Source organism: Malus domestica, chromosome 04, assembly GCF_042453785.1.
Source record: "Malus domestica chromosome 04, GDT2T_hap1".
Taxonomy (NCBI): domain Eukaryota; kingdom Viridiplantae; phylum Streptophyta; class Magnoliopsida; order Rosales; family Rosaceae; genus Malus; species Malus domestica.
In genome coordinates, this window is record NC_091664.1 from 19,302,926 (window position 1) to 19,447,104 (window position 144,179).

The 144,179-nt window shown below is 38.0% G+C and overlaps 9 protein-coding genes, 3 long non-coding RNA genes and 2 pseudogenes across 22 annotated transcripts; 2 read left to right on the forward strand and 12 right to left on the reverse strand.

Annotated features, from left to right (window-relative positions):
* Nucleotides 1–8,392: 8,392 nt before the first annotated feature.
* On the reverse strand, nucleotides 8,393–9,337 carry LOC114824381 (uncharacterized). The gene is made up of 2 exons (XR_003772661.2): nucleotides 9,144–9,337; nucleotides 8,393–8,670 (listed from the first exon to the last, which is right to left on the reverse strand). It is a non-coding gene; the product is annotated as an uncharacterized lncRNA (long non-coding RNA).
* Nucleotides 9,338–26,367: 17,030 nt separating this feature from the next.
* On the reverse strand, nucleotides 26,368–28,819 carry LOC108170269 (uncharacterized). The gene is made up of 2 exons (XR_001786635.3): nucleotides 28,465–28,819; nucleotides 26,368–28,181 (listed from the first exon to the last, which is right to left on the reverse strand). It is a non-coding gene; the product is annotated as an uncharacterized lncRNA (long non-coding RNA).
* Nucleotides 28,820–34,572: 5,753 nt separating this feature from the next.
* LOC103427560 (glutathione S-transferase L3-like) lies at nucleotides 34,573–37,152 on the reverse strand (annotated as a pseudogene).
* Nucleotides 37,153–40,656: 3,504 nt separating this feature from the next.
* On the reverse strand, nucleotides 40,657–42,302 carry LOC139195040 (uncharacterized). The gene is made up of 3 exons (XM_070820219.1): nucleotides 42,045–42,302; nucleotides 41,522–41,708; nucleotides 40,657–40,664 (listed from the first exon to the last, which is right to left on the reverse strand). The coding sequence occupies exons 1-3, from the start codon at nucleotides 42,300–42,302 to the stop codon at nucleotides 40,657–40,659; spliced, it is 453 nt and encodes a 150-aa protein (XP_070676320.1).
* Nucleotides 42,303–43,587: 1,285 nt separating this feature from the next.
* On the reverse strand, nucleotides 43,588–45,741 carry LOC139195041 (uncharacterized). The gene is made up of 5 exons (XM_070820220.1): nucleotides 45,426–45,741; nucleotides 44,834–45,329; nucleotides 44,388–44,739; nucleotides 43,918–44,027; nucleotides 43,588–43,789 (listed from the first exon to the last, which is right to left on the reverse strand). Exons 1-5 carry the CDS (start codon nucleotides 45,739–45,741, stop codon nucleotides 43,588–43,590), a joined length of 1,476 nt encoding a protein of 491 aa, XP_070676321.1.
* Nucleotides 45,742–50,799: 5,058 nt separating this feature from the next.
* Nucleotides 50,800–53,388, reverse strand: LOC114824380 (glutathione S-transferase L3-like). The gene is made up of 10 exons (XM_029101135.2): nucleotides 53,152–53,388; nucleotides 52,972–53,040; nucleotides 52,589–52,649; nucleotides 52,242–52,328; nucleotides 52,036–52,134; nucleotides 51,840–51,945; nucleotides 51,683–51,759; nucleotides 51,459–51,566; nucleotides 51,101–51,181; nucleotides 50,800–50,995 (listed from the first exon to the last, which is right to left on the reverse strand). The coding sequence occupies exons 1-10, from the start codon at nucleotides 53,160–53,162 to the stop codon at nucleotides 50,984–50,986; spliced, it is 711 nt and encodes a 236-aa protein (XP_028956968.1). The 5' UTR covers nucleotides 53,163–53,388; the 3' UTR covers nucleotides 50,800–50,983.
* Nucleotides 53,389–63,212: 9,824 nt separating this feature from the next.
* LOC103419316 (thylakoid membrane protein TERC, chloroplastic) lies at nucleotides 63,213–67,583 on the reverse strand. 11 transcript variants are annotated; one of them, XR_011580087.1, is made up of 15 exons: nucleotides 67,284–67,583; nucleotides 67,125–67,193; nucleotides 66,506–66,612; nucleotides 66,335–66,411; nucleotides 66,094–66,181; nucleotides 65,882–65,962; nucleotides 65,731–65,787; nucleotides 65,499–65,580; nucleotides 65,003–65,052; nucleotides 64,745–64,801; nucleotides 64,548–64,622; nucleotides 64,352–64,410; nucleotides 64,090–64,147; nucleotides 63,890–64,010; nucleotides 63,213–63,532 (listed from the first exon to the last, which is right to left on the reverse strand). XR_011580087.1 is itself a non-coding variant. In XM_029101133.2 (15 exons), the coding sequence occupies exons 1-14, from the start codon at nucleotides 67,426–67,428 to the stop codon at nucleotides 63,919–63,921; spliced, it is 1,098 nt and encodes a 365-aa protein (XP_028956966.1). In that variant the 5' UTR covers nucleotides 67,429–67,583; the 3' UTR covers nucleotides 63,213–63,532; nucleotides 63,890–63,918. The 11 variants fall into 11 exon arrangements, 8 of the variants coding, with proteins under 8 accessions (XP_028956966.1, XP_008355652.1, XP_028956965.1 ...); XR_011580086.1 differs by having other exon boundaries at nucleotides 66,485–66,612; XR_526905.4 differs by having other exon boundaries at nucleotides 66,485–66,642.
* Nucleotides 67,584–68,893: 1,310 nt separating this feature from the next.
* On the reverse strand, nucleotides 68,894–71,922 carry LOC139195042 (uncharacterized). Its single transcript, XM_070820221.1, has 6 exons — nucleotides 71,708–71,922; nucleotides 71,438–71,607; nucleotides 71,227–71,318; nucleotides 70,982–71,102; nucleotides 70,175–70,639; nucleotides 68,894–69,381 (listed from the first exon to the last, which is right to left on the reverse strand). Exons 1-6 carry the CDS (start codon nucleotides 71,920–71,922, stop codon nucleotides 68,894–68,896), a joined length of 1,551 nt encoding a protein of 516 aa, XP_070676322.1.
* Nucleotides 71,923–74,615: 2,693 nt separating this feature from the next.
* LOC103433470 (protein MODIFIER OF SNC1 11) lies at nucleotides 74,616–77,624 on the forward strand. Its single transcript, XM_070820222.1, has 6 exons — nucleotides 74,616–74,662; nucleotides 76,462–76,671; nucleotides 77,037–77,117; nucleotides 77,227–77,367; nucleotides 77,473–77,533; nucleotides 77,619–77,624. Exons 1-6 carry the CDS (start codon nucleotides 74,616–74,618, stop codon nucleotides 77,622–77,624), a joined length of 546 nt encoding a protein of 181 aa, XP_070676323.1.
* Nucleotides 77,625–82,402: 4,778 nt separating this feature from the next.
* On the reverse strand, nucleotides 82,403–85,242 carry LOC103433353 (probable protein phosphatase 2C 38). The gene is made up of 4 exons (XM_008371600.4): nucleotides 83,998–85,242; nucleotides 83,474–83,841; nucleotides 83,142–83,378; nucleotides 82,403–82,853 (listed from the first exon to the last, which is right to left on the reverse strand). Exons 1-4 carry the CDS (start codon nucleotides 84,296–84,298, stop codon nucleotides 82,644–82,646), a joined length of 1,116 nt encoding a protein of 371 aa, XP_008369822.2. The 5' UTR covers nucleotides 84,299–85,242; the 3' UTR covers nucleotides 82,403–82,643.
* Nucleotides 85,243–105,399: 20,157 nt separating this feature from the next.
* LOC103433352 (protein gar2-like) lies at nucleotides 105,400–107,158 on the reverse strand. The gene is made up of 3 exons (XM_008371599.4): nucleotides 106,442–107,158; nucleotides 106,238–106,358; nucleotides 105,400–106,073 (listed from the first exon to the last, which is right to left on the reverse strand). The coding sequence occupies exons 1-3, from the start codon at nucleotides 106,477–106,479 to the stop codon at nucleotides 105,609–105,611; spliced, it is 624 nt and encodes a 207-aa protein (XP_008369821.1). The 5' UTR covers nucleotides 106,480–107,158; the 3' UTR covers nucleotides 105,400–105,608.
* A 4,246-nt stretch (nucleotides 107,159–111,404) lies between these two features.
* Nucleotides 111,405–114,826, forward strand: LOC103433351 (uncharacterized). Its single transcript, XR_011580089.1, has 2 exons — nucleotides 111,405–111,562; nucleotides 114,546–114,826. It is a non-coding gene; the product is annotated as an uncharacterized lncRNA (long non-coding RNA).
* A 1,815-nt stretch (nucleotides 114,827–116,641) lies between these two features.
* Nucleotides 116,642–119,008, reverse strand: LOC103433350 (E3 ubiquitin-protein ligase SGR9, amyloplastic-like). The gene has a single exon (XM_008371598.4). The coding sequence runs from the start codon at nucleotides 117,988–117,990 to the stop codon at nucleotides 116,986–116,988; it is 1,005 nt and encodes a 334-aa protein (XP_008369820.3). The 5' UTR covers nucleotides 117,991–119,008; the 3' UTR covers nucleotides 116,642–116,985.
* Nucleotides 119,009–119,145: 137 nt separating this feature from the next.
* Nucleotides 119,146–121,436, reverse strand: LOC103433349 (pentatricopeptide repeat-containing protein At2g37310-like; annotated as a pseudogene).
* Nucleotides 121,437–144,179: the final 22,743 nt, after the last annotated feature.

Here is a 144,179-nt window from a genome sequence, read left to right on the forward strand (position 1 = left end):
ATTCCTCATTGCAAGTATTTACTTTATGTCGACATGCACTCATTATGAGTTGATTCTCGACATGATTTGGGTCCGCTTGTTGGGTTTGCATATTGGGTTCTTTTAATCAGCAACAATGTTGATTAGTGGATTTAGTTGCTCAATAATTCCTGACAATAAATGACAGTATAAGTATGACCATATAATGAATAAATCAAATTGACAAAGTTTGTCAAGGCAAAATATTGTACTATGTGCCTTTTATAAATAAATAATTTATTTAGTCCTGTGGTAAATCACATGTTGTATAAGTGACATAGTTTAATAGCAGTCACAATATTCTAGGCCATGAATAAATATTGCACATGTACTTGGGTTAAATATATGTCACTAGGTGATGAATAATATATATATATATATATATATATATATATATATTATATTTTCCTTCGTGAGGCTATTTTGGGATAGTGGGCATGTGACTAATAATAATAATGTCAGATTAGTTAAACAAGTTATTATGTATAATGCGCATATCATGATCAGGAATGATTACAGATAAACAATAAATTACCACAGAATGCATGTGATGGTCAGAATATCGAATATAAATAATAAATTATCAAATAAACAAATGATAAGTTGGAGAAAAGGGAATCCTTATCTTCTCCGATTGGGTTTTTATTTTTTTTCAGACAAAGGGATAGTGGGTAAACATTATACCCTGTACCCTTTTTCTTTCTGCCACGAATGATTATAGATACAACACTAAAATATTAAAAACATGAATGCATGTGATGATCAGAAATAATTAAAGGTACCAACATACATCATTCTTTCGTTCCATAAAATGAACAATACAATTTTTTTTTTTTCCAGCAACACCCTATAATGTATTCAGATTGGTCATCAACATAGAAATCAAATATTTTGAAACGAACTTGACTCTGTTTATACTTTTATATATTATTCCAGTTTCTTAATTTTTTAAATATTGCTTCAAATAACTTAACTATTTTCGTTCATTCTATCTCTTCATGTTATTGCATCTCTCCATGTTAACAATTTAATGTATCCATATCAATAGATAATATTTATTTCAATTTGTGTATTAATCTCCTTTTTAACTTTGTTCCTTTTTCTTTTTTTACCGTTCTCTTTATTTACATAACCAACTATAAAAAAGCATGTAGTTGAGGGTTTCACATCAGACATTGACTAAGAGACTATAGCGTCAAAAATTGAACCCGGTGGTTGCTATGAAATCACAAATTTTAGGACTACTAGTATAAGAGGCCAATACAATGTAGTACCACATGATGCTTAACTTTTATTTAGTGGTAAAACAGTCTTCAAAAAGCTGTCAAATGTGTTTCCACCCATTCCTCGACACCAGTTCTTTCTACAAGATTACAACACGCTTTATCCCTACTTGAACAAAGTTGACATTCTTACAGGTGATATTATTATACATGGTGTGTGTGTATATATATATATATATTTTAGTGTGACATAGATATATAAATATTTTTCACAACGTCCTTATATTTACCTTTTCAAATGCAAGATGTCATTGGTAATCTCACTGCATTGCCACGTTTGGAACAAAAACAAATTAATCAAAGGTTAGCATAAAAGTGTGACATACTGTTTGGGCCCAAAATAACAGTTTGGCCGAGTGTAGGGTCATTCTCGGCCCGGAAGGCCTTGCGACAAGAATACCATGGATCGTTCAGTACGTGGGCCTCCAAACCTAGGGCGGCTAGGTCATAACGCAAGAGGTCGAATCCTAGTGCAATAAGGAGTCTCGGCAGGACCCGGAAGCGAATCCGGCTCAGGTAAAGGACTAGGTTCACAGTCCTAGTGAAGGTAGGACTGGTCGAGTTGATGCTGATCAGGGGAAGAAAACCTAGTCCGAGTAGGTTTTTAACTCGACCTTGGGGGGAGCCATTGCTATAAATAGAAGAGGTTGCACATCATTCAAGGCCCCTGCAAATCAATACAAAATTGCCCTGCGCAAACTCTCACAACTTGTGATTTTTCTTTTTCCTTTTTCGCTGACACATCTTCCGTTGGCATCAACAGCACTGTGGAAGCAACCGGTGATATCTTAAGTCGGCATAGATAGCTCTGTCACCGTAGAATCGATCGGTCTTGCAGTATCTTCCGTTGGCATCAACAGCACTGCGGCGAGAACGGTTGATTACCTATCCAAGTCTCGGTCGAGAAGGGTTTCTGAACCCTTATTGGTCGAGGTCATCTCATCAGCCTTCTCGGCAAAGTGAGGTGTTACAGTTATTACATTCGGCACATTGAAAGCCGAATTTGATATTGAACTTCGTAAGAATAGTAACCTTGTCTTCAGGTTCGAGAGCCCAAGAGGCCGAGACGTGTTCCTTTCTCGGCCGCAATCGCAAGACGCAGAAGTCAGCCGCGCACCCAACGCAACATCAACAAATTTACTCCTCGGCCGAGCTCGGCCGACGAGTTGGCACGCCCCGCATTCACCGAAGGACGTAGTTAGCTTATTAATTACTCGGCCTACGCGCCACGTAGGCTTTGTAGTTTCTAGGGTCAACACATACATATTCAAAATGTCAGGTTATTCCTTTTTTCTTATCACTCTCATTATAAATTGTTTTCAAAATTTGTCTTATGTTAAAAAACATGTATGTATTTGTTTTCTCTGCAGAATGGAACAGCTCACTGTTACACTATGGGCAGATATTGCAGAGGATTTTTGTTCTTCATCTGTGGAAACATTACCTCTTTCAATTATTGTCATTTTCACAAGGTTAAGAGTCAAGCTTTATGACACACCTCGACCGAGATCGAGTCATGCTGGCCGTCACGTGAGGGTGACGTATCCATGTGCACAGTGCCGAAGCAATTAAGATAAGAAATATACGAGTAAATAAAAACCGAAGTTACTAATGTGCACTAATAAACAGGAAGTGCTAAGAGTGAGATACAAGAGTAAATACTCCTAATCAGAGCATAGAAAGTCTAGGTGCAGTCCAGTAGGACAAGTACTAATTATACAGTACCAGAAGATGTCCTACTAAATATAAAATTTGTCAGAACAGCCGAACAAATGTTTTTCAAAACCATTTCATCATTAAAATGCTCTAACCCCTCGCCGTAAAACATGTATAATTTTCCCAGAAATAGAATATAAACATATGCATAAATGTATATATAAATATCTCAATTCAAATCATGCTTCACATCACCATATTCATAAGTATGCCATGCCAAAACATAAAATAGAATAAGTAACTCAGGTGAGAATAAATTCATGGAAAATAACATATTAGCCGGAACCCTTGCATAAGTCTGTACGGCTGAATTCATAGATCATTATTCAATCTAGCCGGAGTCACTATAATGAACTATACGACACTACACTGCACATAAGTCGGAACCACTAAAAGGGTCTGTACGACAAGACTAGGTGTAATATAATTATGCTCAATACTACGCTCTCATGATAGCTGGGCGATAAATCGCTAGTCACTTACGAGTCGGAACCACCTATGATGGTCTGTACGACAAGACTGTGCACCTAAATTGGATCCAATGTGAGCATATGGTGCAGGAGGTGACATTATAATAACAGGCCTATGCTATATCTCTGACTAAATCACAATTACCCTAGGTGCAGGTTTGTGAGCTCAACGTTTCTCAATCACAGCTTTAATCACATTTACAATTCATAACTCACCTCGGCAATTACGTGAGCATCCACAGCACCACAATTATATATTATGCATCATATACTATTTCATAAACAAAATATAACTTTATATGCATGGCATTCAAGGCATACTTTCATTCAAACACATTTTCTGGGAAAATATCAAGTATATAAGTATATACTGAAAACCAAAAGCCCACTCACTGGTATGTTGAAGGGTCGTAGCCCCCGAGTCACCCTTGACTACGCTCGTCCTCGGGCTAAGTCTCACCTATATGTGAATTAACTGAATAAACGTTAATTTAAAGCACATAAACAAAACTAACTAATAACTTCTTATACATTGCTCAAATGGGGTGTTTGAATATACCAACGTGATCTACATAGCCTCACGAATATCCCCATATTTTTAGAAAAATTTTCCGACCACTCACGCTCCGCAACACGCTGACCAAGGCACGGCAACACGCGCGGCCACGCGCAGGGAACCCTAACGGAAACCTTAACTGCCGTTAGGAATATTTCATTAAATAGTAATAGAATCCATTAAACTAACCAACACTGTTAGGAATATTCCATCATCCCCTATCTTAGAACTCCGGCGACCGTCGTCAGCACCGGAAAACTGGGAATTTTTCAAACTTCCATTTCTCGTCCATTTCTCAGTCAAATTTCATGAAACTTAAACCAATTTGAAGCTTGACACGAATAGAACACAACCATACATTTTAAAAGCCCTAAAACCCATGGGATTTGTCGGAAAACTCCTCAACACTTCGGTCAAACCTGCAACTCGTCGAATCTCACTATTCCAACGTCCAAAATCTTCCAACGAACCACTCCTAGCTTCGTGAGGACCTCCTTAAGCTACCTATAAGCTTGAAATCCCCAAAACACATGAGATTTTACGTTTGCATGAATAGTACCTAAATTGGAGTTCGAGAGAAACTAGGGTTTTCGAAGGAGTTCTTACATAAAAATCGTACCATTCAACTCGTATGAACCTCAGGAACATGATGGTGTCCTTTAAACCCTTGATCTGCCAACTTTCTTCTAGATTTGTTGTTCGTCCGTACGGGAGAAAGGAGAGAGAGTGAGTCCGAGGGAGAAAGAGCACGAGAGAGAAGAGAAAGGAAAGGTTTGTGTGTGTGTGAGTGGTCCACGTGGTCACCAACCAAAACCACAAAACCAATTTCCAATTTTGTTCCAAAAATTAAGGAAAATGCAAGTTTAGACCACCGTTTACATGCATAACACACCACAACACTCACATCCAAGGGTAAAATAGTCAACTCACGCCATCGATAATTTATTTCGGGACGGGCTGTGACACTTTATCTAGGTACTTGACTTAATTAAAACCAAACTTTTGTATCTTTATTTTCTTCTTTTTTTTATATAGCTTTATCTAAATTGTTTAAATCTTTTCTCCTCACATGATTTTATTATATTTACTTCCTGCAATTATCATATCTCTTTGTTCTATAGCTAATTAATTAATTTTCAAATACCTGAATAAATTAGTTGTCAATCACTATTATTAATTATTTTCCTGTTTTATTTTCAGCTTTTTAAAACTTTGTGCCCTCCAATTACAATCGTAGTGCCACAACTAATTGTTCCATGCCATTCCGAAACTTGACTTATGTGAGTAAAAGTATTTACTGGTGTTTTCTTTACACTTTCTTATTTTCTTTTTTTTCAATGCACATATAAAATTGTGATGAACAATACTGGCTGCTCACTCTTCTTTGTTGATTCGGATATTCCAGAAGTAAATGCATACAAATCAGTGTAAGTATTCATATAAGTTTACAAACAAAATTATATTGTGTTTGCTGTTATAAGAGCAAAACAAATACTAATTTTATCAAGTTATTCAAATATTATTGCATTTTCAATTCTCTAGGTTTACAAATTGTAAAGAGCCTATAAAAATATTGGCACCCTCCTCAAGACAAGTGAATGAGGTTGAAGTATTACGCACAGCAAAGAAATTAACAATTGAAGAGCTGACTTTTCTAGATCCTGATTTGTACAAGGTATAAAATCTAATTCATCTTTTTAGCTTTTCTTATAAATACACAACTGCATTTTTACATTTTCAATAAACATTGTATACATGATTACTATTGCATGCACAAAGCTGTTACAAACTGTTTTACAGAATGATACATTTCTATGTAAGGCATTTGTCAAGCGTTTTGACACACGTTATGAATGGTGATATGGTGCATGCCCCAACTGTGTAAAACAAATGCACAAGGACTTGACAACTGGAGATCTCATTTGTCAAAAGCATCCAAACCAAACTCCAATTCCTTGGTAATATTTAACATACATTGGTACAAGTTCGTAATAAATCAGTCAAAATATTTCTTACCTTTATTTTTTTTTCATTGCATATATAATCTAATTATTTTTTTTCACATTTTCACATCTTTTCTCATATTTGCCTAAATGTGGTTTCAATATATATTGTCTTGATGAATTCAAAACTGCATATCACTCTTACTCATCATTTTGTTTCAATGTTTTCTACATCTGCCATCCAAAATTTTCTTACGGATGACATTTTGCTTAATTTTGTGATCTTAAAAAGAAATTTGGGACCTTTCTCGATTTCAAATTATTTAAACAGTTTTTAAATACCCTGTGTTATACAGTTAAATCTTCATCCATATTGTAGTCATTGCTATACAGGTTTACCCATTTCTACAAAATTGGTACAACTTTTGGACTTTCCACGATGTTATTTTGATTATTTGTCAACTACAATCTGGTTCTTTTGATTTGCGTTTCGTAAAATTGTTCCAATGGTGGTTATGATTGGTATTCACAGATATTCTGCTTTTTTCATATTTTCATATATTTGCATAAATATATATTTAGTGGCTCTGTTTAGCAGGTTCATAATATATCATGTGTTTATCTTTTCTCAGAAGACCACCCTTAATATATTTTTTTCAAGAGCTCTATTCACTTTTCTTGATTGAGATCAAATGTATATTTCTACCTACGCAAGTACAAGATTTTTTTCTTGATCCATATGCTTATGTCCATGCAAATAGAGAGAGGCAACAATTGCTGAGGCTCAAGCATTAGGGGCAGTAGTTCGCTCTCAAGGTCCTTTGTTTGGAGGTGTTCAAAGAAATGTGAAGTCTTCAAAGTGACTGTCCTTGTTTGTTGAAGGTCTTTGGATAGTTTGGTATTTCTTTGTATATCTCATCGTATTTTTGTTAGCTTTAGTTTAGTGTATTACTGTAATGTTTGAATCTATGATTTTTTTATTAATTGTTATATTGTAGTAAATGTGTAATTTGTTTATAAATATTATATAATAACAAGATTTAAAATATCGATATTATCGGCGAAATATCACCGATAATATCATTTTTTTTAGAGAGCGATATTTTCACACTTATTCACTTAATTATCGTAAATATATCGCAATATTATCAATAATATCGCGATATTTAAACAACAAAATATAAAATCGGAAGCCCCCAAATTTATTCATTTCTTAATTGAAATCCAGAAGAAGAAAAAAATGCAAAATTGAAGCAATGCAGGGAAAACCCAGATCCCACCCCAAACAGACGCAAAAATGAGAGAGGAAACCGAAAAAAAGGAATTCAATGAATCCAACATACAGCAATCGGAGCGAGGACGCTTTCCAACGACTATATTCATCGCTGAGGACGCGGTTGCCAGCCGTCAATGTACCTCCAGTACACATTCGGCGTGTTTGAGGCTTGTGACCGTCACTACATGCTTGGTTTGTGGGCTCCACGGCAAGAGACATGGGAAAGCGCCGAGGAGAGGAAGATTATGGTTTCAGTAAAGGAGAGAGGAAGTGAGAGAGAAAGTTGAAGATGCAGTCGATGTAGTCTGAATTCCTTGCACAAAATTAAACGCCCATCCCTCAATCAATGACAACATCCTTCGTTTGAGGAGAAAAAATCAACCCTAAACCCCTTTTTGGTAGCTTCAGTGCCTCACTCCTCTCTCTGCCTTCCCCTACCTGCCATCCCACGCCTATGTCCCTCTCTCTGCAACCCATGCTTTTTTGGCAGCATCACTCCACCTAACCCACCCCAATCCGTCCCCACTCCCCCCTCTCCCCCTCTCTCTCGCTCTGTCTCTCTCTATCTCTCAGATGAGGCATGGCCTCCCATCCCTGAAGCCCTCAATGAATGACAACAAACCTAAACCCACCCCAATCCGTCTCAAACGCACAGGACAAAATTGCCCTTCCAAACCAGCCCCAAATATCAGCCCAAATACCAACCCCATTTGGTAAAAACACTGAACTAAACGACCAAGAGATAATATGTATAAAAATTTAAACTAAATATGTACAAAAAAGTTTTAATTGCAGAAACACAGCGATAAAGACGCCAATACATTAATTGAAAGATGCAGCAAACCAAGCACAGTGGTAGAAGGAGATACATTTCATATGCAGCCGAAGCAGCACTGCAAATTATGACGAATCATGATGATGGTATATGGGCAGGCATGTGTGATGCGAACCTTGATTATCCAACTGGATGCATCTTTCATCCACCATCATACAATTAATTAATCAATCAAATTTGCAAATGTGATCCAATTCTACTCCGTCACTCACTGATTAATTATGTGTCTTCCCATTTCCCATATATGATCGATCCCATTCCATCAGTTTTAAAAGGAAAGATTATCCAAATCATCTAAAACAATGAAAACTTCATTTTATATCCATGAACAAAAGCTCCAAACCCTGAAGAACAACACCAATTTTAAGTCGCTTCAGAGCAACCGAATAACACTGAATCCAAACAAAACACCGACGCCACTCAATAAACCCTGCCCAATGAAAAAAACTGATACCTAACAAAGAACCCAACCACTGTAAGTGTAAATTCAAACAACAAATGGAACAACCACAGACAAATGATCTCAAAATAGACGAAAACATTTGGAAGAAAGAGCCAACAGACCAATATTTCCTGCACCGAAAAAGCCAATCAGATTAGCGAACCACACCGAAAACACTAAAAAATTAACCAAACAATGAATGAAAAACGCAAAAACTTCAACTTCACACCGATTAAGCAATCAATGTACAGGAAAACCCAAAACCCGAAAGACCCAAATTTCCCAAAAGGAAAATTGGAATTACATGGAACAACGACGCCAAAATAAGCGGAAAAAAAAAAGAAGAAGAAAACATTCGAAACAAAAAACTTACAGAGCTTAATCACAAATGGTTTGCAAGACTGTTCCTATAAACCCTAAAATTCACACACCAACGTTTGTTGAAACCAAAAAACAAATCGGATTAAACGAACAGGCTAAAAACAAAGAAAAAAAATTAGGAAACAACCAATACAAAACACAAATACTCTAATTTTACAGCGATCAGTCTGCAAATTTTCTTCCCAATCAAAGAAAACACACAAAAAAAAGGGGGAGAAGTTACCTCAAACAGCGGAATGAATGAGAAAAAGAAACTCTTCAGGCGACAAAGGATTGAGGCAGAGAGATAAGCAGAGAAATACGAAAGATCGAGGCAAGCAGAAGAACAAAGAGGAAGAAAAAGGGAGAAGCTACGGAAGAGAACGAGGGATCGCTCGAGCAGCTTCCACACCAAAAAATATCCTAAACCCTAAACCCTGCTGACAAAATTACACTTCTAAGTTCTAATAATGACCCCAGCCCAAATCTCATGGGTTTGTTGTAAATAAAATGAAATCAAGTGGTAAACAATTGACTGTAGCCATGAACAGTCCAATTGCCCACCAACTTCAGAATAGATAATGTTTAGATTTGATATTAGTGATACTTAATATCTTTGTCAACTAGTTGCCATCTCTGAACTCTCTTTCTTTGGAAAATAGATACATACATATATACAATCACATATGTACAAGCTCACAAACATAATTTCACATTAATTTCTCCCCACAGTCACATCATTTATCACATTGTTTATTTGCGCATAGAGGGATTCAAACCCCTCCCTTTGTCAACCATGCACCTGGGCCTTATCCAACTCGTTACAGATGTGTTTGTGATTACATATTCAGCCTGTAATATTTATATGGTAGTTAAGATGTCTGCAAGGCTTGTACTAATTCACTCATGTATCTTAGTATGCAATGTATAAAGTGTAAAATATTATACTAATTCATTATATATAAATGATTATGGTGTGTTTAAACTTCTTTAATTAATTACTACATATTTTCTACACTCACAATGTTTGTCAGCTCGCTATATAATCAACTTAAATCAGTTAAATCCATCATGTAATGCATTTCCTTCCAATTTTTTGTGATAAACTAATAGATAATTGACTAAATAAACATCCTGCAAAGTTTCAATAAAAATTTCCAATTTTTTCTTACAATTTCCGTGGTTTTTATTCAATTTTTATCGATATTGATAATATCCCGATATTTCCATCGAAATTTCCGTGTTTTTGGACTACCGATATTTCCGATATCATCGATATTTTAAACCTTGTATAATACATTTATTGAACAATATTTTAATTTTTTTTTATTTTTGGAAATTTTTTTATAACGAGCATTAGCCGTGACCAATTTGTAATCCACAACGGTTATAGTGCACGTTGTGTTAGATCTACTTCTACAATTGGCACAATCTGTGGTTATATTACAATTGACAATGGGCATAACCCGTGGTAGAATCTGTGACTTTCTATCACATCCAGATTACTAACGGGCACAATGTCCATGGTGGATTACAATCTACCACGAGCATTGACCGTGATAGATGAGCTTTTTTCTACTAGTAACTATTCTTCCTGATTTTTTACAATACTTTCTTCTGTTTTATTTCTATTTATATATGTTCAATTTCAAATTATTTTGCCTCATATAGTTTCATTTTTTAATATAGGTATAAAGTCAATTTGGTTTTTTAGGACGACACCAATGAAATCAATGCTCTGATAATTAGAAAATCTGGCGAAAAGCTTTTTGGTATGCCATGCAAGGACTTGGTATTGAATCAAAGATTGGGCGACAACAAAAAAAAGGGGGAGAAATTACCTCAAACAGCGGAATGAATGAGAAAAAGAAACTCTTCAGGCGACAAAGGATTGACGCAGAGAGATAAGCAGAGAAACACGAAAGATTGAGGCAAGCAGAAGAACAAAGAGGAAGAAAAAGGGAGAAGCTACGGAAGAGAACGAGGGATCGCTCGAGCAGCTTCCACACCAAAAAAAATCCGTCCTAAACCCTGCTGACAAAATTACACTTCTAAGTTCTAATAATGACCCCAGCCCAAATCTCATGGGTTTGTTGTAAATAAAATGAAATCAAGTGTTAAACAATTGACTGTAGCCATGAACAGTTCAATTGCCCACCAACTTCAGAATAGATAATGTTTAGATTTGATATTAGTGATACTTAATATATGTGTCAACTAGTTGCCATTTCTGAACTCTCTTTCTTTGGAAAATAGATACATACATATATACAATCACATATGTACAAGCTCACAAACATAATTGTGAACACGGAAAATTCCTGAAACGAAAGAGACAAGAACAACGACGTGCACAAACAAATATTAATGTGTTTGATAGTTTTGGGTTACAATCTCTCTCAAATTTGATCCTCTGATTCGATCTCCGTAAGGTGTTGATTTGTGGGATATGCGATTGATCCAAGGGCCGTCGAGGCTTGATCCTGGATGAACGAGGATGAACGGATCTTCGAGGGCTTTTGAGCTTGATCTTGAAGAATGGTGATTGACGGATCTTCAAGGGCTTTTGGGCTTGATCTTGAAGAACAGTGATGAACAGATTTCTGAGGGCTTTTGGGCTTGAACTCGAAGAACAGTGACGAACGGATCTTCGAGAGCTTTTGGGCTTGAACGGATCTTCGAGGGCTTTTGGGCTTGATCTCGAAGAACAGTGATGAACGATGAACGCTTTCTTCAAGGGCCGTCGGGGCTTGGGCTTGATGAACAGCGGATGAGCGGATTTGTTGATGTTGTCGATCCAAAGGGGCCGTTGGGGCTTGATCCTTGAGGATGAACAGTTGATGAACGATGAACGCTTTCTTCAAGGGGCCGTTGAGGCTTGGGCTTGAAGGTGGATGATTGTTGATCCAAGGGCCGTCGGGCTTGATCTTGGAAGAACGATGAACGAAGAACGCTTTCTTGATTCTTCAGGAACCTGGATGCTTGAGAGCTTCGGAGTTTCAGAGCTTCAGAGCTTCAAGAATTTTTGCCTAATGATTTTGGTTTTCTTTAAATGAATGAAATGGGCTTGTATTTATAGAAATTTCCAATGCCTAATTTTGAATATAATATTCCAGATGAAATAAGTTGTTTCTGCCAGGTGTTGACACGTGTCTTATTTGATGACTTTTCCAACTCATTTCAATTTTCGTTGAGTCACACGCTACGTGTAAAATTTATGTAATACATGAGCGTTGAAACTTTGATTTATCGGTCAACATTTATTTACCGAAATTTCGATGTCTACAAATGCCCCCACTTCAAGTCGCGTCGTGTACATGTGCTTGTCGGGTGTAGGAGATGCGTTTTGAAGTCCCTTACTGTAGACGTCGATCCAAGGGCCGTCGAGGCTTGATCTTGAATTGGGCTGGAGATTTCTTCAAGGGCCGTTGAGGCTTGATCTTGAATTGGGCTTCAGATTTCTTGAAGGGCCGTTGAGGCTTGATCTTGAAGGTTGAAATTGGACCACAAGGAGCTTCATGTGGTAGATGATCTTTGGCTTTGGTAGTGGGTGAATCGGCACGTATTTTGTTGCGCTTGTTGACTTTCCACAGCTTTGATCTTGAACTGGGTTGGAGGATTTTCTGGATTCCTCCAATTGTTGATTTTCCACAGCTTATTCTTGAACTAGGTTTTGATTCAAGGGTGGTAGACACTTAATCTTGAATCGGACTTGTGATTTCTTCCAGAGCCGTCGAGGCTTGATTTTGAATTTGGCTGGAAGCTTCTTCAAGGGCCGTTGAGGCTTAATTCTTGAAGGCTGACTCGAACACATGGCAAGCAGGCACGAGGTGAAGGTGACGACTTGTTGCTTTGTTCAATCTTTCTAGTTCACACCTGAGCAGTTTGGTCAACGGTATGATCTTCAAGATTGATGGGCTCTTCTTCCAGTTGGTGACTCGATCTTTAAGGATTTGATTCAAGGGTGGTGAAACGACACATGCAGCCCACAACGCCTAGTAAGTCGACCCAAGAATTTGAGGGTCAAAATGAGTTCACCATCCTCAGGCAGATGCGGCATCTTCTCGAGTTCTTCATCCCAGACTCTTTCTACTGAGTTGACTGTGCATGCTGCATTCTTCTCTGCTTGTTTCTTCAGGCAGATGTGGCAGCTTCTCGAGTTCCTCAGTTTGGACTCCTTCTACTGAGTTGACCGTGCAGACCAACATTCTTCTCTGCTTGTTCCTTCTGCACCTTGTCTCCACATGCTGCAAGGTATCATTTTCACTTGCCTTATCTGTCCTCCAGGCAGATGTGGTAGCTTCTTTGAAAGTACAGCAGCAGTGGAAGGCGAGTACTCAAGAGCGGTGCTAGGTAGGCAATCAGGGAAGGGTTCCAAGCAGTCGGTTCCTTACCCGAGTTTGAGTGGAAGTTCCGGCATATTGTTTTCTTTATCCTTGTCTTTGTAGGTAGGAACAAGGACAAAGGAAAAGACAGGGAGAACGCATGATATGAGATACTCTTGCTTTCTACCCTGGTGATATGAGATACTTTTGCTTTGGAGTCATTGGCTTGCAAAGGTGCCCCAAGGAATAAAGAACATTGAATGACTTGAGAGGCATCGTTGGGAAAGCATTTTTTGAGATGAAGAAAGGCTCTGTATGTCTGCCTTGCTATGGAAGGCGAAGGTAGACAATTATAGGAAGTTCTTTGATACCTGTAGAGGTACTATTCTTTCACTCGTGTCGGCAACCCATGCGTGATTGACCTATATGGCTTCACGTGCTTTCTTCTTTATCAGAAATCTTCGACAAATTGTCCATAATTTCCGCCAAGCTGAGTGTGCATGTGACAGGTGTTGACGCGGCCGAAAAAGACTGGCGCCTCTTCGATAACTGGGATCGGCGCTTCGACAAATTACCCGTGATTTCCGCAAAGCTGAGTTTGCGTGTAATGGATGCTGATGTGGCTGAAAAAGACTGGCGCCTCTTCGATAACTGGGATCGGCGCTTCGACAAATTGCCCGTGATTTTCGCAAAGCTGAGTTTGCGTGTGATGGGTGCTGACGTGTCTGGAAAGGAAGATCGCCCGTGGTTTCCGAGCAAGCCCAGCTTTTGAGAAAGCTAGCACCTCTTCAATTTTTGAATTGGCCTCTTCGAATTCTGAGCTCGGCGCTTCGACAAATTGCCCGTGATTTCCGCAAAGCTGAGTTTGCGTGTGACGGGTGCCGACGCGTCTGGAAAAGCAAGATGCTTCTCCGATTTCTGAGCTTGCCTCTTCGATTTTTGAATGGTCTCTTCGAATTCTGAGCTCGCCTCTTCTATCTCTGAAATCCCGTCGAGTGCTGATTTTTTATAGAGGCACGCAATTCGTTTCAAAGCACACTTGAATTTTTGCTTGTGAAAACTCCCTTCTTGCACTTCTAAGATCTTGATTTGTCCGATCTCTTCTTTCTTCAACACTTTGAAAATGTCTGGACCCTCCAACTGTCGTTTTGACTTGAATCTTGGTGAAGAGGCAGTCACGCCTTCTCCAGACAACATATGGCGCCCATCCTTCATATCCCCTACTGGTCCTCTTACCGTTGGGGATTCGGTGGTGAAGAATGATATGACCGCTGCGGTGGTGGCCCGAAACCTTGTCACTCCCAGAGATAACAGACTACTTTCCAAACGGTCTGATGAGTTGGCTGTTAAGGATTCTCTGGCTCTCAGTGTGCAGTGTGCAGGTTCTGTGTCCAACATGGCCCAACGCCTATTCGCTCGAACCCGTCAAGTTGAATCGTTGGCGGCTGAAGTGATGAGTCTCAAACAGGAGGTTAGAGGGCTCAAGCATGAGAATAAGCAGTTGGACAAGCTCGCCCACAACTATGCCACAAACATGAAGAGGAAAATTGACCAGATGCAAGAATCTGATGGTCAGATTTTACTTGATTATCGGAGGTTTGTGGGTTTGTTCCAGCAGCATTTACCTTCGTCTTCTGGGGCTGTACCGACTGCTGAGGCTTCAAACAGCCAACCTCTGGCGCCTTTTCTTCCTGGAGCTCCGCCGAGTTGTGAGGCGGCACCTGATCGTCCTTGAATATCCCTTCTTGTAAATTTGATTTGATTTGATTTGATTTTTTTTTTTTTTTTTTTTGCAAATTTATGTAAAATTCCCCAAAAAAATAAATAAAATGGACCTTCTATTTCTCTCTATGCATTTGTTTTTGTTTTTTTTTTCTTTTTCTTTTGGTGCTGGATGCACCAAGTTCCATCGTTTTTTTTATTAATTTTTTTATTATTTTATTATTTTATTATTTTTTACAATTTTTTTTCTTTCTGCACATGATGCCCATGCACCATCAGAAACTTTTGATCTGCCATGGGGCTGTACCCCATCTTTGATCAACCATTCCTCTTTTTCACGTGGTGCCAGATGCACCACCACCTCTTTTTTTTTTTTTTTTAATTGTATTTCTTTTTGTATAAATTTGGGTGGTGGGTAGAGGAATTTTCAGGGAGCGGACGAAGACGGACGGAGAGTTGGAGTTTGAGGAAGCGCTTCTCGGCCGGCTAGTCGTTTGACAGCGGTCTTTGAAGTTGTTTGGCAGCTGCGAGGCAAGAGATGGAGGAGGCCTTTGGGTGTGTATTGACAAACTTTGTTTTTGTCAATCTCATTCAAAGGCAGCAGCCATGGCGGAAGTGCAGAGGAAGAAGCTCCACCACTACCTTTACTGAGCACAGCCACCGATCGCAACCACCTAGTATAGAGCCACCGTACACTCATTGCACTGTCACTGAGCACCACCACTAACCACAACCACTGTACACCTGTTACACCGCTTGCTGCGGAGGGGAGTGTCGCTCGTTGCATAAAAGCGAGACTGATGGGCAAAAGAGACAAGCCTGCAGGGAAGAAAAATGAGGAGGCCATTGATGGAGTTATGGCGAGATCGAATTTAGACGGAGAGGGAGACTGAGACGGCGAGATCGAAGTCTTGCACGAAGTTCTAAACCCTAACCCATAACATCCTGCAGTAGAAACCAATGTCGAGGAAGCTGAAGAACGACGCCGTTTCTTCGTCACTGAATGTTGAAGACAGCATGGAGCGTGGATTTGGAATGACGTCATCGCGATCTTAGAAAAAGTTTTGGGATCTCCGATCTTTCTCTCCGCGTTCTTCTTCTGTGGTGGTCGTGATGGTACTGCTTGCCGAAGGATCGAGAGAGGACTGTTTGCCGAAGCTGAAACGCAAGTTGTTCCTCTTGGGGTCGAGCGAGGACTGGCGCTGCACTTGCTGCTGAAGCTGGTGGGCAGAGAGGGCGGAAAATCCAAGAGAGGTTCTGTTTTGTGTTCCTTTTCTTCTTTGACAGGTCGTTCTCTGATGGTGAAATCCGCATCATCTTTATAAAGGATGATTGTTGTTTCATTCAGCCTTCCTGGTCAGCTGCTCCTTTGATGTGCTCTCGAAGATCTTGTCGGCATTTCCAACCTCAAATCTATCTCGCCTGTGATGTTCTTTAACCTCGTCAAGGGGCAGATTGCTGTATTGAGGCAGAACCAGGCGTTCAGCAAACTCGATGTAGGAGCAGGGGACTGATTTAGTTACACCATCCGCAATTTGGAAATGGATTGATGGTGCTACTGTTGAATGGTGGTGTGATGGAGGCCAACTCGCTCCGGGTGTGCACACCATGTACAGCAGGCGGGGACGAACTCGAGAATCTGGGATTCAAGGGAGAGGGACTCGGCCTCGGAGAGAATGGAATTCGCTGCTTCGCGGTACTGGGGATTTAAGTGGGCCGTGATTTTGATGATAGCAGCAGCAGCAGCAGAGATGTGCAGAGATGGAGACGAAGCTCCATTTTTTATTTTTTGCTTTTCTGAGAAGTGGAAAATGTGTGGGTTGTGGGATCTGTGAAGGTGACGACAGGTGAGAGCCGCGGAGAGACTGGGCCTGGATTTGTAATTGATGGACAAGGAAAGAAATGGGCCTGGACTTGAACCCGTTTATCTGTGGGCTTATATATATATATATATATATATATATATATATATATATATATTTTTTATCAATCTAGCCCACCATAAGAGATTTGGGCTTGCCGCTTGTTTTTTTTTTTTTTTTTGAAAATACAGAAACATATGTATTCATTTTTTTTTTAAATAAAATGGACTTTCTTTAATAAAACATTTATTTATATTTTGATGTGACTGAACTCAAAGTTGAATGCTCAAGCTGCCTACGTACCCTTCCAAAGAAAGAGATCAAGTCAAAACGTAGTTCGAAATACATTTTTTTTTCTTGGTATTTTCTTTTGGTGCCGTTTGCAGTTTCAACTCATGCAGGCAAGGAGTGTTGGTGTCGTTTGCAGTTTCAACTCGTGCAGACAATGAGCGTTGGTATTGCCTTTTATGCTCGTGCAGACCAGGAGCGTTGTGCCATACAGTTTAGGCTCGTGCAGGCGAGGAGCCTCGTGTCCTACATTTTAGGCTCGTGCGGACAAGGAGCTTTGTGTCTTGCAGTTTAGGCTCTTGCAGACAAGGAGCTTTGTGCCATGCAGTTTAGGCTCATACAGGCCAGGAGCTTTGGTTTGTCAAGCGATCTGAGAGAGTCGTTCCTCGCAATCTTCATAGCAAGGAGCCTTGACTGAGTAGTTGAAGAAGTCTTCAGGCAAGAAATCACGCATCGTGACGGCAACGGACGATCTTTGTGTCGCAATTTTATCATCTTCAACATGTTCATGTTGCTTTGAAGGTTGACAAGAGCTGTTTTGCCCCCTTTTCGATTGGCGGACTTGTGGATGAGACGTATGCTTCTTGTGCAATTTCTTAGGAGTGACTTGAGTCCATCCTTTAACTTCGCTTGACTTGGAGCATGCCCCCAGCGGTTGAGGTGAAAACTTTGTGTCGAAAGAGTCATAAGTGATGGTGGTATAGTTTGACTTCACTACATCGTCAAGGTCTAGCTCGATGATTCCTTTTTGAGCCAGCTTCATGATGAGATCTTTCAGCACGAAGCATTTTTCTGTCGGATGACTGATAAAGCGGTGGAATTTACAGTATCTTGGACTGTCGGTATGATTCATCTCTTCCGGCCGTTTGCACTCAGGCAAACCGATCACCTTCTTTTCCAACAAGTCTTCTAACATGGCAACCACATCAGAGTCGGGGAATGGATAAGTTTTCTCCTCAAGCTCCTTCAAAGTGCGTCTACGCATCTCTTGATCACGAAAGCCTTCGGTTTGAATCGCCTTGCCTCGTGTGGATATTTTGACGGGAGATGTGTTGACCGTCATCGCTTCCTTGGTGGGTTTCCATGCTGCATTTTCCACCTTTGTCCCAAGAACTTTGTCGTTCTTGTAGTCGGCGATCGGTTCTTTCTTCCCATGATGGGCGATGCTCAACTTCATGTCATGGGCGCGAGTGGCCAATTCCTCAAAAGTCCGTGGTTTAATGCCTTGAAGGATGTATTGCAAACCCCATTGCATGCCTTGGATGCACATCTCGATTGAAGAGGTTTCTGAGAGCCTATCTTTACAGTCGAGGCTTAGAGTGCGCCATCTGTTGATGTAGTCAATGACTGGCTCGTCCTTCCACTGTTTTGTGCTCGTTAGCTCTAGCATGCTCACAGTGCGGCGGGTGCTGTAGAAGCGGTTGAGGAATTCCCGCTCCAATTGCTCCCAGCTGTTGATGGACTCAGGCTCTAGGTCCGTGTACCACTCAAAGACATTTCCTTTCAGCGAGGGCACAAACTGCTTGGCGAGGTAGTCTCCTTCCGTCCCTGCGTTATTGCAAGTTTCGACGAAATGTGCAACGTGCTGCTTTGGGTTTCATTTTCCATCAAACTGCATGAACTTTGGTGGTTGATAACCCCTTGGCATCCTTAGGGCATCAATCTTCTTGGAATAGGGCTTCGAGTAGAACAAAGAGGTATGTGAGCTCCCTTCGTACTGTGCCTTGATGGTGTTGGTGATCATCTCCTGCAGCTGCTGGATAGAAAGAGATCCCATAAGTGCCGCTGCTTGGTCTGGCTCCGGCTTCCCATCGATTTTCTTCACCGGGGGTTCTTCGTCTCCGCCAGCTCCTCCCTTTAGTGGATCATCCTCTGGGTCGGGTTTATCACCGTCCTGCGCCTCCAGTCGGTTGACTAGTGCTGCAATTTGCAAGTCTTTTTCTTCCACAGTTCGGGTTAGCCTTGCGATTGCTTCATTCATTTGAGCCAGCTACTCATCGATTGAAGTTGCTCCAATGGTCATGACTTGCATGGCTGAACTGTCGCTTGAATCGGCATCAGATAGCATGGATTCGGAGTATTTCCTTGGGCTTTCCCCCATTGGTACCCTTAGTGAGGCTAAGGTGATCAAAGGCTCGTGCCTTGGGTGTTTTTGTTCCCTTGGCAGAGTTGATGTAGAGGTGAAAGAGGCGGCAGAAGTAGCTCTTGCCATGCTTCGAGTCGTGATGCCCAAAGTGACACCAGTTGCGACGATGACGCTTTTGTTCTTTGCGCCGGTTGCGGGAACAGTTTGAGCCTTCCTTGATGCCATTAATTTTGGAAGTGCGCTTGAATTTCTTGAACGGAGAAAGAGATGAGAGGCAGAGATGATCCCACCGGGCGTGCCAATTTGTGAACACGGAAAATTCCTGAAACGAAAGAGACAAGAACAACGACGTGCATAAACAAATATTAATGTGTTTGATAGTTTTGGGTTACAATCTCTCTCAAATTTGATCCTCTGATTCGATCTCCGTAAGGTGTTGATTTGTGGGATATGCGATTGATCCAAGGGCCGTCGAGGCTTGATCTTGGATGAACGAGGATGAACGGATCTTCGAGGGCTTTTGAGCTTGATCTTGAAGAATGGTGATTGACGGATCTTCAAGGGCTTTTGGGCTTGATCTTGAAGAACAGTGATGAACGGATTTCCGAGGGCTTTTGGGCTTGAACTCGAAGAACAGTGACGAACGGATCTTCGAGAGCTTTTGGGCTTGAACGGATCTTCGAGGGCTTTTGGGCTTGATCTCGAAGAACAGTGATGAACGATGAACGCTTTCTTCAAGGGCCGTCGGGGCTTGGGCTTGATGAACAGCGGATGAGCGGATTTGTTGATGTTGTCGATCCAAATGGGCCGTTGGGGCTTGATCCTTGAGGATGAACAGTTGATGAACGATGAACGCTTTCTTCAAGGGGCCGTTGAGGCTTGGGCTTGAAGGTGGATGATTGTTGATCCAAGGGCCGTCGGGCTTGATCTTGGAAGAACGATGAACGAAGAACGCTTTCTTGATTCTTCGGGAACCTGGATGCTTGAGAGCTTCGGAGTTTCAGAGCTTCAGAGCTTCTAGAGTTTTTGCCTAATGATTTTGGTTTTCTTTAAATGAATGAAATGGGCTTGTATTTATAGAAATTTCCAAGGCCTAATTTTGAATATAATATTCCAGATGAAATAAGTCGTTTCTGCCAGGTGTTGACACGTGTCCTATTTGATGACTTTTCCAACTCATTTCAATTTTCGTTGAGTCACACGCTACGTGTAAAATTTATGTAATACATGAGCGTTGAAACTTTGATTTATCGGTCAACATTTATTTACCGAAATTTCGATGTCTACAATAATTTCACATTAATTTCTCCCCACAGTCACATCATTTATCACATTGTTTATTTGCAGGCGAGTCATCATTTATCACATTGTTTATTTGCGCATAGAGGGATTCGAACCCCTCCCTTTGTCAACCACGCACCTGGGCCTTATCCAACTCGTTACAGATGTGTTTGTGATTACATATTTACCCTGTAATATTTATATGGTAGTTAAGATGTCTGCAAGGCTTGTACTAATTCACTCATGTATCTTACTATGCAATGTATAAAGTGTAAAATATTGTACTAATTCATTATATATAAATGATTATGGTGTGTTTAAACTTCTTTCATTAATTACTACATATTTTCTACACTCACAATGTTTACCAGCTCGCTATATAATCAACTTAAATCAGTTAAATCCATCATGCAATGCATTTCCGTGCAATTTTTTGTGATAAACTAATAGATAATTGACTAAATAAATATTCTGCAAAGTTTCAATAAAAATTTCCAATTTTTTCTTACAATTTCCGTGGTTTTTATTCAATTTTTATCGATATCGATAATATCCCGATATTTCCATCGAAATTTCCGTGTTTTTGGACTACCGATATTTCCGATATCATCGATATTTTAAACCTTGTATAATACATTTATTGAACAATATTTTAATTTTTTTTTATTTTTGGAAATTTTTTTATAACGAGCATTAGCCGTGACCAATTTGTAATCCACAACGGTTATAGTGCACGTGGTGTTAGATCTACTTCTACAATTGGCATAATATGTGGTTATATTACAATTGACAACGGGCATAACCCGTGGTAGAATCTGTGACTTTCTATCACATCCAGATTACTAACGAGCATAATGTCCGTGGTGGATTACAATCTACCACGAGCATCGACCGTGATAGATGAGCTTTTTTCTACTAGTGACTACTCTTCCTGATTTTTGACAATACTTTCTTCTGTTTTATTTCTATCTATATATGTTCAATTTCAAGTTATTTTGCCTCATATAGTTTCATTTTTTAATATAGGTATAAAGTCAATTTGATTTTTTAGGACGACACCAATGAAATCAATGCTCTGATAATTGGAAAATCTGGCGAAAAGCTTTTTGGTATGCCATGCAAGGACTTGGTATTGAATCAAAGATTGGGCGACAACAACTATTGCCAAACGAGTTTCTAAGGTTGATTGGGCAGAAAAAAAAAATCACTTTCGATTTAGGAACGGAAGAAACATTTTTAATTCAAGTGATGTCCTCATTTATGTGTTTGAGGATACAGTCATGGAACCAGTGACTCCGTAACTGTTGCCCCAAGAAATTACAGTGTCTTCCACCACCTTGTCATCCTCCACTTTAACGGAAGAAACAAGTGGACCATTATATAAACGAAAATGAGAATCCATCAGGAAAGCTCTTTTTACCAATGGTGAACACAGGTTTGTTTTATGTTCCTTTTTATAATTGCCAATTTTAAATCATCATGTACCCATATATTCTAACACTAAGTTCCCATTTAAAATAGTGAGTTGGAAAAAAAAATCGTCTCCAACTGATGCAAAACGAGACACCACTCCTAAAAAAAAAAGACTAGGTAAATATACTTCAGCTTTATCATTTCTTCCATTGTAAACACATTCAAAAACAAACTTTAACTAAATATATTTTGTTTTCTTTTCTGTGATTAGGTTGTTTTGTTAATGATCAGAATATTAAACCAAAACTGCAGCTGCTCCACTCATAATAAGCATATAATATCGTCTGTTAATATATGTCAATACTATTCCAAGTGTTTTATGACATGTAAATATCTCTCTTTCCTCAAAACTTGACAATATTTTTTGCATGTCCGTGCACTAGCATCTGTCAGCTTTTTGTATTCGATTCCTGGTTCTAGTTGAAAGGCAGATACAACTACCAAACTATTTTGGATGACTAATAGTTTTTGCATGTACATAGACCAGGATTTGTATAACTATTTTTACATTATTCGTAAACTATATAATATAAATTTTAAACCCACGGCGAGTACTCCTTTCTAGTTCATTACTAATTACTACTTAAGTCTACAATTTTGATTAATGCTAGATATACCAAAATTTTAGATCAAATTTAGAAGCTAAATGATGTGTCACCTATAGAAAATAAGCATGTTAATCAACCTTTAAGTAATAATCCAATCATCAACAACCATGTCATATGGTTTACAAAATTTGGTTTTCCTAACATTACCCTTGGTTTTTTTTTTTTGGTGGTACACATGGGCAAGGATAAAAAAAAGTTGGTTGTTTTAAGGTTTTTGGGGCCAACACGTTGTTGTTATTGGTCTTGTGTTTGTTGCCTATTGTTGCCACTACAATAATCGCTCGAATGCTTAGACTAGTGACTATTTGATTACTCGCCCGATTGCTAGGATTGTTTGTTCACTTGGATTATTCATTTGCTCGCTTGCTTGTTCACTTGCTGAAAAACAAAACAAAAAACAAAAAACAAAAAAGGAAAAAGAAAAGAAGAATTGTTCACTCGCTTGATTGCTTGATGTCTTGTTGTGTCCTCCTAACATAGCCCGTCTTGTCGTATCTGTCTAACAGAATTTGTCTTGTTGTGTACACTTAATGGAAATTGTCTTGTCGTGTCCACCTAATGAAGCTTGCATCCGCACCTGCTTAATGGCAACCTCATGTATACCTCCACGACTTTGACATGGGGTGCTGGAAAATTATTATTTACTTTATTGTTTGGGTTGGGGCCTAGCCCATGTGGATTAAGATTTCTTAGGTTTTCTTCTCTATAAATACAGCTTGTAATTTAATGTGAGAATTAGGTTTGTCATAATATAATCGTAACGGTTATATAGCCGTCTCGACGAATTTGAAGTGTTATCTTTCGTTTTAATTAATAAAGTTTTATTCATAATTTTATATTTGGTTGGTTCGTCGCGTCGCATACATTGATGTTCAACAACTTAATGATATTTTATTCACTTATGAATAAGCGATCTTAAATTTGAATATTGTAAATGACAAGTATTAAGAGTTATCCATATCATAAAACGAGGCAACAACAACAATTAGAAGAAAACACAAGGAATCAGAACAGTAAAGTCAAGGTTTTTTTAATTTAAATATTTTTTTTGAATCAAAACTAAATTCATGCAATCACCCATCAAAGTTTAAAAAGGCATAGTCAAAAAAATTGGATAGATGTGAGTGGTTTGAAGAATATAATTCAGCTCATAGTATTATTTACCAAGAGTTATCCATATTATAAAGGAAGTTTTAATGAAAAGCCCGTGGTACTATTCACTTTAACGAAAAACCATATTTTTACACTAAAAAGTCAATTCTGTTACTGTCACAGCCCGTCCCAGAATTACTAAATACCGAGGACGTGAAATTACAATAACGCCCTTAAACGGGATTAAGGTGCGTAATTTTGGTGTTTGTTTTACTTTAAGATCCTAAACTAGGGTTAGATTTATATTTGTATGTGTTAAATTATATTTGGACTTAGGTAGGACCTCCTACCCTCAAAACACTCCCTAAAACCCGTAACCTTTCTTCTCTCTTCTTCTTTCATTTCAGACTCTCTCTCACTCTCTCTCTTACTCTCGAACTCACGGCAAACACCAAGAACAACCACAATTCTACACGAACGTCCAATCTAAGATCACCATCGTGATCTTGGGAACTTCACGAGCACGGGGGTACAAGTTTCAGGTGAGTTCTATTTCAAAAACCCTAGTTTCAAAACACCCCGTGGATTTGCACTGTTCACAAACTTTAATATGGCCGTGTTTTAGGTTAAACAAAGCTCACAGTGAGCTTAAGGAGGTCACGAGGAGGCTCGGAGTGCCTCGTTTGAACAAAATGGACGTCGGGATCACTGGTTTCGAGGTTGGCCGAGTTTTGTGAAATTTGGAAAGGTATGATCTTGTTGTTTTTGGACCTTAAAAACCTTCCAACGTGATAGTAGGTGTTAAATGCTTCATTTTGGTATAAAATGCGAAGAAATTGGACGAAAAACGAGTGAGATTAGTTGAATTGAAATTTTTCCCAGTTTCCGGCGCCGGCGACGGTCGCCGGAGCTGAAGGTTGAAGGTGACGGAATATTCCGTCAAGTTTGACGGAATATTCTGACGCCGTTAGTCAGTTTTAACGGAAACCGTTAGTTTTTAACGGAATATACTAGGATTTGACGGAATATTCCCTAACGCCGTTCACTGTAGCCGTCAGTGTGCATGTCACGTGGCCGCGCATGGGGGGCGCGTAGGTCCGTGCCACGTCAGGCGCGTGGGGGCGCGTGAGACCTCCAAAAATTATTTTAAAAATATGGGGATGATCCTGAGGTTGTGTAGGTCACTGTGGTATATTCATATACCCAATTTGAGCATCGTATGAAGAATTAATTACCTAGTTTGGTTTAGGTGCGTTAATTGTGCGTTAAATGACGTTTTTAGTTATTTCACTTCTAGGTGGGACTTATAACGAGGACGAGCACATCCAGGGGCGTCAAGGGGGTTACGACCCGGCGACATACCAGTGAGTGGGCATTTGTTTTTATATATATACCTATATACTCGATTTCCCCAGAAATCAAATTTAAATGAGAAGTATATTGAAATGAAATGAAATATGATTTGATTGCCATGCATAGAATGTTATGAATATTATGAACTGTCGTATGATGCATATATGTAAGGTGGTGCTGTGAACGCACAGGTAAGTATTTAATTAGTGTTATCATGTTGATGATATATATTGAGCTCAAATCCTGCACCATGGTTTAGTGCTTATAGTATTCACCGCATCGCACGCTCGCCTTGGATCCAAGTAGATGCTGGTCGCACAGTCCACGCGGAGTGGGTGCGACAGGCCAGTCGTAGAGTGTTAGTGAGATTTCGACTGGTGGGTGACCCTAGATTATGTGTACAGATGATTGATGAGAGAAGCACTAGAGCGTAATATTAACCATTAAGTCGTACAGACTACATTAGGTGGCTTCGACTTATGTGCAGAAGGCCGGACAGGTCACAGAGGTGACTTCGGCAGAGTGATAGTGATAGATTTTGAGCTCTAGGTTCAATCGTTCAGGGCCATTAGAGGGCCTCCGATTGATTACTTTCTTTTACCTGATTTATATTATGTCAATGCATTCATACTAAACTGTCGAAATTGGCATGGTACATTCTTTATTGAATCTGTTATAAAATTGATGATCAAAATGGTTGAGATATATATATGCTATATATTATTTTCTGGGAAAGTATACAGGTTTTCCAAAAAGGGGTTATAAATGTGGATTTATGAAATGATTTGGAAAAACTTTATTTTCGCCCACTCACGTTTTCTGTTTTTCGCCCCTCCAGGTTCTAATTGATAAGTTGAGGCGTTGGTGGCCTACGAGGACTGCTTCGGCGTTCTGACAGACTAAATAAATGTAGGATTTCACCCGAGGGTGTTGTAAATTAGTTATGATCCTACTTGACTACACCTAGACGCTTATGCTCTGTTTATGTGTGTTTAGTACACTCTTATGCACATAGAATGCTAGGTTGTAAATAACTGCAATTAGTGGTTTTCGTTGACTCGTATTTTATTTAATCGTTTCCGCTTGCGTTTATGGTTACGTCACGCTCACGTGACGGCCAACACGTCCTAGTCTTCGGGTTAGGGTGTGTCAGTTACTATTCACTTTACCCTTTATTTTGTCCTTATCGTTAAAATTCAAAGTTTTCAAACCATTTTCATTAGTTTTCCTTATTATAAAATGGGGCAACAACAACAATTAGAATAAAACACATTGAATCAGAACTGGAAACCCAAGGTTTTTTTCATTATTATTTTTTTGAATCAAAGCAAAATTCATGCAGTCGAGAGAAAGTGAGATTCATTCAACAAAAAAGTCATCAAAGCATATAATAATTGAATGGTTAATTATCATTAAACATGTTTTCATTTGTCTTTGTATGTTGTTCCTATTTACATCAAACATTGATACAACAATGAAAAATTATAATTTGAGCCCATTGTGAGAACACAACTTTAACAAAACAATATTACACCAAAAGACACTATTGGTTAACAAAGGTTAAATGACTGATGAAAGTTTAAAAACATGCGGTTAGAATATCATAAAACAAAACAACAACAACAATTAGAACAAAACACATTGAATGAGAACATAAAACCCAAGTTTTTTTTCATTTAAAATTTACTTTGACTCAAAACAGAATTTATCTACCAGAGTTAGCGAGATCCATTTAGCAAGAAACTCGTCAAAGAATGTAATAATTAAATGGTTAATTGTTATTAAACATGTTTCCATTTCTGTTCGTAATGTCTTGTCATTATTTATATCCAATATTGATAAAAGATTGAGAGATCATACTTTGAGTCCATTTCGAGAACATAACTTTCACAGAACAACACAACACCGAAACACAATATGGATTAACAAAGATTAAATCACCAATAAAAGTTTAAAAAGACACAGTTAGAAAAATTGGATAGGTGCTAGTACTTGGAAAAATATAACTAAAGTTATACCAATAACCAGCTAAAGTTATTGATATCATAAAATGGGATAACAACAATGATTAGAAGAAAACACGCTAAATCAAAACAGAAAACCCAAGGTTTCTTCATTTTAAATTTTTTCTAGATCAAAACACAATTCATCACTTAGAAGCAAAGCAAGATTCATTTAGCTAGAAACTGATCAAAGTATGTAATAATTAAATGACTAATTGTCATCAAACATGCTTTCATTTCGCTTTGAAATGTCTTGTCACTATTTATATCCAACATTGATCCAACACTAAAAAATCATGCTTTCAGTCCGTTGTGAGAATACAACTTTTACAAACAACACAACATGGTCACCATTGTGCAGAAATATCTCTGTTTACCATCTCAAATGGATTCACTACACTATCTGCTCAAGCTATGTTTGAAAAACGATATCTTATCTTGATATCCAATTTGCTGAAAATAAAGAATCATTTATTTCTGCCCTATGAATTGTCCAAATTCAACACAATCCCAAACATTGATCAAAGTTGTAACACACATCATATAAAATGCATTGTAAATTTAAAATATTTAGTTAATCACACCAGAAATAAATAATGATACATTTGAGCGAGAAACAAAATGTATTGAAATTAGAAAAAACATGGAAAGGTTAACAATTATGAAATCAACATCGGACGACTACTTTTTGTTATCATTGTTATAACACGACACATAACCCAATTTTACAGCAAAAACATTGAGCAAGAAACAAAATGTATTGAAATTAAAAAAAACATGCAAAGGTTAACAATTATGAAATCAACATCGGACGACTACTTTTTGTTATCATTGTTATAGCACGACACATAACCCAGTTTTACAGCAAAAACAATGCGAAATGTTTCATATGAGGAGGAAATGCCAAATTCAACAATATCAAGCAAAGATCATATAAATTATCCTTCCCATTTCAAAATAAAATTTAGCTCATAATTTTCGGCGCCTAAAATCCAATCCAAACAGAACATGACAAAATAAACAGATAAAGATGCTCTCAAATTCATTGATTAAAAATTAACTTAAGATCTCATCACAACTTTGCAACTCACTACCTAACCAGCTAAATCTTACCCTCAAGCAGCAAGAAATGATGTAGTAGCCAAGTTGTCCTCACCTTTGTATAACCTCACATTTGTATAAATGAAACCTACAAAACAAACCGTTCACAAAAAAAAAAAAAAAAACCAAATCATAAATCTCAAAAGGCCACGAACAAAATCGTAGAAATAGGGAACAAATTGGTATAAAAGACACTCTTTGTTACCAAAATTAACCAAGACTCTTCAATTTTAAACAGAAAAACAACAAATCAAATTGGTTGCCTCCTGTTGAATGTTTTACCAAATTGTTCAGGTCAATAGTCCATCATCACCAAACCCAAACCAAACCCCAAATCGATTTGAAAAAAAATTTAATACAAAACATCGTACCCGTTTCTATCTTCCATCCTTTCTATGTCGTTTCTCTCTCCCTATAATTTTGGTTTCTACGATATAATCACTCATCAAAAGCCATAACACCATCTGGGTTTAAAAGTTGAGCCAAACAAAGATTTAAATTTTGGAATCTAATGAAATCAAACCCGTAGTTTCGAACAAAAGAAAATTGTAAAGTTGAAGAACATTACACTGATTTGGTGTTCAGTGAGCAAACGAACAGCTGAGAAGGACATAAAGCAAGATTCAAAAGTGAGCCAACAAAAATCGGCAACCAACCGAAGCTGAGATTTGAAAAGGAAAGAAAGAGAGGTCTGAAAGTGATAGAAACGCAGAGAGAAATGGGAAATGGGAGGAAAAACGGAGAAAATTATACATATACACAAGAGATTACGATCACTGACACGTGGGCTGGCTAACATGTCGCGACCCCAATATTCTCTTAATACCCGGATAGGCACGTGCTGGCCGACACCTAAGGGTGACGAAAGTTATTTATTGATTACAAGAGTAATGATTAGGAGGAACATAAGCATGAATTGTCATTAGAATCTAAGAGTAATAAACAAAGTTTAAGGAAATGTCTAGAGTATACAGAACACGATCTAATTCAAGATTGACAAAAGGAAAGATCATTACAGATATCACACAAGTGGGTGATAGATTGCTACTGGTAGGTGAATGCCTCGTACATCGTGTCGTAGTCTTCGTTTCTAAGACCTGAATGGGGGCGCAAAACAAAGGTGAGTGGACCAAGTTCATATGTACAATAATAATAAAACAGTTATTAAGATACTAACTCCCACAGTTTATATAAAGAAAACTACTAGCATAATAAGTGATAGATTTAATGAAAATCCTAGCATGCCAAAAATATCTCAGGAGACATATCGTGAAACACAAAATATCAAACGTCTCATAAATCATCTCGTAGCATAATGTTCTACTAGTAAGATCACTGAATTAAATATATCTCCGGGCCCTATGCCAGCACTGTGGTCTCTGTGCCTGTAGCCAAAGATTACCACCTCCCGGCCTAATGCCTGCTCCGTGTCCCTCAGCCCGTAGCTAGAGATTATTTCTTCCGGCTTATCTGCCAACACCAAATCCTCGCCCCAGGCGGCATAGTGTCCACTAAGCACGCATAAATAGTTACGCCTTTCATAAATAACAACTTTATAGTATAAAGTCATCCATCGTATATACTATAAAGAAGGGTTTCTAAAACATGTTCTAGCATCCTATTGTCATCCATCAGATAGTCTACCAGCTCATGGTTTTTATAGAAAATACAATATATTAAAATATAGCTCAATATAGGCCAACAATTAATTTCTCACAAAAAACGAGACGATAAACAACATATTTCATAAACATGCTTAACATAAAAATCAGTTCATAAACTCGTAAGGCATGCGTTTAATTTATGCATTTGAACTATGAAATTATGCAAATTTTAGAAAGGGTCCACTCACAGATACTCCTTAGCAGTAGAGTTGTGCGGATAAGGATTAAGAATTTCCTTACTAGCAACTTCACCTAAGCACAAAAATGTAATAAATAAATAAAAGGATTTTCTAAAGGATTTGGGCTTGAACTAAATAAAATAAAGGATTTGGGTTGGATGGGTTAGGGTCTAATGGGTTAAAAGGGTTTAGGGTGAAGAATAATGGTTTGGGTTTAAGGCCAAACCCCCACACACACACACCCACACATGTGCACCACACACACTCACACAGACACACACACACACTACACAAACATACACACATGTACAGCATGCATACGCATGCACGGCATGCACACACACACACTCACGCACTGCACAGCCCAAAGGCCTCACACACAAGGCCGGGCCTCAAACCCTCTGTAAATAATAAAGGCCCAAGACTTTGTGGCCTTTAAAACAAATAATAGAAATTAATATTAAGAAATGGGCTGGGTTTTGTCTACGGGCCCAAAGCCCGTGTGTGTCTTAAGCTGCCTGAAGGGCCTCCGTGCTGATCGGAAGAGAAAACCGGAACTGCTACAGCTTCGGCCGTAAGTTTCCTAGCAAACTAGGGTTCAAACTATACACCAAAATGAAGAGGAAAGAGAGTAGAGTATTTCCATACCCTTTCTTCGCCGTGAAACGGTCATGAGTGCTCTGAAAAACCCTTAAAGGTCACGGGTTCGCCGGAAAATATGGGTGAGTTTCCCCCGTGCCATTATCGTCCTCAAAACCTTGGAAGAACAACATAGTTTTCATCACACAACGTCCAGCAACCAAAATGGTAAATTAAAAAGGTAAACAAACTTACCTAGCCGGAAAGAATGGAGGGATCCGTCGGAGGTCCTTTCTCTGAGTTCCTCGACCTCACAGCGACAGAGAGAGAGAGATATGGTGCAACGGAGATGATGATGAAGATGGTCTACACTAGAGTTGCATGCAGATTTCCTGGGTTAGTCACGGTGCAGGGAGAGAAATGGAGAGAAGAGAGATCCCGTGAGAGAGAGAGAGATGTCTGAGAGGGAAGACTCCGGCAGAGGGGAAACAGAAAAGAGTTGAGGACGTGCCATGCGGCAGTTTAGGAGAGATATGGAATCTAGATCAACGGTTAGGATTAAAAGAGAATAAGGGATTAAATGGATAGATTTGAAATGTTCTAGGGGAAATTAGAAATAAAATGGAAATAAGGGGTGGTTGTAACACTGGCCAAAGAACCAACGCAGAACCCAAATGAGGGGCATTACTGACATTTCACTACACAAATGGGGTATCAAAACAGGTAACCAAGCAGAAACCGAGGGCATATTTGCCCTTTCACTGTTAATGAACGGTGCTTAAAAACTGGGTTTTAGTATATGCATAATGTAGGAGTATGTATTATGGAGGTTCCCATGTATCTGTAGACTTAAGTATTAATTAACCAGATATTACAATCTTAATCCTAACTTGATTCTTGAACAACCTTACAACCTTAATTGGAAAAGTTCCTACAAAAACCACACTTATAAAATTCAAATGAAAAACGAACTTTGAACTTACTGTGGTCATCCAAGAGCACTATATTTCGTTGTTAAATTTTGAACTTTGAACTTACCGTGGCAAATACATATGCTTCGTTGTTAAATTTTTCCAAAACTTGAAAGAGAAGGATACATAAAAGCTTTAGGGTAGAAAACATATATGATTAATATATGTGTGTCGGTATGTGTGTGTTTCCACACAAAATAACAATTTTCATGCCCAATTACAAAGATGAAAAACTTGTAAATCAGCACAAATAAATTGTTAGAAGTTTAACATGGGAGAAGGAGGTGTCGAAGCAACGGATCCATCTCAAAATTACATTTGTGGATGATTAATTAATTAGAGGCAATTTGCCTTGCTTTGGAGGAAAGTAAATAAGGAAGGAAAAAGAACTTATAATCTACATATAGAGTGGTTCATTTACAACTGAAGCCAATGTGGTTGGACTAATCTTTTCATTTTAATTAGTCCTCAGGGTTTATGAACATATTTGGAATGTTTTTAAAATAACTAAAAACACTTTTAAAGTGCTTTTGAATTAAAAAGTAAAAATAAAAAGAAAAACACTTGAAATGTTTTTTTAAAGAAGCACGTGCTTTCAAGAAACGCTTTAAGTACTTTCTCAATAAAACTTGCTTTTCTGTTAAAATTTTGATGTAGTTCTAGATAGAAGCATTTTAGTAGAAGTGCTTTTAACTAAAAATGATTTCTAAAGAAGTAACATATTTTGTTAATACGTGTTCTTGAATTTTACAAAAAAATTTGCAAGTCACACCTTGAGAAATATGGATATATATATATTGTAGCACAAAGGGCAACAAACATAATTTTGTGTTATGAATAAAAAGAAATTGTACATGCAGAATAATCTAATGTGATTCATGTTGTCGTCGTCTTCGGCTTCATCTTGGTTGTCGTTGGGGATGATCAGCTTAACGGAAACCTGCTGAGCGGGCAGAAGCACTTTTGGGCAACCAGTCTTGGAGACAAAAAGAGTGAAAACCACCGTGCGCAGTCACAAGGCATCACGGTGACTTTGGCACCTCTAATGAGTCGATCTTATACTATATATTTTGTCATAATCTTAGTTTTGATACTTTGCACTATATTTCCAATATAGGACATTCGACTTCCTCTTGAGCAAAACGTGATCAATCGGACGAATTTTGAAGTGTTTCAAATTGGAGAACGTTAGTGAGTCCCTTGGCTTCTTTGTATCAAAAATTTCAGTTTTTTCTTATTTTTTGGCAATGAAATAAAGAAGTAGCGAGCGATGCAGGAAAGTGACATTTTTGGGTTTAATTGCGATTTTTTAGCCTAAGATGGCCTTTGTTGAGTTTGTGGCCTTCTAAAGAAGTGTTCAAAGTCCCTTAGCTTGGAATATTATGAACAATTCTCCAGAAGGCCACCCAATAGAGGTCATATTGGGATCCAAAAATCGCAATTAAGCCCAAAAACGTCACTTTTCAGCATCACGCACTGCTTCTTTATTTCATCACTAGAAAATAAGAAAAAGCTGACATTTGGACACGAAGAAGCCAAGGGACTCACGAGCGTCCTCTAATTTGAAACACATCAAAATTCGTCTGTTTGATCACGTTTTTCTCCAGATGAAGTCGAATGTCCTATATTAACCTCCAACTCTTCCAAGCATATAGAACACTCTTGGTGATTGTCAGGATTGACAACAACTTTCATCATGGTGTCTACCTCGACCTTGGATGCTGCTAGGAGATCTTCATTGACACTGTCACTAGTCCCCGGATTAGTAGACCCTCGTACGTACTGACGCCGGGGACTCCACCAGACGTCGCCGTACAGATAGCGGATGCCTCTGCCATTTCATTCGCATGATTAAGCCCTACTTCAGAAGAAGACATGGTTTTGCTAGCTTTTGTAGTTTGCTTTTGAGAGACGAAAAGAATATGAAGGGGTTGAGTGGGTATATATGGGAAGGGAGGGAAGGGATTGATTTGTTGTTACTTGGAGAGCAAGTCACATATGTGTTAAACCTATTTCAATTAGGAAAACCAATTTAGGGTTCGTTTGGCAAGTCCTTTTATATGACTGAAAGCGCTTTTAGAGAAAATGTTTTTGGTTTTAAAGCACTTGAAGTGCTTCATGCTAATAGCACATGTTACATGCTTCTTGTTGGAAGCACTTTAAGTGCTTTTCCATAATTAACTTGCATTTTTACTAAGGTTTGGTTCCAAAAATATTTTATCTAAAAGTGTTTTCAGTCGTTTAAAAGCACTTGCCTAATGAACTCTCAGTAATTTCCATAAAAAAATAAGGAGTTAGTTTGACCAAACAATAAGGAAAACCATTTAACCCGCACTAGTAAGTTCCGGTTTAGTAATTTCCATAAAGGATAAGGAGTTAGATTCCCTAAGGAAAGCCATTTAGTCCATACTAGTAAATTACTTGGACAAATTTTTGTGTATTGGGAACACTTGCACATGTTGTATTATTTCACGTGTTAGTATAGTGAGCGTCAAGTTTTTCAACTTTGTTAGTACATTAATAAAATAAACAAATAAATATACCCATTACAATTTGTGTGAAATAATGACACAGCACAATTAATGTTGTTCTGATTACATAGAAGAAGAAAAATTGCTCAATCACATGGACTAACCTTTGAACTCGGGACCCGTGGCCATTGATTTTTTCTTTTACACAATAAAATAAATAAATATACACTTTATAATCCAACAGTTATCATCTAACAGTCATATATAATTCATGTGAATATATGTATTTCATGCAATTATCGTTTGACAGTTGAGATGATGATTATATTAAACAAATACTTGATATTGTAGCCAAATCCTAATTTTTTTTTGTTGGAACATGTAATTTGTTGATCTCTTCCATCTCAGATTAGTATACGTATTTTTCATTACGATGTGATATGATATTAGAAGCATTTTGCCTTGTTTTATTTGGAGAGTAGTGTAAGAAAAGATAGATAGAACTCCGACTTATAAAATATATATGGAAAAACATTTGGCCAACGTTGTTTGGACTATATTGTTTGGTAATTATCGTTCTTTGCTTTGCAAAGGAACTTCCCTCTTCTGAAGAAATTGTTGATAGATTACGAGAGGCCGGACCCGAACACCGAACAGAATCCGACGACCCGAATTTTATTCATGTAACAAAGACACTATTACATATCCAAATACACACAAGTCCGTATCTATAACAAGACTACATAATGTGCATACATAATTAGGCTGACGAACAATCTGTGCAGGGGCTCAGCCACTTATTTATACGGCGTCCGCAGCAGAATATTTCGCAGGTTTACTGTTGCTCCTGTAACGAAAAGTATTCCGCAGAGGTTATCAAACCAGCATAATGAATATAGAAAGAACGACTGAGCACAAATTTCGTATTTTAGGTCAGCAAAAGAGAATGTACCAGGAATTTCTTCTTGTACGCTGCAGCAATCTCCTTTGGATCAGCTTTGGTTACCTTGTATGCCACAATCTTGTTGATTTCCTGCACAAGGACATATAACAACCATAATAATCACCATCTTTATGAGATATATTACAGAGCAGCACGTCCTCTATCGAATCCGATTTTAAGATAGTGGTTAACGGAGTGCTTTTGCTTAGAGTTCTTGCTCGGAAACCACTTGAACAGCTAGCTTAGTCTCATGAAACGTTTAAGTTTGTTTTTAAACAGATGAGAGACAGTCATCCGTACATGGGATAAAGCTCAGACAATGGAATCCATGACATTCATTATACAATTCTATGACTTGTTAATGTACCTCCAAGAATGCTGCTAGTTTAGGCCTCCCAGCTGTGATGTCATACTTGAACACGTCTGATAAGAAGACTTGGAACTGCTCAACGAACGGGATATAGGCTATGTCCACCTGGATATCACAAATTTGTATCCATTACTTAAGCACTTATGTGTTACTACTAGCTCATTTTATTAGAAATGCGAAAACATTAATTGGCATGTAGATACATTGTACATTCAACTTACCAAACTGAACTGACCCAGAAGATATGGCCCATCGTCAAATTTCTTAAGAGCATTTTCCAAGTAATCAAACTGCTCATCTGATGCAGTTAACCAAATTCGTTCAGCGTAAATTCATGAACAAAAACAGTCACTAACGGGAGAATCTTCCAAGTCTTACCAGCTGCTTTTACCGTGTCTCCTTTCAATGAGCGATACAAGGACCCCACAAAGGTATCAACATAATTTAATAATTCTTGGCCAAACTTTTTTCTCTCAGGGTCGTCCTAAAAACAATTTCGCAGCATCACTCTGGTCAAATTTCTGAGAAGACAAAGTCATGTTACTTGACGCACAATCAAATTCTGGATATCTTACATTGGGGACAAGTGAAGGCCCTTCGAAGTTGCTTTCGAGGTATTTGATCAGATCAAGACTTTCTCCAATGACTTTTCCATTGTGCTCCAGAGATGGCACCTATAAAAATAATCAATCAAGAGATTTATCCAGCTTCACCAAATTTTCCACAGATAATCAATGGCAGCAAAGAAGCAGAGAACACTAATTTTTGCTCAAAATTTTACCTTGTTTCCGGGGTAGACTTTTTCCTTGTACCAAGCAGGGCCTGTTTTCAAGATCTATACCCACTAACTTAATCTTGTCTTGCAAACCCTGCAACTCAAAAAATTTCAACAAAAACAAACAATAAGACATGGATTCTGATTAATTCTCAATTTACCAATTCATGAAATGATTTAAATCAAATAACCACGACATATCCATCAAATATAGTGAAAAATAATCATTTCCGCTATAGGGATTTGTATTTCATCATATTAGCCAATTCCTCAAACAACAAATTGAATGAAATCAGGGCCTTTGCCAGAAGCTCCAAAAAAGAAAAATATGGTGAAAATAGAGAACAGACCTTATAGTTCCTAGTGATCCAAACCCGCTGTGCAAATGGACTTGTGTAATTTACGTACAGCCTTCAAAACACAAAGCAACCAATACACATCAAAACATGGTAATCACTGAACAAAACGAAACTCAGTGAACAAAAACAGCGAGCAAAATGAGATAAATAAAAAACAAGGTGGCCAAAATTGAAATTCGGACGAGACAGAAGGCGAAAACAGCCTCAAAAATGTGTTTTATCTTGGGAAAATTGGCTGAAATGATCACATTACAAATTTCAAATGCTGAAATAATCATTTTTCAGTATATATCGTGAGTATTTGAACGTATAAGTTGAGCAATGGGATTTGTAATCAACCATTTCAGACCAAAAAAGTGGAGGAAAGAGGTAAACCTTGTAGTGCCGTCAAAGAGAGGAGGAGGGGAGGAAGTGGAATCCAACGGTGGAGGAAGTTCCTCATGCCTGCAACACCAAGAAACAAAACAATCTTGGATTAATTTTACAGCAATAAAAAAAATCAGAAATTCAGATGGACCCAGAAAAAAGAAAGACCACGAAAATGAGAAATCGTACTTGTACGCCATTTTTGGTTCTCTGCAGAGATTTTTTTTTTTTTTTTTGGCAATCAGAATTTGGCGCAGAATGTGTCCGTACAAAGTGGGTGGCCGTTTTATAGACGACTGTGAGGTGGCGGTGGAGTCGGCAGCAGTGACGAAATAATATCTACATAATATCTACATATAAAGGATACGATATATGCTGATCATGCGCGACTTTTGGTGGTGCATGATAAGTGTCATGGACTTGATTTCTCAGTTGGATTTTGAGTATCTCGCATGATCTGGGTTTTGGTGTTGGTCGGACGGTTAGAGAGGAGAATTAAGGATGACGACTTTATCAGAATTTTAATATTGTGAACTAATCATTCTGCTGGTCACTAGTGAGTCGGTAATGTATGGCCACTAACAAGTTTGGAAGAGTCTAAAAACTAGGGTGGAGCATAGGACTGTCTAATTACAACACCTCTCACATTAAATAAAAAGAAAAACTAATGAAAAGGGCTTGAAAACTTTGAGTTTTAATGATAAGGACAAAATAAAAGGTAAAGTGAATAGTACCAGGATTGACTTTTTAGTGTAAAAATATGGTTTTTCGTTAAAGTGAATAGTACCAGATGCTTTTCGTTAAAGTTCCCTAAATAAAATGGCATGGAGTCGATTTGTATACAATTAAAATATAATAAAATCTTGTGTTTTTGTGAAGGATGTCCGGTAAAACTACCTAAGTTAGGTAGCTCCTTTTAGAATTTAAATTTAGAACAAAGTGAAGAGAACACTTAAATGTGATCATCCTATCACTACATTTGGTTACTAATCCATATACCTTTCCTTAAATATATATTCAGTTCAGTATTCCAGTTTGTATTTCCTGGCATCCCCCTACAATCTTCTGTCACGTGTCGATCCTGGATGTATGTCGGGATCGGGCGTGACAATCATACTTTGTTCGAGCATTCTGTTATAGTTGAATGCTTGCCATACAAATAAATGGATATTAACTAGGGTACCTCTGAGTTCAGACATTAAGAGTTTATATTTGTACTGTGAGTGGCCGTCATGCTAAAACATGTCGAGTTCCATGTGCAAGGTTTTATGTCTAGTTGTTATAATGGTCATCCGACTATTTAACCGAGCTTGTCATGCGAATCTGGTATGTTATAATGAGAAACTATATTTTGACAATCTGTTCTAATCGTAAATACTTCATTATGTAAAAATAAAGAGAATGCTTCAAGTGAGTTAATTATTTCGAAAATTTCTAAATCTGTTAATGGTAATCTTGGTTGTACATCACTAAATTTTCCTGATGAATATCTACAAACTTGTTCGTTAGACTTTGGTGACTCCTTATTCTTTTTCTGGTATAGTATACATGCTCATCCTAATGATGAAGCATCTGTTTCGACTACTTTAGAACTATCATCTAATGGTAATGTTAATGGCTTAAGTTTAGTAATTTCTTCTTTTATATTTTGAACTAATTTAATATCTTCACTATTAAAATATTTTTGTCCTATTTTGCAAGTTTTACTATGTAATACTCCTATTTTTCTTTCTAAATCAGGGATAAAATTTCTTGCATAATTCAACAATCCTAAAAATGCTTATAACTGTTTTTTGTCTTCTAACTTATCTGGAAATTCTAAGACATTTTTAGCTATATAATCTTGTAATTGTATTGTACCTGATTTGACACACCCCGACCCAGAGGATCAAGGCGTGCTGGTCGTCACGTGAGCGTGACGTAACCAAAAGTGCGACACGGAAGCAAGATATAACAGAATATGAAGGAATTCAAACCAATCTCTAGTAGAACCACCTATTAGAATAAAAGGATGAGTTATAAGGTAAACACATAAATTCAGAGCAAAGGTTTAAGTGCAGTCAAATAGGACCAAAATAAAATACATCACCCGCAGGTGAGTCCTACATGCAGAACGTCTGTCAGAATGCCGAAAAAAGACCTCGAGAGCCACCAACCGCTAACTAGAACCTGGAGGGGCGCAAAACAAAGATGAGTGGGTTAGTAAAATCAAAGATTTTCCAAAACATTTCATTTAAAACATTTCTAACCCCTCACCGTAAAACCTGTATACTTTCCCAGAAAAATAGTATATAAACATATATATACACATATCATCAAAACTCAGCTCATATCCAACAATATAACATCTCAGAAATTATATGCCACGCCATGCCAAATATAATCAGAAATGCACCAATATCAATCAGGTGAAATAATAAATCAACCGGAGACCCTACAATGGTCATGTACGGCTGATTCTAAAGCTCAACATCCTACTCAACCGGAGTCACCACAGTGACCTATACGGCCCTGCCGGAGTCACCAACTGTGACCTGTACGGCACTACACTGCACATCACTCGGAACTACGTATAGTAGTCTGTACGATGAAAGGTGTATAAATACGCTCTAGTGCTTCTCTCATCAATCATCAGCGCGCATAACTAAGGTCACCCACTAGTCGGAATCACATCTAGTGATCTATACGACTAGCATGTCGGAACCCTCACATGGTCTGTACGACATCCACCTACTTGGATCCAAGACGAGCGTGCGGTGTGGTGAATAATAATATAAGCACTAACACCTAGGGTGCAGGTTATGAGCTTTCAATGCAATTCTCATAAAATAACTCATCTGAATAATATAAAAACTCACATGTGCGTCCACCGCGTCAATTAACATATATATGCATCCATTATCAAACTAAATATCTCAACATTTTCATGCATGGCAATTTAAATCATAATTTTCATATAAACGCATTTTCTGGGAAAAATAGTTGTATATAGGTAATACGAAAACAAAACTGCCCACTCACTGATAAGTCGATGGGTCGTAACCCCCATGACGTCCCTGGATGCGCTCGTCCTCGGGATAAGTGTCACCTATATGCGAAACAACTATAAAAACGTTAATTTAAACACATAACCAACAATTCGAAATAACTTTTCATACGATGCTCAATTTGGGTATATGAATATACCACATCGACCTACTCGACGTCACGGACGTCGAGAAATTTTTAAATAAATTTTTGGAGGCCGCATGCGCCCCCACGCGCCAGGACAGGCACTGGGACACGCGCCCCCACGCGCATCATCCCCAACCTTGGTTCGCCGGACTGGTTTTTCCAGCGGCCGGTTTCCGGCCAAACTTTAAACGCCTTGTTCTCCTTCGTTTCTCAACCATTTTCTTCGTATTTTATACCAAAATGAAGCCCCAAACATGTAGAGTCACGATACACTAATTTTAAGCTCCAAAAACAACTAAATCTCACCGGAAAAATCCAAGCAAAACCAGCCAAACTCAACCCTCGTGATCCCGACGTCCAAATCCTTCAAACGAAGCACTCCGAGCTTCCTTGGGACCTCACTAAGCTCATTATAAGCTTATAATTCCTTGAAACACAACATTTCACGTGTGCATGAACAGTGACAAAAAATGGGGGGTTCGGGTTCACGTGAAATCGAAGGTTCCACGTCCTAAAACTAGCACCAATCAACTCAAAACATCACGAGGATGAAGATTCTTACCTTGTTTACTTCGATCCACTGAGTTTTGGGTGTGGCCATACAATATGGGTGTGAGAGAGAGAGTGTCGAGATGGAGGAGAGAGAGAGAGCTACGGGATAGAGAAAGGGTAAGGGTTTAGATGGTCCATTTCAATCCACACCATCCATCATCTAAATCCCTAACCAAAATTAACAAAAACCAAATTTAATAATCCAACTCATCTTATTTATTTTCTTCCAAAACATATCTAAGGTTAAACCAAATAATGTCACACACATACCTTAATACCCGCTAAGGGTAAATCCGTCATTTCATGTCCTTAATAAGAAAATCCCGGGACGAGCTATGACAATCTCCCCTCCTTATAGAATTTCGTCCCCGAAATTCCCATAACCAATTAAACCACTTAATACCCATAGAATAATCTTGGGTACATCTCTCTCATACGATCTTCTGTCTCCCAGGTAGCTTCTTCTACGGAATGGTTCCTCCATAACACCTTTACCAAACTCACCATCTTATTTCTTAAAACCTTATCTTTCCAATCCAAGATTGTGACTGGTTCTTCATCATATGTCAAATCCGGATTAATCTCTAGCGGTTGAGGAGGGATCACATGAGAAGGATCAGAAATATAATGTCGAAGCATAGAGACGTGGAACACATTATGGACCTTAGATAACTCCGGAGGCAACTCCAATCGGTAGGCAACTTCACCAACTCTTTCAGTGATCACATAAGGTCCAATGTATCTCGGACTTAGCTTCCCTCTTTTTCCAAATCGTACCACACCTCTCCAAGGTTACAATTTCAAAAATACCCAATCGCCCACATTATACACTCGATCAGTGGCATGTCGATCTGCTAAACTCTTCTGTCGATCCCAGGCTGCTTTCAGGTTAGACTTAATCACCTGGATATTTTGAGTAGTCTCATCCACAATCTCTGGGCCTTCTAACACTCTTTCACCAACCTCAGACCAACACAATGGCGTACGACACGCCCTACCATAAAGTGCCTCAAATGGTGACATACCAATGCTCGAGTGAAAACTATTATTGTAGGCAAATTCCATCAAGTCCAGCCGATCATGCCAGGAATCACCGAATTGTAATACTGAAGATCTCAACATATCCTCCAACGTCTGAATAGTCCTCTCTGATTGCCCATCAGTTTGAGGATGATAAGCAGTGCTATAAAGCAATTGCGTACCAAGAGCTTCCTGAAAAGCTACCCAAAATTTAGAAGTAAATCTTGGGTCTCGATCAGAAATAATATTCACTGGAACTCCATGATACTTCACAATCTTCGTAATGAACAACTTAGCCAATTTATTCAGAGGATACTTCTCCCTCACTGGAATGAAATGCGCTGACTTGGTAAGTCGATCCACAATCACCCAAATACCATCAAATCCGTTTCATGTACGAGGAAGTTTATACACGAAGTCCATGGTTATATTTTCCCATTTCCACTGGGGAACAGGAAGTGGCTGCATTCGCCCAAAAGGCTTCTTTCTTTCTGCTTTAACTTGCTGGCAAATAATACATCTACTCACATACTCAGCAATTTCCTTTTTCATACCCGGCCAATAATAAAATGGTCGAATGGTATGATATATCTTAGTGCCTCTCGGGTGCATCGCATAAGCTGAACAATGCGATTCATCCAATATTTCCTTCTTTAATTCCTCATTATTCGGAACATACATTCTATTTTCCTGCATAAGCATACCATCTGATTCCCGAATCCTGAGGTCTTTCTTTTTCCCTTCACTTCTTAACTGAACCATTTCTTGAATTTCCTCAACCACCATCTGAGCTTCGAGTATATGATCAACCAAAACTGGCCTGACTTGAAAACTAGCAAGAAAGGCTCCACTTCGATCTTCCAACTCTAACTTTACTCCAGTTGCCCTCAGTTCAGCAAGAAGAGGAACACGGCTAGCTTATAAGGCATTAAGTCTACCTTGAGGTTTCCTACTCAGTGCATCAGCTACCACATTAGCACGACCCGGATGATACTCGATAGTATAGTCATAATCACTTAACAATTCCATCCACCTTCGCTGACGAAGATTAAGATCATGCTGAGTAAACAGATACTGAAGACTCTTGTGATCAGTGAAGATCTTACACTTCTCACCATATAAATAATGCCTCCAAATCTTCAAAGCGAAAACAATGGCTGCCAATTCAAGATCGTGAGTAGGATAATTCCTTTCATGATTTTTCAACTGTCGAGAAGCATAAGCAATTACTCTATTATGCTGCATCAAAACACATCCCAAACCATTCAAGGAAGCATCACTATAAATCTCAAAATTACCACTATTGTGAGGAAGTACCAATACTGGAGCATGAGTGGGGCAATATTTCAATTGCTAGAAGCTCCGCTCACAATTTTCATCCCACTCGAATTTAACATCCTTCCTGGTCAACTTCATTAACGGCAAGGCAATCATAGAAAAATCCTGAACAAACCGTCGATAATAACCTGCTAAACCAAGAAAACTTCGTACCTCAGTGACGGTTCGAGGTTGCTCCCAATTCTCCACCGCTGCTATCTTTTGAGGATCAACTTGGATTCCTTGAGTCGATACAACATGCCCCAAAAATGCCACTTCAGTCAACCAAAACTGACATTTACTGAACTTAGCATACAAACTGATGCTCCCTCAATTTCTTTAATACCAAGTTAAGATGTCGGATATGATCTGCTTTAGAGTTAGAGTATACCAGAATATCATCAATAAAAACAATAACAAATTTATCAAGATATTGCTGGAATACCTCATTCATTAACCTCATGAAAGCTGCAGGTGCATTAGTCAACCCAAATGGCATAACCAGAAATTCATAATGTCCGTAACGGGTTCGGAAAGCTGTCTTAGGTACATCTTCCTCTTTAATCTTCAACTGGTAATAACCGGATCTCAAATCAATCTTAGAAAATACACACGCACCTTTCAGCTGATCAAACAAATCGTCGATGCGAGGCAATGGATAACGGTTTTTAATCGTTACCCGATTCAATTGCCTATAGTCAATGCATAATCTCAGAGTTCCATCTTTCTTCCTCACAAATAATACTGGAGCTCCCTAAGGTGACGAACTAGGTTGAATGAAACCTTTATCAAGTAATTCTTGCAACTGAATTTTCAATTCTCTCAACTCAGCAGGGGCCATTCTATAAAGAGTTAGAGATATAGGGTCAGTACCTGGAAGCAAATCAATAGAGAATTCCACCTCTCTGTCTGGCGGCAGCCCCGACAAATCATCAGGAAATACATCCGGATAATGTCTGACCACACCAACTTCTTATATACTAGGAGAAACAACATCATTTAACACCACATGTGCTAAATATCCCTGACAACCCTTCGATAATAATTTCCTTGCTCTTATGGAAGAAATAACACCATGTCTCACCCCACTTCTTTCGCCCACAAAAGTAACTTCGAGTAGTCCAGGACGATAAAAAGTAACTGATTTACCATAACAATCCATATGGGCACGATTATAATGCAACCAATCAGCCCCTAGAATCACATCAAAATCCACAATATCTAACGGAATAAGATCAGCTGGCATAACTATGCCCTCTACCATCACTGGACACCCAAGATACACACTATCAACATAACATTTATCTCCTATAGGCATGGCAAACTCTAAATCAAATCCTAGAGGTGAAGGGTGAGGTTGAGTCATTTGAGCAAACGTATGAGAAATCACAGAATGCGTAGCACCACAATCAATCAAAACCTTAGAAAAATGACCAAGAACATTTAACGTACCCATGATCAAGTCCGGATGGTTCTGAGCCTCTTGCAGTGAGATGTGATTAACACGCCCCTGAGCTTGCTGTCGTCCACCACGACCTCTATTGCCTTGATTACCTCGCCCATGGGGAGCACGTCCCTGGCCTGACTGACTAGGCTGTCTAGATGATCTGGCACCACCAGTGGCAACTTCCCCCTTACGGGGCTGACCTCCCTAATGCCACTAATATCCACCAGCTGGCATAGATGAATAAGAAGAATAACCCCCAAAGTCCTGAGAATACCCTGCCTGAGGATAAGGCTCCTGGGGATACTGATAAGGTCCGGAAGCATATGGAGCAGCATCCCCCTGGTAGTGGTAGGCACCACCACGACCCGACTGGCCATAACTGCCCGGTCCAAAGCTTTGCTGAATCGGCGCTGGAGGTGGCATAGTGGTCTGCTGCGGTCTGTGCTGACCCTAGGGACACTGAGAAGCCCGATGTCCCATTTGCCCACAAGTAAAACAAGCACCACTACCTCTCCTACACTCACCATGGTGACGAAAATTACAACGGTGGCACCACGGAGCGCCAGAACCACCAACACCACCAGAATCCCTCTGCCTCTGAAATCTAGGCTCACCAGAAAATCTACCACCACCTCTCCTCGGGCCAGTAATACTATATCCACCACTAGAAAAACTCAAACTCGCCCCACTCTTCTTAAAATTCTGCGTCTTGAAAGGTCTCGGAATAGAGATACCCTTACCTTTATCATCCTTCTTCTGACCATCATTCTTGTCCTCGTCATCCTCACTCTCACTGGGAAGATTATCAGAGTCCTCCATCCTAACCAAAATCTCGAAAAACTCATGATAATCGGCACAGGGAAGTGCACTGGCAAAAGTCCGCCACTTTTTCTTAGATCCCAACTTGAAACGTCGAAGCATCTCTCCCTGATTACCAGCTGTATCAGGGTCATAACGACACAAATCAGTAAACTTTCTGTAGTACTCATGAGCTGTCATATTCTTCTGTTTCAATCGAGTAAATTCTTGTTTCTTGCGATCAATATACTCTGAGGGGACAAATCTTTTCTTGAAATTATCTTTAAATACTTCCTAATCAGATGCCATAGCTGGGGACATAAACTGCGTCTGATTCCTCCACCAACCTGCCGGCTCTCGACCCAAAAACCAGGTAGTGGTCTCAACCCATCTATCAGCCGGAAAGTTCCCCTGACTTTGCATCACCTGAAATGTCTTTTCAATATGATCTAGCCATTTCTCTGCCCCCTCGTGACCTTCATTACCCATAAAACGATCCAGTTTCAAATTGTACATGGTCTCCAAGGGTGTCCTCTGAGGTAGGGGAGGAGGACGAATTACATTCTGAAAAGCCTGAGCCATTGCTTCCCCCAACTGAATGATATCAGGGAAATTAGGGTCAGAAGTACGGCGGGACTCCCTACGCTCTCTACGAGGCGGCATAATTCTGACAGAAAACATCAAAAAATCATTAAAGCATTAACAATTATACAAGACTGCAACCTAGGCTCTTATACCAAACTGACACACCCCGACCCAGAGGATCAAGGCGTGCTGGCTGTCACGTGAGCGTGACGTAACCAAAAGTGCGACACGGAAGCAAGATATAACAGAATATGAAGGAATTCAAACCAATCTCTAGTACCTACTAGAATAAAAGGATGAGTTATAAGGTAAACACATAAATTCAGAGCATAGGTCTAAGTGCAGTCAAGTAGGACCAAAATAAAATACATCACCCGCAGGTGAGTCCTACATGCAGAACGTCTATCAAAATGCCGTAAAAAGACCTCGAGAGCCACCAACCGCTAACTAGAACCTGGAGGGGCGCAAAACAAAGATGAGTGGGTCAGTAAAATCAAAGATTTTCCAAAACATTTCATTTAAAACATTTCTAACCCCTCACCGTAAAACCTGTATACTTTCCCAGAAAAATAGTATATACACATATCATCAAAACTCAGCTCATATCCAACAACATAACATCTCAGAAATAATATGCCACGCCATGCCAAATATAATCAGAAATGCACCAATATCAATCAGGTGAAATAATAAATCAACCGGAGACCCTACAATGGTCATGTACGGCTGATTCTAAAGCTCAACATCCCACTCAACCGGAGTCACCATAGTAACCTATACGGCCCTGCCGGAGTCACCAACTGTGATCTGTACGGCACTACACTGCACATCACTCGGAACTACGTATAGTAGTCTGTACGATGAAAGGTGTATAAATACGCTCTAGTGCTTCTCTCATCAATCATCAGCGCGCATAACTAAGGTCACCCACTAGTCGGAATCACATCTAGTGATCTATACGACTAGCATGTCGGAACCCTCACATGGTCTGTACGACATCCACCTACTTGGATCCAAGACGAGCGTGCGGTGTGGTGAATAATAATATAAGCACTAACACCTAGGGTGCAGGTTATGAGCTTTCAATGCAATTCTCATAAAATAACTCATCTGAATAATATAAAAACTCACATGTGCGTCCACCGCGTCAATTAACATATATATGCATCCATTATCAAACTAAATATCTCAACATTTGCATGCATGGCAATTTAAATCATAATTTTCATATAAACGCATTTTCTGGGAAAAACAGTTGTATATAGGTAATACGAAAACAAAACTGCCCACTCATTGATAAGTCGATGGGTCGTAACCCCCGTGACGTCCCTGGATGCGCTCGTCCTCGGGATAAGTGTCACCTATATGCGAAACAACTATAAAAACATTAATTTAAAACATAACCAACAATTCGAAATAACTTCTCATACGATGCTCAATTTGGGTATATGAATATACCACATCGACCTATTCGACGTCACGGACGTCGAGAAATTTTTAAATAAATTTTTGGAGGCCGCATGCGCCCCCACGGGCCAGGACAGGCACGGGGACACGCGCCCCCACACGCATCATCCCCAACCTTGGTTCGCCGGACTGGTTTTTTCCGACGGCCGGTTTCCGGCCAAACTTTAAACGCCTTATTCTCCTTTGTTTCTCAACCATTTTCTTCGTATTTTATACCAAAATGAAGCCCCAAACATGTAGAGTCACGATACACTATTTTTAAGCTCCAAAAACAACTAAATCTCACCGGAAAAATCCAAGCAAAACCGGCCAAACTCAACCCTCGTGATCCCGACGTCCAAATCCTTCAAACGAAGCACTCCGAGTTTCCTTGGGACCTCACTAAGCTCACTATAAGCTTAGAATTCCCTGAAACACAACATTTCACGTGTGCATGAACAGTGACCAAAAATGGGGGGTTCGGGTTCACGTGAAATCGAAGGTTCCACATCCTAAAACTAGCACCAATCAACTCAAACCATCACGAGGATGAAGATTCTTACCTTGTTTACTTCGATCCACTGAGTTTTGGGGGGTTTTGGGTGTGGCCGTACAATATGGGTGTGAGAGAGAGAGTGTCGAGATGGAGGAGAGAGAGAGAGCTACGGGATAGAGAGAGGGTAAGGGTTTAGATGGTCCCTTTCAATCCACACCATCCATCATCTAAATCCCTAACCAAAATTAACAAAAACCAAATTTAATAATCCAACTCATCTTATTTATTTTCTTCCAAAACATATCTAAGGTTAAACCAAATAATGTCACACACATACCTTAATACCCACTAAGGGTAAATCCGTCATTTCACGTCCTTAATAAGAAAATCCCGGGACGGGCTGTGACATGATTGATTTTCTCAAATGCATAATTGCTTCCTTACTAAGTAAATTAAGTATAACTTCTTTATCAATACATCTAACTTCATCTTGACTGATGCTACTTACAATCCTACTTCTGTTTTCAAATAAACCTAATTGGTACAAATTATATTTATTTTTCTGTGTTTTCTCAAATCATCTTCTATTAAATTCTTGTGCTTCTTCTTCATTTGGATAAATTTCTTCAGCTCTAACTACTTCTTTTCTCTCTTAAAGAGTTCCATTTTCTGTTATCAAAATGATTTATCTTAGGTCTTCTAATATGATTATTTGTACTTAAAGTTAAATTTTCTAATTTTTCTAACAAAAATGGTGGAAGTGATGGAGATGTGTTATGTAAAACTTGATTTATTTATGGTATTTGTTCTTCAACTTGATCTAATTTTTTAGCCAAACTTAAAAGTAATTGAATAATTAAATTAGTTTGCCTAATGGGAATATTACTACTAGCTACTTGTGTTGAAAAATCTGTTAAACCTACTGGTTCTTTATCTAGCTTACTAATTTCTTTCAAAGTTTGGATATATTTTCTGCTAGTTCTAGAATCGGTCATTAAACTAATAATTTATCTATTTTATTATGCAACTTATCTACTTGTTCACTCAACTCATTTTGCAATAATTGAATTTTTTTGAACTTCTAATCTTAATTGCTCAACTATTTCTAATGATCTGAGTTCTACTTGCTTAGGCTTACTATCTATGAGGTCAATAAGCTCTTTTATCTAATTTTGCTATTATTTTATTTTTACTCCAATGTAAATGTGGGTCTTCTCCTATGATCCTAGTTTGTTCTGGTAATTGTAATAATTCTTCTAAACTCTTTAATTTATCTAATTGTAATATTTTTATATGGGTTCTTTCTTCTAAAATCGGATATTCATGTTCAAATAATTCTTCATCAAACTCTTCTATGTTATTATGCTCATCATTTTCTTTTGAGTTTTCCAAATAATAACTATCTTGACTACTAAATTCTTCTACACTTATGCTTTTGTATGCTTCTACAGTATTACTTTGATCAGCTATTGTAATACCTCTTTTGAAAAAGGTTATGTTAAGGTTCATAAATAAAAAAAACCTTGCAAGCTTTTCAAGCAATTTAAACCTAAAATGAATGCGTATGATCCTACTGATGAAACAAATGTTAATGGTAAATTAAATTGTTGTTTTTCTACTTTAATAGACTCATTATTAATGCAATCTGTTAAGTAAACCGGTCTCTCATCAAACTATGTTATTCTTATTGGTTTTGCTAATTTTTGTCCATATTTTTCTGGTGCTAATTCTTCTCTTATGACACTCTTTGTATTCTCTGTATCTATCATAGCTGTTGTTTGTATCTTATGTTATTTTGCTAATTCTATTTCACAATTTATGGTAATTAAATAACTATTTTTTGGCCTTTCTATACTATGAACAGTATTTCCTAATATTTCAGTACTTTCTTGTGATTCTACTGAATTAACTTCTAATAACCTATTACTGTAACACTTTTCACATAATATTGAATATGTATTATAGTATTTATTTGCAACTAACTTGCTACACTTATGACATTTTCTGGCCAACCTAAATTAATGTATTTATATTCTTCTTCATGTTGTTCTTCTATGAATGAACATATATACTCTTCTAAATCACCATTTGAACTACTTGAATCTTCAGAATCAAAATCTATCATATTAATACTCTCTATACTATAAATACTCACTCAGAAGTACCCTGATTAATGTCCAGTTATTTGTATGGCAAGCATTCAACTATAACAGAATGCTCGAACAAAGTATGATCGTCGGGTTAACAGGTTAATAATATAATGAAAATAGTGTTTCCCTATTTTGGACTAGAAGTCTAATTGAACAAACACACTAAAGAAAGAAAAGAGAGCTTACTTAAGAATTGAAGATTGCTTGAATTTGTACACTTGAACTTTTATTGATGTATAGAATGTTTACAAAGGATGCTAGGAAGGTTTCGGATGCTTGAGTGTTTGTAGGTTGAAGTATGATGTGAGTATGGTGTTGAGGTATTGAGATGTTGAGGTGTGTTGTGTGTTATTTCGTGTATTCTGCATGGGAGGAAAAACTCCCTTATATACAAAACCTAATTCCTAAACAACAAAATAACTTTTCATCTATTTACAACTTTTTGAATAGTGACAGCACGAAAGTTGTCAGCATTATTTCTGAAAGCTGGCTGACTTGTCTTTGCTTTAATGAAGGTCATGTGAATTCATGTTGTCTTGGCTGTTGCAATGGCCACCTTAACTTTTGCATTCAAATGTTTTCTGAAAGTGTCAATCCTCCTTTTTCTTCTTTGGATGTATTCTTTGGTGAATACCACGTGAACTTTACTGAATACTTGGCCAATTTTGTATAGATATTTGAAGGGTAGCATTGGTATTTTTGAAAACTTTTGTCCTGATGATTAAAAGGAAACTTTTTTTGGGGCTTTTGGTTAGTTTTCCCCCATTTTTTTGTTGAAACATGGAATTTGTTGATCTCTTCTATCTCAGATTAGTATATGTATTTTTCATTACGACGTGGTATGATATTAGAAGCATTTTGCCTTGTTTTATTTGAAGAGTAGTGGAAGAAAAGATAGAGAACTTCGACTTATAAAATATATATAGAAAAACATTTGGCCAATGTGGTTTGGACTATATTGTTTGGTAATTATCGTACTTTGCTTTGCAAAGAAACTTCCCTCTTCTGAAGAAATTGTTGATAGATTACGAGAGGCTGGACCCGAACACCGAACAGAATCCGAGGACCCGAATTTTATTAATGTAACAAAGACAAATATCCAAATACACACAAGTCCGTATCTATAACAAGACTACATAATCTGCATACATAATTAAGCTGACGAACAATCTGTTGATGTGCTCAGCCACTTATTTATACGGCGTCCGCAGCAGAATATTTCACAGGTTTACTGTTGCTCCTGTAACGAAAAGTATTCCGCAGAGGTTATCAAACCAGCATAATGAATATAGAAAGAACGACTGAGCACAAATTTCGAATTGTAGGTCAGCAAAAGAGAATGTACCAGGAATTTCTTCTTGTATTCTGCAACAATCTCCTTTGGATCAGCTTTGGTTACCTTGTATGCCTCAATCTTGTTGATTTCCTGCACAAGGATATATATAACAACCATAATAATCACCATCTTTATGAGATATTACAGAGGAGCACGTCCTCTATCGAATCCGATTTTAAGATAGTGGTTAACGGAGTGCTTTTGCTTAGAATTCTTGCTCGGAAACCACTTGAACAGCTAGCTTAGCCTCATGAAACGTTTAAGTTTGTTTTTAAACAGATGAGAGACAGTCATCCGTACATGGGATAAAGCTCAGACAATGGAATCCATGACATTCATTATACAATTCTATGACTTGTTAATGTACCTCCAAGAATGCTGCTAGTTTAGGCCTCCCAGCTGTGATGTCATACTTGAACACGTCTGATAAGAAGACTTGGAACTTCTCAACGAATGGGATATAGGCTATGTCCACCTGCATATCACAAATTTGTATCCATTACTTAAGCACTTATGTGTTACTACTAGCTCATTTTATTAGAAATACAAAAACATTAATTGGCATGTAGATACATTGTACATTCAACTTACCAAACTGAACTGACCCAGAAGATATGGCCCATCGTCAAATTTCTTAAGAGCATTTTCCAAGTAATCAAACTGCTCATCTGATGCAGTTAATCAAATTCGTTCAGCGTAAATTCATCAACAAAAACAGTCATTAACGGGAGAATCTTCCAAGTCTTACCAGCTGCTTTTACCGTGTCTCCTTTCAATGAGCGATACAAGGACCCCACGAAGGTATCAACATAAGTTAATAATTCTTCGCCAAACTTTTTTCTCTCAGGGTCATCCTAAAAACAATTTCGCAGCATCACTCTGGTCAAATTTCTGAGAGACAAAGTCATGTTACTTGAGGCACAATCAAATTCTAGATATCTTACACTGGGGACAAGTGAAGGCCCCTCAAAGTTGCTTTCGAGGTATTTGATCAGATCAAGACTTTCTCCAATGACTTTTCCATTGTGCTCCAGAGATGGTACCTATAAAAATAATCAATCAAGAGATTTATCCAGCTTCACCACATTTTCCACAGATAATCAATGGCAGCAAAGAAGAAGAGAACACTAATTTTTGCTCAAAATTTTACCTTGTTTCCGGGGTAGACTTTTTCCTTGTACCAAGCAGGCCTGTTTTCAAGATCTATACCCACTAACTTAATCTTGTCTTGCAAACCCTGCAACTCAAAAAATTTCAACAAAAACAAACAATAAGACATGGGTTCTGATTAATTCTCAATTTACCAATTCATGAAATGATTTAAATTAAATAACGACGACGTATCCATCAAATATAGTGAAAAAAATCATTTCCACATTAGGGATTTGTATTTCATCATATTAGCCAATTTCTCAAACAACAAATTGAAGATCTTTATAACAGGGCCTTTGCCAGAAGCTCCAAAAACGGAAAATATGGTGAAAATAGAGAACAGACCTTATAGTTCCTAGTGATCCAAACCCGCTGTACAAATGGACATGTGTAATTTACGTACAGCCTTCAAAACACAAAGCAACCAATACACATCAAAACATGGTAATCACTGAACAAAACGGAGCTTAGTGAACAAAAACAGTGAGCAAAATGAGAAAAATAAAAAACAAGTGGCCAAAATTGAAATTCGGACGAGACAGAAGGCGAAAACAGCCTCAAAAATGTGTTTTATCTTGGGAAAATTGGCTGAAATTATCACATTACAAATTTCAAATGCTGAAATAATCATTTTTCAGTATATATCGTGAGTATTTGAACGTATCAGTTGAGATATGGGATTTGTAATCAACCATTTCAGACCAAAAAAGTGGAGGAAAGAGGTAAACCTTGTAGTGCCGTCAAAGAGAGGAGGAGGGGAGGAAGTGGAATCCAACGGTGGAGGAAGTTCCTCATGCCTGCAACACCAAGAAACAAAACAATCTTGGATTAATTTTACAACAATAAAAAAAATCAGAAATTCAGATGGACCCAGAAAAAAGAAAGACCACGAAAATGAGAAATCGTACTTGTACGCCATTTTTGGTTCTCTGCAGAGATTTTTTGTTTTTTTGTTTTTTTGGCAATCAGAATTTGGCGCAGAATGTGTCTGTGTACAAAGTGGGTGGCCGTTTTATAGAGGACTGTGAGATGGCGGTGGGAGTCGGCAGCAGTGACGAAATGGTTGCGTTTCTTTTTTTGGTCAAGGAAAATGGGAAATCGTACTTGTACACCATTTTTGGCAATTAGAATTTGGCGCAGAATGTGTCTGTGTACAAAGTGGGTGGCCGTTTAATAGGGACTGTGAGGTGGCGGTGGAGTCGCCAGCAGTGACGAAATGCTTTGTGTTTTTTTTTTTTTGGAAAAATTATTGAAAATAGTTTTAAAACTTTAAATCTTAACCAAAAATTAAGTGATAAGTTTATTTAATAGTTAGGACAAAACCTAAAATCAAATCAGCCCAATAAAACTAGCCCAAGAATATAATTTAGAAAGTTGCTAGACCCACCCCGTTGTCTTATTTTCCCACCCACGTTATATTTACACCCACTATAAAAAGTTAAAAAATTAAAATGTTATTTCCCCATCCACTATTATTCCTAAATAACCCTATATATATAATTAGAGATAAATTTCTCTTTTGAAAAGAATATAAACAAATAATATTACTCTTCTAATCATGATTCTCTTTGAACACAGCACACATCATCACCGTCGCAATCAGAAAAACGTATCCTTTGTATTTTAATCATGATTCTCTTTGCACACGGCACACATAATTTCATAGTTTGAATAATTTCATTCTCTATTTCCCTATCACTTTCTTATTTTGTATTGTCATAAACTCATTAAAAAACAAATTTACTGTCGATAGCAGTATGCAACAATTGAAGCTTAATTCGGCTTCAATTCTAACTTAAAGAGAGAGATTCCTTGGTGGGTCATCATCGTCACATTCAACATCTTAATGGACACCAACCTTCGAAGATCCCAGAGGAACCATGTTTGCACGCATATCCAGTTTTTTCAAAAACAACAAAAACAAAAAAATAGGGAGAGATAGGTGGTGCTTGTGGTAAGTACGGGGCTAATGAAAAATCAACCACGCCTCTTGCTATTTAGGTTTTCAATTCTAAATCAACCATGCCTACAGCAGTATGCAACAAATTTACCCTAACCTAATGAACGATGTCGACAGAGCTATGCTTCAATTCCAGAACTTCTCATTAAAAAAACAAATTGCACCCTAATCTAATGCAAATTCAAATAAAAAGTTACAGAGTTATGCTTCAATTGTACGATGTCGACAAATCAAGATGACCCACATAAAATTATCTTTTACCTCTTCGATAGAAACATAATCATCTACTTCTTCCATAGAAACCTCATCTTCTAAGTTCATTCCTTTTGCTTTCTCTGAATGATTTTGTTTTCTCTGAATGAAGGGAGATGGGAAGAATGAGTTAGGGTTTAAGGGAGACAAATTTTCTAAACATATTCTCACGTTCAAACTTTAATTTTTTCTTTTTTATAAAAAAAAAAGTAATGTAAAAGGGGGTAACTAAAGTCCTTATTAGTCATTTTGCAAATGGACAAATTTGTAATTAAAAAATTCATAAAAATGTGGGTGGGAAGATAAGACATTGAGGTGGGAATAACAGCTCTCATAATTTATTGAGCTTCCAATTTTAACCCTTACGTCAAGTCTTGCCATTTATTTGGCCTGTTTTGTTTCTCACCATCATCCGACCTTCTTCTCTGTCATATCAATGGGCTCCCATTTTACTTCGACGGGAGGCACGAAGAGATCCTTGCTCCTCAACGATCTCTTTGTCGAATTGCACGTGACCCGAACAATATGCTTCACGTCCTTCGAGCTGCCAACGAAGTTCCTTGGCAGAAACTGCAGCAGCCGTGAGTACTGGCTCGACGGCCGAGCGATTTTGCCGGAGGTGATTTTGTCGATGAACTCGTAGCTCCTAGAGGTGATTTTGCTAGAGGAGGAGCCGGATCTGATGACAACGACGTTCAAACGCTAACCTGCATCTTCTGAGCAGCGGCACTTGCACACCCAACATTTCTCCTCAAAACCCAGTCTCCCAGCTCCACTCAAGTGTTCCCTAGCTGAAGCAGCAGCAGCAGCTGATAGTTTCCCCTCAAATGATCAGCAACAACTAGAGGTATTACTTCAAATTAAATTCCCTCACTTTCATTGCGTTTTTTTTTTTTTTTTGGCAACTTCTTTTTCTTGGTTTGAGTATTGAATTGGTTTTTTCACATTTTGGGTGGACTCTAGAGCAGTAGGGAGCAAGGGGCTTTTGGAGAAAATGGAAGGGTTTAGTGGCTCTGGAATGTCATACTTGTGTTTGATGGCTCTGGATTTGTTTATATATACCCACAATTTTTTGTTTGAATGTGGCCATTTTTTAGAATTTGAAGCTCAATTTACAAGTTCTCTTAGTTTCCGTTGTTCTATTTCCATACAACTTTAAAAAAATTGTGAATCTAAAAGTTTAATTAACTGTAAGTATGAGAGTTGAATGTGGTAATAGATTGTATGAATGAGTGAATCTAATGATACATGTACTCGTAAAGTGTTTAGAGACGATTTGCGCATAATTCATTTCTCAGCATTTGTGATTTGGGTACAAATCTCTGCAATTGCTAGGGATTTGGTTATTTTTGTTTCCATCACAAGTTTTTTTTGTATGTATTTCGAACACAAGTTTTTTTTACTAGAACTATCACTATTTGTTAAATTGAACACTGACTATTTCTTAAATTGACTATTTACGGGTACTACACTATTTATGAAACTGACATGGGTACTGAACTATTTATTAAACTAATTGACTATTTATGAAACTGACACAAGTATACACTATTTATGAATCTGACTGACTATTTATGAAACTAACACATGTACAACACTATTTATTAAATTGACTGACTATTTATGAAATTGTCACAGGTACTACACTATTTTTTAAACTGACTAACTATTCATGAAACTGACACATGTACTATACACTATTTATTAAACTGACTGACTATTTATGAAACTAACACATGTACTACATTATTTACGAAACTGACACAGGCACTACACTATGTTTATTAAACTAACTGACTATTTATGAAATTGACATGGGTGCTACACTACTTATTAAACTGACTGACTATTTATAAAACTACAACAAAAGAACCCACACTGTATCTGAAGCAGAACCAAAATAACCCATACTATTTCTGAAACTACAGTAAAATAACTCACACTATTTATAGAATTGCAACAAAATAACTCATACTATTTCTGAAACTAAACCAAAATAACACACACTATTTCTGGAAGAAAACAAAATAAACAATATTATGAAAATACAGCAAAATAACCAACACTGTTTCTGAAATTGAACCAAAATAAATCACATTATTTCTGGTACTATCGCAAAACTATTTATGAAACTGAACCAAAATATGTGACAACCCGTTCCTGAAATTTTTGTTTTTATTTATTTTAATTGAGGGAATTGACTGAAATGCCCTAGAGGCAAGGATTTTGACTTTTGTTGACCATCGTCTAGAGGAACGTATGGCTTATTCTTTCAGCGTGTTTGTGTAGTACTCGTTGATACGAACGCATAGCGAAAGCCGCTTGCGAGTCCGAATTATAACGATATAGTTACAGGCGTTTGAAATTTTTTATTTAAAGTTAGTTAAATAATTGGAGCTCCCATTTTGTGGGGAGGAAGCCAATCAGATTTTTAAAGGAGGGTGAGGGGACCAATTAGGAGGAGGAGAAAGGAGGGAAAGGAGAGAGGGGAAAGAAGAGAGGATCGGCCAGATCCTTGACCCGCACCCTTCGACCCGTTTTCACCGTACTTTCTGGTGGTTTTCCACCGGATTTCTCATGAAGTGGACCAAGCCACCACTCCCAATCATCATCTAATCCTTCCTTTTTCCTATTTTCACCCAGATTTGGAAGGAATCTGAGAGTAATTTAAAGGTTTTTCAAGGGGGTGCGCCGGAGGTGGTGTTGCGGCAATCCGCCATTTCTGAAGTAAATCCCATCAACCACCACCACCATTAGACTCCCTAGAACCCTGGAACAAGGCCCAAACATTGGATGAGGCGTCGGAGTTCGTTTTGGTGGCGAATCGACAACTACCCAAATCGAGGGTCTCGTACGGTTCGTGGTGATTTGAGGTTTTTCTCGGCCCAATTGGCGTTAGTAGCAGTATAAATTGATTCCTCATGTTTTGTAGATGAATTTTCACGTTTGGATCGTGTGATTTGGTGGAGAAATGAGAAAGTTATAACAATTTAAAGTTTGCCCAGTTTCCGGCGACCTCCGCCACTTTCGAGTAGTGTTTCGGCCAAATCATGGCGAGATAGCTATCACGTAAGATAGCAATCTCTTCGTCTTGTCGAGAACTATGATTTCCATTTTTGAATCACCTGTTTTTGTTGAATATTGACAAAGTTATGGACATTAAAAGGTTGCCCAGAAATTCCAGCGAGTTACCAGTTTTCCCGCGGACAGCCGTCTTTCACAACATTTTCCAACCACCTCCGGCCATCATTTGGACTCCAAGCTGGTATAATTTTGTTCTACATTTCTCTAGCTTCGATTTGGTATATTATGGGTTGAATTTGGTTGAAAAACAAGTGAGATATGGAGTTCCAAAGATCGCCCAGGAAATCTGCAAAATCTGCAGAATCCGGCAAAGTTCCACTAAGGTCCACCACTTGATTAGGATAGTAATCAACGATCCGACCGTTGGATTGTCACCAAACTTTAGTAAGTTATAGTACGTAATATTTGAGAACAATAGAAACTTACGGATCGGGAATCCGACGTATGGATCTTCTCGAATTGGATTTGTAAATTTATAAAATAAATGTTAACCGCCACTTGGTTTTGGGCAATTGGCAGAGATCCGACCGTTGGATCGTAATGACATTTTAGTATGTTATTATAGAAGCATAATATGGATATTTGAAAGTTGCGGATTGGAAATCTGATATGCGGATCTTCCGGATTGAGTTATACAGGGTTGTGGACCCAACCGTCGATCTTCGATCGACGGTTGACTCTTGGTCAATGGGTCTCAAATTATTCTTGAAGTTCCTTGAGGATATGTTTTATGTAAATTATGTATTCTATTGGTAAGAACTCTATGATGTGATTTGATACTTGGCCACATGCGACGATAGTTCGTGATGTCTCGATATTCGTGCGAGGGAGTCATAGTACATACCTAAGGTGAGTAGGTCTTTTCTTTTCTATAGTGTGTATATATATATAAGATTGACATCTCCTCATACGTTTATAAATTGAATATTTCATATAATTACTGTCAATGTTTTGAAGTACTAATGTGAACTACGAATGACTTGATCTCTGTTTAGGGTACGTAGGCAGTCTAACGAGACGTTAGATGTAGCCACACAATAAGTGAGATTAAATAATCGAGACAAAAGCTTTGTTTGGGAAAATGAGCAATGTGAAGGAATCTGGTGAAAACGTGAGATTTAAGGCCATGTTTTGGGTGAATAAATGTTGGTTATAAATCAATGTACGAGGAAATGAGAAATTGTGGTTTTATGTTTATAAATGCCATGCCATAATTAGTCTACATTTTAGTATGTGATTTAGTACAACCTTGCACAGTGTTGCACACCAATGCGGAGGCTAAGGTAAGTTCAGGTGAGTATATAATGTGGTAGGATTGATGAGATATGTGATGAGATATGAATATGTCATACAGGTCACTAAAGGTGACTCCGACTTATATGCTAGCCATGATTGATGAGATATGTGATGAGATATGAATATGTCGTACATGTCACTAAAGGTGACTCCGACTTATATGCTAGCCATGATATGTCGTACAGGTCACTAAAGGTGACTCTGACTTATATGCTAGCCATGATTGATGAGATATATGATGAGATATGTGATGAAATGCTAGCATAAATGTGATGATATATGATGAGATGCTAGCATATATTTATGATGAGATATGTGATGAAATGCTAGCATATGTTTATGATGAGATATGTGATGAAATGCTAGCATAAATGTGGTGATATATGATGAGATGCTAGCATATATTTATGATGAGATATGTGATGAAATGCTAGCATATGTTTATGATGAGATATGTGATGAAATGCTAGCATAAATGTGGTGATATATGATGAAATGCTAGCATATATTTATGATGAGATGTGTGATGAAATGCTAGCATAAATGTGGTGATATATGATGAGATGCTAGCATATATTTATGATGAGATATGTGATGAAATGCTAGCATATATTTATGATGAGATATGTGATGAAATGCTAGCATAAATGTGGTGATATATGATGAGATGCTAGTATATATTTATGATGAGATATGTGATGAGATGCTAGCATATATGGGATGAAATATTGATTCAACCATACATGATGGGTGGATCCGGCTAATATGCCATTTCCTATTGGTTTATTTCACCTGGGTTACTCATTCCTGTTAAGATATTTGACATAGCATAACCGTAAGACTATCATTTTGGTTATGGTTTTGGTTTATAATCACGCCTGTTATTTTCCGGGAAATTAAACAGGTATTGCGGCGTGGGGCTACTATCTTTGGTAGTTGGAATTGGTTTGAAGAGTTTTGTTTCACTCACTCACATTTTCTGTTTTTGTACCCCCTAGGTTCTAGCAGCAGAGTTCCGTATCGACGAGGATTCGTGGCACTTCCCAGTGTAGGTGGCTTCTTTTGATGGTATAGTCATTATCTTACCTTACTGTACTTTACTTATACTCTGTATCACGCGTGAAATGGGTCCAGACCCGCTCACCACGTACTCGTGTACTTAGAAATTTTTAGATTTTAATTTATTCATATTTTATACATTATCACACTTTATGGCTTCGTCACCTTCCAGGTGTCGACCAGCACAGCTCGATTCGGGGTCCTAGTGGACATTTCGGGTCGGGGTGTGTCAAAATAACTCACACTATTTTTGGAATTACAGCAAAATAACCCATACTTCTAAAACTGAACCAATATAATTCACACTATTTCTGGAACTATAACAAAATTACACACTATTTCTCAAAATTAAACTAAAATAACCCACACTATTTCTGAAACTGAACCAAAATAACTCAAACTATTTATAGAACTACAATAAAATTACACACTATTTTTTAAAACTAAACCAAAATAACCCACACTATTTCTGGAAGAGAACAAAAACCGCTATTTATTCAACACTATTCACTTTACAAACTTTCCTCAAATAAATAGTGAAATACTATGCAAGAATAGTAACCCATCCATTTTTCTTCATATGAATATAATTCATCTTATTTTTCTTTGGATATATAATAACGAATTATTTAAGTGGTTCATCCACATATTATCTATAACAATCATTTTCCAAAATATGGCTAAAATATAAAGATTTGTAACTTAATTGGTTAAAATGTAAAAATGTAGAAGTAAAATTATACGATGTCGGAGAGTGCAATGTGTAGGGTAAGAGTGGGATTCATAGTTTTCATTGAGAATGTTAGTAGTGTTAATGAAACGGACACAATTTTAATATATATATATATATATAAAAGACTTGACGCACGAGACACGTACGTCCATGACAGACACTGTTTATGAAACTAAACTCTATTGATGAAACTGAACACTATTTATGAAACTGAATGGTATTATACTATTTGTTGCTCAAGTTTTATAAATAGTGTCTAGTTCTTGATCCAGTTTCATGTATAATGTCTAGTTCTTGGTCATGTTTCATAAATAGTGCCTAGTTATTGACCTACTTTCATAAATAGTGCCTAGTTTTTGGTCATTTTTCATAAATAGTGTATAGTTCTTGGTCTAGTTTCATAAAGAGTGTATAGTCCAGTTTCATAAGTAGTTTCCACCTGTTGGTTTAGTTTCAGAAATAATGCTTAATTCTTGGTTTCGTTTCATATATAGTATTTACTTATTCGTCCAATTTCATAAACTGTGTCTATTTATTTGCCACATTTTATAAATAGTGTCTAATTCTTGATTCAGTTTCATAAAGTTTGAAACTTAGACCTTGTTTGGTCTTGTAAAAGCACTCATTGACTAACACTATTTCTAAAACTGAAGCAAAATAACTCACACTATTTCTAGAACTAGAGCAAAATAACTAACATTGTTTCTAAAACTGAACCAAAATAACCACACTATCTTTGGAATGGAACAAAATACATATATTTCTAGAAATATAACAAAATAACTCACACTATTTTTTAAATTGAACTAAAATAACACATTATATTTCTAGAACTACTAGAAAATTAGACACTATTTATGAAATAATCGCAAAAAAAATATAATTTGATATAAAATCCCAGCTTAGTCCCTGTATGTCTTTGAATCTTATGAAGCAAGGTCCAAAAGAAACAACAATATGTAATAAATTCAAAATTAACTGTACGAGTACGAGGATGATGCTATAAAGACCGTAACTTTACTTGTAACTTATATATAGATGCCTCCTCAGTTCCCAATTGCAAATTGCGGTGGTCAAAATCATAACTGATATTTTAGGGTCAAAAAAACAAAAATGAGGGGCTAGTTGTAAATAATAAATCACCCATCAGTCGACATGCGTCACGCCATACACGATATGCATAATTTAAGGCTTTTTGCCTTGATACGAATTTCAATTATTTTTTATTATTGATTGTTGAGCTTTATGAATAATTGTCCAATTAATTTTTTTTTTTAAATGAGGGTCTTTTTATTAAATTCGCATAGGACCCCTAAAATGTCAAAGACGACCATGAGCATGGAAGACTGTAATGCCTCTATTAATTTTTCTTATCCCGAAATGTTAGATTGTCGTGACAAAACTACCAACTAATCATTTAATAAATAAATAAATCACTGCCTCTGTTTTTTGGCTTAAACAACTTATGTACAACATGTCTGCACCAGGCAGCCGACAACAGTATTATATATATATATATATATATATATATATTATGTATATACTAAACCAATTTATGGATAGGGAAAGAGTGGGGCAGCAATCATTGATCAAAATTAATTGAAATCCGTATCGTTGATTCACCGCCAAAAGTTATATAATCTCAGTCGATGAGATCGAGCCAACGTGGGGAGTAGGGTTGTAATTATATTGAAGTTTTTAATGGGCTGCATATTTTTTATGTTAGGGGTAATTTTGGAACCTTAGTTTTGAACATTTTGAGTTTTGTAATTCAGCTCGTGTAGAATTTGCAGGCATGTCCTTATGGTTAATTTTGAGGTGTTTTTGGTTAGATAAAACTATAGACTGGTTTTTTTATTAAAATAATCTTAACTCAAGTCCTTTTTATTAAAGTTTTTTTTTTTTGGTCAAGGAAAGTGGTTGCGTGCGCGACTTTGGTGGTGCATGATAAGTGTCGTGGACTTGATTGCTTAGTCGTTGGATTTTGAGTATCTCGCATGATCTGGGTTTTTGTGTTGGTCGGACGGTTAGAGAGGAGAATTAAGGATGACGACTATATCCGAGTTTTAATATTGTGAACTAATCATTCTGTTGGTCACTAGTGAGTCGGCAATGTATGGCCACTAACAAGTTTGGAAGAGTCTAAAGCTAGGGTGAAGCATAGGACTGTCTAATTACAACACCTCTCACATTAAATAAAATTGTATAGAATTAAAATATAATAAAATCTTGTGCTTTTGTGAAGGATGTCCAATAAGACTACTAAGTCAGGCAGCTCCCTTTAGAATTTAAATTTCGAACAAAGTGAAGAGAACACTTAAATGTGACCATCCTATCACTACATTTGGTTACTAATCCATGTATATTATAGTACAAGTGGATGACATATTTATACTTTAAGCTACATTATCAATAGCGAAACACCGTGTTATAAGTTAGGCTATAACACAAAGTGTTTGAAGGTCACGTAGAAATAAAATTGAATCTGTCTAGTTGGTCTATTCCTCAACTAAACAAACATCGTATTGGTCTTGTTTGGCGCCTAAAATTGAATTGGATTGGACAAATGAAACAAGAGTAAACCATTTAGCCAAAATAAAAATAAATAAATGATTTGGCTAAAAAGAATATTAGTAACTTGCTATATGTAAACATTTCACAGATTTTCTATCCATCCATCCATCCATCCATCTGCTTCTTCTTACAACCAAAAGAAAGCTAAGTCTTACATGATTTACCCGTACATCCATCTCATCGTCGATGAAATCGCCTTTGCCGGTCCATCATATTTGGACTAAGAGAAACTTAAATCTTCACATAACTCATGCTCAAACACTCTGCGAGACATGACCACGGCATGAAAGAAACATTTTCTTCTTTCAAATCTTTGCTTTCCTCACTGTTACTGTAACAAAAGTATTCACATGTCATGCATGAGCTCATGAATCACAAGCATTTTCAAACCAAAGAAAAGAAGAAAGGCAAACAATTTTCTTATCCTTATGTATTATCTACCATTTTCTGGTTAGATCCGCTGTTAACTTTCTACTCAAAATTTTCTGATTGTTTATCGGTCCACATTTTGTGCCAAAAGAATTTATCCAAAAAATTTCTTTTCGCTGAATTTTAATGGTTGTCAATGTCATTGCAAAACTTTTAAGAGCAATTGCTACTATTATTCGTGATATGGAAAAGGCAAGATTAAATGCCTAGGGAATAATAAAAACGAAAAACAAAAGCAAAAAAAAATTTAGATTTTCACCTGCCCTGAGCTTGAATGGTTTCTTAAAGCTAGTCTGACTTCTTCATTAGACTTAACAGCACCCCGGCACTAAGACTTGTAGCTACAAAGCCAAGAGACACCTCGGTTGATACGTGAAACCCTGTGGAATTGTTTAGAAAAGGTGAATGCTGGATGGATTGAAGATTTTGTATAACTACAATAGTACTTGAAATACCCACCAAAAAAATCCAGGATCATCTTACACCCGATAAAGCCCAGAACAACAGCAATTGATGGCTGAAAAAAGAACCTTATTGGATTTTAGTTATCAATAGGAAACAAAGAATCAGGATTAAAAGTTTGATCAAGTGAATCCCTCATTTCAAAATACGTGCATATATAGAAACCGGCCCTGTGCTGATGGTTATCTATGGGTAGGTGATCAATAGTTCATTACGCAGAAAGAGCTAGAAATTCAGGTAGAAAATGTCAACTTTGTACCTGCAAATACTCCAAGTCTGACATACCCGCAGAAATGAGTGTGTAAAGCGACCTTAAACCTGAACTCAATGGGAAAAGGTCAATTATCAACTACTGCAGAAATACGCACAGATCCAGAAATAACATTGTAACTGTATAGCAACTTATTCACACAAATATGGTCAATTGAAACCTAAATCTAACAAGAATTACCTACGATGGCAAAAAGATTAGAACTGAAAACTATGAATGGATCCCGAGTAACGCCAAAAACTGCTGGTATAGAGTCGACCTAAAGAAAATGAAGCATCATATCAATATCCATTACAACAATAAGTGGAAAAGCAAAGATATATTTTACATAAATGTATTGTATATATATGTCTGACATTATTAGTAGTTGAGGAAACCTACAGCGAATGCTATGTCACTGAGCTCAATAACTGCTACCGTGAGAAGTAAAGGTGTGGCCTGCCCAAAACGTTTGACACCTGTTAGAGATCAACTAGCCATTAATTTAACAAAAATATTGATTTTCAATTTGGATTCACAAACTGTGGCATCTTGATCCAGAGAAAGTTGTAAATTACATCTGTGCAGTTTAAGACTTTTATACCTCCACAACTGTGCAATAAAATGTTGTAACCTAAGAAGATCCCATCAAAAACTTACCTTCCGGACACCATCTTGAAATGTAAAAAATCGATTGCCATCATAATTAGCTGCAAAAATCCACCAGAAAAAAGGTATGGATTAAGATCATATACCAAAAAGAAGCTAGTACAAAGTGAGTGTTTGCAAGATAGCCGATGATCTACAGGTGGCAATATAATATAAAGGATGAAAATTTGCAGGACGAAGCAATCTATACAATCCATTTTTTTTTTTCTTATTCTGATATAGTGTAAAATTCAAGTAAGCAAAGTCTCCCCAAACTAAAACATTCCGCCCTAAAGGTGGTCTCCTAGGCCTTGCTATATTCAAAGGTCATGCTCAAGTTTATCTAATAAAAGTGAGATAAAAAGATGAGCTAAATAAGACAAGGATCAGATCAGCCCCAATAAATTCAGAATTTCCAGTTTTGGTCCAAGCTTGAATTACCAAGAATCAACAAACAGCACTTCAACCAAAAAGTAAGAAGAAAATAAGTACACAGTAAAAACATTACACGTGACAGGGATAAATCTCTGGCATGTCTTCACAATAAAATTGTTGGATAGATCAGTGTCATCTTCTTCGCTGGAAAATAGCTAGAACAGTAAACAAAAAATTTGAGTCATTTGATGGCAGGAAGTCGATAAGTGCAGAATTAAAAGTTTGTTTGAAGGAGTAATGTCAGTCCACGAAAATGTATAAGAAAAAAGATAGTTATCACAACATTTTTAGAATAGAAGATTCACCTTGAAAGATGAGTAAAGGAGTATTGCGGCCAGGAAAAGATTTACCACCTCAAACCTCTAAAACAACGTATCACAAAAAATTCAAAATGAGAACATAAAGACAAGAACTATAGATTCACAAACGCATATGCACCGAGAACTATAAGCTTACCTGTAGTGTGGCTGTTCCAAGGAGTATTAATGTCAAACGGAAGACCACTGCTCCAGCAATACCATAAGAAAGTACTCGATTCTATAGTTCGGAGAGCAAACTTTTCGTAACCATGAATTACCAGACAGCTTGAATCTTTCAAGAACAATCCTTTACATAAAATTGAGAACCTATCGAGCATAAATTTGAATGCTAAAAGGTTTACAAATTACCTGATACATAATTGGCACTTTGAAGTACTTAAAAACTAGAACAAAGACAAACAGATTGTCTACTGACAAGCTTTGCTCCAGTAAGTACCTGGTACATCTTAACATTCAGAATGCAGCACAAGATATACACATGTTGCCTAGTTTGATTAAGACACCGGAAAATAACTAATGCTTCAAAAGACAAGAAGTTTAACTTCCTATCCACTGTTAGAAAGCTTTCACAGTGCAAATTTCTGCATACCCGGCAAAGAACTCCGATGCCTTGCCAACTCCGTCTTTAAAGCCCACACCAATGCCAAATGCCACCGCAGCACACACCTAAAGAAATTAATAGCTACAGTTATTAGCATTGTTGAAGTAGACAGTTCAAATTAAGCTGAGAGGTGCTCACCCACAAGGCTACAGTTCTTACAGAAGCAGCATAAGCTTCGCGCCCCTTAATTTTATCGGGAGAGTCATTGTGAGAGGTTTCCACATTACTAATGCCATCTCGTGATGCAGAATCACCCCTCTTTTCTACTGGAGATTCAAGTGGAAAGTTCATATAAACTACAGAAAAGTATCAAAATTTGACATAATTTCGCAAAAATCTCAAAATTGTCAGTCCTTTGGATCTAAATTAGTAAAACTCAAGTTACATGAACTTATCAAGGAAACATACAGTTAGTGTTTTAAATTGAGCCCTTAAAAAAGGGCTTTTATTTTCACAAGAATCCTTTGATAACATTACATTTTAGAGAAAAATACTTCGTGTCCAATACTTCGGAATATTACCATCCTGAATTTCAATTGTAGAAGGGTACAAAAAGGTTTTAGCGACTAAAAACCAATTAGAACATTACAGTTTGCCTAGCTGAGGGTGTTTTTTCTCAATTGAACTCTTGGTGTAATTTTATGAAACTTATATAGTTGTGAGGGTGTTTCTTCTAATTTACTAATGTCGAAAATAATATGCATAATTCAAGTGGGCAACTTTCACTTGCTCGTGAATCTCAAATTTACATCCGACAGTGTTAGAAACTGGTAGTCACCTGAAGTGGATAAATCATCATCCTGATCAGTTGCTCTAGAACGTGCAATCGGCGCGGATTGGCCGCGGCCTGCAATCCAAATTCCAACAATACAAATATGTAAATCAGATATGGAAATTGCAGATATAAAATTGAAGCACGGAAGAGTGAGTGAGAGACCTGTACGGATGGGAACGATGTGATGGTGAATGAAGTGAGGCATACTCCAATTTGGGGCTGGTGATGGGAGCGAAACCCTAGGCAGGCGGGAATTGAGCTTCAGATGGATGTGGACGCCGTTATGGATGACGGAAGCCGTGCCCATGGCGGTGATGAGGGAGAGAATTTGGTGCCAAATTCAAATGAGGAAAAAGGGAAGAAGAGAACAAGGAGCTCCGTGTGGTGTGTAGTAATAGCAGTAGTAATGTGTGATGGGTATCTTATCCCTTTTGGATAAATTGGCCACACAGAAAAATTGGAACAATTTAAAAGCATGAGAATAAATACTTTGTTATACATGGTCAAAATGAAGAGAACACTTGCTAGAGATCAAAGTAGAACGAAAACAATATATTACACGGGGGAGACTTTGGATGCTGACACTCCCCGACCTAAATCAGGGCATACTGGCCGTCACGTGGAACTGACGTAACCATGTGCACAGTGCGGAAGCAAAATTGATATAGAGAAATATGAGTAAATAAAAACCAAGCTACTAGCTAAGATAAAGTGCTAATGCGAGATTAAGTGTTAAATACACAATCAGAGCATAAATAGCCTAAGTGCAGTCTGACTGGACAAGTACTAATTGTACAACACCCACAGGTGATCCTACATTTGTGATGTTTGTCAGAACCACCATCGAAATCCCCGTGAGCCACCAAGGCACTTCTACCTAAAACCTGGAGGGGCGCAAAACAAAAAGTGTGAGTGGGCAAAAACAAAGCTTTTGAAAATCATTTCATTTCTCAAAAGTTCTAACCCCTCGACGTAAAACCTGTATAACTTCCCAGAAATATAATATATTTTATATCAGAAAATCATGCTTAGGATGAAAACCCATAGAAATATACCATGCCAAATTATCTAAATGAAATACCATAAGTATTCCAATTAAAATATATCAATGCCAGATATCATATCAGCCGGATCCACCTAACATGACCTGTACGGCTGAGTTTATAGCTCATAATCAATCTCAACCATATTAAATCATGCACACGAGTGGGAACCACCTAAAGTGGTCTGTACGACAAGACTAGATGTAAAATAAATATGCTCTAGTGCTACGATCACGTGAAGACTATGCGAATGATCGCGGGTCACCTACGAGTCGGAACCACCTATAATGGTCTATACAATAAGCCTGTGCACCTAACTTGGATCCAAGGTGAGCCTATGGTGCGGGAGGTGAACATCACGTGAAGGACTGTGCCCTAACTCTGGGCAGGAGCAATAACACTGGGGTGCAGGTTTATGAGCTTTCAATACATCACATCATATCTCGCATAATTAAAGCAATCTCATATCTTTAATTTATTAACTTACCTGGCACTGACATGTGGGTCCGCAGCACCAATTATAAATGTATGCAACTACTAATGCATAAATAAAAGTAGGCAGATACTTTGCATGGCATTCCAAAACGTATAATCATTCAATTTCATTTTTTGGGAAAATCTCAAGTATATAGGTATATACGGAAAACCAAAAGCCCACTCACTAATATGTCGAAGGGTCGTAGCCCCCGAGCCTCGATTGATGGCACTCGTCCTCAGGATAGGTCTCACCTATATGCGAAAATTTACAAGTAAGGCTTCCTCTCGATCTTCCACTCCTAACTTCACTCTAGTGGACCTCAAATTAGCAAGAAGAGGAACTTGGCAAGCATAAATGACATTAAGTTTAATTGGAGTCTTCCTACTAAGTGCATCAGCCACCACATTTGCACGACCAGGGTGATACTTAATCGTGCAATCATAATCACTAATCAACTCAATCCACCTTCGTTGTCGAAAATTAAGATCCATCTGAGTAAAAAGATACTGAAGATTCTTATGATCTGTGAAGATCTTAGATTTCTCACCATAAAGATAATGTCTCCAAATCTTCAAAGCAAAGATAATAGTTGCTAACTCCAGATCATGAGTAAGGTAATTCTTCTCATGAGGCTTCAATTGTCGTGAAGCATAAGCAATCACCCTACCATGTTGCATCAACACACAACCTAGACCATTTAGGGAAGCATCACTATAAACCTCAAAATTACCACTATCATCTGGGAATGCCAAAACAGGTGCATGAGTGAGATAATACTTCAACTGCTGAAAACTTTGCTCACAATTATCATCCCCACTCAAACTTAACTTCTTTTCTAGTTAACCTTGTTAATGGCAAAGCAATGATCGAAAAATCTTTAACATACCGTCTATAATAGCCTGCTAGGCCAAGAAAATTTCGTACCTCAGTGACGGTTCGTGGTTGTTCCCAATTCTCCACCTATGCTACCTTATGAGGATCTACTAGAATACCTTGAGCAGATATAACATGTCCCAAAAATACCACTTGATTCAACCAAAATTGGCACTTGCTAAACTTAGCGTACAATCGATGCTCCCTCAATCTTTTCAACACCAAGGTAAGATGTCGAACATGCTCTGATTTCGACTTAGAGTATACCAGAATGTCATCAATAAAAATAATGACAAACATGTCTATATATGGTTGGAATACTCGATTCATCAAATCCATGAAAGCTGTTGGTGCATTCGTTAATCCGAATGGCATCACAAGAAACTCATAATGACCATAACGAGTCCTAAAAGCAATCTTAGGGACATCCTCACTGCTGATCTTCAACTGGTAATAGCCAAACCTCAAATCAATCTTAGAAAACACACAGACACCTCGAAGCTGATTAAACAAATCATCTATACGCGGCAACGGATAACGGTTTTTAATTGTTACCCGATTTAATTGCCTATAATCAATACATAGCCTCAAAGTACCGTCTTTCTTCCTAACAAACAAAATTGGAGCTCCCCAGGGTGAAGTACTAGGCTAAATAAAACCTTTATCGACTAATTCCTGCAACTGGACTTTCAATTCCCTCAATTCAATAGAAGCCATTCTATATGGAGTCAAAGATACAGGATCCGTACCTGGAAGCAAATCAATAGTGAACTCCACGTCTTGGTCTGGCGGCAATCCAGGTAAATCATCCCGGAATACATCAGGAAAATATTTGACTACTTGAACATCCTCCATACTACTAGAAGCAACATCATTCAGCACTACATGAGCTAAATATCCCAGGCAACCTTTTGATAACAACCTTTTTACTCTTGCAGCAGAAATAACACCATGCCTCACCCTACTACGTTCACCCATAAAAGTAACTTCAGGTAATCCAGGATGATGGAAAGTAACTGTTTTCCCGTAGCAATCTATATGGGAAAGATTATAATGCAACCAATCTGTGCTTAATATCACATCAAAATCAACAATATCTAACAAGATAAGATTAGCTGGCATACCTACATCATCCACCATCACTAGACATCCTAGATATACACAATCAACATAACTTCTCTCCCATCGAGGCATAACAAACTCTAAATCATACCCTATAGGTGTAGGATGAGGTTGCGTCACTTGAGCAAATGTATGAGAAATGCCAGAATGCGTAGCACCACAATTAATTAAAACTCTAGCAAAGTGACCAAGAATGTTTAACGTACTTATGATCAAGTCCAGATGATTCTGAGCATCCTGCTAAGAGATATTGTTAATGCGTCATTGGGCTTGTTGTCGTCCCCTACGACTTCTATTAGTTTGATTACCTCACCCCTGCATACCTTGCCCCTGACTTGGCTAACCATATTGCCTTAAAGATCCTGCACTACTGGAAGCAATCTCTACTTGTTGGGGTTGTCGTCCTTGGTACCATTGAGATCCACTAGCTGGAATGGGAGGATACGGCGTATACCCTCCAGGATACTGAGAATACCCATTCTAGTAATAAGGATCATGCGAATACTGGCACTATCCCGAAGTGTAAAGAGGGGCGTTGCCCTGGTAATGGTAAGCACCACCTCGACCCATCTGACCATAACTACCAGACCTTGGAACTTGCTGGATCGGTGCTGGTGGTGGCATAGAAGGCTGCTGGGGCCTCTGCTGATTCTGGGGACAATTCATAACTATATGTCCCATCTGCCCATAAGTAAAACATCCATTGCCCCACCTACACTCTCCAAAATGCCTATTATTACATCTGCGGCACAAATGAGCACTTCCTCTTCCAGAATCTCCTTGCCTCTAGAATCTAGGACCTCTTGAAAATCTACCACCTTTCCTTTGACCAGTGGCACTAAAACCTCCGCTGGAAGAACTGGAACTAGTTTTGAGTCTTGCAAGGTCCTTGAGAAGACTGACCTTTACCTTTATCATCTCTTCTCTGATTCCCATCCTTTTCTTCCTCCTCACTATCGCTGGGCATATTCTATGAATCTTCAATTCGCAGGAAAACCTCATAAAACTTTTGGTAAGTAGCATAGGAAGTTGTGGTTGCCATAGAACGCCACTTCTTTTTAGTACCCAACCTGAAACGACGAAGCATCTTAACTGGATTAGCATCAACTTCCTGATCATAACGAGACAAGTCAGTGAATCTCCTGTAATACTCATTTGCTGTCATTTTCCCCTGTTTCAATTGAGTAAATTCTTGCTTCTTATGATCAATATACTGCGGAGGAATAAACCTTTTCTTAAACAATTGTTTAAACACTTCCCAGTCAGCTGCTTCCTCTGGTGTCATCAGATAAGCCTCATGTCTCCACCAGGATGCAAGTTCCAAACCCAAAAACTAGGTAGTCGTCTCGACCCACCTATCAGGAGAAAGATTCCCTTGACTTTGCATTACACTGAAAGTTTTCTCAAGATGATTGAGTCATTTCTCTGCTCCTTCATGTTGTTCATTCCCCATAAAATGATTCAGCTTCAAATTATAAACAGTCTCAAGAGGTGTCCTTTGGGGAGGACAAAGCGAAGACTGAATAGCATTAGCAATAGCTTCCCCTAATTGAGCGATATTTGGGAAACTAGGCTCAACAGAATGACGTGGATCTTTACGAGGTGGCATAGTTCTGACAGAAGACACCAAAATAATTAGAAAATTCACAAGATATGCAGGATTGCAAACCTAGGCTCTGATACCAAACTGACACACCCCGACCTAAATCAGGGCGTGCTGGTCATCACGTGGAAGTGACATAACCATGTGCACAGTGTAGAAGCAAAATTGATATAGAGAAATATGAGTAAATAAAAACCAAGCTACTAGCTAAGATAAAGTGCTAATGCGAGATTAAGTGTGAAATACACAATCAGAGCATAAATAGCCTAAGTGCAGTCACTGGACAAGTACTAATTGTACAACACTCACAGTGATCCTACATTTGTGATGTCTGTCAGAACACCGTCCAAATCCCCGTGAGCCACCAAGGCACTTCTACCTAAAACTTGGAGAGGCGCAAAATAGAAAGTGTGAGTGGGCAAAAACAAAGCTTTTCAAAATCATTTCATTTCTCAAATGTTCTAACCCCTTGCCGTAAAACTTGTATAACTTCCCAGATGACACACCCCGACCTGAATCGAGGCATGCTTGCCGTCACGTGAGGGTGACGTAGCCATGTGCACAGTGCGGAAGCAATAAATATCTAAGGAAATGCGAATAAACAAAAACCAAATCAACTAGAGTACTAGATAAGATAAGGTGCAAGTGCGAGATTAAGTGTGAAATACATCATCAGAGCATAAATAGCCTAAGTGCAGTTCGACTGGACAAGTACTAATTATACAACAACCAAAGGTGATCCTACATTAATGATGTTCTGTCAGAACCACCGTCGAAATCCCTGTGAGCCACCAAAGCACTTCTACCTAAAACCTGGAGGGGCGCAAAACAAAAAGTGTGAGTGGGCAAAAACAAAGCTTTTGAAAATCATTTCATTTCTCAAAAGTTCTAACCCCTCGACGTAAAACCTGTATAACTTCCCAGAAATATAATATATTTTATATCAGAAAATCATGCTTAGGATGAAAACCCATAGAAATATACCATGCCAAATTATCTAAATGAAATACCATAAGTATTCCAATTAAAATATATCAATGCCAGATATCATATCAGCCGGATCCACCTAACGTGACCTGTACGGCTGAGTTTATAGCTCATAATCAATCTCAACCATATTAAATCATGCACACGAGTGGGAACCACCTAAAGTGGTCTGTACGACAAGACTAGATGTAAAATAAATATGCTCTAGTGCTACGATCACGTGAAGACTGTGCGAATGATCGCGGGTCACCTACGAGTCGGAACTACCTAAAGTGGTATGTACGACAAGACTATGCATCTAACTTGGATCCAAGGTAAGCATATGGTGCAGGAGGTGAACATCACGTGAAGGTTTGTGCCCCAATCTCTGGGCGAGAGCACTAACACCGGGATGCAAGTTTAAGAGCTCTTAGTACATCACATCATATCTCACATAACTGAAGCAATCTCATATCTTTAATTTATGAACTTACCTGACACTTACCTGTGCATCCACAACACTAATCATAAATATATGCAACTACTAATACATAAATAAAATAGGCAGATACTTTGCATGGCATTTCAAAATGTATAATCATTCGATTTCAATTTCTGGGAAAAATCTCAAGTATATAAGTATATACAGAAAACCAAAAGCCCACTCACTGGTATGTCGAAGGGTCGAAGCCCCCGAGCCTTGATTGATGGCGCTCGTCCTCATGATAGGTCTCACCTATATGCGAAACAATTATATAAACGTTATTTAAAGCACATGCACAAAACTAGGAAATAACTTCTCATACAATGCTTAAATGAGGTGTTTGAATATACCAACGTGATCTACTCAACACCACGAACATCCCCATATTTTTAGAAAAAAAATTTGAGCACTCACGCGCCGGCTAAAGCACGACCAAACACGCAGGCACGTGCCTGGCACAGGGGACGAAATAGTTAACGCCGTTAGGGAATATTTTGTTAAAAACTAGAATATGCCGTTAAGTTTACTTGACGGCATCATAATATTCCGTTAACTTTGACATTATATTCTCCTCCTTCTTCCCTAGATTGCCGAAGCCCGGAACCCGGCACTGGCGCCGCTGCTATCGCTGGAAACTGGAAAATTGTTCAAACCTTCATATCTATTTCATTTCTTAACCAAAACTCATGAAATTTGTCTCAAAATGAAGCTCATGATGCAAGGAACAAAACCTTACCAACTTTGAGCCCCAATAATCACAAAAACTCGTCGGAAAAAGCACGATACTCCGGCCACTTCAGTAACTCCTAGAACCCAAGTCTCCCGACGTCCAAAACACTCCAAAATTACTCCCCGAGCTTCGTGAAGACGTCCTAAAGCTTCCTAGAACCTTAAAACTCCCTAAAAACTTCACGATCACGATCGCATGAACAGTACACCAAATCGGGGTTTCTGGTTCTTGGATTTTCGAAGGTTTCACGTCCAACAAATGGCAAGGACGAGCTCCTGGACTTGCAAAGAACACAAAGACCACTTCCCCAGCTTCGATCCATGACTGGAAGTGAAGGTTTGAAGGTTGTCCGTATGTTTGTATGGAAATGGCATAAAATGTGAGAGAGAGGAAAGAAAGAGAGTCAACGGGTTACTTTGGGTGTGTGTGTGATCCAGTTTTAGGTATCCAATCACAACAAACAAAAAACTCTTTTCTAATTGGGTCCAAACACTTAGGAAAAGTTTAATTGGTCCACAACCAAAACCCAAACCACACATCACCACAAACGTTCAAGGGTAAATTCGTCATTTCACACCATCGATAATAAAATTCGGGACGGGTTGTCACACTAGAAATATAATACATGCTATAACAGAAAATCATGCTTATGATGAAAACCCATAGAAATATACCATGCCAAATTATCTAAATGAAATACCCATAGAAATATATACTATTAGATTATAATACTAAGGGTAAATCGTCAAAATGATCCCTAAGATTTGCATAACTTATCACTTTGGTCCCTGAGATTCCAAATCGATAAAAGTGGTCCCTGAGATTGTCCACCATCCATCGTTTTGGTCCTTCCGTTAAGTGTCCCGGAGCTCTTGGCCAGAAGTTCGGGCAATTTTCAAAACTTCGTAACTCAATCGTTTCTTAACCAAATTCGACCCATAATATATCAAAATGAAAACCCATAGAAAATAGCCTCAAAGTTGACTGGTCCGAGTGAAAACTTGAAAACTCGCCGAAACTGGGTAAACTTTAAACGTTCATAATTTCTTCAATACTCAACAAAATCAAGTGATTCAAAAACAAAAATCATACTTCTCAACGAGACAAAGAGAATGGTACCTTTTTTTTTATGGCTAACTCGCCGTGGTTTGGCCGTAAAATGGCTCAAAAGTGGCTAACTCGAGACTAAGACAGCCACTTTTGAATCACTTGATTTCGTTGAGTATTGAAGAAGTTATGAACGTTTAAAGTTTACCCTGTTTCCGGCAAGTTTTCAAGTTTTCAAGTTTTCACTCGGACCAGTCAACTTTGAGACTATTTTTCGGCAATCTCCGGCAACCATTGGGCTTCAAAATAAATATAATCTTATTTTAAACTTTCCTATCTTCATTTTGATATATTATGGGTCGAATTTGGTTAAGAAACGATTGAGTTACGAAGTTTTGAAAATTGCCCAAACTTCCAGCCAAGAGCTCTGGACACTTAATGGAGTTTTTAACGGAATGATCAAAATGATGGATGGTGAACAATCTCAGGGACCACTTTTATCGATTTGGAATCTCAGGGACCAAAATGATGAGTTATGCAAATCTCAAGGACTATTTTGACGATTTACCCTAATACTAATAACAGTTTGGAAATACAAAATAACAAGATTATGTGGTCGAACATGATATACAAGTTTTAATCGAGCCCTGGTACAATATCATCGTGTCTTGTGTCTCGTGTCATGTAAGTACTTTTTGACACATGTCTAATTGGACCAAACACTTTACTTTTCACGCTGGACATAACTGGCAAAATATCCCCTCCAAAATTCACACGCTTCTCGTTTGCACTTTCACTATCTTCGCATTCTCACAACCTAACCTTCTTTGGCACACTTCTCACGCGCTATACGATTCCCAATTCTCCAATGGCCACCAACACAAAGAAGCCCAACGACACCAGCACTGCCCTAGAAACCCCTAAGAAAACCCTAGGCACCTCTCCGGTCCCACCCATCTCCACAAATTTTGGATCGACCCGAAAATCCGCCCAGTGGCACTCCCTCCGATCTACCTCCGTCGTCCGAGGTTAACTCCAAAGAAAACGGGTCCAAGGCCGACTCTGAGGATACCAAGACTGGCTCTGCCGCCGGTGACGCGGCTGCTCCGGTTACCGCCATTGAGAAGAAGATGCGCCGTGCCGAGCGGTTTGGGATATCCGTGCAGCTCTCAGAAGAAGAGAAACGCAACTCTCGTGCTGAGAGGTAATTGGGATTAGGGTTTTCTAGGGTTAGGGTTTTTTTTTTTGGCTTTCTGGTAAGAAGAGTAGGAAATAGATTTATGGAAACCGAATGCACCCATTGTTCTAACATTCACAAACAGGGCACTTATGAGCAGAATATTAGTTCTTAATAATTAAAAAAATATTATGAATTTTTAATTGAAGGATAATGATACTTGAATTGATGATATGAGATTTAATTGTAATGATAATACATTCTTATATCAGTAAGGATAATATGTTTGTTTGGATTTGATGAGGATTTGACTTAATTTTATTGTAGTGACAATACATCCGTATATTATCCGTGGAGAATTGCGTTTCTAAAGGTGTTTGATCTTATGTCAGGTTTGGTACTGTTTCGACATCGCTTGGATCCCAAGCATCTAAAAAACCAGAAGACCTAAAGAGGAAGGCTAGAGCAGAGAGGTTTGTCATGGAATGCTTTTTCAGAATTCTTGAATTTGATTCTACCAAATATTGGGTTATTTGTTTGTTTTGTATTAAAGATTGTCATCAATCTCTTTATTGTTATCAGGTTTGGGCTTCCTGCCCCAGCTGTGGTAGGTGATGAGGATGCAAAGAAGAAGGCTCGTCTTGCTCGGTTTGCACCTATTTCCAAGACAGATACTAAAGCTGATCCTCAGGAAGAAGAAAAACGAAAAGCAAGGGCACTCAGGTATGTAGCACTCAAGGCCTGATGATTATATTTTCTGTATTTTCTCAATTGAGGTTTCTTTTTGTTTGTTTTAATTCTCCTGAATCGTTTATGTTATATTTCTAGGTTTTCAAACACCTCAAAGGGTTATCTTACTCAAGTGAATGAAAAGGGTAACGTTGAGCTGGTAAGAGACTCTTGGTTTGATTTTTATAGGAACATTTTGTGTAAGACTTTTTTTTTTTTTTCCTTTTTCATTCTGCATCTTGCAGTGCTGATCTTTATTTTTTTTAATAAACTAGAAGGCAGCCATAGTGGGCAGCACTGGTGAAGGGGTCTGAAAAGAAGCTTCGTTTTCTTAGTAGTAAGTTAACTTTTATGAAATTTGGGAGCTATGCAACCAGTTTTAATCTACTTTCGATTCTGTTCCCCTTCTTGATTAGTATACAAGTATGTTATGTTTGTGTTCCTTGAGCTGCTTCAGTTTGTCTTATACTTCTGTTTCTTATGCAGGTATAGGATTCTAACATTTTTTGGTTCCCTCAAAGGCGTCCGTAACTGTACCTATCTCTGATTGCATGGATTATCAGGTCGAGTGTTTTCCCAATGGTCATTAGTTATCTTCTCCCAGTCACTGAACACAATTTGGCGACATAGGGGAGCGTTATTTCATGCTTGGTTTTGGTTCCTTTATCAATTTTCCTGGCGAGGCTTTGAATAATCAACAACTACCTACTTAGTGTTAACCTACCCTGCAATCTAACAAGAATGTCAGAAATTCAGTATTTATGACGTAGGGAAAATTTAGTACTTGAGGATGCATTAGTGGCAACTTTTGGGTGGTCATTCATCCAATTTACGTATACAAAGATAATATCTCGTAATTGTTTGCCTTGAATAAACATGATGCAGTGTTGAACAGAATTCTGAAGTTGGTTTGCTAAGTCTGCACCTTCTGATATGTTACTAGCTGTGCTGAAATGTGCTGATAACCAACTTAATCCATTATTGTGGGTTCCAGGTCTTAGTTTTCTAGGCAATCGATCCTTGTAATATTAGTTATTGGTGGTCAAATTTTAAACTTTTGATGGTGCGTTGAATGGTAAAAACATGTTATTTAAGAAGCAAAAGAGTCGAGCTCATGCACAGTTGAAGATGGCTGCAATAATGAAGTTTTGTTAGGGTGTTAGATATCTAGCTTGTTACTGGACCTGCATAGTTTTATTGACTTGTGTGCTAGCTTAAGTGAAGTGGATCTTTGTTTCTTTTTTTTGGTGGGGGGGTGGGGGTTTATGTTTCGGGTTTATTGTTGATGATAGTACATGGCAACACATCTTCTCACCATCATGGTTCTGATTCTATTTGTTCATATTGACTATCTTTTCTTAATGCCATTGGGTGGGATCAGGTTAGATGAGGTGTGGGTAAATCCTAAGTATTGTTGTCCAACACTGTCATGTTTGTCATGTCTAAGATGGATTTAACCGACTTGAAGCTAACTTTTGTAAGATGGAAATCTTAACATGTATTAGTTATTCATATTTGCTCAACAGAGGATTTCTTGAGACTCTGGTGTTAGAATTTCTGATATTCTTGGTCGGCGATTTTGGGGTAAGTAGACAATGTGGAGGTGGTGGTTGGTTTTCTTAAGCCTTGCTGGGTTAGTTCTGCAAACTACAGGTAGGATACCAGGAACAGACTGTACTCGTTAATACTTTGGTCGGTTTTTGCTGTGTAATTTTTAAATTTTGTAGAAAAATCCACCTCATGTGGAAATTCATGTTTTGTATTAGGTATTGTGGACGGAAGGACCTGTTTAACTTAATTTTGGAGGGAATCACAAAATGTTTGTTACATTCTCCGTCTGTTCAATTTATCAAATTGCTAATTAATTTCTCTGTTATTGCCATATTGATGGGTAGTTGTGAGTAGGCTTGGCATTTTGGACCCAACCCATTAACCCGACCCGACCCAACCCGTTAATATTTGTATTTGGGTGGATGTTTAACGGGTCGGGTCGGGTCGCTAACGGGTAAACCCGTTAACAACCCGTTAAATAACGGGTCACTTTGGGTCAACCCGTTAGCACCCATTAGTTGAGGATATTTTAGCAATTTTAGTAAAATCTTAATAACAAAAAATAAATTTTATGCAAAATAATAATAATTGTTAACGGGTGAAACGGGTGACCCGTTAGCTTAACGGGTCGGGTTCGGGTGACCCGTTAACTTAACGGGTTGGGTTGAACCCGACCCAAACCCAATAAACCCGACTCGTTTACAGGTCTACTTGTGAGGTATCCTTTTTGTCTGAGTTTGCAAATTAAAAGACATGAAAGGTGATGATTGGTTTATTACCTAAACGTTGATAAACGTGCTTATTTCTATTGGTGATACATTATTTAGTTTGCAAATTGTTTCCAAATTTAGTCTATCTAATATTATCCTTCTTTTTATTGATTTGTATAGCTATTTCTGATCTCCCTTTTTTCCACGTGCACTCTCCTCCTCATTGTTTTTGTCCTTCAACCCTACTTATACTCTTTCTTTGAACAAAACAAAGGACGGAAACAATGAGGGGAGGGGAGTGCAGAAGGGCAGAAGGGGAAAAGAGGAGCGTGGAACTCATTACCCGATTCATTGTTTTGCTGGTTGTTGTGCATAGGGGTGGGTTTGGTACGGTTACCGTACCAAAACTCTCGTACCAATTATCATATTAAATTTTCGGTTTGGTAAAATCTATAACTATTATCGTACCAAACTTTTGGTATACCGAAGTTTGGTATTGTCAAATAATTTGGTTCACATGGTATGATAATGGTAATTGTCTCTTTGTTTTTGGACAAAATCTGTTTTTGTTTTTGGACAATTTGTTTTTGTTTTTTTTTAACCCAATACAAGGGCAAAACTATTTTTTCTATTGTAGCTTAAATTCATCTATTATTCATCATTCACAATTCACATACATAATAATTCAAATGATGCATCAAGATTTATGATGAAAATTAAGCTTACAATCCATATAGAAGTTACGAAGCAAAACAAATAGAAGTTAACAATCTAAATGGAAGTTAAAGTTTCAAACCAAATGAAAATTTAAACTAAACTTCAAAAAGTAAAATCATTGATCATTGCTTCAAGTTTGAGATGCCGAAGCTTTTGGAGGAGGCATTGAACTTGTAGAAGATTGAGCTTGTGTCAAGCCTACGTTACAAACAAAGAAAACATATTAGTGGCGAAAAGAATTAAAGTTGAAAACCATTTAATAACACATTTACTAAAAAAATTAAAGCATTACTTGTTTCCACTTCTTTCATTTCTTTGTAAAATTGAAGCACATCTTCCGTTGGTTCCTTATAGAAGTTTACTTCATTTGCTTAAGTCAATCATTAGTACACATTAGTACTTCTACCATTTTAGGAGTCAGGGATGCCCTAAAAGGGACCACAACCCTTCTCTCTAGGCTAAATGCATTTTCACTAGCAATAGTAGAAGTGGGGATTGCAAAGATATCCTTGGCCATTTATGAAAAAATTGGAAATTCTTTTGCGTTTGATTTCCATCAACTCAAGAGATCAAAGTCACCAACAACAATGCTAATATAAGTAGGGTTTTATTTTCAAATTATTGGAATATTATAAATATATATATATATATATATTATAAATATGTGTTATGTAATTATATATTATATTTTTGGTAAGGTACGATAATACTGTGGTAATAGTATCCAATACCAATACCGTACTATGAAATTTTGTTAGAGTATAATAATGTATCATTACCGATTGGTACAAAAAATTTGACAAAAAATCGGTATGAATGGTTAGCAATTCGATTGGCAGGTAATTTGACAAAAATATTCATCCCTAGTTGTGCATGTGAACATGGAAAGTGGGTAAACATCGATTTTGAAAACGACAAATATCTGTAATTAGGTGTAGTTTAATTATTGGTTTAAAAATCTTTATTAGCCTCAACGCTCAAATTTGCTTTCGGATTTCATGGTTTGTCGTACAAGGATCTTCGCTCGATCTTTTTCCTAGCGATCATTCAATCGTGTCTATTTATCGTATATTGTGTGGTCAGAAATTATTTAAAATTTAAAATTTAAAATTCAAATACAAATAATACCTAACGAAAATTAACCGTACGATGTACGATGAATGAACACGATTGCGGGATTCCTAGGATCCCTATGAAAAGAATCCATCCTTTTCCTTGATTTCAGATGGTGCTGGAATCATTTCCAAAATTTAATATTTGGAAATCATTTCCAAATAAAATTATTTTCCTCTATGGCGGTGTTGTAATCATTTCCAAATAAGGAAAACTAATGAAAATATTTGTAAACTTTGAGTTTTAACGATAAGGACAAAATAAAAAGTAAAGTGAATAGACAAAGATTAACTTTTTAGTGTAAAAATGTGATTTTTCATTAACTTTTATGTTCCTTCCAAATATTGTACTTTGCCCCCCCCCCGTTATGAACGAAGTTGCTTCTAGTTTCACCCAACAAAAATAGTTTTTAGGTTCCTTTGTTTGTCCGGACTTCCAATCGGAAATTCGAACTTATTTTAGGTGTAAATGTGAATGTTTTTAATTAATTAAGTTCCAGTTCCTTGCATAATTCAAGCCTTCATGTGCTGAATGAAAATTCGACATTTTAATGTATCAAATCAAAGTTACTAGAATACGTTTTTTTGAATCTGAAAGTGTATCAAATCTGAACGCTAAAGTGAATGCTGGGGTTGAACTATGTGTTTGCCTTTGGTTGACAATGAATATAAATAAAAAGACGGACCTCAAGCTAATAAGGTTTTTCGCTTTATTAAGATCGGGAAAGGAACGTCTATCGTATGCAATGTTACCCTTACTTTACAAATGGATTATTTTCATGACTTGAAATCTTAACCTTTTGGTCACAAAAGAGCAACCTTACCTTTTGATCATAAAGGATAACAATGAATATGATTACATAATCCCATATAAATGGTTATGGGGTTTTAAAATCCTAGACGGGGATGCAGGGTATTCCTTTCTCAACTACAAAGAGAAGGCTCAAAGTTTTTTATTTTTATTCGAACGATATTCTAACTTAATACAGATTTGAGCTTGGGTGCAAAGTGAGGATTACTTCTCTTGCCCCACTTAGCTACGCCTAGATCTGTGATCCAACGTTAAACGTATAGATTACAATTTACAGGAAGGAACCGAGTTACAGAAAATATTTTGGTAAAAGCACTTGTTGCCTTTTCCCATAACAGGATATCAATATAACAGAACGCCCATCTAGAACTAAAAGTCGGGTTTTAATGAAAAATGAGAGTTGCGTGGGGAGCTTCCATTTTTCAACAGGCTTTGATTCAGAAACACCACCACCACCGTGATGTCGTCGTGAAAATGTCGCCTTACTCCGCGCTCGATTTTCCTCAAATCTGCGTACCTCACTTCCCTTTTCTTAGCTGCTTCTTGTAGTGCAGCTTCAATCAGCTTCCTTGCTATTCCCTGCATTACCAAGAAAATAGAAAATGTTCATTAACCTCATCATGTAAGTGATGATGCCGTGTAATCTAGCTCCTTCTCCGAGCTTTTCCGATTTTCACACTCTCATTTTCTTCTTCTGCGCTCCTCTCATTGTTTCGCTGTTTTAATTCTTGTTTGATTATTTTGATCCAAAAGCTAATAATAAAAAAAAGGAGTGCATGGGAGAAAAGAGGAGTGTGAAAATCACTTTCGGGGAAAAAACAAAGGGTGTGCGGAAATAGTGTAATACAGATGGATGTGGAGATTGACCTTGCGGGGGTAATCGTTGACAATGTCGACAGCCTCCTGGTTGCTAAGATGCTCCCACAGACCATCGGAAGCGAATATGAGAAACTGATCTTCCGGTCGGAGTTTAATTACTGATACTTCTGGTTCCGGGATTAGAATTGGGTTGGGAAAAGGTTCAGGTAACCTATATTTTAGGGGTAGAGGCTCTCTGTTGAACTCTGCATTCTTCAAGTACGCGTCACCAATTGATCTCGAAACCTGCAAATCAAGAATATTAATATTAGTAATTTGGAGTTCAAATCTCATGGACGACAATTGTTGGATTGAAAACAAAAAATAAACAAAGATGGTACCTGAATGAGGCCTTTAACGCGCCAAACTCGGTGCCTTAAAACCACAATCTTTGAATCGTGTGGATGCAACGACTTGAGTTCCTCTCTCACGGATTCTACGCTTGCATTGTGCTCTGCAGATAACTGAATAGCCATGACTTCTTTAGTTGCCCTTTCTAATTTTCCTAGAACCACCCTAGAGTCCCCAACATTTGCTGTGTAAAGCAGTCCATCGCATATTATCCCCACCAAACAACATGTTCCTGCAGATGCAATTTGTGGCTTGCTTTGCCACTGCTTCTTCACCACGGAGAGAAAACTTTCTTCCGTCGCCAAGTACGCCTTCTTGATCACGTTTTCTGACATGCATCGATGCTCAGCTGCAATTCCTGCTTTCCCAATTAGGGTTAGAAAACGGTTAGTGAGCTTAACATTCATCTTTTAGCCTCCTGAGGGCCGAGAAAGTATTAAAATATTCAGTTTTGAGTGCAAATGGCTAAGAGATGAGTCATGAGGGAAATTAAAAAGACAAACGTTTAACATACTCTTTAGATTGCAGAAGAGATTTTCATTGACGTATCTTGAAGCCTCAGGCCCTCCATGTCCATCATAAACTCCAACAAAAGTCCCCAGAGGACCGGCTTTCGTTGTACACAGAGGACCTGATTCGACCTGGCTTTGATCCTCGATGACAGAATTGGCCTGAATGGCAGCCATTGAGAATTCTCCCCAAGCATGCTGCCCAAAGTCCTTGTACCATAACAACCCATCAACCCGGCCGCTGGCTTCCCCACCACGGCTAGATCCATCATCCACTGCAGAAGGCCTCCAACATGACCCAACCATTTTTCCAAGCAACAACTTTATAACACACAACAAAACTTTTGTATCATATCATCATCCAAACGAGCCGGCAATCAGAAAATTGATCAAATCGAGATCAAGAGCAACGAGAGCAAGAATTAGGCTGAACCCCAGCTTCTGTTTATGTTTCAAACCCGAAACCCCGTTCTCAACATTCTTACACCCTTCCAAACCAGACACCATTAATATGAACAAAAATTTGAGAAAAATGCCAAAGGGGTATGGGGAGGTAAAGTCAAGTCACAAATGTGTCTTCGGACCAGAAGGCAAATAGTTTAAATGTTTGTTCAGAGAATATGGAGGCCTGTTGGTTCTGTGTATCTTGAATTAGGGTTAAATACTTCTGGTTTTTCTATATGTGCCATTTTTGAGGAGCAAACTTAGCTGTAAAAGCACATACAGATTTGGAAATTGCAGAGGTTGGTCTGTGGTCAGATGATCAGAGTGATCAGAGGGAGCACTGGATAAGAAAAGGGTTTGGAGTTTTTTGATCTTCAAATTGTGGTCAGATGAGATCTAAGATGGGAAATAATAAGAGATTTTTGAGTTACAAAGCTCTGACATTGTTTGTGTTTTTTCTTGTTTTTTTTATGTTTTTGTTTTGGGTTTGTGAGAGACCTTCCCATTCCATGGTGGAGGTTTTGAGTTTCTATGTGACCTTTATTAGAAAGTAACCCAAGATTTTAGGCAACATTTTGGGCAATGAAGGAAGAAAAAAAATTAAAACTTTAAGGTAAATTGTAGATACGCGTAAATAATCATCATAAGTTTAAACGCGTCTTGTATTTTTACTGGGCTTATTTTTGGTTTAGTTGAAGTACCTAACTTCCAAGTAGTTATTTGTAACCTTTGCCTTGGTGGATCTTGCACTCTCATTTGACCTCTTGTGGGTTGAATAAATCCAAGCTCTATCTTTTTCAAACGAAAACTTATACTGGCTTGAGGCAATGAATTTGTGACAAGAACCTAATCATCATTAAAAAGCTATGCATGCAATGATTTCAAACCAAGCCATGATTAAACAACTTTATCATTTACTGATTTAGACGTGAGCAACTCGATTAAAACATTGTGCTCTGTCATATGCATTTAAGTTCGAATTTCTCTTTTCATAATTTAAAATAAATTATAATATTGCTCGGTTCTTCTCCAATATCTAATTCTAATCTTTGTTCTAAGGGGAGAGATTGAATATTTTGTAATTGATACTTGCTGTGTATTATGGGGGTCAGTTGACTTGAACTGATGTGTAACTGTTTCTTGATTGGGGGTTCTTGGTTGGTAGTATTCATGGATGTATCATGTAATGAGCGAAGAAATGAAAACTCAATGGCCCATGCTATCCCATGCTGTAGCTAGGTTGGCACATCAAATATGATACATAACCACCCTGTTTGTGGATGGAGGAGGCCCCTACATACATGAGGTTCTAGTAATTCAAAAGGCCAAGTTTTTTCATTCTTTTTACAAGACAATATTACAAGCGAAATAACTACTCTAATTTTAATTTACATCAGGAGAGAGATGAAAGTTTGTATGCGGGACACAATGAGGTGAAGAGAAAGAATCGTATCCCTCATGCCAATCACCACCATTGTTTAAAATATCGGTATTCGTGAAAATATCAATACACAAATTTGTGAAAATATCGATGGATATATCGAATATCGATATCGGTTGCTTTTGGTGGAAATTATGGAAATTTAAAATGAAACTTTAGGAAATTCAAACACTGGTTTAGATTAAATATAAAAGTTTTTTATTTTTTTTATTTTTTATTTTTTTTATAATTAATCAATATGTCGGAAATATTTACGAAATATGTTGATTTTAACCTTAACTTAAGAGTTCTTCCGATACAAGGTGAAGTTTAGGCTTCAATTCCCCCTCCATATCTTCTTCTTATTTTATTTTTTCTTTTTTCGAATGTTTCCGTGAAAAAGTAGACAATATCGAAGAAATTTCAAACACTGATCACGTCATGCACTGTAATGTTATGACCAACTAAACTAACCGTATGCCCTCAACAAGGTGAGTATAAGTTTTACTTTTTGTCCAATGCAGCAAACTATGACAAAAACATCAAAACTAAAAAAAATTAAACATTTGTGCCTAAGCAAAAACTGAGAAGGGGAAGTTGAATGCAATGTATGCGTGCATATCCGAGTTTTGGTTGTATGTTGTCTGTCTCAAGAAAAACAGAACGGGTCCATTTTCTTTGGCATCACGAGAAGAAGATGAAAGCCCAAAGTATATGGTACACGCACTCCGCACCAATAACGGACCTACATCTGCATGTTTTTTCACCGACTTTGATTCTGATTATTTATCCAATTATCATGACAAACTCTTTCCGGACAGTCTTTTCTCAAACTGCACACCCTTGTTTATTTTTTTCTTTAATTATTCTTTGATTTATTTGATATGAAAATCTGAAATAAGAATGTACAGGGCAATAGCGGATCCGTGTTTTTTTTTAAAGCTTGGTGTGGTGTTCTTGCTTAAGTTTCTTTGTTTGTCGCCGGTCGTAGTGATGGTAGTGTCGGAGGGATTGAGAAAGGAAGTTGGGATAGACAAATTTGAGTGAAGCGGGTCAACTTGGGTTAGAAAAGCCAAAAGTGGTTGCTAGTTTCATGTAGAAAAACGGAATACTACCTAAAATCCGGTCCGGTAGAGAGATTTTCAAGTCAGAGTGGGCAGTTGCCCACACTTCCCATAGAATGAGTGGCAGATCAAGGAATCCAACCTTTGCGAGTTCTAGTGTAAAGGATCCAAGTTTTTTTAGACAAATTTCGCATGAAGTGGGGAAAAAAATTCAATTTGGTCATTTAGGCCTTTCATTGAACAGTTTGTAGGCTTGTTGGCATCAGCCAATTCATGTTGTTCACTTGTCAACAAATATCGATACCTGTAGAAGGAAACTATTGAGTGCTAGCGAGTGTTGTGAACGCAACCTATGCCGAGAAAAGCCTAACAAATATTACATCAAATGCTTAATGAGCACAAAAGAGATTCGTATCTAACATCCAAAGAGTCTCCAAAAAACCTTTACAAACGTCTTTCTCAACTTACAGGTGGTTCCGGGACCACCTTAATCCCTATATGAATCTCCCCTTGCATAGAATGAGTCCACCAACATACTCTGAAAATCATTTCCCATTATTATCTTAATGTCGACCACTATAGATAAAGGCGCGGCCTAATTTACCACTATGGTTCCCGTCCATCAATGGCTGGGTCTACCCATTTCGAGTTTTGTTACAATAATTTCATAATTTCCCAAATCCGGTTCAACAATATGTGGCAAAAAACCCCCAAATGCTTAGCTTTAATCAGATTGAGAGATTCAGTCACGTTTTACATTAACTTTAATCAGAGTAGGTGGAGTTTGGCCATTGGTTGCTTTTTGTGGACTAATAAGCTCTCCCACTTTTATGGTTGCCTGAGATGTGTCATCCACCATTTGTGTGAGCACAATTTTATGTACAAGGATCTGCATTTGCAATGCTATATGCAATCACTTAGATACAAATGTTATTTTGGATGCTTCCACGGACTAGTCAACTAGCTCTTTGTCTAATGATAATTTGATTTTTAATGTTAGATGATTAATAATTCAAACCTGCATGCATAATATCATAAGCAAATTGAAAAGAAACTACATATTATTACTAAGGCTCATCCTAGCAAACGGAAATTAGTTACCAACAATCAAATAAAATATTATTAAAAATAAAGATAAAAAACACCTTGAAATACGAATTGTCAAAGCATAGCAAAGTTCTCCAAAATATTATGTGTTCTTCTCCTCTCAAAACCTAATGGCTAAAAAGCCTTATTTATACTACTACATAATTAAAATCCTTACTAGAAAATGTCTTCTAAAAACTAAGAAATATAATAGAATAAGATAATTAGGAAATACATTCATATTCTAACTTTGAGAAATCTGCTCAGTCACAAAGAATCCCACGTTTTTGGACTTACAGGGCTCCAAAACAGGCCCAAAACAACTTGAATTAAAGCTTGAGATGTCCCGAACATAATTGCAGAAGGCCTTGAACCCAAAAGACATCATCTTAGACGTCAAAAAGCCCAAATAAACCCAAAACGTCACTTTGACAGCACTGCACGCTGCTCCTTTATTTTATCGTGATAAATAAACCGCTGGGTAGAAAATTATGAAACTTTGATACGAACAAGTTGAGAGACACATGAACGTCCTGCAATTTGAATCACTCCAAAATTCGTCCGTTTCATCATGTTTTGCTTCAAAGAAAGTTAAATGTCATACATTAAAAATACATAACAAAGCAATAAAGTTCACACAAAATAACCAATAAATTAATACTAAGATAAGAATAAAATATATAGTATAATACCGACTCATTTGAATAAGACATGATGTAAGGGTGAAAGGACTTTTGTGTGTACGAGTGAATGGAACACGTGATTCAAAATCTCATACTGATATTTTTATCTGGATATAAGAGTCTGTTTGATGCTTGGAAGAGGACATGACTAATCGTAATCGATGGATTGTCATATTCCGTGTTCCGTGATAAAAGTTTTAGAAGTTGACTTATTAAATTGCATAACAGTGCAAGATATTGTGACTAACAAATCCATGTTGAGACTTATAGCCACCAAATTTGATACTATATTAAACTTAGAGGACTTAATAAAAATCATTACATAATGATGAAAACCAATTATAACACATTTAAAGTTTATTTGATAATTATTTTGTTTTTCATTTTTAGTTTTTCCTTTTGTTCATAACAAAGATGGAGGAAATGCATGCGAAGGAATGGAGAAAAAATATGGGTGACATAATGAGAGAAGAAGATCCACGTTTATTGATCTGTAATTAGATTGAGAGAAATTGGATTTAGACTGAGAGAAATTGGATTTAGAAAGAGTTAGAATCAGATTCTTAGGGAAGTTGTTTACTAATCTGTTTGGAATCAAAGTAGAAATTGTGTTGATTCCATAAAAGCTGATTACCAAATACTCCTGAATCGAAATTAAAACCAGTATCCTTACTACATTGCTTATGTTCTAAATAACTTAATTTATGTGCCAAAGTAATAACTTTAATTTTCATAACAACATATGCTTAAAAATTATAGAAACTTTCTACCTCTTTATAATATAATCAATATTTTTTGCCTCTTTTTCACCTCTTTAAAACTTTGATTTTTTTTTTAACAAATTAAAACTTTATTTTTTTTCCACCTATTTCGTTGCACTCTCGCTCTGTAATTAAACGTTTCTCCAAACTGCTATAAATACGCCTTAGGCATACTTTAATTTCTCTAATTGTTTTTTTTAGTACATAGATATTTTTACACTAAATGGAGGGGGAGTTCGGCTTAGCCACACAATGGGCAGCCTAATTTTGTATCGAATTCACCATCCACAAGATTCGAACCTAAGACCTCTCACTTTCAAGTGAAAAGGAATACTACCAGACCATAATACTGAGTGACTTCTCTAACTATTTTTGTTTAGGCCATCATCTACAGGTTGCTATAAATATGGGGGGAGTTGCATTCCTAATTACCCACAACTCTTTGAATTCAATTCCCACCTCCCACCAAGGAATCTAATTCCTCCAAAAGGAGGAGTTGAATTCCATTTTTCATGTGAGCCCCACAGATAGAGCCATCTTGAGCCCAGGGGACGAATGGCCCACTCAATTTTTGTTTTGTTTTTTTATTTATGGAAAATTTTAAATATTGCATACAACAATTCTACATGTGTTGGGGCCTATATTTAACTGACAGGGGAAGGGGGTCGGTGACATAGAGAGAGATGTGTTTGTAGGGTTGTTTAGAGGATGTTGTTATTCCCTCTATGCAGTGCCTTTATTTATAGTAATAAGAAGGAGAATAAATCCTTCTCCTCTAAGGAATACAAGTCCTAATAGGAAAGAATAACTAGAATCAGATATAATCTAGGATTTACACAATCACACTTAAACAAGAAGTTTATAACACTCCCCCTTGAGTGTGTAAATACTCAAGTAGATTCGACATCATGTAGAGGTTAAGGAAGTTGACTCGTCGACACTGATTCTAGGAACACGCTATTCTCAATAAGGTAGGAACTTGCATAAGGAACTAAGTCTCACAAAAAAACCCTATGGCTATGGTAAAAACTCAAATAGGGACAAAACTCATAGTCTAAGGAAACATGCCTAAGTAATGCAAAGTCAAATGAAAAGTCTATAGGACGTCATCAGGGATTTGATCAACCCAAGGTGGGTGCCTCTTCAAAACCTCATTAGGTAGCAAAAACCCAGTGGGAAAAATGCTCCTAATCGTATGGAAAAAGAGTACATTAAGATCAAGCAAGTGTACTTCAGGATACTCCCTTGAGTTTGACATAATTCCAAAGAGAACTAGCAATGTTACAACTCATAAAGTTTATACATACCAATTCCTTGAAGAAGATTCTGAAACGTCACATTCGGTAGTGATTTGGTGAAGAGGTCGGCCAGATTGTCTTGTGAACGGATTTGTGTGACTTCAATCTTCTGATGCTCTTGTTGTAGATGTGAGAAGAAAACTTCAATGCACTGTGCTTGGTGTTGTCTCATTTGATGTAAACCTTCTTGAGTTGTTCGATGTCTGCTGCGTTGTCTTCATAGATCGTCATTAGGACATCAACGAAAGGTTAAAGATCGCAGGAGCTTCAAATATGGCCCACAACTGCTCTCAACCAAAAGCATTCCCGAGTTGCTTCGTGTAAGGCGATAATTTCTGCATGGTTAGACGAAGTGGCAACTAAGGTCTGTTTAGTTAACCTCCAAGACATTGCAGTGCCTCCAACGGTAAAGACATAACCCGTTTGAGAGTGCACCTTGTACAAATTAGATAAGTATCATGCGTCGGCATAACTAACAAAGCGAGAATCGACTCGAGATAAGGGGGTGTAGCATCACTCGAGGATTCATAGGGATAGAACAAGCCCAGATCCATAGTACCTTTAAGGTAGCGAAAGATATCTTTAGCACCAGTCTAGTGTCTACGTGTTGGTGCATTGTTGTATCTTTCCAAAAGATTAACAACAAAGGAGATGTCGGGTCTAGTGCATTGAGCAAAGTACAATAAAGTGCCTATAGCACTTAGATAAGGAACTTCAGGTTCCAAAAACTCTTCATCATCCTCCTTCGGACGAAAAGGATCTCGTTTTGCATCTAATGATCGAACAACTATAGGAGTACTTGAAGGCTTCGCTTTATCCTCGTTAAAATAGCGTAACACCTTATGGGTGTACTTCGTTTGATGTACTAAGATTTTATCCGAACGGTGCTCTATCCCGAGAATGAGATAATATTGAGTCTTTTCTAGATCTTTCATCTCAAATTTCGACTTCAGGTGTGCGTCAGTTCTCGCGAGCTCTTTAGGAGTTTCGATAAGGTTCATGTCGTCGACATAAACTGCAACTATCACAAAACCAGAATGTGACTTCTTAATGAACACACAAGGGCATAGTTCGTTGTTCGCATATCCCTGACTAGTCAAATACTCACTCAGAATACCGCATTCTTTCGGATTGCTTCAAATCGTAGAATGAACGCTTCAACTGAATTAAGAGCGTGTTCGAAGGTTTGGAAATATTTGATCCAGTCAATGTAAGTCCTTTGGGAACTTTCATATAAATTTTCGTATCAAGATCCCCATAAAGATACGCAGTTACTACGTCCATTAACTGCATACTAAGTTTTTCGAAAACTGCTAAACTGATAAGGTAGTGAAAAGTAATCACATTTATAACGGGCGAATAGGTTTCGTCATAGTCAATTCTAAGGCGTTGTGAGAAGTCTTGCGCAACAAGACAAGTTTTGTAACTCACAATTCCGTTCTTCTCATTATGCTTCTGAACAAAAACCCATTTGTAGCTAACGGGCTTCACATATGGTGGAGTAGGAGCTACAGGTCTAAACACCTTACGTTTCATAAGCGAATCGAGTTTAGCTAGGATTGCTTGTTTCTAGTTTGACTAATCGGTTCTATGTCAACATTCATCAGTGGAACGAGGTTCAATGTCATCGCTTAACATGATCTCAATAGCTACTGCATATGCTAATGCATCGTTGAATATCATCTCATTTTTACACCAAACATCATCCAAGCTAGCATAATGGATTGAAATCTCATGATTCTCGGAAGGTGGATTTGTCTCTTTAAGGACGCTTCCGTAATCTTGAATTTCCTTATGAGTTGGATAAAATGAGTAGGCGACAGTTGGATTCAATGTAGGCTCTTCAGGTGCTTGTGCCATGGCTTTCCTCTTTCGAGGGTGTGAATCATTTCAACTAAGAGGTTTGTCATGCTTTTGTGTAGGGGTAGAGGATTGGCTAGTCGTTAATGTACGTGGATTGGCCAAAGTGGCGTCCGAGGCCTCCAGGAAGGAAGTTCACCGTACATTTGGTACATCTATCTTTGTAGGCACATTCGTAGCTGGAATATGTGATCTTGTCAGTAGAGCTAGATCGGTGAAAGCATTTGGCATGCTCTAAGCTATGCTCTAGAGATCTAATATGCATTGCACTTCAGTCTCAAACTGAGCGGTGCGGGGATCTAAATGAGACAAAGTGAGTCGTCCATGATAATTTTCGTCCTGCTTCGAGAACGTTGGTTTTCTAATCTCCCCCTAACAACAGGAAAAATGTATCATAGAAGTGACAATCCGCGAAACGAGAGGTAAATAGATCGCCTGTCAAAGGTTCTAAGTAACGAATAATCAAAGGAGAATCATATCCGACATAGATTCCCATCCTTCGCTGAAGCCCCATTTTTGTATGTAAGGGTGGCGAAATCGACATAGACCATACAACCAAAACACGCAGATGTGATATGTCAGGTTCGTATCCAGTAACCAACTAAAGGACGCTATATGGTTGGGTCGCAATAGGCCTCAGACGGACCAATATGGTTGCGTGCAATATTGCATAGCCCTAAGCAGCGATCAGGAGCTTGGTACGTATGACCAACGATCGAGCAATCATTTGTAAGCGTTTAATGAATGCCTCTGCCAGGCCGTTATGGGTGTGAACATGGGGTACTAGATGTTCAATTTTAACCCCAACCGACATGCAACAATCATCAACAGTTTTAGATGTGAATTCTCCAGCATTATCCAATCGAATAGATTTGATCGGATAATCAGGGTTGTAAGCCTTGAGCTTAATAACCTAAGCCAACAGTTTGGATAATGCAACGCTCCTTGTGGACAACAAGCACATGTGTGACCAAAGTGTGGAAATGTTAACCAAAACCAGTGTGACCAAAGTGTGGAAATGTTAACCAAAACCATAAAATATCTAAATGGTCTGTAGGGAGGGTGAATCGGTCCATGAATATCCCCCTGAATCCTTTGTAGAAAAATATGAGGATTTTGACGAATCTTGTCATAAGAAGGCTTAATAATAAGCTTTCTCATGGAGTAGGTTTGACATGCGATTCCTTGAATTGAACCTAAACTTCGGGTTAGTGGATGCTCGTGTGATGATTTGAGGATATGACACATCGCTATTTGTCTAGGGTGTCCCAAACGGTCATGTCAAAGTGTAATTTTGTGTACGATCCCAAAGGTAGGGCCGGCCACATAGTGGCTTTCTATAGGGCATATGGTCGTAGTATGCAGACCACTCGGATACACTCAATCTTTTCTAGAATACACTTATAGCCATATTTGTAGGAAATTATGCATAGAAATTCAACTCCATTTTCTACATAGGTTTTAGCATGGTAATTATTATCTTTAATATCCTTGAAACTCAACAACGTTCTTTCAGAACGTGGAGAATAGAGTGTCTCATCAAGGGTCAAAATTGTACCATTGGACAACATTATACGTGCCTTACGGTATCCTTCAATCATGTTAGATGGGTCTGAGAGGGTTGTTAGAGGTGCATTCTTAGGTATGAAGTTAGTGAAATAGACAAGTTCACGAAAAACAGTGTACGTGATTGCACTATCTGCCAGACAACTAACTTTCCCACCAGTCATACCTAGAATAAAAATTAATTTGAATCGGTAACATGCATAAAAGTTCTTAAAACAAATATCCATTCAAAACAATTTAAGTATTCAAGGATGGTAATTAATAAAAACTTAATATCCAAAAACAAATCACCAACAAATAATCCAAATATAAAGGAAAATTGTTCAAAAAATTAAACCAAACACAAAGGAGATGGGGTTCAACCACTAGGTGGAATTCGACCCTATTGTCTAAATTTCAACTAGAAAAATAGTCTATGTCTAAGATTCTAATCTTCCATAGAGGTAATAGCCTCTTGAAAGTCAGAAACCTCCATCTTGGTACTCTCCGGTTCATCCACTTGCATAAAGTTTGATTTAAACTTCTTACGACAAGAATGATATTCAGCTACAACCTTCTGGGGAGCTTGGAAAACACGGGACCAATAGTCCTTTGAACCACAGCGATAACACATGTCTGTATCCATGATTTCAGGTGCTTTGCCCTTATTCTTGAAGTTTTGGGGCCTTAGGAGCGAGGTTAGGGCGCTTCTGGGCTCGGTTTCCTCCCTTAGACAGGCATTGGCTCTGTTGACCTTGAGAGGGTGGCATCTGGCCACCCCTACCAGGCCTATTTTGGCATTTGAGGTGTTTTTTTGTGCTATAATGTGCTTCAAGCATAATAGTCGCCCTAGTAGGTTGAGCTTGATTATTTTTCATCAACAGCTGATTCTGTTTTTCAATGAGAAGTAAAATAGAGATCAAATTCAAAAATTTAGTGAACTTCTGAGCCCTATATTGTTGTTGCATGAAAATATTAGTATTAGAGAAGGTCGAATATGTCTTCTCCAGAAGGTCCTCTTTGGTCAAGGTCTTGTTACATAACTTGAGAAGTGATCAGATTCGACAAACTTCATAATTATATTCATTCACAGACGTAAAGCCTTGGAAGCGCAAATGTTACCAGTCATGTCTTGCTTCAGGCAAGAAGATGTCATTTTGGTGATCAAAACGACCCAGAATGCTCGTGGATCCTCCTCAGCAAGGTACTCGGTTTGCAGTGCGTCATGAATATGTATTCGAATGAAGATCATGGCAATGGCTTTCTCAGCTTTGCCAACCGGGTTGTCCATCTCATCTTCAATGGCGAAACGTAAATTCTTTGTAGTGATGTGGAGCTTCACATCTTAGACCCACTTGAGGTAGTTTCGTCCAGAGACCTCTAAAGTGATAAAGTCGAGTTTGTTCAAATTTGACATGTTCCTATCACAAAATAAATGGACAAGATGTGATTAGTGTAATGGAGAAAAAAACATCAATCAATTCACATAAAAGTAGAACATTCAGGTTATAATAGACATGTATTTGTTTAAATTCACATGATGTTTATACCATATTTAGGGCCTCGTATTTAGATCTCGTACAAATACTCAGGGGACTTAAATGTAATTATGGGATAAAGGAAGGGGCAAATATGTAATAAGTGAGGAGTCCTTATTCTATAAAAGGACCCCTCACCCTCACAATTAGGAGGAGGCCGGACTCTCACTCTCAGAGGCCATTTCAGAAGCCTCTCACCCCCTCTCAAAGCTTCCTCACACCCCCTAAGCTCTAAGCTCTCTCTCTCCCTCTTCAACAGAGAAATACAACATAATCAGTGTGGACGTAGCCCAAACCTTGGGGTGAACCACGATAAAATCCTTGTGTTCTTTGTGTTCTTTGTGTTCTTCGTGTTCTTGAGCGTTTGTGCAGATTCACGGTCGGATTTACGTTGTTCCAAGACCACCCCGGTTTTGTGCATCAACATTTGGCGCCGTCTGTGGGAAACGATACAAAAAGTTGTGTCGGTTCTCTTTCATTTTTTCATCTCCGTCGTGAATCTGCAAAAATTTGCAAAAACCTAGAAATAGAAAAGATCCAGATCTCAAAATCACTCATCTCTCTTTCTGGAAAACACATTGAAGCTAAACAAAAACCCCACTTCTCGATACACAGACACACTTTGTCTGTCTCTCTCTCTAATCTAATCCCTCAGCAAAAACAAAAAAAAAAGATCCAGAAGAAAAAGAAAGAGATTCCATCGTCTCAACCATCATCATCATCTGCTCCGCAGCCCCACCAATCCTCCGCCGCACCCCAATCTTTCCATCGTCTGATCGCTGTCGACGTCCCCAACGAAGAGGACGAGATCCTTTTCGAAGCTCCTAGCTCCCGCCGCCTCTGTGAGATCAGACACCTAGAAAAACGGCACAGCAGCAATCACAGTTTCTCTCTCTAGCTAGACCAGCAATGGCAGGGAACAGACTGAAACTCGATACGACGTCGCAGTCCTACTTAGAAGGAAAAACAGTGAGCGACACCAAGGTTCTGATATCTGATCTCTGCCGCCAATTCTGCAATCTCGGATGGGTCTCAAGAACGGGTGGCAGCATCACAATCAAAGTTCACGAAGACTCTGTTCCGAAGCCTGAGCGGCTTGTAGTCATGTCTCCGTCTGGCGTTCAGAATGAGAGAATGGTACGGCCCGGCGGTGGATTTACAGTGGGGAGATTCTCCGGCGAGAGGGAATTACCGGTTGTGTACACAGAAATGGACGGCGGGTTCAATGGTAACGGGGCTTCAAGAAGGGTATTATGGGCACCGAGGAGTAAAAGGAGTGAAAGTCGCAGGATTTAGAGTGCTTTTCATAGTATAGCTTCGTTTTGGGGGCGATTACGTTCCAATTCATCATTTTTGAGGTCCGGGTCGGAATCTGGTATTGTATTTTAACGAAGGCGAATATCGCGATTCGTGGGTCAAGGACGACGTCGATCTCGGGGCACGTGTTTTTGGTCGGAGACAGCGCAGGCATACCACATGTCCAAGCAGCTGTCATTAGGGAAAAGCAAGAAAAGCAATCGCAATTAAAAGCTTAAAGTCAGATGCTTTCCAAAGCCATAGAACGTGGGTAGACAGAGAATGAGCAGAAAGCAAAAGTGGAGATAAGATCCCCTTTTTATTATTAATCCTATCACCATTCCTTGTCTGCCAACTGCAAAAGGGAGCAGACCAAAATTATTTGACAAAAGGAAAAATAAAGATCAAAGTTTTCTTTTTAGTGCATAAGAAATAATGGGGCGGTATCAGTGGCATCACCACCACCAGTGGAAAAAAGTTGACAAGCCTTGTGCAGCAGCAAAGAAAGATGAAGACTCACTGACTTCAACCAAAGATCAGAAACCAAACAACAATGGTAGAGGTCGAAGTCAACGAAGAGAAGAAGCAACTCTCGAGCACACATCCATGGTGACTGGGTGTGGGAACACCCAAATCCTAAAAGGTTCCTTGGTCAGCGATTCCAACGGTGTCAATATCCGGCATGTATTATGCTTCTCCGACGATCACGCACCACCTAAAACCGGCGAGTTCATAGCGGAAGGAACTCGGTATATTCCTGGACGCTAGTCGGGTCGGGTCTGCATGCAATTTCATTTCCAAAATGGAGCCCCGGTTCCAGGCGACTTTCAAGGGCATGAAGAAACTGAATGAATACATCGTGCGCCGCCGGGGTCAACCTCGATAAAATCATCAAGAACGTCGCCTGGTGCAAGCACTCCAGTTGGTCTCCGCCTGCAAATCCGCCCTCGACAAGCTCGATTCCGTCACCAACTCCTCTATCTTCGATCCAAAGTCACCCATTTCTGGAATCTTTCTTTCCGACGCCGAGTTCGCCCTCGGCCCTGTCCTCCTCGCCGTAGATTCAGCTTACCCCAAGGTCGTCTACCCTGCCATCGACTGCTTCTACAAGCTCTTCTCCCTCGGCATCATCCACAACGAGATCGACACTTCGGATCCCAAGCTTTTGCTTTTCAAGCTCGTCGAATCGGTGGCAAGTTCGCAAGTGATGACGACGATGACGTTGACCCAAACGACGAACAGTTGTAGAAGGTTTTGGTGAGCCTGGGATGCCAAAAGTGTAGGCTGAAAAAGTATGGGAAAATGATTAAAGGGGTTGATAGGAAGGGGGATGGAGCTGTGGATCTTGAAGACAGAACCCCACCACCACCACTAAATACTCTGGTGGCTCTCCAAAGTATTTAAGATGCTAGGTTGGTGTTGGAGGTACTGATGAGGAGGAGGGCGCGCTGTCGACCACCCACATGCAAAAACAAAGAAAAAAGGAAGCTTTGCTCTGCGATAGCACATGGGAAAGCAAAAGCGAAGCAGAAAATAAAAGCAAAAGCAAGGAATAAACACCCCACCCGAATGATGTAATTTATTTTTATTATCTTTCGGAGACATCTGTATAAACCCCATCAGAGGGTAATATGTATAAACCCCATCAGAGGGTCAAAAAAAACAAAAAAACAAAAAAACAAAAAAACAAAAAACAAAAAAAAAAAAAAAACAAAAAAAAACAAGGAAAAGCCCAAAACAAATGGGCTGACATGTTGTGGAGGGCAAAGGCCCATAGGCCTGAAATAGCACCAACCAGGTCATCAAAAGTACGCCTAGTACTCCAAATTATACTTGAGCACTACTCATGTCATTCATACATAAACATTCATGAGCATCACTCATGACAATCATACATAAACATTCATGACCATCATTCATGTCAACATTCATGAGCATCACTCATGTCAACATCCATGAGCATCACTCATGTCAATCAACATAAACATCCATGAGCATCATTCATGTCAAATCAGCTTCAAAGACTTCATTTACAGAGCTCTAGCTTCAAAAGCTTCATTCACAAGAGCTCTAGCTTCAAAAGCTTCATTCACAAGAGCTCTAGCTTCAAAAGCTTCATTCACAAGAGCTCTAGCTTCAAAAGCTTCATTCACAAGAGCTCTAGCTTCAAAAGCTTCATTCACAAGAGCTCTAGCTTCAAAAAGCTTCATTTACAAAAGCTCTAGCTTTAAAAGCTTCATTTACAGAGCTCTAGCTTCAAAGCTTCACTTGCAAAGCTTCACCTACAAAGCTTCACATACAGAGCTTCAGTGCAAGGTATACAAAGACCGCCTCCGAACAACCGCCACTTCGGCCCATACATGGATTCAATTTGAAGTCTCCAGCCAACAGACTCTATTGACCGAAGACTTGGGGGACTACATTATGTACCATATATTGGGCCTCAACTGGGCCTCATGAAAAATACTTGGGGGACTCTAGCCCATGATTTATGTATTAAGGAGCGAACCCTTATTCTATAAAAGGGACTCCCTCACTTTCATTGAAAGATCACCCATGATTTATGTATTGAGGAGCGAGCCCTTATTCTATAAAATGGACTCCCTCACCACCATTAGAGAGCATCGCCGCCTACTGAGCAACTGTCTCACTGCGAGCATCAACTCTAACTCATCACTTATGTATTGAGGAGAGAGCCCTTATTCTATAAAAGGGACTCCCTCACCTTCAAACGCCACAAGCCGAGCCAACCAAGGCAACACAAGCTACAAGCAGAGCGGCCTCGCAACATGTGCTACTTCTAGTTAAGCATCATTTCAGATTGGGCACCGCCTCATATCAAGCATTAGTTCTAGACGACATCTAGTTACTTCGGCCCACACATGGACTGAATTTCAAGTCTCCAGCCAAAAGACTCTCTTGACTGAAGACTTAGGGGACTACTGTTTATACCATATTTAGGGCCTCGTATTTAGATCTCGTACAAATACTCAGGGGACTTAAATGTAATTATGGGATAAAGGAATGGGCAAATATGTAATAAGTGAGGAGTCCTTATTCTATAAAAGGACCCCTCACCCTCACAATTAGGAGGAGGCCGGACTCTCACTCTCAGAGGCCATTTCAGAAGCCTCTCACCCCCTCTCAAAGCTTCCTCACACCCCCTAAGCTCTAAGCTCTCTCTCTCCCTCTTCAACAGAGAAATACAACATAATCAGTGTGGACGTAGCCCAAACCTTGGGGTGAACCACGATAAAATCCTTGTGTTCTTTGTGTTCTTTGTGTTCTTCGTGTTCTTGAGCGTTTGTGCAGATTCACGGTCGGATTTACGTTGTTCCAAGACCACCCCGGTTTTGTGCATCAACACATGAAAAAGCTTCAGGTTTTCATGGGTGGTGTTTTTAAGGAAAACTTTAGGTTTTCAAATAAGGCATGTTTCTAGAAATTTCAGGTTTCAAAATAATTATGAACTTCATGTTCATATGCTCTTCCAGACAAACACAAATATATATATATACATAAATGTGCAACAAAAAAATATGCAAATAGAACTTCAGGTCCATAATTATAATGAATTTAATTATTTAGATTTTAGGCCAAATTTAAAGCGTGGGTGAAAAATTATAAAACCCAAAAGTACCTAAAACATAGGCGATTAACACTCGGGGCCCAAAAATTTTGACCAAAGCCCACAGGTGGGTAGGTGAATTGGTGCCATGAGTTTCAGGCCTAAAACTGGGCTGGGGTAGGCACAGGCCTAGCATGTAGGTAGGCCCAACATCATAGAAAACGGATTGCAGGTGCAAGCCCAAAAACAAAGGCCAAAAAGGGCCAGTGTTGGGTCAAGAAAAACTCCAAAGCCCAAAAGGCTGGTGCTTACCGAGAACAGGCTAAGCCCAAGTGGGCTTGGGGTTTGAACCAGACACCCTAGCGCTAGCTGGGTGAACTCGTTGGAGAATAGGTTAAGCCCAAGTGGGCTTGGGGTTTGAACCATACACCCTAGCGCTAACTGGGTGAACTCGCTGGAGAATGAGACTGGTACCACCGTTTCAGGCGGTTGTGTCGTGGTGCAACAATCAAAACAAAAAACCATGGGTTCGACGGCGACCCATAGAGGTAGATGAAGAGTAGAGACTCTCAACGTGTTTAAAAAACCTAGAAAATTTAACTTAGAATTTCGAAGAAAAACCGGTGAGATTTAAACGAATCTCGGTCAAAACCCATCGGAGGATGATCTTCAGGTCATTATGATGAGGACCGAAGGTCAAGATTAGGCTGCAGGCTTACCTGTGATGGAGCAGACGCCATAGAAGGCATCATGGGTTTTTTTTTTTTCTGGGTTTCAAACTAGGAGCCCATAGCTCCGGCTTTGTGGTCTTGTAGCTCGGCTCAACCACACAAGCTGCAGGCTTGGGCCTAGTGGCTCGATCGCTTGGCGGCTCACTAGCCACGACTCACACGGTGAAGGGGTTTAGAACGAAACCCTAATCCATATTTTAATAAAAAATTTCAATTTCAGATTAATTCAAATAATTTAATGCATGGACATATATTTGATGCAATTCATGGCAATATCAAATTCACATAATTCAACAATTAGGGATATGATGCATACACAATTTATGTAGAATCTAAAATTTGAAAAACGTAAAGTTGGATCATGTATTATGGTGAATGTTCTGCTATTATGGATGCAAAAATATCGAGATAAAAACCGTTGTTTTGAAAGAACCTGATTGCGTGATGGTATTGGTGAATTGGTTTGATGCAGAAAGCTTCCACGTTAGATTCCTAAGCGCAGTGGTAGGGGCGTGCTGATAACGTGTTGTGGCCTATATTTAACTGGCAGGGGAAGGGGGTCGGCTGCACAGAGAGAGAATAGAGAGAGATGTGTTTGTAGGGTTGTGTAGAGAATGTTATTCCCCTTACCCAGTCCTTTATTTATAGTAATAAGAGGGAGAAGAAATCTTTCTCCTCCAAGGAATACAAGTCCTAATAGGGAAGAATAACTAGAATCAAATCTAATATAGGATTTACACAATCACACTTAAACAACAAGTTTATAACAACGTGAGCATTTTCGGCTATGAAATTTTGAAGAATATCGGATGAGAGATTAATGGATAAATGATAACAAGATTATTTTTATAAAGAGAGATATTTGATGGTATTAGTAATGAAGTTTTCATGCAACGTTGTCAAAACATGAAAATGTGTCGACGGATATTGTTATATGTTGTATGAAAAATTTTATGGATAAATATATAAGTATTTTGTTTACTAAATTCTTGAACTCTTTAATTTGTAACTTTATTGTTTGAGAATGCCCCAATCCATATAGAACTCTGACTTTGTTTTTGGTGAACCCCACACATTCTTGATTCCTCCATGTGTTAATAATCACAAAAATAATCTTAATCGAATCAAACTCCTTATTTTTATTTTAATTACTGGTGCGAAAACACGCTTGGTGGCAATACAAAACAAAAACTAGAAAAGAAAACTTGCTGCAATTTGTTTTCAGTTTTTAAGTGTCCCTTTTTCAACTCTTCCATGTACATTGGTCCACTTTCCAGTTTCCACCACCCTCAACCTTTGCCATCCCTTTTTTTCTCCTTTGTATTTCCTTTTTTATTTTTAACAAAAAGAAAAAATTATAAATTTGTTGATGCACAAAATCAGTGAGGACTTTGGTACAACATAAAATGTTAAATTTGTGACCTTCACTAGATTGCTCCGATCACTAGTATGGATGAGTATGTAAATGGATAGGGACATGAAAGCAAACACAAGATGTACGTGGTTCACCCAGATTGGCTACGTCCACGGAGTAGAGGAGTTCTCATTAATTGTGAAGGGTTTACACAAGTACATAGGTTCAAGCTCTCCTTTAGTGAGTACTAGTGAACGATTTAGTACAAATGACATTAGGAAATATTGTGAGAGAATGATCTCTATTTATAGAAGAGAGTTTCTAGTTTCATTCTGATATTGACACGTGTCGTGTTGTGATTGGCTTCTGATGTTGACACGTGTCGCGCTATGATTGGCTTCTGATGTCGACACGTGTCGCGTTGTGATTGGCCTTCTGGTTGGAGGGAAACTCTTCTGGGTCCTTGACGGTATAACGTTGACCGGTGTTTAGTAGTTTCGGAATTGATCAAGTATAGTACAAACAAAATTAAACATGAAAAATAAGTGGTGAATTGTTTTGATATATAGGGTATTTCTCTTCAATCAGTTGCGTCTTGGATACAAATATTTCCTCCCTCTTTAATCTAACTTTAAATAATATATCGCTTATAAATTAAACACAAAATAAGCTCTAATATTTTTATTACCAGGTCTCTGTCAGAAGTTCAAATTAGGACTAGGACTAGCTTTGAGCACGTTTGTGCGTTTTTTATTTTTATTTTTTTTTATTGTGCAATAGTCCCAATTGTTGGACTGAATATATTATTTTCTGAAAAAATAAAAAAACTTGTACATCTATAATATAAAATTTCAATCACTTAATATTACGGTCTAGTGATATTCTTCTTCACTTGTAAGTGGGAGATTTCAGGTTTAATTCTCATCAAAGATGAATTTGAACCATATTATTGCTAGCCTATTATGAGATTTAACACACTGCCCCACTCCTTTAGTATAAATAATACCGTTTGTTAAAAAAAAAAAATTCCAATGTATTGCATTGCATGTGTGCATTCTTTGATCATGTGATGGGCTGCATGTCAATCCAAAGCACTGACTCAACGGCAAGCCACACTGAAGAGAGGATCCATGTCTGGGGTTTAACAACCCTTTGTTCTTTTATCGCCATTTTTCACATCCATGGACAAATCTTAGCACAGGGCCCAAGCTTAATTGCCAATAAAACACTTTTGCTCTCCTAGATATTAAAAGACAAATAAAGAACGGTAGAGATTTAATTTATTCGTGAAAAATAATGTGCGAGAAAGAATCATGTTGTAGCGTAGAAGGAAAGAAAATGATTTCGCACCCTCTTTCTTTTTAACTGTCTTTTATTTTTTGTGGCTATTGAATTGAATAAAAAGAACACACACAGATAGAAGCGTAGAAGGAAAGAATGGGAGTGGAAATCATTTTTCATTATCTATTAAGTTTCGTTGAATGGCTTCGAAAAGTGAAAGTTTAAGATCAATGATAAGTTTTGAGTACGAATATCGCATTTACAAATAATTCATTAGTTAATAAGTAGATATACGTGATATGAGATGAGTAAATAAGAAACACCACGAAACAGACATTCACTCCAAAAAATTACTCTTTACTCAAACTTTGAGAACTTTTTGTTTTAACTTTTGACCCCAAAAAAAAAAAAAAAAAAAGATTTTTGCTCTTTCTTGTGCAACTATATCCAAATACATGCTCTTGTGAGACCAAGCCAACAAATGTAAAGATAGTTTGGCCAGATCTCAACAAGAAAATATTTAATATACAGGTCACAAGAATCAAGCTGCCATGGCCAACCACCTCCTAAAATTCAGTTCCACTCAAGAGATTGCCACAAAATAAAGTAGAGAAAACCAAAAGAAGGATGTGGCCAAGAAGTTGGGGTCCAAGTCAGAGCATCAATATTGCAACAAACCCCACAATTCACATGCCCTCTATGAGTGAATGTACCACATGAAACAACTTTATTACCCACATCCACAGATATTAATCCATCCAAATACACTACACAATGCATGAAACTAGTAGATTTTCTTCAATACACTTAAATACTTTGTGCTCCGATATTTAGAGCTGTTAGATCCAATTCAAACGATAACTATAACTAGTACTAATTATTTCATCTACATAGTATGCCCACAAGTATTAATGATTACTATTTGCATGTTTGAGATTGGTGATCAAATGGACCATATCTAATCATAATTCTTTAATCCATTGATTTTTGAAGATTTTCTATGATATCCCTTCATAATTGTTCTGGTAATTAGGTAATAGGCAATTATTGCCTTAGTAAATAGTAATTTTCCATTTCATATATCGATGATGATAATTTTGCGATGTGCAGGCAAGCAAGAAGACGATGGTATCAAATGTGAGTAAGAATAAAGTGGCGCAGAAGGATTGCCTACATCTCCATAGTTGAACATTCTACGTCAGCATGACATCAGATCCAACTCGAGCACAGGGTCGGACAAGGATTGCTCTGGTTACCTAGTCCGGCACACTTGGGTACATCCAATTGCCTGACTTTTGGACATGGACTGGAGATGTTTTGGACATCTTTTGGGCAATAATTGCCCATTGCCGGCCTTTGGGCCTGGAGTGGACTTGCTCTTAGAGTATCAAGAACTTGCCTAAAATTTTCACCAACTGGCTTCAATTCAGTGCTGGTGTCACAGGTGGCAGGCATATTCACAGGTACTAATGCAAATGTATTCAGAACAACTGAAAAGTTTTTGCAAATTTTATTCTAATTAGCTTAATTAAGCAGATCCCAACATGGAATGTCAAAGATTATTTCTAAACACCAGTGATTTTAACGCTCCTATTTTAGCTGTATGCACTTCTTCTGAGCACATAAAGATTATTAATATTTAACTTGGAGTACGTATGGTTAAAAGCCGAGTGCCAAAATATCTACCCTAAGTACGGACACTAAACCTGATAGAACCGGTCAGGTTAATCGGACTTACATACCTATTACTATCTTCAATCCCTGGATCTTCAGATTTATGAGTTGGGTTGTGGCAGAACCCTTTTGGTGAAGAACATTCTAAGCTGGAACTAGAACTGGAACCAGAAGTGCTTTGAGAAGAAGTGTTTTCTTCAGTGAAAGTACTTTCATGGCTTTGCTCAGATGTGGTGGAGTCTGCTGCATTTTGTCTTGATTCTTCTGGGATTTCTGACTCTGCAACTTTGGATTTGGCTTCATGGGTTTCTGGATGATTGGATCCTGATGAAGTAGTAGTGGATTGTGTACAAGATTTTTCACTATTTTTGGAGGAAATATTCAAAGATTCAAGCTTTTTCTTCAAATATTTGAGCTTCTTTTCTGCTTTTTCCTTCAGTTTGATCTCTTCTTTGAGCTGCTTCTGTAGTTCTACTAACTGTTGACAATTGAAACATTATAATGTGAATGACAGACAACATATAGATATATATAACTGGTTACCTCTTTTGCGTTCCTAATATAGATATACTGGAGATTTAACTAACCAATTAGTGTAATTGAATGTTTACTAATCCGTAATCGAAAATTCAAAAAATTTACCTTCTTGCCAATGAGTTCTGCATCCTCTTTTGCAACCCTAGAAGCTTGCCTCTCTGCCAGCAGTCTCCCTCTGAGGCACTCCAAAGTCCTCAAACCACCATCTCCTTCCATCTTCCCGTCACTGAGAGAAAACCCACATCCCACATTGTCAATTTTGATGAGAGAGAGAGAGAGAGAGAGAGAGAGAGAGAGAGAGAAACCCACCTCCATGTTCCATCTTCCATGCCAGTAGTAGCTGTCATTGTTATTTTTATGTGGGGAATATACACTTGGGCAAGAACACAGATGCTTGATTGTCAGCGTTTAGAAAACCAAGGACTGAGAGCTTTGGAGTCTCTTTTGCTCATACCAGGTGGACGATGATACATTTGAAGGAGAGACAATGGCTCTTGTACTTAAAAAGTATGTTGGTAACTGTGATCATCTTCCCAAAGTGTCTACATCTGTTATTTATTTCTCTCACCACCCAAGGTTTTATGTTGTAGTGTTATCTCTTGATTTTCATTATTTTGTTGTCTTGGTATTAAGCAATTGACCACTTTTGTAATGAAAGTTTCTTGGTCCTCACTCCATACATTTCAGTAGGCCATGTTTTCCCCTTATGAATGAAGGCTCTTTCATCACTGATAAAATACCACTTTCCCTATAGTTCTAAACACAAAAAAAACTTATAGACTGATGACATGTTTACTTAACTATAACGAGAGAAGTTGAGAAGAATTGGGCACGAGATTTCGTTAGTCGTTGGTTGTTCAGGTATTGGATTACAGGAAGTAATGTGAAATTCACATGCTTTTTATCTAGTATGTTTTAAAAAACGCAAAAGAAGTCAAAAAATCGAAATAAGTTTAAGAGTGGAGTGGAGCAATGGTCCTTGAGCTTTCGTCTAATTCGAGCATTGGTCCCTAAACTAAAAATCGTGATATTGGTCCCTACACTTATTACAATGTATAACAATGGTCCTTCATGGTGTTATTCAAAATGACCAATGTTCCACATTGTGATAAGTCCAAGAATAAATACTCATCGACTTTTACTTCAAGGACCATAGCTCCAATTAAGCCAAAGTCCAAGACCAATGCTTCATTTTTTCTAGTTCTAATATCCATGTAATGATAAGGAGACTAAATTTGTAAACTAAATGATGTGTCATCAATTGGAATAAGCACGTTTATCAATGTTTAAGTAATAAACCAACTATTAACTTATATGTCTTTTAGTTTCCAAGACTTTGTCTATAAATTTAGTCTCCCTAGCATTACTCTATCCATGTGTTAGTAACGCACGAAAAAGTCAGAAATCAAAATAATTCGAATTCTTTATATAATTAAATCATAACCAAAAGTGGTTGGAATCTTCTTTATATAGTTTTGGTTCCAGCAATATTACGATACATGAATATAGGCAGTGCATTTGAAATACATGAAATAGGAATCATAGATCCAAAATTTGAAATTTGAAATTTGAAATACATCGCTATCATAGATTTAATTTTTCAACAGAGATCTGGCTGTTATGTCACGTGATCTTATCTCACTGTATTGTCTTCCTCCTCCTCCTCCACCTTGCTCATGACTTTGTTCTCATCATCTGTCATATATAGTTTGGAATTGGACTCTAGTTAAACATATCAAAGAATACAATCGCAGATCAATCTTGTTAATTTCTCTTGTTTGTTGTTTCTCTCACTCCTCCCCAGTGAGCTTCGGAGAGTGATTTAAATAGAACGAGTTTATTATTGTCAAACGTTTCATTTTGAAGTGTGTTATCCTACACCCCTTGTTAAATTCTATCACCCCTTGTTAAATTCTATCATTTGATCTTCTTTAATTCATCTAATCTGATAGTCAAAAATTAAAAAAATATAAGAGAAGTAAAAAAATATATGTGGATATCACATCCCTTCATTTTAATACAACTTCATGACGTGTAGTCACATGCTAAGATGGACCAGCATCTTTGATAAATATTAAATACACCCACCTCTTTTTTTAATTTTTCTTCTGTCAAATTCCTAGTTTGATTTTCTAAACGTAGAAATCCTTATAAAGTTGACAACACCTTCTGCTAATTAGTATTCATAATTATCTAGATTTTTGGCAAAATGATTTTTTTTTTGTTTTTTCATTACCAACTATGTGCTATTTGGTAGAGTTAAATTCAAAACCTATTCGAACGAAATAGAGGCGTAGATGTAAGTTAAAACTAAACGAAGTAAAGATTTACAGTGTATGTTACCGAAACAATTTCGAAAACATAAAGTGGCCAAGTCACCACTATAATCATCATTAATTGTGTTTGCCTTCGTGTGATTTTTTTATACAAAAATATATTACACTAAGAAGTGAATGAATAAATTGGTTTCGATTTTTGCGATTTAGGAGATTCAAACTTAGGACCGTGTAGTACTAAATTATGCTTTAGTGTGAAAATTAAAATCATTGCGTTTCATATACATTCATAGCAAAGGACATTGGTACTAATTAGCTTGGTTTGCACTCAAAGAAATGACTAAGCAATTCTGCAAGTATTTGATCATATTAGGAATGCAAGAGCTTTAAGCACACTCATTATCATTAGCTGGACCGGTCAAATTATTTTGAGTAGGACCTGGGTTTAGCAGGGTGGATGAAAATATTCCCATAGCTAAACATCCTTTATGTCCCTTAAACTTGTTTATATTTTCAATTTTAGAGTAAGAGATAAGTCATATTTGTCGATTTACCCCTTGTATGGAGTTGCTAATTTCCCTCTAAACTTTAATTTTAGCCAATTACCCACTTGAACTTTTATAATTAGTCAATTTTCCCCTTAAACTTTAATTTTAGCTGATTACCCCCTGAACTTTTATAAATAGCCAATTTCCCCCTGACGTTAGATTTTAAAAATTTTCATCCAATTTTCCATCCATCTTGATAATGGAAACAACACATGACAGCTGTATGAGGGAAAAAAATATGAAAATTTGAATGAAAGTTTTTAAAATCTAACGCTAAGGGAGAAATTGGCTATTTATAAAAGTTTAGAGTGGTAATTGGTTAAAATTCAAGTTCAAGGGGGAAATTGGCTAATTTAAAAAGTTTAAGGGGATAATCGGCAAAAATTAAAGTTTAGGGGAAATTGATAGCTGAACACAAGTTCAGGAAGCAAATCAACAAACACCTTAAGAGATAATGATTTAGAGAAGGATAACAGTTCATCTCAAATTAAAATGACAACTATATACTCAGGCAAAAGCGATGTAGCTAGGATTAGATGAGGTGGCCTACACATAAGAGCTCAGTTGTCTAACTACTATTATAGCATATTGGAGGGAATTGAGAGTTTGAGACCCCCTGATAGGAAACAAAGCACCAACAATGAAAATCTAGAGGTTCTCTAAACTATGCGCAATAACTGTTAATATGTAACCAAAAGCGCACAAGGCAATGAGCAACTTTGTTAACTCTTGGTGACAAACATGAATAGAATTATCTCCAATGATTCGAAGCAACTGTAATTTCATGTTCTCATTGATGCATTTATCGAAAATGAATATAAACTCTAATGATGTAAAAGATTAAACAATATAAGCAAGAAAACGAGTAACACAAACTTCCACAAATTTTGACATGTCAATTGTTTTGAGTAATTGATGGACTGAAATTCATAATTAATTTATCTAAAGAATTAGACAAAACTAAGCTTTTGTTCCTAAATTGTAAACTAAGAGGAATTGAGTTGCAACCATGGTCTAAAATATCCATAATATCCCGATATTTCCATCGAAATTTCCGTGTTTTTGGACTACCGATATTTCCGATATCATCGATATTTTAGACCTTACTAAGACACTCATGTATCTTACCATGCAATGTATAAAGTGTAAAGGAAAAATTAGTATCCGGTCCCTAGTTTTTACTGTTCATTGACTAAAACCTTATTAGTTCTCAAATTTTGATTTAAGTCCCTAGCATTAATGTGATAATGAATTTACTTGTTTATATAATTTTTTAATATAAAAATTAGTAATTAATTTAGGGTTTAATACTCACACCTCTATTAAACTTCTAATTAATTTTCAATTCAAACATTTCCAAAATAATAAAAAATTAAATTAAATTAAGTTTGTACCTATTAGTTTTTTTTTATATATAAAAAGATTCTCAATTTTTTAATCTTAAATGTACCCATTCATATAATTTTTCAATTTTTTTAATCTTAAATGTACCCATTCTCAAATATATCAATTTGTTATATGTAAAATGTATCCTTTTTTTAATATAAAATCCATTCAAATTTTTTAATCCATGTTTAAACTTATATGGGTACATTTTTTTTTCGTTGATTTGAGAATGTATCCATGTTTTGGTACAATAACTTTTTTTGTTAATTTTGGTTAATGTACCCATACATATATGTATATATATATATACACACACACACAATATAATAGAGAGTATAATTTATATTTTATTATTTTTAATCCCATAAATTATGGGTTTTATTTAAAATCTCATTAATATAAACAATTACAAATTTCAATTTTTAATTTTTAATTAAAAAAATATAGTAACTTACATTATTACATTAATATCAGGGACCTCAATCAAAAACTAAAAATTAACAAGGTTTCAATCAAAAAATATTGATAGCTAGGGACCGCATCCCAAGTGTCCCAAGTGTAAAATATTGTATTAATTCATTATATATAAATGATTATGGTATGTTTAAACTTCTTTCATTAATTACTACATATTTTCTACACTCACAATGTTTGCCAGGTCGTTATATAATCAATTTAAATCAGTTATATCTATCATGCAATACATTTCCTTCCAATTTTTTATGATAAACTAATAGATAATTGACTAAATAAATATCATGCAAAGTTTCAATAAAAATTTCCAAGTTTTTCTTACAATTTCCATAGTTTTTATTCAATTTTTATCGATATCGATAATATCCCGATATTTCCATCAAAATTTTTGTGTTTTTGGACTACCGATATTTCTGATATCATCTATATTTTATACCTTGGTCTCAACATTTGAAACTATAAACACCAAAGTAGAACTTCACGTAATCTACAGGCACTAAAATAATTATTTGGTCTCATTTAATGATTTAAATGCGCAGGCACGTGATACAAACCGGCTTTATTTAGAATTCAGCAAACGACAGGCACGTGACTTATAGGAACCGACTTTATTTTGAATTCGTACCGCGCGGGTGGCGTAAACTCGGCGCGCAGAGCAACGACAAAGTGGAGCGTCGTGGTTTTCCTGTCGCGTAAATTGTCGCCGAAATCATATGCTTCTCCTTCTCACTATTCTACCTCGTGAGGTAAACAAATCGGTTCATTCTTCTAGGGCTTTGATTTTTTGGAAAATTTAGGGTTTTCTAGTGTTGTGCATTTCAATTGTTTCCATATGGAAGAAACGCCCTTCGTATTTAACTTTGACCTAATTTTCACAGGCTGAGTAGCGAGTTGTGTATTCCCAGTTTCTTTTATTTTTCGTATCCAATTTACAGGTGTGGAATTTGGATTGATACATGCTTGCTTTGATTTTGGTTGGCCCAGTTCATGGTTGACTCAATTATTTTCATGCCTTCGTTCATGGTTTGCCTTAATTCATGATAGCTCAGTGCTATTTTGTTGCTCAGTTATCCTGATAACTGGATTTAGTGTTGTCTCAGTATATTATTTCCACAATTCATGGTTTGCTTAGGTTTAATTTGATACCTTGATTCATAGTTGCCGCGGTCTATTTTTGTCCAAGTTCTAGTTGCCTGAGTTATCTTGATGCCTCGATCTATGGTTGCCTTGGTTATATAAATACCTTGATTACTGGTTGCCTGGGTTTATTGTTGGCTGAATACATTAATTGTTGCCTCATGATGGTTACCTTGGTTGTATCGGTGCCTCATCATGATTGCTTCGGTTATTGGTTACCTCAGTTTATTCTTGAAAAACGTTGTTTTCTTGATTTATGGTAGCCATAGTTGACTCCTCGATTAATGGATGCCTCAGTTTAATGTGGGCTTAATACATTGTTTCCTTGGTTTATTGCTGCCTCAGTTTTTTCAGCGTGTTGTTTCCTTAGTTCATGATCGCGTTGCAGTTATCTTTATGACCTAAGTCTGCTTGGGTTGTTTGGATGACCTGAATCTATTGTCATAACTATTTTTACTCATCGTTGCCCATAGTTGACTCGATATATTTTTCCCTCAGTTGGTGGCTGTCTATGATATTTGATGCCTATTCACGGTTGTCTTGAACTCTTGGTTGTATTGATGTATGGATGTATCGATTAATGGTTGCCTCAGTATATTCTTATTGTCACCACTCATACTTCCTTCAATTATCTATCTCTCTATTCATGGTTTTTATTGATGCCTTGAATAATAGTTTCCCTCAATTTATTCCGGTCTACATTTTTCCTTCACGTTTTTTTCTCGTATATTGTTGCTTTGATCACACGGTTGCCTCGGTTATCTCTACGCCTTAGTTCATGAATGGCTAGTTAACTTGATTTCTTCGTTCTTGGATGCTTCAATTATTTTGATGCCCAATTCATGGTTGCCTCTTGTTTTTTGCTGCCTCAATTCATGGTTGCCTTACTTCATGGTTTTCTTGGTGTATTGTTGTCAAATTCTTAGTTGTGTTGGCATTTTGATTCCTTGATTAACTGATTTCTCAGTTTTCGATTCTTGGTTGTCTTGTATGTTATAACAACTCATAATTGCCTCGGTTCTGAAGCCTTGATAATCGATTAGTGGTTGCCTTGGCAATGTTGGGAAATTTTTGTGGTACAGGGAAGAAATTGTTTCAACGTATCCCCTGCTATTGGTATCAGTGTCTTGATAAAAAAGATGTATCGGCATCGGTTCAATTTAATGAGCTATGAGATGACTAAATCCTGGGATGTTTATTGTGACATTTGTTTTGCCTTCTGTGAGATTTCTTATTTTATTGGACTGCCTTTTATGTTTTCTTAGCCCTTAGTTAATCAGACAATATCTTGTTTAAAAGTATTCTCATTCAAGTGTGGGTGTGCATAATGTAACTTAGTATCCTGTACGTCGAAATTAAGATAAACTTCCCCTAAGTTCATGATATTGCAGAAACTATTTTATACAAACTATGACAAATGAGGATGGCCATTTTTCCTTGTCTTGCAGTCGGAATTTTATGATTTATCTGAGGGAATATCGATAGTAGAGTAGTGATTTGGCCATCTAATTTATTTTCATGATGATGCATGTGTAGGATTTTCTAAAGATATATAGAAACCAAAAATGTGATGCTATCTTTTAAAGAAGTACGAAAGGCAAGCAAAAGATCCCACATACTAGTCTATGTTTACATGCCCATGTTTCGTGGGCTGGCTCAGACTGATTAAATTGGATTGGAACATTGGAGTCATAGCCGTTGTTTGATGAGCCTAATTGCACTTCGAACTGAGTCGGACTGGGGTAGGACACAAGTCCCAGAAAGGAGGGAATCAGGACCCATGTGGAGACAGGTTTTGAGTGAGCCTCTTCTCTTCTCCGCATCTTGTTTTTCCTCTTCTCTCCACGGTTTCAAGGTACCACCCCTTTCCTTATTTTCTCAATCCTTCAAACACTGCGCACCCATTGTTTGAGTTATACTTTATCTTAGTTCAAATTTAACTTTAGTTTTAGTCGGTTCCCCTCTGAATCTGACTCTCTGGTCACTGCCGATCTCATAAATTGTGAGCTAGGTTTCTGATTGATCGTAAGCTACTAGTCTCATCTGTTATCTGCTGGCTTAGACAGGACTCCTTTTGCCTCTGTCTCCTTTGTTTTCATAAGTTCATTGTCCCTTTCCTTTGGAAACTTGTGGATTGGGCAAATAAATGCAGTGGCAAAACAGTTTGTTACAGGACTTAAAACCAAATGATGTTACCCCGATGCTCTTATGAGAGGAATACTTTTCCATCTGCCCATCTGTGCGAACTGTTTAGTATTAATAGAAAAGGGCACTTTAAGAAAGCAACAAAGTTAGGATAAAACTATATAATTTCAACAAAGTCCGTTTCTGGAGAAACATATCCACATCTGATATCTATGTGATATGTATAGCATCAGTAGCAAAAACACTTTCAGAAGAAACATTTTGTGGAAACTATCATAGCAAAAGAACTCAGTATACGCTGCAGATCCAATCCAAATGACTTGGCTACACCCGATATTGTAGCATTGTAATACACAATGTGACTAATGTAGCACAGTTTGTGACTTGTGTAATTGAATATTAGGGAATTGACTGGTCTGACTAGTTTTCATGATTATGAATGTGTAGGATTTGCTTAAGGTATATAAAGAGACCAGAAATGGAGTTCTACCCTTCACAGAGGTTCAAAAGAAAGGCAAGCTAATGATCCCACGTTACTGGTCCGAGATTACAAGCTCTTAGGGTAATGGAATGTTTTACGTATACCTGTTTATATTCTGCTGCAACATTTCTCACACCCGCTCTCATGGCATTATCGATACCAATTTGTACCCGATGAGTCTTGGAATGCTATTTTTATAAAGGTACGAAAAGAAAGGCGAGCAAATGATCCCACATTACCGGTCTGAGTTTACAATCTCTTAAGGTAATGGGACGTTTTACTTATACCTGTTTATATTTACTGCTGCGATGTTTTTACACCTGCTCTCATGGCATTTTAAGTACTAATTTGCACTTGATGACGCTTAAATCTCTTATGATCTTTGTAACAGTGTTAACAAGCTATAATTCTTAGAATTCTGCGACAATCTCAGCTGCTAGAATAAGATAGCCACCCTTTTTTGTGGGCTCGTTTAATTGTCCTTGTCGAGTGAGAATTTGGACTAGCTAACGCCTAGAGTTTTCTAGTAATTGCCAACCTGAAAATCCGAACCCCTTCACATTTACTGAGTTTAGGGTGATTGGGTTTTTTTACTTGATACGGTTGTTTCAGTGTGTCCAAAATGTCCATGTTTCTTATTGCTATGTTAAAAATGCATTACTCAAGCACTAAAAAGTTACTATTAAAGCACTACATATGCACTACACAGACACTAAACGAGGGACGTTTCATATAGGACCTAGAAAGGTATGGCATTTAGGCACTTTCGACTTTATAATCGAAACACACCATTAGTCTAGTGACTTTCACTTTGAGTCTGATCTTTAGTCGAACTGTTTCGTGCCAACCCTTAAAGCCCTATTTACTAATTCTGATAATATTATAGTTTAATTTGTTGGAAAATGATAATATTTAGGTTTATTTTATTCTTTGGGTATTGTGCCTAATCTATTAAAATTAGGGTTTCATTTCCTTGCCTATTAGGGATTATAGTTAGTTCTCTATATATAGGATGTTATGTTACAGAGTTAAAATAGTCTATCTCAATGTAGTATTCTGATATGTAGCTATTATGGTTATTTTACATTTCAGTTAATAAATCGATCTTCGTATTTTGTAATGTTGTTTGTTCGTTCTATGCACTTTGATCTTCAACTTGGTTTATTAACTAAAAAGTAAATAGGTTTTATCGGAGTGTAACATTATGATTTATTAACTGAAAAATAAATTAGCTATGACAGCTACGTATGAGAAAATTACATGGTGACAGACTATTCTTAAATAAATTACATAACATCCTAGGACGGGCACCCTGACTAAGGCACATGACGCCTCTAGGCTGCCACTTAGGTAGTCTAAGGCGGTTCATGTATTTTGTTTTATTTTTTTAGGTTAAAGGGTTTAAAGATATTTTTTTTGTAAAATAACTTAAGGCTTTCTTTCTTGTAAAATAACTCGGAATACATATTTCGTTTTATGCATTCAATCAATTGTAGTACTTTATAATTTATATATTCTTCTATTTTGCATTTATTTTTCCAAATACAAGTATAAATATATAATTTATTATAAATATATATATATATATATATATTTAAATATAGATGTATAAGTATTCACTTATTTATATAGATATATATATATATATATATTTTTAATTTTTATACGATAAATTTAATTAAAATAATAAAAAAAATCTGGCTAGGCCCCTAAGCGCTAGGCTTCTGTCCGTTGTCCACTAGCGCCTAGTGCTGCCTATAATCAATGTCTAAGGAGATAAATATACGAGTAATGATATAGTTACCACTTTTTTAATACTTGCACATTTGTATCATCTCTTTAATAGAGATTGGGCTTATCAACACATGTGGATTCCATATCTATTAGATAGCTTGTACAAATATGTGATAAAAAAGTGTGGTAAAGTAGTATTTTTGTAAGTATATTAATTGACGTGGCACATACACATCGTTTGCCACATCAAATGTTACACCAACGTGATACAAAAATATCAACTCTAGTACTTTTAAAAAAATAAAATAAAAAAAATAGTGGAATGATGTTAATCAATTGGATCTCAGGTTGGGTCAGTTTATTGAAGTGTAAAATTACCAATCCATAAAAATGGACTCGATTTCATGAAATGTGAAATCAATTACAGAAGATTGCAGATCAATACCCCAAGTGAATTAATCGCATAAACTCTCTCTCTCTCTCTCTCGGTGTCTTATTTATTTAGCTACATGCTAATCCACAAATGCCTATAACCTAAACCACATGCGTCCATATCAAGTATTATGTGCGATCCTCTGCAATTTCATCCATCACACACAATCCCTTCACAGCCAAGAAATTTCCCATCCACTCTGATGGTGACACGTGTGCACATTGTTGATCACCATCACTCTAAGCTAATTCCTTCTCGCCTATCTTAACTAAAATCTCCCACAGCCGTTGGATCTCCCCGAACACATCGTCCGTGGGAAGCGTAAACCGGCAGCATGGACAAGTGTTCCTCTTCCTCAGCCACCGCAAAATACACATCCAATGAAACAAATGCCGGCACGGCAGCTCACACACATCTCTGTGTTCTCTCATCTCCTCTTTACATATCACGCACTCGCTCCCGCCACCGCTTACCACCACTGACGGCAGCGACACCACGACTGCTGGCGATGCCGCCACTTCTCTCCCTGCCTTCCCGCCACAGCAAAAACCCATCACGCTGACGAATCTCAAGCACCTTGTCAGCACCTCAATATAAGACACCAAAGCCGACCCGTTGTAGACCCCAATGCCGGAAACTGTTAACATGTTGTCGGAGTACAAATCGCTTAGAATTTCGCGCCATTTTACATTTGGTGCTTCGAGGGCTTGAGGGTTGTGCTGGTGTACTTCGCAGAGTAAGAGGAGGAGCAGGACGGCGTCGAGGTCTCTTTGTCTGGCCTGCCGCGGCGGTAGATTGGTGTAGGGTTGGAAGTGGAGTGTAAGGTGGTGGAGGGAGGAGAGGAGGTGGTTGGCGATGAGGAGAGTCTTGTGGGCGAGAGGGAGGCAGTTGAGGCGGTGGAGGGTGAGAGAGAAGAGGATGGGGGAGGATAGGAGGGAGGAGAGACGGCGGTGGTGGTGATGGGTGTGGGAGAGGATGGTGCGGGTGAGATCTGAGAGTTGGGGTGGGGTGAGGGTGGCCAGAGCAGCCATGATGGTTGCGGTTGCTGCTGTTGTTTCTTCCATAATGGGATCGTGTGCTCTGTGGACTTTCGCTTTTAACACTTTTATGGAGCGTGGAAAAAGGTTTTGAGGAATGTTGTGGCTTTTTATGTGAATTTTTGTTTGGACTAATTTGGCCATGCTGGTCTCTTGTAATGACCATTGTAACCCCTTTGATTTTTGTTCCACTCTCGTAAATTCCATAGGGAAATGATTTTGGCACACATTTACCTCCTCTCTCTCCCTAGGTTGAGATAAGTAAATCAAAGAAAAAAAAAAAATAAGGGAACCAAAAAAAGGTAAAGGTGTACAAAAGAAGAAAAAGAAATAGAAAATTATTGTTCATAGTATATTGTTGTGGCCATGAGATTTGTAATGAGTCAAAATCTTACATTAATCATGTCTTTACGTCCACAAAATCACATTTATGTGAAATATATGGTAATTACATTTTCGGTTATCCGAAATCTTAAATCATCATTAATTTTGTTAGTGTCAAGTCATAATGTGTTATATTTCTTTACATGTAAGAAAAAAACGAGAGTCGAACTCTTAATCTAGTCAAATGACAACAAAAACAATGCATAAAGCTAAGTTGGTATAAGAGGGGTTGGTTAGCACTTTAGCAATGGAGATGTGCATGTGGGGTATTAGATTAGATGAATTGAATCAAGTGGTTGGTTATGTAGGTTGGTTTGTCTACAAGTTGTGTGTCGAGTTCAAACCTCATTTGTCCTTCCTATATAATTATGTAAAGAAAAACAAGTAGAAGAGTAGAAAAACCGATTGGCCCATCCCATCCATGGCTCGCTCTCCTTGTCCCCTTCACTCTTAATAATGCAAATGCAAATGGTAAGATGATCCAACTTGACCGCCATGCTAATATATATCATTTCGCTTCTCAAGGAATCGTGTCACCTTTCACACTTGCATTTACCACCAACAGCTCCGGTTCATCTTCATTGGAAGTTGAGTAAATTGTTTGCTAGATCTGGTAAATTAGCCTAATGACCATTTTGTCCCCTGTTTTCACAAGAACTTTTGGTATTATTTGGGTTTGCTTGACAACCAAAAGCGCATTCTGAGTTTGTGTAGAAAAAACTTAAAAGCACTTTCGGACTCAGAGAAGAGCTTTAGGTGCTTTTTCGGAAAGCACCTTGAAATGGCCTAAACTACATCCCAACCAATGGGTTGGGTATGTATCTGATTCCACAAGGGGCATCCTCGTCACTACAATCAAGGCCTAGTAAGAGTGAAAATCCCTTGTAGAGGAGACACAATGATAACCTTTGTAGGCAACCAAACCATGATCACGATTCAGGGCCGAGGAAATGCCGGAAAAAAATCATGCACATTGGATTCTTTAACAGCAAGAAAAGATTTGCAGCTAGCTTTGTTAGAAGTATGGAATAAAGTATGGGCAGGTCCCCTTAAAAAGTAGGGGCAGGTCCCTTAAAAAGTATGGGCAGGTCCAAAAGCTATTAACAACTTCACTACTTGTAAATAGAAAAGTAAAAGATGAGTGTCAATACTAAACACCCAATCAGCAAACTGAATTGGAAGTTCTTTCATGCTTTTAAGCACTTAAAAACACTTGAATTCTATGCCACTTTGGAAAAAGACGGCGTTTCTTGGATCCTAAGCATACCCATATGAACCGGAGCAGTGATCTTGGCTCAACAATTAACACTCTCCTCATCTAATTCATCCTGCAAAACGTATCCTTTTGCTTTCATCGACCCCAGCAATCCATCCAGTGTTTCCTAAATCTCTTCGGTTTTTTCATTCGATACATCCTTTGCTGTAAAGCTTTGTACCCATCACGTGTTTCAATCCAGCCACTGCCAGGAGTCTTTCTCGGCCCAACTTCTTTCATTTTCTCCCTGACCTGATCAGCTTCTTCCCATCTCAACTGGCATTTTGTGGATAAAGTCTGCAGCTTCGCTGAGTTTCCCAGCTCGGCTAAGAACACTTACCATGCAAGCATAATGCTCAACCGACGGAAAAATGGCATATTTCGGAAACATGGCATCAAAGATCTTCCAAGCCTCATCAACCACTCCAGAATGAGAACAAGCTGTTAATACCGTTGTAAATGTCACTTGGTCTGGTTGAATCCCGTTATTCAACATCTTATACAAGATGCTAAGAGGCGTATCAGCATCTCCATGGGATGTGTAAGCTGAGATTATTGACTTCCAAATGATTAAGCTCATACATTTTGCTTGATCAAAAGCCCGTTGTGCCCCGTTCAGAAACCCCGACTTCGCATAAGTATCAATAATAGCAGTTGCAACATAAATATTCCCATCAAAATTGTTTTTAACAGCATAAGCATGTACTTCCTTCCCAACTTTCAGATTTGAGAAATACAATATTGTAGGAAAAATACTTGACAATGTCACGGTATTTGGTTTGCAACCACATGACTGCATTTCACGAGTTAAATCCAAGGCATCTTCATGCCGGTTATTCTGAACCAGACTTGAAATCACAGCATTCCCAGTACTTAACTTTGGCTTCTTACTATCTTGAAATACATCCAATGGCTTTGTCAACAAACCTGTGAAACATGTACCCCGAAGCTAATGAGCCATAAGTGACCTCATCCTTTTCACTCATCTCATCGAATAATTCTTGAGCATAATCCAAGCTACCACATCTTGCGTATAGCCCTATAAGAGCATTACAATGCAAAACATCCATCTTGATCTGATTCTCATTCACAAACTGATGAACTTCCATACCGAGCATAAGATCATTCGACTGTAAACATGCCTGCAAGACACTAACCGCTGTCAACCCAACAGGCCTAAACTTTCCTAAGCTTGTCATCTCCCTGTACAACTCTTTACACTCCTGATAATATCATAATACCCAGCCTGAGAATACCCCGCAATCACTGAATTCCACGACACAATATCTCTTTCTGGCATCCTATCAAACAAAGCTCTCGCCAAACCAACCTCATTACATCTCGAGTAGTAAGTAATCAAAGAATTAACAACAAAAACATCCGAATCAAACCCACAACGCAGAACAAACAATGTACCTCCTTAGCCAATTTTGAACCTGAAAGCAAAGCGCCCAGAGCCTTCAACACACAAGTCACGGTAAAATTGTCGGGCTCCGAACACGAAGACACTATAGCCGAAAACAGCTTCAGGGTGTCGACGTGCACGTTGTTAAGGGAATACCCAACGAGCATGGCGTTCCAAGAGAAGGCGTTTGGATGGGGAATTTGATCGAACAGCTTGCGGGCATAGTTGAGGTTATTGGTTTTAGAGTAAAAATTGATGAGCTTTGAAGCCGGAAGTTGGCGGGGGTGACGGAGAAGAGGACGAGGCGGGCGTGGAGCTGCTTCGCCGGACCGACCAGGCGGCGCACCGTGCAGTGCTGGATGAGGTGGCCGTAAGCTCCGCAGTCGAGGGCGTCGAGTCCATGGAGGTTTTGAAGGGCTCGTTGGACGTAGCCGTTGTTGGTGGCCGAGATTTGAATGTGGAAGGGCTTTGTTAACAACATACATTTGTTGTTCTCGCAACAGCTTTCGCGTGTTACATTTGATTTTCTTAAGCCTTTCTTCTCCTTTACAAGAAAAAGAAAAGGACAACAAAAATAATGCTTCGAATTCGCTGCTGGGCTGAATTACGGTGGCTTAAAGCTCAATAAGTGTTTTTATTTGGATTAAGACTATAAAATTTCCCAACCTTTTAATGTTATTTCAATTTGATCTCAACCTTTTTAAACATTCAAACAGGTAGCCAATTTATTGAAATCTGTTAAATTAACTAACACTTACTTTGTCTCCAAAATCAATAGAAAGTTATGAAAGCATAGCCTCCAAACTAACAGTTACCAACACTCCCATCAGGCCATTACCTCCAAATCCAACGCAAAAGCACCAACTCCACCCTACAACTCAAGTTGCCAATGCCAAGAAGAAGGTCATTGAGGTTATCACTGCCTACAAAGAAGAATTGAAAGCTTTACGAGCCAATAATTGGGGAACGAGGAAATCACATGAGCATAAATAAGCTCATTGAATCCCTATCTGAATCATAACCCTCTTCTTTGTTCCGAGATTGCCCTCAAAATGTAATTTCAATTTTGGTCTATTTTGATTCAATATCCGTTTGATCATGAGGTTCAATATTATGTAATTTATATATGTTTGAAATTTAGATTTACCATGATATACCCAATTGGTAGGTTTTGAATATAATCTATGTTCGAAAAATTAATTGGGACTTAATGTATGTGAAATTTGGAAAATGTTGGCTACTTGTTTGGAATGTTTAAAAAAGTTAAGAGTAATTTGGAATGATACTAAAAGGGTGATGGGTTTTTGATACTTAATTATTTTTATTTTGCCCTTACCTTTCTTTTTAATTTATTAATAAAACAAAAATAATTTTTACCCAACAAGGGCAAATGACAAGGAAAAAAGTCTTAAGGTATAATCGGGAAAATAATGTCCTTTCAACAGTGTGAGTGCACTGCATTAGACAAGTTAGCTAAACTTGCATCTGTGTTAAACGTATAATATTTCAAACAACAAAAAGAAGAAGAAAATTTTGTATTTTCTCTAGCCCTTTTTTTAATAAAAAATAAAATAAAATAAATTAAAACAATAAAAAAATTGAATTGCTCTGGTGGTAAGCAAACTTAGTAATTGGATATCAACTTAAATAAAGCAGATTCACCTCTATAATGACATTCTATTTAACAATTCAATGTCATGTATTGTGTATATTGTGAGTAGAGAATTGTTATATGAAAGTCATTCTTTAGTAGTAACTAGTCAGTGAGAGTAGCTAGGGGGAAAATACGAATTAACTTTGCACACCATTTTTTTGATACCTCACCAATTTTTTTTATCCTGCATGTCTCAATTTATATCAGTCCATCATTTTTCTTTCATTTTATGCAATCTACATGTCATAAGCAAAAACGTGTGCAGGAGAGACAAATAGTGTGTCAAAAGTATTGTGTGATGTTAAATTCACTCCATTGTCAAAAAGATAAAAATGTTAATGACATATTTATTTATTTTAAAAGGTTTTTTTAGTCAAAATGGTTTCTGAGATTTGCATAACACATAACTTTGGTTCCTGAGATTTAAAATCAATAGAAGTGGTCATTGAGATTGTTCACCATCCATTAGTTTGGTCATTCTGTTAAAAAACTCCGTTAAGTTGAGGGTATAAGACATAACTTTGGTCCCTGAGATTTGCATAACACATAACTTTGGTTCCTGAGATTGTCCACCATCCATCATTTTGGTTATTCCGTTAAAAAGCTCAGTGACGATTTAATGGAATTTTTTAAAGGAAAACTAATGAAAAGGGCTTGAAAACTTTGAGTTTTAATGATAAGAACAAAATAAATGGTAAAGTGAATAGTATCAAGATTGACTTTTTAGTGTAAAAATATGTTTTTTCGTTAAAGTGAATAGTAGCGGGAGCTTTTGGTTAAAGCTCCCATTTTTTAATGGAATGACCAAAATAATGGATGGTGGACAATTTCAGGAACCATTTCTATTGATTTTAAATCTCAATGACCAAAGTTATGTGTTATGAAAATCTCAGGAACCATTTTGGCTAAAAAGCCTTTTTAAAAAGATTTTCATGTTGTAGACCTAATTTAATTAACTGTATTTAGGATTAGAGAGGGAGAGGGCCGGCGGCAAGAGAGGGAGAAGAGAAAGATGTAATTTTGAGGTGTGTGTTGTATTACCCCATTGTGCATTTATTTATAGTAGTAGGGAAGATTAAATCCTTACCCTAATAGGATTACAACTCTAATAGGATATTAATTACTAAAGTGAATATTCAAAGATATCCTTAGATACACTAGGATTTACACAATTACATTCCCAATCTAATAGGACTGCAACATACCCCCTTGAGTGTGTAAATACTCAAACAAAACATCGCATCAGATCTTCAGCAGATGAGGTAGAACAGTTGATGAAGTCGTCAACATAACGGGTGAATGCGAGCCTCAAATTTAAAAGAAAGTATGCATAGGTAGTAAAACTCACAAAACCTCATTATGGTAAAACCTAAGGTAGGTAAAAATCAATAGACTAAGGAGAAAAGTGAGAAATGCATAATGTCTAAAAATAAACATCAAACATGACGAAAATAATGAAATCAATGGAGTATGATCATTCCAGGATGGGTACCTCATTAAAACCTTGTTAGATAGCAAAAACCCAGTGAAAAAATGCTCCTAATTGTAGGAAAAAGAGTACATTAAGATTAAGTGAGTATGCTTCTGGATATCCCTTCTAAGTTGGACATAACTTCCAAATAAGAGAACTACAAGCAATTCAACTAGGATAATTTACGCATACCGATTCCTTGGACGAACTTCTGAAAAGTAGACTTGGGCAATGACTTGGTGAAAAGATCGGCCAGGTTGTCCTAGGAAGGGATTTGGTTGACTTCAATGTTATGATGCCGTTGTTGCTGGTGATAATAAAAGAACTTCAGCGCTATGTGCTTGGTGTTGTCTCCCTTGATGTATCCCTTCTTTAATTGCTAGATACATGCTACATTGTCTTCAAAGATCGTCGTAGGAAGGCCAACGATAGAAGTAAGACCACTAATGCTTCAAATATGTTCCATGACTGCTCCTAACCAAAAGCACTCACGAGATGCTTCATGCAGGGTGAGAATCTCAGCATTGTTCGAAGAAGTTGCAACGAGCGTTTGCTTGGTAGACCTCCAAGATATAGTAGTGTCTTCAACGGTAAAGACATAACCCGTTTGAGAACGTGCCCTATGTGGGTAAGACAAATAACCAGCATCTACTTAACCAACAAGACGAGAATCAACCCGAAGACCGAAGGGGGCGGCGACTCCTCTCGAGGATTAATGTGTATAAAACAAGCCCAAATCCGTCGTACACTTAAGATAGGGGAAAATGTCTTTAACACCATTCTAGTGTCTATGTGTAGGCGCGTTGTTGTATCTATCTAAAGATTAACAACGAAGGAGATGTCGGGTTTAGTGCATTAAGCCAAGTACAATAAAGCACCAATTGCACTTAGGTATGGAACTTTAGGTTCCAAAATCTCTTCCTCATCCTCAGTTGGACATAAGGGATCTCGTTTAGCATCTAGAGTTCGAACGACCATAGGAGTACTCGAAGGCTTTGCTTTACCTTCATTAAAACGTCACAACATCTTTTGGGTGTAGTTCGATTGATGTACTAGGATTCCATTCAAACAATGCTAGATCTCCAGGCCAAGACAATATCGAGTTTTTCCAAGATCCTTCATCTCAAATTCCGATTTCAAGTGAAGGAAAATTTTCTCAAGCTCTGTGGGAGTTCCGATGAGGTTCATGTCATCGACATAAATTGCAACGATCGCAAATCCAGAATATGACTTCTTGATGAACACGCATAAGCATAGTTCGTTGTTAACATAACCTTGACTTGTCAATATTCACTCAGGCAGTTATACCACATCTGCTCGGATTGTTTCAAACCGTAGAGCGATCTCCTCAATCTAATTGAGAGAGTGTTCCGTGGTCTAGAACTATTTGAATCAATCAGTGGAAGTCATATGGAACTTTCATGTAGATTTCTATATCTAGATCCCCATAGAGATACGCGATTACCACGTCCATAAGCTGCATATTCAGTTTTTCGAAAACTACCAAACTGATAAGGTAACAGAACGTTATAACGTCCATTTCTTGGGATTATGTCTCTTTGTAATTAATCCCAGGGTGTTGAGAGAAGCCTTGAGCTATGAGGTGTGCTTTGTATCACACTATTTCATTCTTCTCATTACATTTCCTCATGAAAACCCACTTGTAACCCACGGGCTTCATATATGGTGGAGTTGGAGCTACATGCCCAAACACTTTACATTTCGCAAGCGAGTCGAGTTCAACCTGGATTGCTTGTTTCTAGTTTAACTAATCCGTTATACGTCGACATTCATCAACAGAACGTGATTCAATGTCATCACTAAGCATGATGTCGGAAGCAATTGTATACGTGAATGCATCATCGACAATCATCTCATTCTGATTCCAAACCTCATCCAATACTACATAATGGACTGAAATCTCACGATTCTCGGGAGGTCGATATGTCTCATATAAGACATCAACGTAATTTAGAATAACTTCATGCGTTGGAACAGATAAGTAAGCAATGGTTAAATTCAGACTAGGGTTATTAGTTTATGCCGTTTTCCTCTTCTGGGGTTATGAATCCTTTGAACTAGAGGGTCTGCCATGCTTCAGGGTAAGAGCAGATGATTGGCTAGCCATAAGTGTACCGAGCTGCGTAGGAGGTGCGGTTGCCTCACCCTAGGGTATGGTCCGGCCTTCTAAGGCAGTGATATGGCATACGTTGAGTACATCCATCATTGCAGGTGCGTTTATAGCGGGCATATGTGATCTTATCACCTTTGCTAGATTAGTAAAAGCATCTAGCATGCTTTGAGTGATGCTCTAACGATCCAGAATACGTCGCACTTCAGTTTTAGATTGAGGGGTGCGAGGTTCTAAATGAGACATAAAAGGAGTAATGTATGACAATTTGCAGCGTTGTACAGGAACGTTAGTGATCTTATCTCCCTTTAACGACATGAAGACTATCTCATCGAAGTGACAATCCGTAAAACATGAGGGTAAAAAGATCTCCTGTTAAGGGCTCTAAGTAGCGAATAATTGATGGCTAATCATAACTGACATATATTCCCATTTTTCTCTGAGTACCCATTTTGGTACATAGTTGCGGTGCTATTGGCATAGACCATGCACGCAAACACACGTAAATGCGAGACGTCAGGCTCGTATCCAATAACCAACTGTAACGGTGAAAGAGGTTGGGTAGCGGTGGGTTTCAGGTGGACCAACATAGTTGCGTGCAATATTCCATGGCCCCAAGCAGATACCGACAAGTTGGTTCACATAACCAACGTCCGAGCTATCGTTTAAAGGCACTTTATGAAAGCTTCTGCCAGGCTGTTTTGGGTGTGAACATGGGGTACATGATGTTCAACTTCAATCCCAACAGATATGCAATAATTGTAAAAAGTCCCAGTCGAATCGACTTGATCGGATAATCAGGGTGGTGAGAGTTAAGCTTAATAATTTGTGTTAGGAGTTTCACAAATGCAGCATTGATTGTGGACAATAAACAGACATGTGACCATTGCGTCGATGCATTAACCAACACCATGAAGTATCTAAATGGTCTGCATGTTGGTTGGATAAGTCCATAAATATCCCCTTGAATCCTCTGAAGAAACTTAGGGGGTCATGAATAATCTTTGTAAGTAAGGGTTGAATGTTTAACTTCCATAGGGAGCATGCTTTGCAGAGCGGATGTCCGGGATAAGATTTTAAGTGGTGCCAATGTGATACTTTGAGGATACGGCGCATCATATCTCGTCTAAGGTGTCCCATTTGATCATACTAAAGTAGGAGAGTACTCTGGAACCCAGCCATAGGGCTGGCCACGTGATGGGTCTCCACGGATCAAATGGTTGTTATGTACAACCCACTCGGGAGATGTTAATACGCTTCTGGCCATATTCGTAAGAAGTGATATAAAGAAATTAAGAACCATTTTCTTTAGTAGTTTCAACATGATACTGATTATCTCGAATATCTCTAAAACTCAGCAACGTTCTACTAGAACGTGGAGAATATAGTGCCTCTTTAATGGTTAATTCAGTACCATTGGACAACATAATATGGGTCTTTCTGTATCCTTCTATCAGACTGGATAGGCTTGAGAGGGTTGTAAGAGGTGCATTTCTAGGTACAAAGTTAGTAAAATAGTGTTTCTCACGCAATATGGTATGCGTGGTGGCACTATCAGCTAGACAACTAACTTTCCCACTAGTCATACCTAGAAATAAATTAATTGAATCGGTCACATGCATAAATATAATTCCATTCATTCAATTAATCAATTCAAGAAATAATATCCATAAAATAATTAATAATTCAAAACAAACCAATCCAAACAAATAAATCCAAAGACTTAGAAAAGTTGTCCAAAAATTAAACCATAAATCTAAAATTTAGGGGAGGGGTTCGGCCACTCCTAGTGGGTTCGACCACTAGGGGTGTAAAAATGCCATAACATGTCTTAGAAAAATAAAACTTTATTCTTCCATGGGAGCAGATGCCTCCTAAAAATATGAAACCTCCAGAGTTGTAGTAGTATTTTTGGGATATTCTACATGCACAAAGTCAGTCTCACGACGGGAATGATACTTGGCAATAGCCTCGGGAGTAGCTCGACATACGCGTGATGAATGATCCTTTGATCCACAGCGATAACACATGTCTAATTTAGTGGAAGTTGATTGAACCCGCTTCTGGGTCAAATTTTCTCCCTTAGGTGGGCCTCTGTTTTGTTGACCTTGGGCCCATGGTAGGGCATGCCTCCCATTTCCATGGCCATGATGGGGTTTCCGTCGGTTGTGGCTGCTAGAATTAGTCGCATGTGCTTTAGGCGGAGCGTTTGAGCCAGTGGGTCGAGTCTGATTGTTCTTCATCGAAAACTGGTTTTGCTTTTCAGTGAAAAGTAAAACAGATATCAAATTCGAAAATTTGGTGAACTTCTGTGGCCTAGTTGTTGCTGCAGAACAATACTGGTGGCATTGAAGGTCTAATAGGTCTTCTCCAAGAGATCTTGTTCGGTTAAGTCTTCTTTACAGAACTTAAGCAGTGATCGGATTCTACAAACTTCAGAGTTATATTCATTCACAGACTTAAAGTCTTGGAAGCGTAAATACTGCCAGTCGTGTCTTACTTCAGGCAAGTAAATGTCTTTTTGGTGATCGAAACGATCTGCCAGAGTGAGGCAGAGGGTACGTGGATCCTCTTCTGCGAGGTATTAGGTCTGCAGTGCATTATGGATGTGTCTATGGATGAAGATCATAGTATTAGCTTTCTGAGCTTCGTCGACGGGTTCATCGTTGGTAGGTTTCTTGATAGTAGCTCTAAGACTCTTTGCAGTAAGATGAAGTTTCATGTCTTGAACCCATTTTAGGTAGTTTCTTCTACAGACTTCCAAAGTGATGAAATCAAGCTTTTTCAAGTTCGACATGTTCCTAAAACAGAGGGTACAACAAAACATAGCTAGTCGTATGGAAAAACATAGACATATATCATAGAACATGCAGGTTTTATAGACATGTATTGGTTTAATTTAAACATGAAAGCTACGGGTTTCATGTAGTAAGTTTTGAATGAAAACTGTGGGTTTCAAAGGCACTAAATTCGAAACTACATGTTTGATTTAGTTATGAACGTTCGGTTTATATATAAGGGTACCTACAAGAACACAGAAGACAATATACAATAAAGTATAGTGAATTTGTGGATTGATTCAGGAACCCAAGTGTGAGTGTATCGGGACTACGAAAGAGAGTCAACGATTCAAAGAAATGAAATAATTTATTGAATCATTAATTGCCAAAAAATGAACTTCAGGTCAATAATTTTGGATTAATTATCAGATTAATGGATTATAGTCACTTTAATTAATTCAATAGATCGTAACCCATTCAGGTTTAATTGTAGAAGCAAAAATAATAATAACATTCGAGTTAAAACTATAGCCCAATCTCGGTAGGCTTGGGTGCTGTGTGTGGGGTAAGGCCCCAAAAATGGTTTAATGGGCCACGACTTGGCTGCAAAACAGCCTAATCATGGCTGCAGACCATGGGCCGTGTGTCTGGGACATGCCCAGCAGCAAAGTTGCTGGTTTGTGGGCCACAAAAGGCACTGGTGCACAGGCCTAGCACAAAACTGGCCTGAGATGGGTGCGCGCGAAGCCAAGCGAATGCTAGCTTCATTGTGGGCCAATTCTAGGCAAGCCCAACCACATGGGCTGGCTTTGCTGATCACAGGTCGAGAGCGATGGCGAGGCCAGCAAGCAAAGCTTGCTGTAGGCGGGCCAGGTAGCATGCAGACAAAGCCTAGCAAACAAAGCTTGCTGGCTTAATGGGCCGAGACAAGGACAAAGCCCAGCAAAGGCTTGCTGGCTTGCTAGAGTGGACTCAGGGCTTCGGGCCAATGCATAAACCAACCCAGGCCCCAGGCCTGGTTGCAGTATAGTGGCGCAAGCCCACAAAACTGCTACGATAGGTCCATGGTGTTGAAACGATGCCGTCCTAGCTGTGGCGTGGCTCGACAGTGTAGCATAGAGTTGCGACTCAACAATAAAAAATCCTTTTTTTTTTTTCAAATTCTGGGGTTAAAAATCCTAATTGCTTCTAAATTAATTTTGATGCTTTGACTCACAAATTCCACATAGCATAATTATGTATTGCATGAACAAATATATATATTGACAAAATATATTAACACATATGCAATATATATAATTGAAAGGAAAATATAAATATAGGGGGTTCATGCATCATGTGGAATGTTTTCATGCTTCAAGGTCGTTTTAAATACCTTAATTTATTTTAAACAAACATGATTGGCAGAACATAATTGAAAGCCTTTGATATTGTAGAAGAAAGCCTCTTCCACGATCATTCAGTTCCTTAGCTTCTGGCAAGAGCATGTTGATAACGTGTTGTAGGCCTAATTTACTAAACTGTATTTCGGACTAGAGAGGGAGAAGGCCGACGACAAGAGAGATAAGAAAGAGATGTAATTCTGAGGTGTGTGTTGTATCACCCCATTGTGCCTTTATTTATAGTAGTAGGGAAGGTTAAATCCTTACCCTAATAGGATTACAACTCTAATAAGATATTAACTACTAAAGGAAATACTCAAAGATATCCCTAAATACAGTAGGATTTACACAATCACATTCCTAATTTAATAGGACTGCAACACTTTACACCGCTATTTATAATTTCATTACAATGTTCTTATAACTCAAAAAAAAAAAAAAAACCTAGTTCTCTTGTCCCTACCCACGTCGTTTCTCTCTTCCCATCGTCTCTCTCTTCCTCACTCTGAAAGTTGAAGGAAGCAAAAAAAACTAAAAAATGCCCAGCTCTCCTCGTCCCTGATCGGATCATATTTATATATATTTTTACTTCGAATTCACTCGTATTTTCTTAGTTAGTTCCTTATATTTTTGAGCTATTTACGTTATTTTTGTGTTTATAGGATCTGTTATGCAAAGAAAATAAAAATAGCACAAATGAGTTTTAAATAATAAACAGAAAGAAGGAATAAAAAATTAAAAGGAGCTGCCTTTGCAGCTGGAGGAAAGCAGGTCAGCAAGGGACAAACAAAAGGGGGAATAATAGCATAGACGAGGAAAGAAGACAGTGGGAAGGTAGTGCAACAAAAAGAATGGCAGAAAATAAGATGAAGTGGACAGAGTTAGGTGAGATAGAAGAAGAATAATAAGGGGGAGAAAGCGTGCAGGAAGTAGGGGAGCTGCCTGTGGGCAGCGTGAGCTGGAAGACAGAGGGGAGAGAGAGCAGAAAGCTGCCTTAGGCAGCACACGGAAAGAAGAATAAGGGGCGTGAGGAAGAACGGACCAGAAAGAAAAGAAAAAGAAAATAAAAAGGAGGACTGACAGAGGAGCACAGCGCCAGGCGCGGGACAGGAGGTCAGACGGGAGTGAGAGAAGCAGCAAAACTGCAAGCTGCACAGAAAAATATAAGAGACGGACATCGCAGGGAGAGACTGGCGGGGAAGCACAGCAATACAAAAGAAAAGCTCCAGAGAGCAAGGCAGCAAGAAAATTAGAGGCTTCACTCCATTTCTCTCGGTTTAATCTTTCCAAACTTATGTTTTACTTTTGGTTTAATTTGATAATAATGTGTAACTAAATTTATTTTGGCTAGAGGTTAATTCGAAACCATGAATATATTTGTAATATGAATTGATTACCTTCAGTTGTGATTTATGAGTTGTGATTTAATTTGCTTAACTGCTTGATTGATAACTTATTTTTGTATGTCGATTAAGGATGCATACTTAATTTACATGCATGAATTTGATGCTAGAATATAAGGGAGTTTCACCTAATCGTTATGAACTTATATTCACAAGTAGTGAAGGTTGCTAGTCACAATCACGTTAAGTAAATTCTTGGCATAAGTTTCATGCAAATCATAGTAACGAGTGCCTCGTCAATGCTTATGTTTTTCATAGAACTTAATGATTCTTGCTTGTATCTCTATTATGCAATTCATGTAGGGAACTTGTAGGGAATGTTTTGGGTTGTCGTATGCAATCATCCAACCCAATAACTTGTGGAAAAACTGAGGGTTAATTAGTGCAATTCACAGTTAATTTGGGGCGTTGAGATTTACAATTTATTGAAAGAACAATTGAAAATCAATTTAGGTTGCATATGTGTCATGTGTGGAGAAGAACCCTCTAGCTAGTCAGTCACCTATCCTTTCACCTTAATTTCATGTTTTTGTCAATTCTGTAATTTATTTAAGTTTAATTTACGTCTCGTCAAAACCAAACCCCCCTCATTATTAAATTATATTATTTAGTTAGTTTTCATTGTTTTTAGTCTTTTAATTCAATTTCCGTCCATTTCAATTCCTAGTGTCTAATTTGATTGTTTTCATTATTTTGAGTCTTTCTAAGTGTGTTTCGAGGTATTAGAGTTTTTAGCCTAGTTTTGTGTCCTTGAGTCTTGTTTAATATTTTTAAATTAATTTAGAATAGATTAGCAATCCCTCTTAATCCCCGGCCTAGAACGATACCCTACTTACATCTATACTACAATTGTCAAAAAGAGGGTTTAATTTGTGTGTCAAGTAATTTTCGCATCAGTCCCCCGTTCCCCACCCCCACCTTGTCTAGTGCTTATCTCTTCCTCAATCACTACTCACCTTACAGGGAAAGAATAACTAGTAACTAAATCTATCTAAGATTTACAACAATCACAATTCAAGAATATCTATAACACTCCCCTTGAGTGTGTAAATACTCAAGTAGATTTGTTATCAGGTAAAGTTGCAAAAGTCGACTTGTCGGCACTAATTTAGGAAGATGCTAGTCTCAAAGAGAAGGAACTTGCATATGGAAATAAGTCTCACAAAACCCGACTATGGTGAACCCAATATGATACAAAAACCAGTAATCAAAGGAAAACGGTAAGCTAATGCAAAGCTAATTTAAACGTCTACAAGATGTACACAAGGTACGAGAAGCCCATGATGGGTGCCTCGTTACAACCTCATCAGGTAGCAAAAACCCAAAGGAAAAAATGCTCCTAATCATAGGAAAAAAGAGTACATTAAGATCAAGCGAGTATACTTCAGGATACTACTCCTGAGTTTGACATAATTCCAAAGAGAAGTAACAATGTTACAACTTAGCAAGTTTACGCATACCAATACCTTGAACAAGCTTATGAAATGTCGTCTTTGGTAAAAATTTGGTGAAAAGGTCGACCAGGTTGTCTTGGGAACAGATTTGCTTGACTTCAATCTTCTGATGCTCTTGTTGTTGATGAGAGAAAAAAAACTTTGGCACAATGTGCTTGGTGTTGTCTTTTTTGATGAATATCTTCTTAAGTTGTTCATACATGATTTGTTGTCTCAAAAGATCATTGTAAGGACATCAACAACATGAAGAAAGTCCACAGGTGTTTCGAATGTGTTCCACAACCGCTTTCAAGTAGGAGCATTCCCGAGTAACTTCATGTATAGTGAGAATCTTAGCATGATTCAAAGAAATGGCAACTAAAGTCTACTTGGTTGACCTCCAAGATATTGTGGTGCTTCTAATGGTAAAGACGTCACCCATTTGAGAACGCGTTTTTTGCGGGTCGGATAAGTACAATGCGTCAGCATAACAAACAAGGTAGGAATCAACTTGAGAACCGAGGGGGGCTGTGGCACCTCTTGAGCATTCATGGGGATAAAACAAACCCAAATTCGTCATACACTTGAGGTAGCAAAAAATGACTTTAATATCTATCCAGTGTCTGCATGTGGAAGTGTGGTTGTATCTTGCCAAAAGATTGATAGTGAAGAAAATGTAAAGTTTAGTACACTGAGCTAAGTACAATAAAGCGAAAATCGCACTGAGATATGGAATTTCGAGTTCCAAAATATCTTCATTCTTCTTAGTATGAAAGAGATCCCGTTAAGCATATAGCGATCAAACGACCATATGAGTACTCAAAGGCTTTGCTTCATCCTCCTTAGATGTAATGCCTAACTGAATCGTAAGAATATGAGAATCTCCTTCATAAATTATTGGAAAGCAACCTGTCAAATTCACATTTTACTTGATCTTCAGTTTCGTTCAGATCATGGGCTAGGACAAAAGAAAGAAAACAATTGATCCTGTATCAACGATCAATATAAGTGAATAAACTAGAATGGAAGAACTCTATTCAATATCTAAAAGTAAAAAAATATATCCTTCTATTGTGGTATCAAATGTATGGTTTCCATTGGCTTTATATGCTTTGGTGAGTCTCCGAGATTCTTTCGATGACCTATGTTGTGTTTAAGTGACATCTATATGATCTGATCGATTGCATAAAGCATACCCTTTTGTTGAAGGTCGTTCGAGCTTTTCCTGGGAGTATGACATGGGTTACTTCAGTGTCGTGGCACTTGGTACTCGAACATTGGCTCGAGGCAGTTTCTCTACCCCTTCTTACCCTGAAAAATCAAGGGCACCCCGCGTCTTTGAACTGATAACCATCTTTCAGCTAACCTGGCCTCCTCCGTTTCTCAGGACCAACAAGGGGTAGTCAGGAATATTCACTTGTTGTCCATTATTATCTAAAAATAATCAAGTTCTCAATGACTGGACGGAACCAAGAAATAACCCCTCACATGCGAAATTATAGAAGATCCCCTTTAAGATCAAACAATTCCATCAAATTGAGTATGATTGTATTTGTGATATCATCTACTATACCAGGAATATGAATGATCTTGATTATCGAAATTGCTTAGGGTACCCTTTTTTAGCTTCTAAAATCTATTTTTTAGTTCAAGATCCCTTTTCCTAACTGGAATCAAAGAATTATAAGATCTGTTCGGCCCAAAATGGGAATGGGCTAGGGTTATGAACGTGGTTATGAACCACAGTGTCGGGGGTTCGAATCCTTCCTCGCCCATAACCGGCCAAAAAGGGAAGGACCATTCCCTTTGGGGATAGGAAAATCATGATCCTTAGCCTAGCTCTCTCTCTCAAGCTCTATTTCCCTCTTCAACGCGCCAATCTGTCCTCAACTACCCGCCTCCCTTTCTCTCCGACAACAAGATACCTAGTCAAGAAAAAACAATTTAAAGGTATAAGGTGATTGGGTCACAGTCACAACGCAACTTTAATCCACCTTAAATCCAATCATCACCCCAGCTCACTCTTTTTGCTTCTCTATCCCTCTTGAACGTGAGAACTTTTAGCCTCTCTTTCTCTCTTGAAGGCATGAACTCTCAACTCCTCTTTCTCTCCAAATAAAAGATACCCAATGAATTAAAAAAATTAAAAATATTTTAATTCCATTGAGTCACACAAACTTGATTCTACCGTGAGCTCAGCAAATCAGGACCATCCGATTTTCGTTCGTATGCAAGGTTCGTTTCTAAGCTCTACACCTTAGAAATGCCCTTCCCTTTTAATCTAATGGGCTTCAAGTTCTCTTTTATTAAAAATCCTTCATATTTTATTAAAGTTCTCTTGGAAACTCAAAATTCTCTTTCCAGCTGATTTGTCCCTTCTCTTTTAACCTAATTGGCTTAAAGTCCCCTTTTATTAAAAAGCCTTCATATATTAATTTGTCAAGGTTGATACCCAGTGGTAGGAAGATTTTCAGAAGGAATTCAACGAATTGCGTTTGGAATCCTGAGCAACAACTGAGTTGATCATACAACAACTACAATCCTAATCAACAAAGGGGAGCGGGGCGATTGGGGAATCCTCTTCAGCCCTAATTTCACATCTAATTTCAATCGCACGGATACAAATTCGCAATTTTTTCCTTCATGCCCGCCATTCATTAAGATGGATTTTCCTCGTTTTGGTGATGATGATGAACCCTTATCTTGGATCTATAAGGCTGAACATTATTTCGATTTCTTCAATATTGACGATTATAAGAAAGTCAAGATGGCTTTTTTTTCATTTGGAGGGAGAACTCTTCAATGGTTTCAATGGGCGAATTGCGTAGTCAATTACCCCAAATGGGAGGATTTCACAGCAGCTTTATATCAGGAGTTCGGACCATCAGAATTTGAAGATTCGGCCGAGAGCTTGGTCAAATTGAGACAATTTGGGACATTGCGGGACTACATTTTTGAATTTAGGCATTTGGCAAATCGCACATTGGATATCAATCATTCCTTGTTGAAATCTTGCTTCATTGGCGGTCTCAAAGCAGAATTGCGCGATAATGTCAAAATCTTGAAGCCCAGAAATGTTCTTGAAGCCAATGCCTATGCATAATAGATTGATGCCAAGCTAGCAGATGTAGCCTTTTACTCGTTCTTTTGGTAATTCTTCCTTTCATGCACCTTTGCAGACTGTAGGTGATGTACCTACAGGAGATAGCAAGATTAAAACCGAGGTTGTTAGGAGATTAACCCTTGAGGAAGTTGAATATTATAGGAAAAATGGGTTGTGTTTTCATTGTAAGGAAAAATATTCCAAAGGGCATTCTTGTGAGAAGAAACATTTATGCCTCATTGATATTCAACCTGTGTGTGACACTGATAGTTCTGAGGATGAGAACTTAGAACCTGAAATGACATCTTGTGCTCTTTTTAGTACTCCTGCACCTAAATCCATCAAGACTATGAAAGTGTTGGGTTGCATAAAAAATTGTCCTGTAGTAATCCTCATTGATTATGGTAGCTCTCACAACTTCATTGACTCGTCCTTGGTGAAAAAAATTAAAGGGCATCTGGACACATCTCACGTTTTTAGTGTTAAGATTGCTGATGGTGGGAAAGTGAACACAATTGGATCATTATGAGCAGTTTCTCTGAAAAGTCAAGATTATCTCTGTGTAACTGACTTGTATGTTATGGCGATTGGTGGTTGTGACATTGTTTTGGGTGTTCAATGGTTACGAATGCTTGGACTAGTTCTTTGGGATTTTGATAAAATGTATATGAAGTTCAAGAAGGGTAACTCCACTTATTGTCTCTCTAGCCTTGAAACTCCTAATGAGCACATTCAAGATATCTCTGTTTTTCAAATGGAGAAACTTATGTAACACGAGTCTTCTATTGGAGCTTTTTTGTTTCAACTTCAAACTGAAGATATTGTGCAGCATCAACACTCACTTACTGATCAACAGTCTCAGGAATTGCACCAGCTATTGCAAGAATTTAAGGTGGTTTTCTTACCTCAAACCACTTTACCTCCTCATAGGTCCCATGATCATCGAATACCATTATTAAAAGGTAGTAGACCACCAAGTATGAGGCCTTATAGGTATGGGCCTTTACAGAAGACAGAAATAGAGAAATGTGTGCATGAATACAGAAGACAGAAATAGAGAAATGTGTGCATGAATTGTTAAACGCCGGGTTTATCTGAGTGAGCAATAGTCCATATTCGTCCCCATTTATCTTAGTCAAGAAGAATGAGGGAATATGGTGAATGTGTGTGGACTATAAGGGGCTTTACTTGATTACAATAAAAGATAAGTTTCCTATTCCTTTAATTGATGAGTTACTTGATGAATTTTTTGGGGCTTGGTTCTTGTCCAAATTAGACTTGCGATTTGGTTATCACCAAATCAGAATGCATCCAAATGACATCGAGAAAACGGCTTTCCGAACACAAGATGGGCATTATGAGTTTTTGGTTATGCATTTTGGCTTAACCAATGCTCTAGCAACATTTCAGTGTCTCATGAATGAGATTTTCAGGCCCTATCTTCGAAGGTTTATTATGGTTTTCTTCAATGATATTCTTGTTTATAGCAGTTCTTGGGAATCTCACTTGACTCATCTTCGAGTGGTTTTTCAGTTGTTAAAAGAACACACCTTGTTTGTGAAGAAATCCAAGTGTGCTTTTGGACAATCTACAATGGAATATCTTGGTCACATTGTCTCTAAGGATGGGGTTGCAGCTGATCCGTGTAAACTGGAAGCCATTGCAAATTGGGCCATACCTACATCAGTAAAGGCACTTCGAGGATTTTTAGGATTGACAGGGTATTATAGGAAGTTTATTCCTAGTTTTGGAAAGATCATCAGTCCCTTAACATTTTTAACTAAGAAAGATAATTTCCATTGGACTCTAGAGGTAACCATTGAATTTAATCAGTTGAAGATAGCTATGCTTTCTCCACATGTGTTGGCACTTCCTGATTTTACATAGCCATTTATTATTGAGAGTGATGCATCTGGATTTGGGATTAGCGCTGTGTTACAACAAAATGGGATACCTATTGCCTTTACCAGTAAAGCTCTTAGTCTACGAAATCAGTCACTATCTGCATATGAGAGAGATGATGGCCATTATTCATGCAGTGAAGAAATGGCAATCTTACTTGATGGGGAGACACTTTATAATCAGAATTGATCGTCACATCTTTAAATTTTTCTTGCAATATCGAGCTCACACTCCATTTCAACAAAAATGGGTCTCAAAGTTATTGGGTTTCGATTATAAGATTCAGTATAAACAAGGTTGTGATAATTAAGTGGCTGATGCTTTTTCAAGATTACCTATTGATATGAAAGCTCAGAATTGTAATATGGAATTGGTTGCTATTTCCTACCCTTATCTCAGTTGGATGGACGACTTGAGGAGGGATCTTGAGCAAGATACTTGGATTGTGACAAAAATCCAAGAAGTATTACAGATCACTGATTCAACTGTGCTCAGTAACTTGAAATATAAGGTAGATAATGGGTTTTTAAGATATAAAGGTAGAATAATATTAAGTCCTACTAGTTCTTGGAGACACAAGATCTTTGCATAACATTATTGTAGTGCTATTGCTGGCCATGCTGGGTTCCTTAAAACCTATAAAAGACTATCTCAGTCCTTTTATTGGGTTGGCATGAAAAAAGACATCAATGAGTTGGTAGCCAATTGTACAACTTGTCAGCAACAAAAATATGAGACATTGGCTCTTGCAGGATTACTCCAACTAATGCCTATCCTTTCTAGGGTATGGGCGGACATTTCTATGGATTTCATCATTGGGTTACCACCTTGCAAAGGTAAATCGGTGATTTGGGTGGTTGTAGACAACTATCAAAATATGCTCACTTCCTTGCTCTTTCCCATCCTTATATTGCGACTCAGTGGCCAATCTGTCTGTTAAGTATATTTTAAAACTTCATGGCATGCCTACTTCGATAGTATTAGATCGAGACCCAATCTTTATGAGTATATTTTGGAAGGAGTTCTTTGCCCTGCAAGGTTCATCTCTGTGTTTTAGCTCGGGTTTCCATCCTTAGACATATGGTCAAACCGAGGTGGTTAACAGGTGTTTGGAAATATATTTGAGGTGATTTTGTAGCCTACAACCCAAGAAGTGGTCTACTTGGTTACCTTGGGCAGAGTATAGTTATAGCACTGCTTTCCACATAACTAAGCTTTGTTCTTATGAAGTGGTTTATGGACAACCATAACCTGAGATTCCAATATATGAGGCAGTACTACAAAGCTTGATATGGTTGATAGATGCTTGCAAGAGTGAAACAAGATCTTATCTCTGTTAAAGGCAAACTTACTGGCTACTCAAAATCGGATGACTGTTCAGGCTAATAAGCACATAACTAAAAGGGTCTTTCAAATAGGTGATTTAGTGTATTTGAGGTTGGTTCCGTATCATCATTTATCTTTGGCTTCACATCCATTTCATAAGCTCCAGTCTAGATTCTATGGGCCATTTGAGGTGCTGGCTAAGATAGGACCGGTTACATATAGACTTAAATTGCTAGAGAATTCGAAATTACACCTAGTTTTTCGTGTTTCTTGTCTCAAGAAGCATCTAGGACCTAACATTCAGCAAACAGTCTAGTTACCAACCATCACGGATGCAGGAATACTACAAGACATTTCAGTAGCAATTTTGGAGATGAGGTTAATAAAAAAAAAAAGCTACTGTAGCAACTGAAGTCTTGGTCCAGTGGCAGAATCATGCTCCAAAAGCGGCAACTTGGGAGAACTACTCTAAATTGAAGTGTAGATTTCTTATGGTGTCCCAATTATGATGTGTCAATTCTCTGTTACTTTGTAATCCTTTTGTGTTTTTTAAGTCTTGTGTTACAAGCCTTATTTTGAGGGGGGTATTGATAGGATGCTATGTATGATGACAAATCAGCACGGTTGTATTGGTGAGCTGGCAGTGCTGATTAAGATAAACAAAAATTAGTTGCGATTGTTGGTTGTTATGGGGTTGTTAAAGAGTGACTTAGTGGGAAAGCTACCCAGTCACTATATAAGGAAAGACTGTAAGAAGAAGGTGGTTGTCGAAAATGTTATTACAGTAATAAGAAGTACATCATTCACTGTACATTGAGTAGAAGCAGAGCGTGGGGTTGTATCAGTTACAGCCTACAAAACATTAAAAGAACGTAAAACCTAAATAAAAGAGTAAAACAAAGGTGTAAACAAGGAGAATTAATATGGATACAAATGATGAATTTATGAGTACAACGGTTTGGTATGAGATTTGTTGATTAAGATATGAACAATATCTTAATTCCTAAGCATGTAGGCATTAAAAGGGTGATTTTAGTGCCGGACTCAGTATCTCATATTTTATCATCTCGAGATGTTTCATTGATTAAATCTATTCCCCCGTACAACCTAGAGGAACCTGACTCCCTTTTTATGCCCTAGAATACTAAGGGTGATTTTAGTGTAAAGAGTGGGTATCACTGGGTCTTTGGACAAAGAAAGAGGGCCCTAAACCCATCGCTTCCTCCTCTCATACTATTGATAGGGAGGTTTGGAAATTTTCATAGGGAATCAAAGCCATATCGAAGGTTCTAAATTTTATTGGTTGTTGGGAAATATGGAAAGAACGATGCTCGGCTATTTTCAACGAGAGGGCGCCGAATCCCACTATTGTCCTGTACTACATCACCAAGCTTGTATCAACGCCTCCTACCTCACTGGTTATGGCACTTTCTCATGACGGGCTGCCATGCTAACTCGTAGTTCTCTAATTGAGGTCTACTAGTCTCTCTAATCTATCAGCCTCACTTATCTGTTGGTCCCCAATATGATGCTAGTTGCAATTTGTCTGATTTCTAGGATGACTTTTCAGATGTTTAGAGTGTATTGACTTTCCTCTGTCTTCAACCTTTTCATTTGGACATGTTTTGGCCTTTCTTGTACTTGCTTCCCCTGTTGGGTTTTTCTAGTTTTTTAGATTAGATATTAATATTAGAAAGCTGAGGGTTTGAACTCATGCCGGGTGCAATGGTCACACTCTTCTCCATCACTGTGGTAGAGGGCCACAAAAAAGGCATAAAGGTATTACTAATTAAGCAATTAGTGTTCTAATCTTTGAAAGATGGTCAATGTATAGTTTGAACTAATAAATACATTTATTTAAGAGAATTATTATTGACAGTTCAAAAATTTCTTTGTGACATCCACACAAGTGTATTCTTCTTTCTAAATAAAGAAAGTTTGGGATGCACAATGAGAATTTAGAAAGCTAATAACAATTCTGTTATTTAATTGTTTTTCTAAAGTTTGCAGAAAATTGTGGATTTCTACGTGAAAAATCTTAAATTACACTCCAGCAATTTGGCAAAGGAAGAAAACTGTGACATGTTGTTAATGTATGAATTGAAATTATTAAATGGTAGGCCCTGCAAGAATAGAAAATAAATATGGTTCTAAATCAACAAAACAGCTTGAATGTGAGGACCAGGTGCGATCGAGAGTTGGACTGATGACATGTTTGGAACTATTTTTGAAAGGTCTAACAACGGTTTTGACTGCATTTGACATAAAAACTTTAAAATGCGATTGGATCACTAAAGCGTTTTTCGAAAATGCATTTGGTAGATGCTTCTTTAGGTTGTTGGGGGTTATTCGGTTCATGGGCCGCATAGCCAAGGCCGCATGTGTCCTATTAGAAGGTGGAATACTCCAGATAAAGAGGAAGTGGGTGAGTCTCATTACGAGATGAACAGATAGGGTAGTTGAATCCTGATACAAGAATGAGTCTCGGCAGGATGAGGATGCTGAAACTTAGGAATGAATGCGGCCTGATAAGGGGTGGAGTTCAAAGTCCTAATAGGAGTAGGACTGGCCTAGATAAGATTGGATCAGGGTAAGGAGTCCTAATCCAAATATATGAATAACTATGAGCAGTTTTGTCGATGACAAGTCTCAAACCAAAGAAGTGCTTCATTTGGAGGTAAGCGTGGCAGGTCACAATCACATGACTGCATTCTTTATCGTCGACTCCAAGACTAAGTACAATGCATTGATCGGTCGAGATTGGGTCCATCAAACAAATTGCATTCCCTCTTCATTATATCAGGTTCTCATTTTTTGGGATGGTAAATCCGTTGTGGTGCATCTGGCAGATAATCAACCTTTTGAAGCCAAATGATTCAAGCACGGTATTACGATAATCACGTCAGCTACATTACCCTACAAGGTTTGAACGAGAAAGAATGACCGACTTGAATTTCGGTACAGAAAGCAATTGAGGTAGGCGCCGAGACTGTCCATTAGGATTCGACGAGGCTTGGATTGGCCGATCTGATCGCAGATACTAATGTCTGAAGACCGCCAGGGTAAACGACAGGCCATAATTTCATCTACCATGGAACAACTGCTGGCCCACTGGTATGTTATCTCTAAACAACCAAATTCAGGTGTTAACTTAGTCGAATTTTTGGCCGAAAGAGACGACGGCCCAGTACTTTCACTCGATAAAGTTCAGGCTGCACCAACCGAGCTTGAGGATAGTCAACCTCAAGTCAAAGATCCTTTGGAGGAAATCAACGTTGGAATGGCCGAAGACCCACGACATTTGTTCATTAGTGCATTATTACCCTAACATGTAAAAATCAAGCTTTGTAACTTGCTCAAAGAATTTAAGGATTGCTTTGCTTGGAGTTACCATGAGATGCCTGGTTTAGATTGCACACTAGTCAAACATGAATTGCACATCAAACCTGGGTGTAAACCATTCCACCAACCACCTCGACGATTCTCAACCGAAGTACAACTTGGCATAAAAGACGAACTCGTTCGACTTTTAAAAGCTGGGTTTATTCGGACAACTTGATATGTTGAATGGCTGGCAAACATCATCCCTGTTTTAAAGAAAAGTGGTGCCCTACGCATCTGTATTGATTTTCGAAATTTAAACTTGGCAACTCCTAAAGACGAGTATCCAATGCCAATTTCAGATTTGTTAATCGACACAGTGACAAACCACGAGATCTTATCTTTTATAGATGGACATGCTGGTTATAACCAGATTTTCATCGTCGAGGCTGATGTTCATAAAACCGCGTTTCGTTGCTCGGGGGCACTGGACACATACGAATGGGTCGTCATGCCATTCGGCCTCAAGAATGAACGAGCCATCAATACTATTTTCCATGATTTGATTGGTACCATCATTGAAGTCTACATCGATGATGTTGTAATCAAATCAGAATATTGGTGGACACATCTAGATGACTTCCATCAAGCTTTCCTGCATATGCGCCAGCACAACCTTAAGATGAATCCCGCCAAATGTGCTTTCAGCGTATCAACCGATAAATTTTTAGGATTCCTTGTACATCATCGTGGTATTGAGGTAGATGAAAATAAGGCTCGAGCAATCATCAACGCTCCACCCCTGACGACTAAGAAACATTTACAGTCATTACTTGGCAAGATTAACTTTCTTCGACGATTGCCAATTCGGTAAGGAAAATGAAAACCTTCTCCATGTTCTTTAAACTTAAGGATTCTGACACCTTCGAATGGCATGCAGAACACCATGAGGCATTCACGCAGATCAAGGTCTCCCTTACAACTCCACCCGTCCTGATTCCGCCACGACGTGGTAGACCTCTTAAGCTGTACATCTTGGCGGTCGAAGAATCTATCGGATGCCTTCTCGTACAAGACAATGATGTTGGGCGAGAACAAGCCATTTTTTATCTTAGCCGAAATCTCAACCCACCAAAAATTAATTATTCCACCGTTGAGAAGCCTTGCCTCGCCTTATTTTTTGCTGCATCAAAACTCAGACATTACATGCTCCCATCGGTCACTCAGGTCATCACCCAGACCGATGTCATTCGTTACATGCTCACTCGTGGACAATGGCACGGTCTGAATTTATTTTGCAATATGTGCTTCCAAAAAGCTATCAAAGGCCAAACGTTGGCTGACTTTTGGCCCAACATCCCTCGTTGTACGAGTTTAGGGGTAATGACGTTGAAATCGACATGGTGGACACACGTGATAATTACTGGACAATGTATTTTGATGGCT

What these genes read in the sequence shown, in the direction of transcription:
- LOC103433352 (XM_008371599.4), bottom strand. Translation starts at nt 106,479, where the DNA reads ATGACAGCTACTACTGGCATGGAAGATGGAACATGGAG. An exon ending in ATGGAAGATGGAACATGGAG is followed by an intron (nt 106,359 to 106,441) that starts GTGGGTTTCTCT and finishes GTTTTCTCTCAG; the next exon opens with TGACGGGAAGATGGAAGGAG. An exon ending in CAGAACTCATTGGCAAGAAG is followed by an intron (nt 106,074 to 106,237) that starts GTAAATTTTTTG and finishes AATTGTCAACAG; the next exon opens with TTAGTAGAACTACAGAAGCA.
- LOC103419316 (XM_017327831.3), bottom strand. Translation starts at nt 67,428, where the DNA reads ATGGGCACGGCTTCCGTCATCCATAACGGCGTCCACATCCATCTGAAG. An exon ending in GCATCGGAGTTCTTTGCCGG is followed by an intron (nt 66,182 to 66,334) that starts GTATGCAGAAAT and finishes AAGATGTACCAG; the next exon opens with GTACTTACTGGAGCAAAGCT. An exon ending in GATGATCCTGGATTTTTTTG is followed by an intron (nt 64,011 to 64,089) that starts GTGGGTATTTCA and finishes ACAATTCCACAG; the next exon opens with GGTTTCACGTATCAACCGAG.
- LOC139195041 (XM_070820220.1), bottom strand. Translation starts at nt 45,741, where the DNA reads ATGCCGCCTCGTAGAGAGCGTAGGGAGTCCCGCCGTACTTCTGACCCT. An exon ending in ACGTGCTCCCCATGGGCGAG is followed by an intron (nt 44,028 to 44,387) that starts GTAATCAAGGCA and finishes ATGTGATTCTAG; the next exon opens with GGGCTGATTGGTTGCATTAT. An exon ending in TTGTGGGCGAAAGAAGTGGG is followed by an intron (nt 43,790 to 43,917) that starts GTGAGACATGGT and finishes TGGTGTGGTCAG; the next exon opens with ACATTATCCGGATGTATTTC.
- LOC103433353 (XM_008371600.4), bottom strand. Translation starts at nt 84,298, where the DNA reads ATGGTTGGGTCATGTTGGAGGCCTTCTGCAGTGGATGATGGATCTAGC. An exon ending in TCTCTTCTGCAATCTAAAGA is followed by an intron (nt 83,842 to 83,997) that starts GTATGTTAAACG and finishes TTGGGAAAGCAG; the next exon opens with GAATTGCAGCTGAGCATCGA. An exon ending in GCGTTAAAGGCCTCATTCAG is followed by an intron (nt 83,379 to 83,473) that starts GTACCATCTTTG and finishes CTTGATTTGCAG; the next exon opens with GTTTCGAGATCAATTGGTGA.
- LOC103433470 (XM_070820222.1), top strand. Translation starts at nt 74,616, where the DNA reads ATGAACAGTACACCAAATCGGGGTTTCTGGTTCTTGGATTTTCGAAG. An exon ending in TGGTTCTTGGATTTTCGAAG is followed by an intron (nt 74,663 to 76,461) that starts GTTTCACGTCCA and finishes AAATCCGCCCAG; the next exon opens with TGGCACTCCCTCCGATCTAC. An exon ending in CGCAACTCTCGTGCTGAGAG is followed by an intron (nt 76,672 to 77,036) that starts GTAATTGGGATT and finishes ATCTTATGTCAG; the next exon opens with GTTTGGTACTGTTTCGACAT.
- LOC103433350 (XM_008371598.4), bottom strand. Translation starts at nt 117,990, where the DNA reads ATGGAATTTACGAGAGTGGAACAAAAATCAAAGGGGTTACAATGGTCA.
- LOC114824380 (XM_029101135.2), bottom strand. An exon ending in GGCCTTCACTTGTCCCCAGT is followed by an intron (nt 51,946 to 52,035) that starts GTAAGATATCTA and finishes AATTGTTTTTAG; the next exon opens with GATGACCCTGAGAGAAAAAA. An exon ending in TTCTGGGTCAGTTCAGTTTG is followed by an intron (nt 51,567 to 51,682) that starts GTAAGTTGAATG and finishes TGTGATATGCAG; the next exon opens with GTGGACATAGCCTATATCCC.
- LOC139195042 (XM_070820221.1), bottom strand. Translation starts at nt 71,922, where the DNA reads ATGACACCAGAGGAAGCAGCTGACTGGGAAGTGTTTAAACAATTGTTT. An exon ending in AGGTGGTAGATTTTCAAGAG is followed by an intron (nt 71,319 to 71,437) that starts GTCCTAGATTCT and finishes ACTTATGGGCAG; the next exon opens with ATGGGACATATAGTTATGAA. An exon ending in GCAGGAATTAGTCGATAAAG is followed by an intron (nt 69,382 to 70,174) that starts GTTTTATTTAGC and finishes TGGCATTCCCAG; the next exon opens with ATGATAGTGGTAATTTTGAG.
- LOC139195040 (XM_070820219.1), bottom strand. Translation starts at nt 42,302, where the DNA reads ATGGTGGTTGAGGAAATTCAAGAAATGGTTCAGTTAAGAAGTGAAGGG. An exon ending in AAAAGGAAATTGCTGAGTAT is followed by an intron (nt 41,709 to 42,044) that starts GTGAGTAGATGT and finishes GTAGCTTTTCAG; the next exon opens with GAAGCTCTTGGTACGCAATT.